This window comes from Denticeps clupeoides, chromosome 4 (genome assembly GCF_900700375.1).
Source record: "Denticeps clupeoides chromosome 4, fDenClu1.1, whole genome shotgun sequence".
NCBI lineage: Eukaryota > Metazoa > Chordata > Actinopteri > Clupeiformes > Denticipitidae > Denticeps > Denticeps clupeoides.
In genome coordinates this window covers 11174810-11304799 of record NC_041710.1, presented here as the reverse complement: position 1 = coordinate 11304799, position 129990 = coordinate 11174810, and the positions used below count along the sequence as shown (strand labels likewise).

The following is a 129990-nucleotide window of genomic DNA, read 5'->3' as shown; positions in this document are numbered from 1 at the left end:
GCATTGTCCTAAATTACAGACTTGACCCCGACAGAAGAAAATAACAGGTTTTCACAGAGGAAACACCAAGAAGAAGAGGTGACAAAAAGTACACAAATTCAAGTGGACTTAAAAAGTATTTTCCCAACATAAGGTGAAAAGGCCAACAACCTGTATACATGAAACTGTATAAAAGTTCAAATCAGAAGAAAAACAAGCATTTGTGCAACTGATCTTCATATTTATACAATTATAAAAGGCTATAAAACTTAATGAAATAGCAAACCATACAGAGAGAGAGTACAGAGAAAGCACTTAAAAAAGGGATGTCCATTGCCATCGCTTCCATTCTACATGGTGATTATAGACCTAGAATCCAATGCTTGCAGGTATCCATCGTGTTGCGAACAAACTGTCTTTTGGTCCATCGTGTGGATATGCAGCATGGATGTATAATTAGCATGTACTTAAAATGTCTGTATTAGTGGGGGTGGAGTACAGGGGGGTTTGTTGCATACTGCATATTCTTCTTCTTCATAGCTTATAGTGGTTTTCTACAGAAAAAGCCAAGGCAGCATATAAAGTAGTGCTTCTCACATGTTTCCATGACGACATCTGCCCTCTAGATGTCATGGTTTAGACATGGTTTAGCAAGCACTGCTGAACAGGGGAATTATAAAAGGAACAAAATAAAAAAAATATTAATTTTATCAATAATTTGTATATTATATTCTGTGAGTATTCTTTTAACTATATTGTCTAATTTTTCAGTCATTACTTCACCCTTTATAAATGCCGTAGTTTTCCCTGTAGCGTTATGTGCTTTTGAGTTCTTGAATGTCCTAAAAAATATCCGCCCTTTGCTCTGATTACTGCTTTGCACACTCTTGGCATTCTCTCCATGAGCTTCAAGAGGTCCTCACCTGAAATGGTTTTCCAACAGTCTTGAAGGAGTTCCCAGAGGTGTTTAGCACTTGTTGGTCCCTTTGCCTTCACTCTGCGGTCCAGCTCACCCCAAACCATCTCGATTGGGTTCAGGTCCGGTGACTGTGGAGGCCAGGTCTCCACTTTTTGTTGAGTACATAACTCCACATGTGTTCATTCCTTCATGCCTTCAGTGAGAATCTACCAATGTAAATGGTCATGAAAATAAAGAAAAATGAGAAGGTGTGTCCAAACTTTTGGCCTGTACTGTGTGTGTACGTGTGTGCACATATGTGTGTGTGTGTGTGTATAGGTATATATATATATTAGCAATACACTACATATATAGTATACACAAGACTATTTGCATAGTGCACTGTGCACTTCGGAATTTATGAGTTTTGTAATGGAGTATTTGTAGAACAGGATGTAATGGCGTCAGCAGCTTGGTATATCAGGCAAGAGTGTATATTAAAACATGATAGCAGCAGTGATCCATATCAGCACATCTGAACCACAAAGACAGCAGTATAATACACTGAAAAATAAAAAAAATCTTCAACCTGGATTAACAGGGTGGTAGTAGCCTAGTGAGTAACACACATGCCTATGAACCAGATGATCACAAACTCACAGGTTCAAACCCCACTTTCTGTATTGCATTATAATTCTTTTCAATTTCGTTCATCTTTTTGGCCTGAATGTCAATAATCCTATATTTTGCACTAATGGGTGCCACCACAGTTTCTGTTACGGCTTATTAGAGTACAATGCAAAAACATAAATCAATCAGTTCAAAGAACTGAAGTCTCTGTATATCAGCAGTCAGATGTCTGTTAAGGTTATTCAATATTCATCAAATCATCTTCCTAGTTGAGAAGCATAGGCTTGATGTCTCCCAAGCAACTCTTTTCCTCTAAATGCGGCTCAGAAGTATGTGAACTAATCAGCACTGCCAAGTGCAAACAATACACAAAAACATATAAAAATATTGTTCATAGTTTCATGTCAGCATCTAGGTGCATGTCTTTTTTTAACTGAGGCGTGAACATATCTTTATATGAGAGGGTGTGGTACGATATTCTCAGAGGCTGGCACATTAAGCTGTCGTTTTTAATGTGGTGTGTATAAAATAAGGTGTTGTTGATTGCATGTATGATTCTCCACTGTCAGTTTATTGTAGATACGAGGCTCAAAGCTCACCTTCATCAGACTGAAAAAAATTGAATTTTGGTTCAGGAATGACCTTTTTCTTGTGATGTGTTGTTGAATGAGACATCTGTGCATAGTATTTCAGAAAAGAAGACCAAAAAAAGCACACACAACAAACATACTTGTATACAGGCTGTGTTTGTGTGTGGTGCAGAAGAAGGGGAATGTAACACCTAGCCTCGACTATTTGCCTTGTCAAGAGCTGACACTAACTCACTAACAGAGATTTGAGACAGAGAGCAGCTCATTACCAGCAGTCACTGCACCCTGTAATTTTACCTCACATTTACAATTACCACACATGTGAATGTGAAACATTTGGCCTCCGGAGTGATGAATTGTCTCAATTTGCCTCTCTGAACCATAATGTGTAATGAAACGGAGGCAGGAAGTGGGTGTGAAGATTGAACCGAGGAACCCAAATGTGAGGCAAAATCAGAACAAAACTATAATGTAACTGTAAAAATGTACTGTAAAATCAGTGTAAAATGTCTGAACAGTACCAACAGTCTAATTAGAACATAGAGCAACACATGGACAATAAGAGACACACCAAAAATACTGCACAAAATGTGGTCACTGTGGTCAAACCAGAAATGGACATCTGTAAAAACAGGAACAATGGGATTCAGAGGCTTTATGTACTTTAAAATATATATAAGAAAAAAACGAGCATGACATGGGAGTCAGAGACATGAGAAGAAGTAATGGGGAGAATGCAGAAGTAAGAAACACAAAACCTCTTTGTAGGTATTATGTAATGAAATAGTAGTACAGTGTAGACATAGGTGCAAAATGTGACTTTAGTGAGGCCAAGGAACCATATCCATAAACCCAGTCTAAAGAAAACATAAAAAAATCCAAATTCAGTAGAATCCCTTATAAACTGTGGGAAGTATGGGAAGCAATAGGAAATGAGGCTAAATGAGTAGTGTACCTGAATGCATTGAAACCACAGTTTTTTGTTTTACAATCATAATGTTGTCCAGAAATGTATTTTATATGTTTATGCAAAGCACTTATGTAAAGTTAATACCCCAGCGACTGGGGATGCACGTGACAGTGTATTTCTTGGTGCTGGTCCCAGGCCCAACAATGGGGAGGGCTGCGTCAGGAAGGACATCCGGCAAAAATCGCTTGCCAGGTCAGTTGTGTGGACAGCAAGACCGGCCGATCCGCTGTGGCGAGCCCTAATAGGAGCAGCTGAGGAAAGAAGAAGTTAATGAATTAGCTATAGTCCTAATGTAAAATAAAATTAAAGGGGAAACCAGACGTGACATGTAGGCATGTGTGCAGCATTCTAGGTTCCTACCATGCACGGCACATCAAATTTAATTTAAAATCTACTTTGAATATTATCACATAGTCACTTCACATTAAAAATGTACCAATCTATATGAGCATGATGTTTTATGTGTATATGAACAGTTCGATGCACACAAAACCATCAAAAAGGCTTTTCAAAATTCTAATTAGCAGGCTAATTAATCAGGTACAACTCTCCTGATGTAAAGCATGAAAGAAGAAATCTTCCTCAGTATTCTTTGGTTTTCTGTGCTCACATTACTGTTTTTCTTTATCCCTCCATGTTTCATGTTGTGCTGTGAATGATGTTCTATCCTTGCCGCCTGACTCATTGGCACAGAACAGCACAGTCAGGCTCTGTAAGGTCATCACTCACAGCTGTGAAGTCACCAGGATGTGACACGGTGATGGCCATGTCTCCTAATCTCTTTTACAGATTCATCACTGATTGCCACCAAGCATTCTCAAGCATTCACACAGCAGATTTCTACTAAATAAAACAGAATTAAAGAGGAATAAGGCTAGTAAAAAAAGTAAGCGAGCTCAAATGCAAGTAAATAATAATATATATCTGTAAGTCATATTTTCTGATATTTCTGGCTGAATTAGTAGTATTGTATATTGCTCAGATTGGCAGGTAGAATTTGGATTTTAGTTGTTCTCACATAATTAGCATCAATTATATATTTCTTGTTTGCAGACTAATCTAAATAAGCATTATTTAGTCAAAACACATTTGTACTTATCACACAATAAACAATTTAGTCAAGAGAAATGCTTTGTTGCAAAAATATATAAATAAAATTTCATATTAGAACAAGAGGATTCATATTAAAGCTTTGGGGGCCTTAAACCTATTATTATTTATTATTATACCTCTTCAGAATCGGAAAAATCTCATGCGAAAACGTATACATACGTGGTGCTGAAGGGCTTAACTGGAAGTCACTGGCTTTGTGTGGCACCTGGTATGTCGTGTCATAGCTGCAGTGAAATGCAATAGCACTCAGGTACAAGAATAACTCAACCAACAGGCAGGGGCCTAAACCCTCCCACAACCCCCCGATCCAATTCTTTTGAATCACTTCTGCTCCGGTAACACAACTTCTCATCACAACAGTAACACAAAAGTAACACAAATGTTCATAACAACAGTTACACAACAGTAACACCTGTTTTCATTACATCAGTAACACATCAGTAACACAACAATAACACCACTACTCATCATGCCAGTAACACAACAGTAACAGCAGTAACACCACTACTCATAACAACAGTAACGCTACTGCTCATCATGCCAGTAACACGACAGTAATGATACTGCTCATCACATCAGTAATGTTACTGCTCATCACATGAGTAACACAACAATAACACCACTGCTCATCACATCAGTAACACAACAGTAACACTACTGTTCATAACAACGGTAACACAACATTAGCGCCACTTCTCATCACATCAGTAACACAACAGTAACACTACTGTTCATTACAACAGCAACACAACATTAGCGCCACTTCTCATCACATCAGCAACACAACAGTAACACTACTGTTCATAACAACAGTAACACAACATTAGCGCCACTTCTCATCACATCAGTAACACAAAAGCAACACCAGTGCTCATCACACCAGTAATGCTACTGCTCATCAAATCAGTAACACAACAGTAACACCACTACTCATCACATCAGTAACACAACAGTAACACCACTGCTCATAACAACAGTAACACAGCATTAACACCACTAATCATCACATCAGTAACACCACTGCTCAACACAACAGTAACACCCCTGCTCATCATGCCAGTAACACAATAGTAACACTACTAACCCCACTGCTCATCACAACAGTAACACCACTGCTCATCATTCCAGTAAGACAATATTAACACCAGTAACATCACTGCTCATCACAGCAGTAACACCACTGCTTTGTACTAGCAGCAAATGCTGGAAAAACACAAACCGCAGAAAGTCGGGCCCTTTTTACGGGCTGAGAGCTCGGTCACGTGGCCGGGTTTCCCTGGATGGGCGGGGCTTGGGTTTTTAACTCTCTGAACTTTCCGTGTAGCCGATTTAAGAAAGGCAAGAGTAAAGTACCTGTAGCCCCGCTACCTGTTGACACCAGCCGCCACGTCTCGGCTCCGCCACGACGCGCCGCCGCGGCCCTCGCGTCTCGCCGACCCACTCCTTATATGGCGTGTCCGCCGTAAACCCGGAGTACGGGCCGGGGGCGGAGAGGCCGGGGTCCCCAGAGAGGTGCTTTAGAGTCGGGGTAGGTAGGTGATGTCGTAAAGCAGTGTCGCAAACCAGGTGCATCGCTCGGGGGAGGAGGGGGAAGAGGGCAGGTCCGGGGCGAGGTGAGGGGGGGGGGGGCCGCCGCTCCTCCGGCCGCGTATTTAGACAGATGCGAGCGAGGGAATCATGGCGGATGGTCCCAGGTGTAAGCGCCGAAAGCAGGCGAACCCGAGGCGGACCAGCGGTGAGTAAAGTCCTCCGCGCCGAGGCGAGCCGAGCGGCGGTTTTGTGCTGGCCGGAAGTGGCGCCGCGGTACCGTTATACCTGCGCCGCGCGCGGCTCTCCGCCCGGCGGCAAACTTCCAGCGGGACCGTTATCCGCCCCGCGGGACGCCGCCTTTGTTCCCGGGCGCGCGCGCCCTTTTGCGCCGCTTTTCCGCGCTGGTGGCGGCCTGCTTGCTGCTCGGCGGGCTTTGGCCGTGAAAACGCGCCGCGTGGGGACTTCGCACGAGCTGTTTGTTGCTTCGTCGCGACAATAAAGGAGCGCGGCCGGCGGGCCGAAAGTGGCACTTCTCGCAACTTTGTGACACCGGACGTCGCCACTTCGCCGCGAGTTCTGTCGACTTCCAGGTGGCACCGCCGGCCGGACCTGCATCCTCACTTTTCGGGCGACCGTCGCTGGTGTTTGTGTCACGTGGTGAGTTCGCGGTCCGGATTCTTCTCTCCGGTTCAGTCCCGGCTCCCAGGCCGAGGAGAGGGAAGCCGCACTCGTATTTCTCGCGAAACAAAAGTAAAGTGGCACAAGTGATGCCGGTCTGGAGAGGAAGAGGATGAGGAGGAGGAGGGGGGGTGACATCACAGATGATGCGTAGCTCACTTCGTCCCTCGCACACACACCCCCCTCCCCGAACTAATGGTGACTTTCACACGCGTAAGAAAGTCAGTGGCGTCGTGATTTTGTCCGCGGCGAACCCACGCGTGGTTGGGGTGGCATCGGGGTCCTCAGTTGCTGGTTTTGCACCCAGGACGTGAGAGTTGGGCGACGTTGTGTCGACGTCGGTCCCGATGTGAGCACGCAAGAGTCGGAACCAATAAATAGTCGCTTAACATATAACTTACAATGACCTTTCTTTTTGTCGAGTTCTAGTAATCACAGCCAATTATGCGGCTAATGCTAGTAGTAGCTTACTGCCAAGCTACTGGTAACATATTCAAGCGCACTAGATGCATGAACATCATTGTAAAAGCACAAGGGGTTCGTTTTATAGCGGTTCGGTTTTTTTTTTTTTCTCAGATAGAGTGATTTTTTTTTTGTGACGTTTTTTTTATTTTTATCATCTACCTGTTGTCCACTCCCAGCAAGTTAATTCGCCGCCGCCGTGCATTCTGCAGCTCGGGCTGCCGCGCACCGGATCTACCTTTTCCTGGCTGCGCCGACGCCGTGCGCGTCTGAGCGCCGAACCGCCCCTCGCCCTCGCACAGGAGCCGTCGGCGTGTTTACCTGATGCAGGCGGGGGATCGAGCGACAGCGACATCGCGGCGCCCATCCGACGCCGTCGAAGCCGAATCGGCGGTGAACGCGCGACCCGACGCTGACGGAAGGGAGGGGGACCCCGGACGCCGCGGCTCATGGCAACTTGTGCAGGTAGAAGAGAGAGAGAGAGGGGGGGGGGGGGAGAGAGAGAGGGGGGGGGGGGGGGGGGTAAAAGATGGGAGCCTCGTGTTTATTCCGCGCATTTCTCTCCGGGCTGCGCGCGGGTCGCGTCGGCGTCCCCGTCCCGCCGCGCGCGCGCGCGCTCAAATCACGGCGTCGTTTTACGACGACGAACGCGGGGGGGGGGGGGGGGGAACGAGCGACGCGCAAGGTGGCCGAGCCGCTGCTTTCCGCTAGCCGCCTTTATATAATTTCCTTCGGCGGGGCCAAATGGCGGTGGCATCCGGCACCGCAGCGAGGGCGGGGCGGCTGCCTTTTCATGTACGAGACGGGGCCAGGTACGCAAGGTGATGCAACACCTACAGAAAGGTGATCGCGTCCCCCACCAGTGCGTCTTATTCGAACACACGCGGGACATTTTGTTTTTATTATCTTTTTTGTTATAAAGTCACCTTTACAACACATCCGTCGCCGGCGGTGGAGGATGCGCCAGAAATAACGGTGCGCGACGCCGCGGTTTTAGCGCGCGCCACCGCGCACGCGCGCGAGCACACCTCCGGTGCACCTTAAATGGCCGTGACCTGGCGGCGGAGCGGCGCGGCCATGTTTCGCGTCTTTGTTCAGCTGTTGCCCGGCGCTGACACTCAGGGCCACCCTGTGCCTCGTCCCCGCAGCGGGAGGCGGCTGCGTGGAAGTGGGGTGGAAAGGAGGACGCCAGCTGCCATGTGGAATCGGAGCGCGGGTGACGTCACGCGCTGACGCAGACGCGGGTCGCGCCCTTAACGCGTGGCAGTTTTATTTATTTATTTATTTTATTACATTTTATTTTTCGCTTTTGTATTTCTTTTTTTTTATGCAATAAAATGTAGTTAATGTAGTGAATCTGTGCGGAGTTCGCAGCTCGGCGGTTGATGGCCAGGGACGGCCAGACAGGACAGGCCGAGCGCTGACGTCACAGCGGCCGTCACGTGACCGGCGGTTATTGGTCGACGTGCTCATGACAGATCCAGACGGGCATAGCCAGCTGTAGAGGGGACGTTCTGTCAGAGGAGTTCAAGTGAGAGAGTGTTGGGTAATGGGTAATATGATCACATATTTGAGTGCATTTTATTGACCCAAGAACTTCGAACAAACTGGATTACGTGGTCACATGTGAATACCTGATAAAAAAATATGTAGCTTTGAATGTGTGTGAGAGAGACAGAGAGAGAGAGTGAGTCACAATGTGAAAAAATAGAGAGAGAAGTCTATTTTCCGTGAAGGCTAATTTGTCAAGTGCGTGATTTTACCTCCACCTCCTCTATTTTTCTCAGTGGTGTAATTTTGCATGGAATGTAGGAATGCAGCCCTGTGTTTTAACACAAACACATACAGCTTAAAAGAGAGACCGGAGGTGTTACTGGACGTACAGAGGACGTCTGTATGTAATTACCTTGGCATGGTTAAAAAAAAAAACATCAGCAATGAACCCTACCTCATTTACATTTACATTTACAGCATTTATCAGACGCCCTTATCCAGAGCGACTTACAATTAGTAGTTACAGGGACAGTCCCCCTGGAGCAATTTAGGGTTAAGTGTCTTGCTCAGGGACACAACGGTAGTAAGTGGGATTCGAACCCGGGTCTTCTGGTTCATAGGCGAGTGTGTTACCCACTAGGCTACTACTACCACCTCCACGTTTTTATTCAAGTTCCCTCCACTTTCTCCACCAATTACATGTAACGGGTGGCAAAATGTTAATTTTGCTGAATCTTGCTGATCTAAAAATCACACTGATGTTTTTTTTTTAAATGAATGCAAAAAGGGGTTCTGTGTGAAAGAAGGGTTCTGTCACATTTAAAAGGCCCCTGGTCTCTGCAGGAAAAATCATTACACTGCCTGTGGAGGTGGAAACAATGCTCACCTCACAGATGGAAAGATGGACTTGGGATTTTTGTGTTTCACTGTTGTTTCTATAATAACTCCACCCAAGACCCTTTGATATTAAAATACTTTGCAGGATGACACAAAGATAGACAGATTTATGAATACTGTTTAAAATGCTTTGCTAACATTATTATTTATACAATGTAATAAAATGAAAGTGTAGAATTTATATGAAAGTGTAAATGGACACTCACTTTAACAATGACAGAAAAAGTCTCAGTAGTTATGATTATATGTATTTGCCTTGACAGCCCTAGCCAGACCCTTTTGGTCCATCACCGCTGTCATGGTCTGTCATTGTTATAGTTACGCTGAAGAATCCTTTTGTGCATTTGTTGCTTTTGCCTGTTGCCTCTTCTCAGTATACCAAGCATTCTTGTGGTGCCTTTTGTCAATGGAAATGTGACCTTCTACTTACCGATGATAAGAAACTGCAGATTCTGGGGATTGCTGGTTAATTGCTGTGCTGGGGTTGATAGCAATATGCAGTTTGGAAGACAAAGGTTTTTAAATGTTTACTATTAGTTCCCATTGCTCGCTGATTCTTGTTGTTACATCGCTCTCATTTATGGTTATTTCAGGAATTATATCATTAATTTGTTTGAATTTGGCTAGCCATTATTGTTGGAAAGAATAATATGTGCGTGGTTGTAACTTTGGTCCAGTATATTCAGATTAAAGGTCCCCTGATACTGTATTTGAAGGCTCTTTCTGAAATGTTTACTTCCAATCACCAAGCAACTGCAATGCTTGGCACATTTGGAAGCCATGACAGTCGATGTAGTTCCTTTTTTAGGGGAGGGATGGGAAATTATCTGGGCGGACAAAGCATAAGAAAGGGGAGGTAACCTTTCCCCTTATGATGACATAAGGGGACAAATTCCAGATCCGACCAGCTGAACTTCTGCTCTCTGAATGACAAAACAGAATGACTGAAGCACGCTTTATACATAATCGCCATTTCTAGCTAATACAGAACTATAGACAAGCTAGGGGAACTAGCTTAATGTTAAATGATCTCACAAAGTGCAATTTCATGATAAGGGACCTTTAATGTCTTCACCACCACCAGTATGAGTAATAAAACTGGGCTGTAAGTATGTAATAAACAATTCAATGTATGGATTGTAATACATTATTTACAACCTGCATAGTACAGTTGTAACGTCTTTGAGTACTCACTATGGTATTATAGCTGTTACGTCATTCTTTTTCTTCTTAAGTGGTGGGGTCTCGAGGCAAACAGTTTTGGGTTTGAGTCTCTGCTGATGTCAGTGTTGAATTTGCATGATGGCCCTGTGTATGGTTTCCTCCCTCAGACTAGAGACATGCAGGTGGATGGGCAGGACTCTGGTGTGTAATATTCATTGGGGCAGTGGTGGAAGCAGAGCCATAATAGGAAGGTTGTCGGTTCGAACTGCCAATGGTCAAAGCACCGTTCCCACACACTGCTCACTAGGGGTGATGGGTTAAATGCAGAGGACACATTTAGTTGTTTCACCGTGTGCTGTGCTGCAGTGTTTCACAATGACAATCGCTTCACTTTTACTTCAGTTGAAGTTTGTGCACTGTGCACATGGAATGTTAGTACAGAGGATGACTTTTCCACTATTCACCAGCACTCGAAAAACTAGGGGGTGCTGAAAAATGCAAATATCAGGGTCATAAACACAAAATCAGGTTACTGAAACAAAAAAAGAGGATGCAAACGGCCAGATTTTAATGCCATATTAAGCAGTGATTGAGCACAGCTTCCCTAATCTTCACATGGGGTGTCATACCATAATAATAATGAATTTACAAGACATTCCACCTTATTCAGTAAAAGCCAGAGTCATTCAGCCATTTTATGGAAGTAAAGCAGTAACGAGAATGATAATGTGATGTGAACCTTCGATTTTCTGCTGCATGTCTCACCTGAAACTTTACGGACATATGATTCAGTTTCCAGTTCTAGTTTCACTATCAGAGTGAGTCGGGGACAGATCCTCATTTTCTTTTGTGGGATGCTGTGGAGTACTGAAGTCTGAATTTGGTTTTAGAACCTTTGGCTACAAGTAGCCTAGTAGGTAACACACTCATCAACACTCACATATCTACAACAAAGTCACAGGTTCAAATCCCACTTACTACCATTGTGTCCCTGAGCAATACAATTTACCCTGAGTGTCCCCAGGGGGACTGTCCCTGTAACTACTGGTTGTAAGTCGCCCTAAATAAGGGTGTCTGATAAAGTCATGAATGTAAATTTATAAGATGTCTTCACATTCTTTGTTATAAATATGGACAGCATTGGGGTGATAATGTAAATGAAATTGATGTTTTTGACATAATGTTATTTGATGTTATTAATATAATACAGATACCGAGATCAGAATCTGGGGCAGTGGTGGCCTAGTGGTTAAGGAATTGGCCCCGTAATCAGAAGGTTGCCGGTTCGAATCCCGATCGGCCAAGGTGCCACTGAGCAAAGCACCGTCCCCACACACTGCTCCCTGGGCGGCTGTCATGCCCACCCACTAAGGGTGATGTTTAAAAGCAGAGGACACATTTCATTGTGTCACCGTGTGCTGTGTATAATGACAATCACTTCACTTTCAGAATACAAAGTCACAAAGACTGAAAATGACAGTATTTAAATTTGATTTACAATGTGCACAATCATGATGTGGCCTTCTATTTAAAGTTGTCTGAAGTAAAGTTTATAGGCCTAGTTAATCATTGCTGATAATCATCCATGTATAGTACATCCCTTTTCAAAAAACATCTGTAAATTAATTATGAATTGTACAATAACACTTAACAGATTGAACTAATTGCTTGGAGCTTCTTAAGCTTAATATTGTTTATGGTGGACTGCTAAATGTGCTGATATGCAACAATTCTGCCTTTCTCACTCCTTTCTCTGAGAACCAAATTTAATCAGTAGCAAAGTTCATCCCAAAAATAGCACCTTCCTTGCTCTGCCTTTCTGTTTCACTTAATCTGGTTTCATAAGCCCTGAAGGGGCAGGAGGAAGCACTGACTGTGTGTTTTCCCGAGTCAGTTTCCACACTCGTGACTGGTGGGAAACGTCTTTCTATGCTGTGTGCATGTTAATGAGGAGATTCAGTTGAGCTCATTCTCGGCTCCCCCCGTTCCTTCCCTTTCGCAGCCCTGCCTCCTGTGCTCCATTTCCTCATCCAATTTAAATTCACATAATCATATATTTAGGCCGGTTAACTTAAAAAAAGCGTTAAAAAAGAAAGCTGTCACCAGAGAGCAAACCTAAATCATGTTAACCTTAATGTAAAATGGCTTTTTTTATTGTTAGGGCACCGTGTTTTTTTTTTATCTTTTTTTTTTTAAGCTTATGAACCTCACTGTATTGGACTCCTTCAGCTGGTCTGGAAGTCACAGCAAACAGTTTCTGCTTCACACTTCTCCCTTATGTTCTTTTGCGGAGCCCCAGGCAACTAAAGCGAACAGACAAGGTTATCTCACAGATTCGTGGAGGCCCGAAATATCCCCAGTGTGTTGACTGGATGAATGCTGGCATCCATACTGGGCTGAAAGCTCCCGAAACAGAATCAGCAAATACATTCACAGCAAAATGACCTGGAGGACATGCTCTAAACATAATATCATAATGCTATCAGGGATTTTTTTAATAATACTGATTACAGGATTTATGTAGAAAACAATAAAATATGTCAGGCATGCTTTCAGTTTTTGTGACAGTGGTGGCCAGATTATTCAAGATCATTTATAATAATAAATTACTAATACTTATTTTTTCGATGTGAGAATCTTTAGTCTTTTCAGTAATACAGTACAATATAAAAACTTTATATAGATAGATACATTGATACTATCTATAAATGTATATGTCGCTATAAAAACAGTTACGCTGCATCACAGGAACTCCCCCTCTTTTTGAAAGTGTGTGTGTGTGTGTGTGTGTGTCCGTCTGGGGACTTTATTCCATTGCTGTACATCCCCCGGTGGTTACGTATTTGGATGACTGGGGGACGGTGTTGTACAGTAACTGGCTACTCTGGGGTAATGTGGTGGCTGTTGATGTGGCTGTGTTTGTGTCTCTGTTGGGCCATGTTGTCTTTATAAATCAATTACAGAATAAGCATGGGAACCCTGTTGCAGGTCTATACTTAAAATTATGTCACGTTGTTGTTTTATTTTGCGCCATAAAGCACTGCTAACATATAATTAGCTGATGATTTTCCAGTATTGCACTTGTTATATTTTTTACAGCCTTTGAAGACTTAAATAAATGAGAGTGCTCTCAAAACAGTACATATTTCAGTAAAAATAATAACACATAAATAAGATAGTATATCAAAAAGTGTGAAAACAAATCCACAAATAGCAAGTAATTATTGTGGTGGCACACAACTTATGTTAAACAGCAACTGTGTGCTTTTTATTTTCACCCTAATTATTGCCTATGAAAGACCTACTGGGGCCTGTGAAGATAAGTCAGGTGGAAAAACGTGGACGCCTACAGGCCCAGAGCCTCAGGTGCTCTGGAAGAGTCGACCCAGCATGTTTGTTTATTTGTTTGTTTCCTCTTCATTTTTTTAACAACATGTCAGCACGTCAGACTGTGTCGCTAACAGAGGAGATTTTCAAACAACAAGAGACCACACCTTGACTTCAGTGCGAGCATGCGCAGATAGAGCGACGTGGGCCAAGTTACCTTCTGACCACAGCCACACGTGGTCTGAAGCCAAAGTTAACTGTTGCCTGTAAGGGTTCACTAACCTTTCCGTTGTACGATACGTGTTATTCATAAATGGCAGCAATGAGCTCTATAAATGAAATGGTTGAATAGAGCAGGATTCAGGTTGAGCGATGGCAAAGGTTGATTCTTTGGAACGCTTCGGTGGAAAGCCGGTGGGTAATGTGCATGGAAATGAACACAGGAGTCGGGGACGTCCAGAGTTTGGTATATGGGCACACAAGAGGCGAGGACTGGTAGTCGGCAAGGCACTCACTGTAGGCAGAGGTGAAATCGGACACCGGCGAGGAGACAACCCCACTAGTCGTCATGGCGGGGACAACAGGCTGTCAGCGGTAGCTGCAGACAAAAATCCCAGTAAAATGGCTGCAGGTTAATGAGGTCAGACAGATGCAGGTTGTTCACGAGGTCAGACAGGTGCAGGTTGTTTACGAGGTAGGCCACGCCTTCTAGGCGGGGCAGATGGGTGTGTTGTGGCATATATGCATCCTTATCTGTAAGGATGAATACAGTTCATTTGACAAATTTAGCACCCAGAAGCATTGCAAATGAAAAATAAAGAAATAGTATATATATTTATTTCATGTACCAGTATTCAGGATACATTTTCTGTGTATTATACAACATTATTTAATACACTTTTTGTTAATGTATAGGTTAATGTATAGGTCCACCATTACTGCTTTGCCCAACTCTCAGCGTAAATAGAAATGAAAGATGGGTTAAAGACTGTGCAGTAATCAGACTACACAATATTTTTGTCTTTCATGACAGTGCATGTAATTAGGTAATCGTAATGATACGTCTTGGCCTGGAGGCTGGCAACACTGCAAGTTTAACAAGTTTAATTGGTCATCATTCTTCTTGATGTGATGTGATGTCCATGTCGTTGTGGTTGTCAAACTAGGTAGGAGGAAGATCCATCAGGATATTTTTCAGTTACACAGCCTGTGTGTGTAGTTATTTGTGCATGAGTCCTGTAGGGAGAAGACTAGCACATGTCTCCGTATTTGAGGTGTCAGCTGACCCCTTCTTTCTACCTCTGAATCACATGCATTTCTGAGAAACCATAAAGAGTCGGAGGAATGCTGGGTCCATCAGCCTTATTGCCAGGCACCCCATTTATAGCAGAAGCTTCTGTGACTTTACAGGGCAAAGAGCTGAGCTGAACCATCTTTCTCAGGAATGGCTGAGAGCAGCACACAGGAGCTATAACCTGTGTTCCCAGTCGCACAAAAAAGACTTGCACCAGAGTCAGATGTACAATCCCCAGTGTCATTAGGCAGCTTTGTAACTGCATCGGTTCATGTTATTCTACACTTGCTAACACTGCTTTCCTACATGACACAAGTGCTTCACCTGGAGGAGAGGAACAAAGGAATATTCACAAGTCACTAATATATAAAACTGTGGGTGAATTGATTCACAGATCTGACAAAACTTTATTTCTACCATGTAATAATGAGAAAGTTCCTATATTGCTGTCAGAAAAGCACGGCCCATCAAGGCACGGACCCCATTTGGTATCTGGTATGCTTGATATGATTTAAATCTGGAGAATTGTTCTTGTGCTACTTAAACCATTCTTTCATTGCTTCATGGTCCAGTTCTGATGCGCATTTGCCCATGGTAGGTGCCTTTGGAGTTGGATATGGATATAGTCTGCAGATACAAACCCAACTAACTGTGATGCTGATTTTTTATGTTATAGCTGATCAGTGTATTTCCTGAGCAATATTGCACTGTGAAATCTGCATAAAAGTTCTCTCTGTATAATATAAACTCTGTTGCACCAGGTGCCTTGGGAATACATTTAAAACTACACTGTCTGTCACTCCTTTCATCTGTTTAAGGGAAGATGGTAAATTAGGTCAGGTATCTCCTTTTTGCACTTCTATCTCTCTAGTGTTTCTCCTCCATTGTTATGAACTCATTCTCAGCTACAGTGTGTGTGTTAATTCAGGAGAGTGTGGGTTTAACTGAAGCATTCAACCACACACACACACACACACACACACACACATATGTACATAGATTCAGAGTTATAGATGAGATGTACTGGCCCATGTGGCGCGGTTGTTAAACTGAAGTAGAAGGTGGATATATGTTGGTAAGTTGATGCTTTACATTACATTTACAGTAAACATTTACTCTTATATTTGGAACATGTATTAGTAAGGAGTTTAACCACCTCTGGAATAATAGTAATGGTAACACACACACTCAAGTAAACACATACATGCACACGGGAACATTTAAAGTCTGGACCCCATCGAGTGTGCTCCATTCCCTCATTAGTGAAATGCAGTTTTGACACTGATTGTAGATGATTAACCTCTTTATAGTGTTTACAGGCAAAAGCCGAGTGATGGCAGGCGTGTAATTCGGTCCGTAGCTGTGGAAACGAGAATGTTGCACTAATAGAGCAGACCTGTTCTTATTTAAAAGAACCCCACACTATGATCACGTTAATGATATTTAGTTTGTGTGTGTGTGTGTGTGTGTGTGTGTGTGTGTGTTCTGCTGTAATGCCTTCAGCAGGGCGGTAATCCGCTCTGCCAGCTGTGCGCGTGTGTGCCCAGTACTGTAAGGTTGTGTTCTCCTAATGCGCAGAGACGTTATGTCAGAGAGTCCGAGCATACGAACACATTCTCCCACCCACCCACACACACACACACACACGGTCATGCCCAAGTTCAATTTAAGCACAGGAATTTAAATCTATTCCTTTAACGGGTTTCTCCCCACTGAGTTTTACTACAGTACCAGGACATGTATACCTGGGACAACTGATGGAAGTGGTGCATGGTGCTGTACTTTGTGCTTATTGCTGGGAAATTAAACATGAGACCATGCACACACCCAAGTCGAACTTTTTATATGGTACATGTCCAGGGGAAAACCCAGTGAATAAAAACAGCACTACATTCACTCTCAGTAACACTCTGCTGTCCCCTTTTACTGTCTGTATACCTTTAAGCACAATGCTAGCAAAAAGGAAAAATTACTTTCAATGTGTTGAAATGTCTTATTTGCAATCTGTAGCTTTAGGTCAAATGCCACCATTTCACATCAGGTGGTCCTATGCTTATTCTTTACATCGGATATTGCCAATAAAACATTTATTTGTATGGTAAACCCCATGTGGTTTTATCGCAGCAGCCCTGCATTTAGGCAAAGTGCTTTCTCATAGAAACTACAGTTTCTAAGAAGCATTTATATATGTTATAGAAACCATGAAATATACAGATAATTGACTGGCACATTCTTTTATGGATATATTTACTATTTTGAGGATTGATATCTTAAAAAAGAAACAGTTCACTGGTCTAATAAATTATGGCTATAAACCTTTGGGGACCATGTACCTTGTGCTATTGCTGGTGTAAATTGGTCATCATTGCTCATCAAGGTTCTGCAATAAGTAAGGAATGAACCAGATTGGGCTGAACAGTAACCGCTTCTGCATGCATTTAGTCCAATTTTTTTTCTTTACTAAATTAAACCACTAAGATCAAACCTGTAAACAAGTAACACAACCCAACGGCTACATTGAGATGGCTAAACTTCACGCATCTCTTATGGGATGTTCTAAGCCTGCAGTGGTTCGGCAGGGCCTACCAACAGTGGTCCAAGGAAGGAAAGCTGCTTAACAGGGCCATGTGTTGCCAAGCCACAGTGATGCATGTTGAGAGTAAAGGCTGGGCAGTGTTTTATAAGCCAACAGAGCTCAGGTTGCTGAAAAAGTTCATGTTGGTTCTGATTGAAATGTGTCAGAATACATTTTGTTGGGCATGTGGCTGTGTAGCTGCAGACTGGACAGGGAGCCCATGCTAACCGGTGTCACACTGACACATGGGCATCAAAACTGGTCCAGAGAGCAATGGAAGAATCGTGTGAGGATGTGCTAAGAAAATCTTGGCATCACATACCACAGAATACCTTCAGAGGTCTAGCGAAGTCAATGCATTGATGTTTTGGTGGCAGAAGGAAGACCTACTCAATACTATGCATTGATTATAATGTTTAAGTCAGTTAACAGCAGAAAATAATGCTCATATTGTTTCTATACTATAATGCAATCACCAGGGCTTGAACAGAAAGCAGACGAGCTATGACACACACACACATACACACACACACACACACATACACTAATGACTACTTTAAACTTAAAACCTTCTGGGATGCCATTGGTTTAATTTTATATGGGTGGTGGTCAAAGCATTGATATTGAATCTTCCTGTGTTTGCACACATATCTCTCTGTCTTTCCCCATCCACCTCCATCCCAATTAAACATAGAACAGGAGATAGCTGCTCAAAAAATAATAAGCAAGAGCCATGTGCTGTTCTGCATGTTTGTGTGTGTTCGGTTGTTAGGTGAGTGAAGATGGCAGTCGGGTTTATGTGATGCTGAGGGATGGTTTGTTCGTTTTAATAACTGGGGGAGGGGGAAGCTTTGATTGCTCACATTATAGTTTATTATTTTTTTTCCAATTCATTCATCCCATTTTCTTTCTGTTTCTCTCTGTCTTCAGTGAGTAATTACAGTAATGTTGAGGCTGCCTCCGACTCTGATGATGAAGACCGGCTCCACATTGTAGAGGAGGACAGTATTCCTGATGTTGGGGATGACAGCCAGTCAGCAGTGTTACCGCACAACGGGGCAAGAGAGCGCCCCAATGGGATCTTACACAAAGGTGAGGTCTCACTGTAAAACCTGTTTGCTGTTTCAAGAGTTCAAAGGTCATTCGGCAGTCCCGAAGCTTTGACCTGTGGAGGCTTGGGGTTTACTGAATTTTTTTGTGGAAAAAAATAATAAATGTCAGCATTTTTCATACAAATAGAGTTTCAATAGGGATACATAAACACACAATATACATTGCTTATGTGTTTGACTTTGGTTGTAGTGAAGGAGGAGTGCTGCTCAGAAGAAGATGAAGGTGGTGGCGATGATAATGAGGATGGAGAGGAAGGAAAACAAGTGGATGAGCTGCTACAAGAAGGAGACACCACCATAATTTACCCACAAGCCCCAGAGGAGCAGGCCAGCACTCCAGAACAAGGGGGGCAAGATGAGAATGGTACCATCATGCACAACTCTCCTTTAATCTCTAGCCCGTATTGTTTCTGCGTTCTTCAGAGTGTATTTATGTTCTGACGGTAATGCTACCCCGCTGTCCCACCTTGCAGGAACTCCAGACACGTTCTCCCAGCTTCTTACCTGCCCCTACTGTTCCCGTGGTTACAAGCGCTACACCTCCCTGAAGGAGCATGTGAAGCTCCGTCACGAGAAGAACGAGGATAACTTCAGCTGCACCCTCTGCAGCTACACCTTCAGCCACCGCACACAGCTCCACAGGCACATGACTGCACACAAGAGCAGCCGCGAGCAGGTGAAGATTCTCTCATCACATACAAACAAATCATAAAGCAGCATATCACCATACGCAAGGATCCTGAACTGAAGTATCCAGGGTTTCAGAGAATGCTTAAAAGTCTTTTTTCGAAAATGAAAATCAGTAAAAATTATTCATAATTCTTAAATCCAGAGTTAAAGGTCTTAGAAATACATCACACCCAATAAATTTTTTTAGTGGTAACCTCTAAATAATTTGGCAAATTTCTAATATGTGTTTTGTATTTTTGTGTCGATCAGAAGTAGCAGAAACACCTGTGGAGATAGACGGCTTAACTCTGCACTCACCGGCGGACGTGTTCTGAGAGTGGGAGTTCTCCTTAAATGAAATATTTTTTCTGATATTACTGAATCAGGAATAGTGAGGAGGGGAAAGTATGTTTCTACATTTATTTGTCACAGTGCGTGGATCAAGCTCGTGCGATAAATGCTCGGTCAGCAAACACAAACTTCTGGCCTATAGTACCTATCCTTTCCGTATGATTCGCTGCTTGTAAATTAGTTTTGTTTTTTCACATGTTGTAATAAATGTATAAAAAAAACATTTTTTAAATGCAAGTCTTGGCCACTGCCGTCAGGTGATGGTGATATACAACATATATAAACTCTGGGGATAACTCCTGTTCTTCCATGGCAGGTGGTGAGCCAAATAAATACAGAGTCTTTATTATTGCAGGGGGCTTATTACTTTTCACAGGGTTTTGCAAAATGCTGCTTTTTCCGCTCGTAATCTCTCGGGCGCTCGCTCAGTGTCTCACTTCTGTGTTCAAGTTCACCTGCACACTTGCTAAACTCTTGGCACAGCGTTACAAATGTGCCACAAATCACCTACCAGAATAACAGAAAACAGCCTTTAACTATTACATATTTAACTTCTTCTGGTCTGTTGGTTTTATTTCAAAAGCAGCATTTTGCGAGAGAAGACATTAATACATTTTTGTTCGCTCAGATGACATTTTCTGTGCACAGAAAAGTTGCCTTAAAAAGGTCTTTAAAAGTCTTCAATTTGGCTTCCTTTACCTTGCAGAAACCCAGTGCATCAAAATTTCAAATCTGCATGTAAGCCAGATTTTTTTACAGAAATACAAACGGAAGGCACTGATGTTTAAAAAAAATTTATGGATAAAATATTGATATTTTATTGTTTATTATACGATGGTCCCATTTTAATATCTACTTCTCATACCTATTAATACCTAAATTAATCAGGTTCTCAATATGTCAAATTAGTAAGGGTCAAATTTTTGACAAATTTTAATCTGCTCTGGCAGAATTTTAAGGGGTGGTGCTATCTCAAACGCATCGGCCAGGGCAACATGAGAATGGATTCTGCACTTGCGTTGATTTGGCCGCATGTGCAGGAAGGATTGGGCAGCCGGTAAAGATCATGCTCAGACACTCGGATGCTAGTGGAACAGATGCATCTGCTGAAACCTGTTTGTTTTGAGTATTTGAATAATTTTACATACTTTCAAGTGTAGTAGACTCATGAATGAGAACAAATGAATGTAAACTAATTCAGTTTTTGATCTGTGAAGTGTACCTTGTCCAATTTTCACTAACATTCCCTTCCTCCTTGATGCACCCAACCCACAGCGTGTGGTAACCCAGCCAGGGGGGAGCCGTAAGTTTAAATGCACTGAATGCTCCAAAGCCTTCAAGTACAAGCACCACCTGAAGGAGCATCTGCGCATTCACAGTGGTAAGTCCCTATGAAGTCCCACACCCGTGTCTCAATTCAGAGTTCTCTGTTCATTTTCAGTTTATACATTTTAATTGTAATTTATTGTTGCCTACAATTTAAGGCAATACAGTGTACACTTTAATTTTTTGCTATTGGATTAGAGCAATGTTGGAGCGACTGGTCTGTCACCAGCGTCATGGTTTCTTTTTTCCATTGTTTGCAGGAGAGAAACCATATGAGTGCTCTAACTGCAAGAAGCGTTTCTCACATTCTGGCTCCTATAGTTCCCATATCAGTAGTAAGAAATGTGTGCCACCTCCTGTCCTTCCTGTTAACGGAGTCCAGAGCTCTACTGGGGTGGTTAAAAATGTGACATGTCCTCCCCAATCTTCACTCTCCTCCTGCCCAGCCAAGCCCCCGAGTCGAATCCTCCTGAAAGAGAAGCCAGAAGCAGGGAAGCTTCTGCAGGAGCAAGTGCCCATACACCAGCTTAAAGTCGAGCCCACTGATGTGGAGTACAAGCCTGTGGTCATGGCAACAACCCCAGTTGGTAGTGTATTGAACGGGGGAGTGGCTCAGCTACAGACAGCAGCACCTCAGGGTGTGGTCCAGGCAGTGGTCCTGCCCACTGTAGGTTTGGTTCAGCCAATCAGCATTAACTTGAGTGATCTGCAGAATGTGCTGAAGGTGGCCATGGATGGAAACATAGTCCGGCAAGTGCTGGCTAGTGCTAATGTTAATGGTGCTACTGCTAAGGTAATAGGTCAATCAGTGTCACAGCCGCAAGGTGTTGTGGTCCAGAGCCAGCAGCCTCAGGTCATCTCTGCCATCTCTTTGCCCATTCTGGACCAGGATGGAACAACTAAGATCATCATCAACTACAGCTTAGAGCCAACACTTACCAACCTGGCCCAACCTGTTCCCATCCAGCTGAACACAGCCCAGACTAATCCCAATCCACCCCAGCAGCAGCCGAACAAGCTTGAGCCCAAGAACCAGGATATCCATCATCCCAATACAGAGGGAAACCAGCCAATGAAAGAAATCAGAACCATTGAGAAGAGTGGAGGAACCATTGTGGATAATGACCCCAAAAAATCTCTACAGCAGCTCATCGAACCAACAAATCTTGTGAAAGTAGTCAAGGACAATGGAAGAACAGACAGACTGATGGAGAAAAATGCAGAGCAAGTGAATGAGGTGACAAAGAGCAAGGATCAGGATCTTGAGAAAGTCGAGTGCCTCCTGTGTGATGACTGCCCTGACCTAATGCACGCACTCCAACATTGTCTCAGTGATGACAACCCTGAGGCCAGCGAGAAGGTCTCTGGGTTCAATGGATTGTCCGAGCTCCTGTCTCTGACCCATACTGAGGGTGAACTGGAGGATGGGAAGCCCTCCCTCAAGTGTCTTCTCTCCCTCCTGAAAGCCTTCTTCAGCCTGGATTCAGAGCCCAGCGAGGAGCAGGTTGGTGAGGCAGCGAAGACGTCTAAACTGCCGGTGGATGTGGTGAAAAAGTGGTTTCAGAAGATGAGGTCGGGTCAGATCACTCTCGGCCCACCTGGACACACAAACACAACCCAAGAGGTAAGGAGAAAATTGATCCTCTGTCTTCTGCCTCTGTTTCTGTATTTCTGTACTTATGTTGTTTTTTTTCAAAAAGGTAAATCTGCATATATGTTATATTCATTACAGATGAAGTTAAACATTTTGGTGTCAATTATGGAAATCCAGTATCTCAAATTATTACCTGACATCAGTCAAAATAGTATTCACCTTTTTAAAATCAAATTACAAAACCAAATGACCTTCTTCAGAAGAGATACACTAGTGTTTTCCAAAAATTCTTGCAAACCCGACGTTATGTTTCAGTTCAGACTTCTGATCATCTAAATGATGAATACATTAAGAATACATTTAGCATTAGTAACCTAGTGAGGAGGGAAGAGTATGCTTTACATAATTTTTTTCTAAATCAAATGAAACAAGCTTTCAGTATGTCAGTAATCCACCGGTCATGGAGCACGGTGCACTTTCGGTGTTATGGATCAACTGGTGACCATGTTAACTGATTGGTCCATTTAAAAAATCGCAAGTAAAATGAAATGAAACAATCGCTTGTCCATATTTAATGATGCTGTTCCTGACTGGGGCTAAATGTTACCCTGCACTTACAGACAGGATAATACACAATATAAAATGGTCTGTTGATGAACACTCATAGTGGACAGCAGCACAAGATTTTTGTCTTAACCTGTTCAGAGTAATTCAGATCGCATTTTTGTATCCAGACACGAACACTGGGGGATTCGCATTACATTTGTAACACTGCAGCACAGCACACAGTGCACACAAAGAAATGAGTCCTCTGCTTTTAACCCATCACCCTTGGTGAGCAGTGGGCAGCCATGACAGCCATGGCCTGCTAGGCCACCACTGACCCTGCAACTCCTCCAGTGTTTTGTAGTGCTATTAACTGTGTTTTTAGCCCATCTCAAGTGGTGTCCGTCGGTCACATCAACACAAACAGCCTGTTGTCTGGATACCAGAATACGACCTGAAATTCTCTGAACAAGTTAAGACCAAAATCTTTAAAACCAAAGGAAAAACCAAGTTCAAGTGTATTCGCATCTGTATGTGCAGGGTGATCAGAAGAAAAATGTGACCCGATACATTAATACGGGCGTGTCCCAATAGACCATAACCAGGCAGGTAAACATGCAGCAGGAATCGCCAACATCACGGCAATTTGCTTGATTCTGTTGTCTTAAATGGACCAATCAGCTTCCGTCAACATCTGCAGGAAACACATTTGCACGTGCAGGTCACTAGTGAAAAAGTGAAAGTGAAGTGATTGTCACACGTGATACACAGCAGCACAGCACACAGTGCACACAGTGAAATTTGTCCTCTGCATTTAACCCATCACCCTGAGTGAGCAGTGGGCAGCCATGACCAGCGCCCGGGGAGCAGTGTGTGGGGACGGTGCTTTGCTCAGTGGCACCTCAGTGGCACCTTGGCGGATCGGGATTCGAACCGGCAACCTTCTGATTACAGGGCCGCTTCCTTAACCGCTAGGCCACCACTGCCCCCTAGTTAACATGGTCAGCAGTTGATCTGTAACACTGGACTGGAGTCGGGAATGCAGGGCAGATCTGGAAATTAATTTAATCATTTCATTCGGGTCAAGCTCGTGCGGTAAATGCCCGGTCAGCAAACATTAACGTCTGGTCTATAGTACCTATACTTTCCATATGACTCGCTGCTTGTAAATTTGTTTCAGTGATTAAAACTCTGGACTAACTCGTGTTCTTCCATGGCATGTGGTGAGCCAAATAAATACAGATTCTTTATCATTGCAAGGAGTTTATTACTTTTCACTGGATTTTATCCAAACACAACTCCTCAGTTCTTGCTCCGTTTTCATCCTCTGTTCAAAGCCATGCCCACCCCGTAAAAAAGCACTACTCTCTTAAAGTAACACAGACATTTTACAAGTTGTATGTGTGACGTCACAATGTCAGCCCAGGGGAATGGATATTGAGTTGGGCGAATGTTCAATTTTCAATGTAAATTTCAATTTAATTTGTCCCCGTGGGGCAATTTTGAAGGCACAATGGAGCAGCTCAGGTATAACACTTGTTACAATAGACTCAACATATGACCCACAATAAAAATTCAATAGAAGGACTGCTTTTTGGAACAAAGGTAAACTTGTAGTTAAAAATGCAACAACACGAGGCAACGCAACAAATTCCCATATACTATTTTATGTAGTACAGCTTTCTTAAAATCTACCTTTTTTTTTTAGATAATTATTATGGCTTTAGTTAATTTTTTTTTATTAATATTCAGTATTGGGAATTAAAATTTGTAGTGCTGTAAAGATTTTGTAATGAATAATTTTATGTGAGTTTCTGTTGATAGGTAAGCAGGTGCCATTTATCATAATGCAATTGCATATTACAATATTGAACTCAGTAAAAATGACTTTTTTCCCCCAAATCGTGCAGCCATGAAATAAGAAAGTATTGTGGCTTGCTGCGGTACAGGTAATTTTATTCTGGTAACATTGACAAAGGTTTAAAAGTAATATTTGGAAGGAAATTTAAATAACAATATATTACTTGAGACAAAATACTATAAAAATACTATAAATACTATAAAATACTATAATACTAAACTACTATTAAGATGATCAATAATGATGATCAGGGTAATGCTAAAGCTTTTTCTATACCCGGGCCAAGGGGACAAAAGTGTGTTAAAAGTGTGCTGCATACATGGCAAAACCTCTGGGCAGACAAGTTTGAGAAACGGGAGGTAATCTTTCCCCTTATAACAAAATAAGGAGAGACATCCCAGATCCGACAATCCGAACTGCTGTTCTCTGAGCGATGACACAGAATGGCCAAAGCACTCTTTATTCATATAACCTTCAGAGTACGGTTGTATTTTAATTTCTTCATTAAATGTGCTCACATTGGAATTTTTTAAGATGTACACTTTTCGTTCTGAGAGATTATAATGCACATTCACTATTGATCTGTTTTAAAACAGGACACTCCACTCAGCCCAAATACCGAGGCGCAGCTCTCTGAGAAAGAGACTTCATCCCAAGATTCTCTTTGCACACAAAACCAGGAAATGCCATCCACCGAGGCCCAAAAGGAACCACCGGTGCACGGTGCACCACCGTCTCCCACCATGTCACCTTCCCCATCTACCTCCTCATCTCCCCTCAACTTGTCCTCCACTGGTCTGGTCATTGTAAAGACGGAGGTAGACTCTGATTCGGAGGGACAGGCTGAACCTTTGGACCTCTCTCTACCGAAAACATCAAGAGACACAAGTGAGTCCAAAGCCAGCATCCACCGAACTGTTCAGAATGAGCCCCTCAATCTCTGCTGCATCAAGAAAGAGGAGTTGAGCCCGTTGTCCCACAACGGTGCTAACATTGCTACATCACCAGCTACCACCACCATCTATGTGAGCCCACAGCCAGCTAGCAGACCCATGAACATCTTGGCAACTCGTCTGCCCACCCTGGTGGCCATTGCAGAGCCTTCCACACCCGGCATCACCACAACCACCACGGCCACCACCCACAAACGCACCATCCTCATCCCTCAACTAACGTACACTTACACGTCCTCGGGAGACACGACCAAAACTGTTATTCTCAATGGGTGCCAGGTAAGGAACCAAGTCAACGCAGATTCTTTAGAATATTACTGATAACTGTTGAAAAATGAATTCACCGTTTGTGATGCAGCTCCACCTATCTGTATTTTTCACATGACGACGTTTTCCCAACAGGAGAAAGTCGACGGCCTTTCAGAGGATGTCTCAGTAGAGGAGGAGCAGAATGATTCAGACAGCGCTCCGCTGCAGAAGAGGAAGCGTGTCCAGGCGGGGATGTATGCCTGTGATCTGTGTGACAAGATCTTCCAGAAGAGCAGCTCTCTGCTGCGACATAAATACGAACATACAGGTATGAATCATTTCTGACTGTGCACGTTTGAGTCCAGTGAAAATGAATCTTATTGCTCAGGGTCTGTCAAGAATTTCCAAGTATTCAAATATACACATGGAATTTGCCAGTTTATTTATTTTAATGCTTTAAAGATGTAAAAATTATTCAAGCGATTAATGGATTCATTTGTTTTCTGTCTGTAACTACCATTCCACAATTATCTGTCATGGAATTGCAGCCTTCTAGATCACCATTATCTTCAGTTTTTTGATAATGAACCCCTCCTGCTTCCTCTGTCTCAGGTAAACGGCCCCATGAGTGCGGCATCTGCAACAAGGCCTTCAAACACAAGCACCACCTGATCGAACACACGCGCCTGCACTCCGGGGAGAAGCCCTACCAGTGCGACAAGTGCGGCAAACGCTTCTCCCACTCGGGATCCTACTCCCAACACATGAACCACCGCTACTCCTACTGCAAGAAGGAGGCGCCGGGCCAGAGCAGGAGCAGCCTTACACGCCTCCACCAGCCCGACTCGGACGAGAGGGAGAGCGAGGAGGAAGAGGATGAGGAAGAGGAGGCTCTAAACATGGACGACATAAGGGTAGTGCGCGTCGGGGAGGAGGATGGGAGCGAGGAGTATGATGAGGTGGAGGTGGAGATGGAGCCAGAGGAAGAAGTGTTAGAGGTGACGCTGGGAGAGAATCACGCTCTAGAGGAGGCTGCTATTGAAACTATGGCAACAGGACAAAACTCCTTGGAAACCGCAGAGAAGGGGCTAGACGAAGAGGTGGGTCTGGATGCCGATATGGTCAATGGTGAGGACAAAGCAAAGTGTGAGGAGGAGACAAACTAAACTAAAAAAAAAAAAAAAAAAAAGTCCAGTATAGGGCTTATTTTCCTAACCGGTTTGCCATGGAAGCTGTGTCCACTTTGTTTTTATCCAGGTGTGCCTGAACAGGAAAAAAGAAAAGAGAAAAAAAACCTTTTCCTTGTGAAATTCAGTGTTAATCATATCAAATTCTGCTTTTACCGCCTATAGAAGCGGGGAAGCTGAAACTGACCAGTTTTAGGAGTTTCTGTTACAGATTCTTTTCTTTTTAAGTGTTACCATTGTTATCAGTGTTAGCTGTGTTTGTTGCTCATGTTTGAAGACTTTAGAAGTTGGGGAAGATTTCTATACCTTTTTATTGCCAATGAAATGAACGTTTGCTAAATCAGTATTTTATTATGTTTTGAGAAGAATCAAAGCACTGCACTACAGTGTTCCTAGTTTACCTATCAAAACCGTGCACCTCACACCGTACGTCAGTATTAGTGCCACGTGTGTGGCATCAGCATGTCAGAGTCCAGGGCGTCGCACTCCTTTTGTTAATATTCGTTACTGATACTTAAAGGAACATTTCCAGCGGAACCTACCAGTATCAATATGGTTGTGGGATTGGAGGGATTTGAGCAGCATCTAGTGGCTATATATAGAATTTTTAACTTACATTTAAAACTAGTCATATATCATCACAGTCACATTAGTGGTTTGTAACCATCAGGGTGTAAATGAGAATTGGTACATTGATTATTATCAATGTTTTGTCCAAATGGAGGCGCTCCGTTTTATATATAACAGCTTATTGTCCAAAATGTCACTTAAGTGAAATGATCGTCATTGTGATACACTGCAGCACAGCACGTGGTGAAATGTGTCCTTTGCATTTAATCTAGTTTGTAATTTGAACCCACAAATTCTGATTACGGGTCCATTTCCTGGCCCGCTAGGCCACCTCTCTGGCCATAATCCTCAACGTGTACAATCAAAAAGAAGATTAAATCTGGTGTGATACACTTCCCTTTTTCCTGACAAATGTCAGCAAAACCTGAAAAGGTCCAGTAGATGCAATGCTCATTTACACCATGTTTTATTTTTCCTTTCACCTTACACCACGATTGATGCACAGAAACTTAACGTCGAATTATATATTACTACTGCTCTAGAAATCTGGGAAGTAGTGGGTCACGGAGGAGAAGAGATCATGTTCCTATCTGTTTCTTGCAGCAGCATTCTCCAAAGACAGATCAGAAACAAGTCAGGTGAAAAGACGGCACATAACCTACCTCTCCAACTTTTACATCAGGTCACATGGAGAGAATGGTGGGGGTTTGTTGACTTTGAGAGCACAGATCTAGTCATTTATCTCCATCTAAGAGATCAAGATCTGGTTAGTATAAAATCGTAACTATTGATTGCATATAGCCGCAGGCTCAGGAGGGTACTACAGGATGGTAGAGCTACACTGCTGAGACTTACCAACAAATTATGATAGTCTCTGCATTTCAAATCGAGGCTTTCCCAGTGAATTTTTGGACAGTGGCGTTTTAAAACAAAGCTCATAGACCCAACAAGTGTGTTCTTCATCTGCCGCTCCCTCTGATGCTGGATGATGATGGCCTGCTTAGTGAATTTTTATAGGCCTAGTTAAATAGGAAAGTTTAAAATTAGTCCAGCTACATTCGTCTGTGGAGAGGTGCAGTGGAATAAGTAAATGATCCATCTTGTGAGCAACCCCTGCACGAACAATATGGAAACAATCACATTCATCATGCTTTTTTATTTTTTTATAATGGATAGTATTACAGCACTCTGCATTATGTAGAAACTAATCATTCTTTGTTTTAACCTTAATAAGCTGTTTGTAGATAGAGCTCCACCGTTAGCTGTCAAGTGAATTTGGTGAGGAGAAGAGTTTGATACCAGAAAAATAGTAGCACTTTACTTCATGTGGGCATCTGAAGGTTTAAGGCAGCACAGTGCGCTTTAGTAAAAAAAAGTTGCCATGATGACGTAACCATGGCCCAACCAGGACCATTCATCCATCAGCAGTGAGTCGTGGATACAGTCGTGGGCATGTTGTTCCATGAATACTCTTTAATACCTCACTCATAACATAACAGTCATGTGCCAATGATGGCGTTTCAGACACACAGCCTTTTCTAATAGAACTGAATACATGGCTTCAGAAAACCCACTTGAAGTAAAGTGCTGCCAAGTCCTTCAGTCAGGGAAGCTAGTGTGAAAAACCTTAAAGCCAGTCTTGTTTTTTTTTTATATATTTTGTTTCTTGTTGAAGTGTTTTTTTTTTTTTTTTAAAGTGTTCTGTGAAGTAGGAAACGGGTTTTTGGAGAAACCCAGACTAACTGAACACCCCAGCCTTATGCAAGACCACAGTGCTGTACACGTCAACCCTGTTCAACGTTCCGCCAGAACGTTCTGTGTGTCTGTGCAACAACACAGACGGTTCTATTGGAGTCAGTGTTAACTTCATTCACCCCGCATGTGCTGAACGTTTGCTGTATGAAAATTTGCATTCTTTTTGGGGATTGTTTTCTTCCACGTTTCTGTCGTTGGTCCGTCGGGAAAGACAAACGCGACTTGAAAGACAAGAACAAACACAGACAGCGTCTGTAAGGGTTCTCAAACAGGTTGGGTCCTGGGACCCCTTACAATGCGAAAAAGATAATGTATTATACTCGATGGAGTAGGATTGTGGATGCCTGGGGTCCCGGACTCCGTTTTTGAGAACCACTGCTATGAGGAACGGATTAACGCTATTTCTCCCTGTGTGGTGTTAGCTGCAGTTAGCTGTGAGGTGAAAGCACTGAGCATTAGGAGACAACAAACGGTACCGTAACCTAGTAAGCACTTCATAAAGGATATTTTACAGAAGTATTACATTTTACCAGGATTTTATTCAATAAAGTTATGTTTCTTAGTTGTTTTGTTTGTATATTCATGCAAAAAAAACAAAATCATTTTATTTGTGTGTGACCACAAAATGGCAGTATTACAAACCCATAAAACAGACCTGTTTTTTTATATTTATGTATTTTTGTATTTCTTTATAGTTATTTATTACGCTGCTTAGTGTATATTATTGTAGTTCGTATTAATACTATGATATATTTTAGTACAGAGACATGTTGTTGAAGGCAACTGCAAAGTATGGAGAGTGGCATTTGTTACTAGCACAGTATTACTTTCAATTCTGATCATCACCAAAACACAAAAGTCTCACGAGAAGAAAGATCCACATTCACATAAAAAAAGCAAAAAAAAACAAGATTCTTCTTCTGCTCTGTACATGGCCACATGCAACAAGCAGGTTACACAAAACCATTCACGGTAACTTCGCTAAGGACGGATGAAGGACGTAAAGGGGTTCTGTAATTACCCTCATTTTTACGTATCAGGTTACGGGGTTCAGTCGTAAAAACCAAGCGCACTGGCTGGGATTTAAGCCGTATTAAGTTGCGTGTAATGTTCAATGTGAACCTGCTTTTTTTCCCTCCTAAATATGAAGCTACTGATGTAATGAATGATCCTGTGACTGAATGCATGAAGCCTTGTCATATTGAAGGATTGATTGTTGTAGCATTTTAAATGTTTCATAATCCATTACCAATACCAAACTTTATTCTGTTTATTTATGTGCCAATTTTGTCTCATTTTTTTGTGCGTTTGTCCAGTGCATCAATTAGGTTTTATATGTCTGGTCTTTTGTCCTTGTTCATGTTTTTTTTAAGTCCCCATCCAAATGACAATAAAATAATTTTAAAAACATTACTGTGTATAACTTTCTACAACTTTACCATAATAAAAGACCTACATTAACTTTTTGAGATGAGTTTTAAAAATGTATTACATTAATTTCTGAGCAGATGCTCAGAAAATGTTCTTGATTTATATAAATATATTTCCATCAGCACCTAGTCCTACTCAGGGTTGCGAGCCCATCCCAGGACACTGGGTGTGCACACACCTACAAACAATTCAGACTCATCAATTTACCTAGTGGACAGTGGGAGGAAACCAGAGAACCTGGAGGAAACCCACATACAAACACCGCACTCAGAAGGTCTGAGCTAGGATTCAAACTCACACTCTTAAAACAGAAGTCTGACCAACGTTTACTCACTTTCCCAAACCGTTGGGCACATGGCAGGGATCCACCATGGGCAGGAGGCCAGTGGAGACACCACTTGCTGACACTCACGTCACGTAATAACCACTGAATGCTTTTGGATGTTGAGGGAGAATATGCAAACTCTAGATTCCAACCCACTGGCCAAGTGGTGGCCAAGTGGTACCCACTGCACCATGCTATCCAATTACAAAATATATTTCTAATACAAAAAACTTCAACAAATCATGTTTATTATTATGCTCATATTCATCACACTATGATTGCAAAAGAATAACTATGCATAATACTGAACTGTTATTAACAGTATGATGTGATGTGTTGTCCAGGATGCTGTTTGAATACCAGTTCCTGCAGAGCAAATTCCAGTCATATCGTATTTACTAATATTATAATAACAAAAGACTTCAGAGACAAGCACTGTTATTTTTTATTAACGGTCATTTTGAACAGGAGCATTCGGGGAAACTACATTCTTAACAGTGAGTTCATTTATCCCACAGGGAATTACCCATAGTCTGGCTGAACTCATTTTTTTATTTATTATTATTTTATTATGAGTCAGTCTATGTTATAAGAACATTTACACACTGTAATGTGCCATGCTGTCAACATCTGCTAGTACACACACACACACACACACACACACACACACACACACACACACATACATACACTATAATAATATGAAAGTTAAACACTCTTTTGGTATCCCATCCTTACTCTCTTTCGCTCACAGACACACACACACACACACACACACACACTCTACTGATACTGTGCATCAGCCAATGGCAGTCCAGTTTTCAGTGTTGTAGTACTACTTGAACATGAACATCCACCTTTCAGTGTCCTGTTTGTATATAAGCACGTATTCAGCATCGCTTGCTCATTGGATATTGTTTAAAATATACATCAGCTTTCCAGTGTTCAATAACATTTTAAAAATGTTTCCAGTTTATAATCACAGCAAAATGTCTAATTCCTGTACAGAGTTCAGTAGTGTTTGTAACACAGTGGTACCATTTGAAAAGAAGATTTCTCTTAGTAATTGCATTGACACATAGCAGAGCAGGGGCACACAAGAAATGCCTAGAACCCATGAAAAGGTGCAAATAATCAACATGAGAGATAAGATTAAGCTGATGTAGTTAAAATGGAAAGTGCTTTTTTTCAGGTGTCAGGTTCAAGACTGATTCTTAATTCACAGGGGTGCAGAAGTCCAGTCTTCCTTTATGGTAGTGGTCTTGGTCCTTGGATGGACAGGTCTTTTACCATTTTCCAAGCTGCAAATGCTGGATGCAGCAGGAGTTCTTACAGAGACTTTCCTTATTCTGTCTTCAGAGAAAGCTGCTGTAACAAGAGAGCTGATACCGGTTATTTGGAGTCAGGCCAGCCCATCTACCTGCCAAATATTCCATCATATTCAAGGAGGATGAGCTCCACTATTTGATTCTGGTAGACCATGTGTACAGCCATGTTCAGTGTCTCCTTCTCAGGACGAAGAAGGGTGGGGCCAAACACAATTGCCACACTCTGAGTTGTCATTCTGTTCTGTTCCCCATGTTCTATCACTCTGTAGAAAGATGGGGAAAAAAAGGTCAAAAGTAAGATGTTTGCATTAAATTAATGGTGAGCCCTAGGACCCTGGCACCGCAAAAACTTTTAGCAGCATTTATCAACATACTGTATTTGGGGTGGATCCGATACACAGACATGAAGGAGGAACAAAACAACAGTTCCTGTTGGGTGGAGGTAAAGTGTGTAGGGCATTTTTGTCTTGAGGCAACATTCATGCTTTTCATCTTTGGCGTATAACAGTGAAACTGGGCGTTCTGATGTTTTCAAGAAGATGGTTAGGGCTTCATTTAAATAAGGGAAGCGATTTGAAATTTGATTAGTCATTCACAATCTAGAGAAACACATAAAGAGGCAATGACTTGTATTTATTTTTGCTTATAATAATCCTGGCTATCAAACAATGATAACAGCTGAAAGTGCTCCATAGTCAGCCATTCAAGACAGTCCATTAATAACACTAAAGACCACAGTCTCAGTACTAGAGGTGTGAACCTTCACTGGTCTCACCATTCGATTCGATTAAAATGCCTGCTCCAGTAGTCTGTTTGTGTGGGTTTGTGTGTGTCTGTGTCTGTCTGTACTTACTTTCTCAGGTGCTTGAATAAAGCTTGCATTGTGTCATGGTTTTGCTGAGGCAGCAGCTTGACCAAGTCTTTCACAGCCTGTAACTTCTGCTTGTAGTCATAAATTTCTGTTTAAAAGATATGCAGGAGGGCACACCAAAATGTTCAGCACTACTTTTAACAATGAACAGCTCTGACTGAAATAGACATCCTTTTGGGTTCGTACTCACTGATAGCATTAACAAAGTCGTTGAAATATGTGTAGGTGAACAACGGCTCTGGAAGCTCTCTGAAAAACATCTTCAGGGCACCGGTGGTGACGTGGATGTCCTCCCATTTTGCATCTGCCAGATCTACTCGCTCATCTGTTGCAGACATTGGCACTTACGTTAGGGGAACAGGCACATTTAGCTTTAATAGGTTCAATAAGTTTCGCTTTTTATTTTGGGAGGCAATGTAAAGAAGGGATACCGTGCCGTACCGTGATTGACAGCAAACCGCAGTTTCTGAATGACAGCTAGATTCCCACTCACTCTGTACAAGCCATCCACATTCAGGCCTAAAGAGAAACACACAAATTTTATGAAAAAACAACACTATTAAATGCCTACAAGCTGTATTGGACATTAAGGTTTAAATTCTAACCCTCTAAACAGGCCAAATGTGACTAATGTTGAGGTGAGAGTTACAATTTTGATTAGAGAATAATATTACAAATGTGGTTTAAGGACACTTTGCTGAAGAATGACATAAGATTTATTCTCATACCATAATTCTCCACATGATCAATGCACTTCTTGACAAAGAGAGGCACAGATGTATTCTCCCTTTGACACAGGTTGTCAAGGCTACAACCAAACACTTGGTCTGCAAGCAGGAAAGACACATTCTTGAATTCATGCCATATCCACATCAGGTACACCATTTCCATTTTTTCTATGTGCAATATGTGTATATATATTATATATATAATAAATATATATAACACACAAATAAAATATATCCACCACTCCCCCCCAGACTAATTGTATATTGAACATTATATATACACACACACACACACACACATATATATATAATATTTTATATATGTATATTTTATATTATACAGTTGCTATTTTTTTTTCTTTCTGCCATGACAATGTACAAAGATCATCTTATCTTGTGTGCTGAATCCAGATGAATGCATAAAATGTTCTTTTTTTTTTTATTTGAAATATCCCTGTCCCTGTCACAGGTCAGATCACCTTTGATGTAGCCCTTGTCCCGGACGGCTTGCAGAGTGGGTCTACGTGTAAGAAACTTCTTCAGTTTGGTTCTCTTCTTCTGGTCAGACACATCTATACTGGTAGAGCTTGTGACTAGAACATAATTAGACACAATCAAAAGTGTGCAGAACAGAAACCCAATTTCACATTTTTAACCAATTTACTTGCTCTAGCTTAAATTCAGGCAAGGCCTCTAAATTTTGCATTCGTTTACTCACTATTCACTAAAATCCACTGTCTGGGGCCTGCCAGAAGAACTGCTCAATGACAGCCCTTTTAACTAACATTTTAAAATATCCACACCTTTCTGTTTTTTGGAGTCCCTGTGCTCTTTCTCTTTGTCCTGTTTCTCTGGACCAGGAGACTCTGGCATATCTTCTTCTATGGCTTCATCAGACTCCCAGGCCTGAGATAGAGACATGTGTCAAACATTCAACATTGAACATACAAGCACAGATAGTTATCAATGCTTCCATAATTTCTACGCTCACATGTGTATTGATTGTTTCTGTGATTGCTCGGAGCCATTCATAGATGACATTTTCATTGTCTGACTGGATAAGTAGTTCAGTGCCCTGGCGGGTCTTCAGCTACAAAAGGCATAAAAAAAACAGGCAGAGAGAATAAACAGAATTAGAAAAGAATGCATCAATTTCCTGTTGATAGAAAGGATTTTTGGAGAGGTAGTTAATAACCCAAAACCCATAAAACTGAAATTAATGTAAGACCCATTCGTGAGCAAGTCACTTAAGTAAGTAGTTTATTTATAAAGCCCTCATCACAGACAGAAGTCACAAAGCGCTGTATAGTAGTGAATCTAAATAAAACAAAATAATAAAACAGGTGAGAAAATACAAAAAAAAAAATCCATAAGCAACAAACAAATACATAAGGCATACCATGAAATCAAACAAAAACCTAGAACACAGAAGGCCTGCGTTCCACAGCCTAGGTGCCACTGCTTGGAAAGCACAGTAGCCATGAGTTTTCAGTCGAGTACGAGGGATCGTTCATAGGCCCTGCTGTCCAACTCAAAAGGCCGCTCAATGTACACTGCCTTTGTGGGGGTGCTTAGCTATACTTAAAGGAATGGTTTTGCATGTGAGTGTGTACCTCAAGGACATTTTTCTTGCTGGACTTGTCTTTGGAGGCAAAGTCCACTGTCCCACCCCGCAAGTCCACACTAAACTCTGGTTTGGACTGATGACTTCCAAACTGAAGAGGACAAAGAGTTCAATACATATTAAAACAGGACATTCGTTTTTCACCTTTGGATAAAAAAAAAAACAAAACTTCAAACTTATTGAATATCATTTATTCAAACTTATATCTACACAAATGACACTTTAAATGCAGATGTAGCTGGTTACAATAAATAAATCGACAAGAAGCTCACCCAGCTTGTCCCACTCCCTTGATTCTTAGCAAATAGCAGGGAGGAGCCTTGCAGCACAGTCCATGAGGACGTCCAGTTCTTTCTGTGAGAATAGAGTGAAGAAAAGCGAAAGAAAGGGGACACTGATATTTTGGAGTAAGAACGTCAAACAAACGGATGTGCGCACACTGGGGACGTAGGAATTAAAGGTTTGGTCACGGCGTTTAAAGAGGTGTTGCTGCTGCAGTAAGATGTGATGGTGTGTATGTGAGTTGGGGTTAGTTGTGATTGTTTAGTATGCATTACTCACCGCACTTTCTTGCCATGCTCAGTTATTTTCGTCACATTGAGGACACCACACTTTTCAGATGGCTGTAGGGTCAAGTTAGAAGATGTCAAAATCAAATAATGCATGTGTGTGTGTGTGTGTGTGTGTGTGTATGTCAGACAGAGAGCAAGAGAGACAGTCAGTGAGATTAAGAAAGCCAAGGCACCGCAGCAGATATGAGAGAAATTGTGCAGAATGCAGATATAACGGACAGAACTCGGGTGAAGAATGGCAGGATGAGAATGCCAGACAGGCTTTGTTGAGATGACATGGTTAGAAAACAGAGAATTATGAGACTAAGGGTCAGTAAGGGATGATACTAACAGAGCTGTGAGGTTTGGGTGATGGGGGACAGGAGGAGTCAGAGTCAGGTGTGCTGGGCTTTGGAATGTCCTGAGAAACAAAAACAAAGGGAAAAAAAAAAAAGTCCTTAAAAAGACATTTGTTAATGAAAGAAAAATGTCTTTGCAACTTGAATTAAAAAAGTATAGATGTGCATGCACCATTCCATACAGAATTACATTATAAAATAAAAGAGTGATTATGGCTGGATGATGATACAGACAGAAAGAGGGACACGGCGAGAATGAGCACTCCTGATCTAAATCATAAAATGAAACCTGCGATGAAAACTAGCAAACACGGCTCTGTTGAAAAAATAATAATTATAACTTTGTCACACAATTGTGAAACAATCCAACTGTTTAGGCTATATCAGGCAACTATATCAGGCAACATGTTCATGTGTAGTGGACTGTACAGTGGACGAGTGGATGTTTCAGCCACAGCCATTGTAACTGGAAGGTTCCGTGCATTCAGCAGCTGTGATTGGCTTGTCATCAAGCATTCTCACCAAGCGTATGTAGATAGGAGAGTTAGGTGTATGCTAATTCGCCGGAACACGATTGAGTGGCTGCTGCAATGGCCAGGCATGCAAAGGTGCAATTAAATACTTCATGGGAGGGAAGTGAACATATGTGCAATTACAAAGTAGACCAATGGGGATTCAGCATGCATTATGGCAAGCGTCTGCGACACTGACTTGCTGCTTGTACGGATGCTGGCGAGAGGAGCCTTTGTAACGCAGAGAGATGATTCTCCGTTTTTGGACTGACTTCTGTTTGAACTTGAAATTAAAGGGCAGTGAGTAGGAATTCGAGTACATATCTCTCTCAGGTGGATGTGTGCGATCATGCCTACCTTGTCGTTGGTCTCCACCATGTGTATGCTTTGCCTCCTTTTGGTCAGAACTATAGGCTCTGGCAGTCGGCGGTCCAGGCTGCGTGTTTTTGGCGTGTCTTGATTGGGCAGGGAATTGTTAAACTGCACGACAGACAGGGGAGGCAGAAGTTCCTCAGGTGAATTCGCTGTTCAGCTTCGGGTATCAGAGTGCAAAGAATGTTTAACTCACTAACAAGCATAAAGAGCATGAGAACATTAAATGCACACCACCACGCGCAGCAACACAGTCATTCCTGCAGGCTCTCACCCCAGCTCGCTGACCCAGTTTAGGAAGCTCCCACTCAGATCTGGACCCATCTGCACTGTAGTAGTACGACCGGCCTTGTTCGTCTGTGTGCTTTATCCACTACGCACACAAACAAGCGAAAACAGACGCAGAGAGAGAAAGCAGGTGTGCGTGTGGGTAAGCTCAGCTTTGTCCCAGTTCCATTTAAATGTAAAAGAAGCTTTCACAGCACAGCTATTCAAATCTGTGCCCTCAGGTAAAGAGTGGAAAACAGCAGCAGGTGAGCACAGTTTGAATAGCTGTGGTGTATGGTGACTGCGTGTAAACAGAGAAAGACAAGAGACCAGCTACCTCTTCATCACAGTCAAAACCAGAGACATCAGAGAAAAGCCTTTGTGTACCTTCTCATTAGTATAGTCACACACATAGAGTGTGTGTCCATATTCATCTAGCTCCTCTGACCAGCCTCTAGGGGGCGAGCCGTACTGGCTGTCTGATTGGCTGGAGTACGTGCTCAGGTACGCCTCCTCTGATGATAGAATCTTCCACCGCCAATCAGGAACAAGAAACACGAGAGAGAGAGAGAACATGCAAATGAAAACACGAAAAGCAGGAAATTATGGGGAAAAAAGGGATAAAGAATCAGAGAAAGAGAGAGGGGAGAAGGCAGGACAGGAGTTAATTATCATTATCAAGTGATTAAGAGACCACAGAACATCAACATCAAGGCCACAGATCGCCTTCCCAGAATGCACTTCAAAGACCCATCCACCACACAGAGAAAGATGTACCTGCAATCCCAACATGCATTTCACCGAACCGTGTTGCAAAATGTTCTCTGTCAGTCATACGAAATTCCTACATAAATCTCAGGCCTGAGAGGACTACTCACATACTTACGTACAGGGTTTCTGCAGGTTAACACACTAGAAGTTTAAGACTTCTAAGACTAATTTAAAAACAAATAAAATCCCCTTTTAAAAGCCACTTTGTTTCTCAAAGTCTCCTACAAACGCTGACAAACGCTAAGTTTACATTCCTATCAGTTTCACCTCGGTGTAAATGGAGCGTGCGCCATCTTGTAGGAAGCCTGCATACACTACCTCTGCATCCACCAGCGGCAGGATAGTGCTGCTTTCGTCTCTGCCGCGACTGAGGCTGTCCCTGTCCTTGGTGCGTGGTGGTTTCCAGCTCCTCTCGTATGTCACCGTGTTGTAGTAATAGTGGCGGCCACCGAAGTCCCGGTGTGTCTCCCACTCTCCGAACGTGTGCAGCGGGGATGATGAGGGGACAGGGGGCTGGGAGGAGGTTGAGATCTTCATATCCTGCAAGTTGGCATAGACTGGAGAGTCTGGCCTTGTCTGTCCAGAGGGACATACAGGTTGAGAAGGGTTGAGGGAGGGAGTGGGGAGGGGAAGGAAATTAGTATTCGGTACAGTCAGTAAATAGATTGCTAGATAGATCAATAAATAAAGAAATAATGTAGGTCTTGAGGTTTTAACTGAATCTGTTTAGACTGATTTCTTTTAAGCAGCTGTCCGGGTTTAAGGAGCCTTGAAAATAACACCACATTTTGTCTTTTATGAAAGTGTAACTCGACCGATTCAAAAGGTTCTCCCCTCCACAGAATAGTTGACACAGCTCAAACCAGCGTCGTCAGTGTCCAGTAGGTGGAGATGTCATCCTTTCTCTCTCGAGCATCTCACAACTAGCCCTGCCACATTCCTGATCTCTCTCTCACACACACACACACACAGATCCACTGTCAACAAAGCACTGGATCAACCACATTCCATTTCTGTAAATACAAAGTTCCTGCCACACACACACGCACACGCACCAACGACACAGCAACAGTCTGCTCATATAACCCCTCCCGTACAATCACGTTCAAATGTGTGTTCACTCCAGATGGACATGCTGACCCGCTGCTCACACTCTGCTGTTACACAACGGCCCTCTGGGTAATTTAATTACAGCTAAGCAGGTTTACAAGTGGGGAGAGGAAGGGAAGGGTAGGGAGGTGTATTTTAAAACAGTGTGTGAAGCATGCCACAGCCATGCTCTGAGAAATGAGAGTTCCTGAATCACACCAACGCAAAATCGTTGGCCTCTGCCAAGTAATTACGGTTCTAACACACAGGCCACATAGTCATAGTTACACAAACACGAAGAGAGAAACATGCCTCTACAGTCTGCACACAGCTCGACCCTACAATATACTACTCCGGTGCCATTATCCGGGTGAATTACACACGTTTGTGCATATGTGTGTGACTGAGATACTTTAGTGCCAGTATCGAGTTGTGTGTGTGCGTGCACTTCACCTGTCAAATGGCGTAGAATAATCTGGCATGAGTTTACACATAGCAGGAGGACAACAGATCAGTGTGTGCTTTTGCATTGGGCCTGTGTCCTTGACTGTCTAAAATGTGGCATACAACTTAAAATGACGTTTTAAACCGAGGCCAAAAATTACAAGTGTTCACAGTTTGTGCAGGTGAATCGTTGCCAGTTGGTATATAGAGGTTAAAAATATAAAAGAGACAAAAACTGAGAGTAGGCAATGTACTGACTCAACTCAAACAGGCTTTTTATTAGGTCCAGAGCCTTTAAAAGACAGAATCTGATGTAATCCATTACATATATATTTAACGGTTAAAGACTTAGCAGAGATCAAAATTAATATAATCATACAAGCAAAAAGAAAAATCCATTCTCACTGTCTCTTGGTCCCAAATAAAACGGGAAAAAAAAAACATTCCTCCTGCCAAATTCACACACTTACGTCACCACGAGAAGTGCTGATCTTGAGGTATAATCTGGTGGCTAAATCCTGGAAGACTGTTAAACTCAAACTAATTAATCTAATTCTACCCAGGTTGGGTGTTATTGTTAGGCAATGGGATACAAAAGCTGCTGACAAAGCTGTTTGGCCCAATATTCTAATAATTCATATAAAAATTAACCAGAATTTTTTTAAACTAGAAAACCAAACGTTTATGCATGCATCTCTTATTCATTTTCACCTTTGAAACTTTCAATATCGCAGCTAGTTTTTCCCAGTTTCACTGCTGGCTTTTCAGTCGGTGCCCCCTTTTAGAGTGGGTAAGGAAAGTATTCAGAACCCTTAAATTTTCCACTCTGTTATATTGCAGTCATTTGCTAAAATCCTTTCCCCCTCATTAATGTACACAGCACCCATTATTGACAGAAAAAGACAAAATAGTTTTTTGCAGATTTATTAACAAAGAAAAAATGAAATATCACATGATCCCAAGTATTCAGAGCCTTTGTAGAAGCAGTAGAAGTATTTAGTAGAAGCTCCTATTTATCTAATACAGTCATGAGTCTTTTTGGGACAGATGCTACAAGTTTTTCACATCTGGATTTGGGGATCCACTGCCATTCCTCCCTGCAGATCCTCTCCAGTTCTGGCAGGTTGGATGGTAAACGTTGGTGGACAGCACTTTTTTAGGTCTCTACAAAGATGATTGGGTTTAAGTCATGGCTCTGGCTTGGCCATTCAGGAACAGTCACAGAGTTGTGGTGAAGCCACTCCTAGCTGTGTGCTTAGGGTCATTGTCTAGTTGGAAGGTAAACCTTCGGCCCAGTCTGAGGTCCTGAGCACTCTGGTGAAGGCTTTCATCCAGGATATCCCTGTACTTGGTTGCATCATCTTTCCATCGATTCCATCTCCTTTGTTCTGACCTGCATTGTGAGCTGTAAGGTCTTATATAGACAGGGGTGTGGCTTTTCAAATCAAGTCCAATCCAGTATAACCAAACACAGCTGGACTCAAATGAAGGTGTAGAACCATCTCAAGGATAGAATAAGATGAAATGGATAGAACCTGAGTTAAATACATGAGTGTCACAGCAAAGGGTCTGAATACTTAGGACCATGTGATATTTCAGTTTTCCTTTGTTGATAAATCTGCAAAAATGTCAACAATTATGTGGTTTTCTATCAATATGGGGTGCTGTGTGTACATTAATGAACATAAATTAGTGTATATGTTATATGTTATAATGTCTGCAATAAAAAAAAAAAGTGAAAAATTGAAGGGGGGTCTGAATACCTTCCATACCCACTGCATATTTACTCTGCATGAGGATTCAGTTGCATGTCTGCCACGGCTCTTTCGTGTGGGTGGGGCTTCATCTCATTTGCTTGTTATCACATGCTGCTTCATCCAAGTCATATCCAACATCACTCATCTGGGTGACATCATGCACCACTGATCTATGAGTCCATCACGTCAACCTAAAGATCAATGCTTGGATCTCTAGAAGTACGCAGAGCTAAATAAAAATTACATAAAAAACAATAAATCATAATAATAAAGAAATGTTGTACACACACCTACTTTCTGAGTCTCTCATAAATTACAAAGATATCAGCTGTCACTAAAAAATGTGTTAAAAGTCCTCATTTACCTCCAGGTTAATTATTCAGCAGACACTTTTACCCACATTTCACAATACCAAACGTGAATAACAAGAATCAAGAAATATTTCACACTTGCATGTGCACACATACATGCCCAAAAGGGCAGATATTTTTATAAGCTCTAAAGCGCAGCCAAGGGCAGGTAGGAATTCTGAAAAAACAGGTACAGACAAGCAGGAGACAAAAGTTTCAGACATGTGCTTCAGATGTTGAATGTGCCATGATAAGGCTCTCAGTACAGTGTGTACTCACTGTGAAGGAATATGGTTTTCAGGGAGCAAGTCATGACCAAACCAAACACACAGACACAGCTCTGAGCTACTCTGTTCCAACCTGTGCCTTCCAGCATCTGAAAATGATATTTTTATTAGCATTTTTGTATCTGTGTTCTTGAAACCATGGTCCCAGGCCAAACACAAATGTGGCTCACGCAGCGAAATAATACCAGAAACCACAACCATTAAAGACGGAGAGACAACGAGATAAATAAGAGAGAAAGGGAGACAAAGAGATGATAAACAAAGAGCGTGAGAGAGACAGCAAGGTTTCCATAAGGTGAAAGACGAGCAGGGAGAAACAAACTGACTCAGCATTAACACTCAAGTGCCAGCACTCTTCCTTTTCCTTCTTGCTACAATGAAGAAAACATGTAGAACCGCTCTAATCATCCTTCCAAATTTTAGTGATGTTGTCACAAAACTATAACTAGAAACACAAACTTACCAAAACCTTGTAAATTCTGATTCCAACATTCTTCAAGCCTCAAATCTAGCTATCTTTCATTGGAAGTAGTTTAAATTAAGCCAAAATATACACATTTTTTGAAAATTATTATTATTATATTTTTAGAGCAAAGTGTTCAATTACTAGGTTTAGGGAAAATGTATTAAAAAATATTTTTAAAAGTATTCACAGACTCTGCGCAATACTTTGTCGATGCACCTTTGGAAGCAGTTGCAGCCTAAAGTCTTTTGAATATGATGTCACTAGCTTGGCACACTTTTGTCCATTCCTCTTTGCTACGATACAAGGACGGACATACAGATGTGTGTGAACACATACACAGGTAAATTAACAGTTAAAAACATGTACATTTACAGCATTTATCAGACGCCCTTATCCAGAGCAACTTACAGTCAGTAGTTACAGGGACAGTCCCCCCTGGAGCAACTTAGGGTTAAGTGTCTTGCTCAGGGACACAATGAGAGTAAGTGGGATTTGAACCCGGGTCTTCTGGTTCATAGGCGGGTGTGTTACCCACTAGGCCACTACCACAAGATACAAGAAGTAAGATAGGATGATTTTATATATAAAAATACACAGAGAGTATAATGCTATAGCCAGACACATGTGTTTAAGTATGGACAAAACAGAAGTCAAACTGAAAGAAATGATTAGAAAGGAAAAAAAAAAAAAGGTTTATCTCCTTGTGTGTGTGGTGATACAGGCCCAGCTGTCCACAGCCCTGTTATGTAGGAGTTGTTACATAATACAGTGGGCCACATCCTCTAATTCTCTCGCTCACATCTCTCTGCCCCGCCCCCCATGCATTCCTCAGAATCTGTAATGCAGCATCCACAGCTGAACATCCCTTATATTACAAACTTTTTTTTGTAATGTCATCACACAAAGGCAAAAATGACATTTACAGCACATTTGCAGAGAAACAAAAACCTTTATGTTTATCAGCTGCATAAAGACAGAAAAAAATCTATTTTGATATATTTTGAGAGAACATATAAAACTCACATTTGCATGAAACAATGGCTTTTTACATCGTTGGACGGCAAGAGCATTAGCAGTGTGCCATGCTATCTGAAAATGTAGAGGTAGTGTGTGCTCACATTACTGCATTTACGAATGTCTGCAGTACAGTCAGCACCTAGACGTTCAGAAAAATGTGTATGAAGTTGCACTAACTGCATCCATTTGCACTAACTGCATCTTACTCAGGATGCTGGAACCCTTCCCAGACATCTACAGGCACAAGGCAGGAACAAACATTACGGTACGCAGCATATCCCAAAACCCACCCGACAGCTACCTCTCCTGTTACTCAGACTGGATTTACCTGAATCACTGTACATTTAGCATGACACCGCTCTCGGCTGCCTCACACCAGATGTTTCCAGATGTCACGCCTCAATACGGCAGATGTACAGTAAGGCGTATGGCGAGTTCATGTACGTGGGTGTGTGGGTCTTACCGGCTCTTCTGGATACATGACTGTGCTGCAGGCTGTGTGAGAGTCCAACAGTAAGGAGGGGGGAAAAAACAACCCACTTCCCTGTGCTCCACACAGATAAAAGGCTGAAGAACCGAGTGAGAATTCCTCAATACTGCACCTGCATGCAAACACGAACGAACTCGGGCAGCGTCAGCCCGATGCTACCCCTCCCTCTCAAATGCGACAAAATCACTCCGAACATGCCAATTCATCTCACCACCTCCCTCACGCACTCCCCTCCAGCCAGGATTAAGTAAATCTTCGCAGAACACTGGCTGCTATTTCCCACTCTTATGCATGTGCACAGACACGCACACACACACAGCTGGCGTTTATGTCATACTTATTCTAATCTTAGTCTGCAACACCCCTAACAAACACCACTCAAGGAACACAGAATGCAGAAGCACTGTGTGTGTGTGTGTGTGTGTGTGTGTGTGTGTGTGTGTGTGTATGCTTGTGTACATACGGGTGTGTTTAAGGTGCGCAAAACTATGGCACACTTGGTTCAGTGCAGTCACATGTGCTACTCCGCAGATGTTTGTTTTTTGTGAAATTCTTATGCCATAGTGGCAGATGAGGGCAGAGCCGTGCATGCGGTGTAAATATGATAAATATATACGGGTTGTAGGGGAAGCGAGACAAGACTGCAAAATATTAGTAAGGAACATTAGGTGAGTACTAGACAACATTTATATACATCTCAACAATGGCAAAAGTGAAGTATCACTGCAGCGCACTACCACTATTAGCGCAAAAATACAAACTGGCTAACTAGCTATGCGGCAGGTGCAGTGGTGGCCAGTGGGTAAAGAAGGGGTCCCGTTGGAGCAAGTTACCGTTCCCACACACTGCAGCTTTCATGGCTGTCCATCGCTTACAAGGTGGTGGGTAAAATGCAGAGGAAACATTTTGCTGTTTGCACTGGTTGTGTACCACAATGACAAAAAAAGTGACATCACTTTAACTTCAAATGTCGAACATGAATGAACAGAGAATCTTTTATTGCCAACCTAAAGTACTGCAAACATTCCATTATTTAAATAGAATGAATGAATGAATGAATGAAGATAAATATCTCCTGTTGTGTCTCTGAACCATGTGACAAAAGGTGATTAATGTCCCTGACGTCAATGTCTAAAGTGATCATGGTGAAAAGTGACCTGGTGCTGACCTGTTGGAAGTGGAAGTGATCTTATTTAACCCAAATGGAGGGGAAGGGGAGTGGAGGCGTGGAGAGGAGCAGTGGGAACATGAAAGGAATGTGGTTCATACACTAACTCCTCCCTAGCATCACTAACTGGATAACCTTTGGTCACAAGCACACAAACACACAAGCAATAAGCAGCGGCGACTGCACCCACTGTGACCGATACTCTCGTAAGAGAAAGACATGCTGTACACGTGCTGGAATCAACCACAGTAAATGTTACACAGCGAAGTTTCAGCTTTTTTAAATGTATGTGTGGGTGTGCAAGGTACACACACTAAGCTTTATAAATAAGAATTAAACCCATTCACATTGACAGCACTACCCACAGAGCTAAAAAAGTAGGGAGGCAAAATGAAGGAATTCAGAGGACTGACTTTGTATTTATGAGGGAAAGTGTGTGTGTGTGTGTGTGTGTGTGTGTGTGTGTGTGTGTGTGTGTGTGTGTGTAGTGCATGCTGACTCATGGGGTTTGATTAGTGTGTGTAAAGGTTGTGCTGGATCAAAGAGGGAATGCTGGAAGGGCATATTAGCAGAGGGGGAGAGAGAATCAGCCACACGGCCAAGGTCAGGAATGCGAGGAAGAACTACATCTACAATTATTTCAATCTGTAATTATAATCAGTCAGTCCCGAACCCACCCCCACCACCACCTTGACAACAGATTCAGCACATATACATCACAAACGTAAATATATTGGCACAAAGACAACTCGCCTTTTTAAAGTCTAATTGCGACCCTTTTAACAGAAGAGCATTGGGCTGTGCAAAACAACATTTAACTTTACCATCCTCCATTACCTCATTATTTTACACTCACAGAGTCATGGGACCAGCTGCTGTGAGATCATAGAAGGAACTATTTAAAACATTTAACCCACAGGTGTCAACGTCGGGGCCCGCGGGCCACATCCCGCCAGATCAACGATTGTGGCCCGGCGACACACACAAACTACCCAATCCTATCCCAAAACAAAATTCATAATTAGAAATTAGAATATTATGGATAAATGGCACAGGCACCTTTTGTATGATTGTGCTGTCCTTCAGCAGATTAATGTACTCACCCAGCGACTAAGACTAAATATTTCCCTGCCATCTTGTGACGCTGTTTGGTACATGTGTCCATGTTGGTCAGTGGTCTAAACCCTTACAAATACGGCAATGTAAAATGTACAAATCCTTTATGATCCACATTGTGAACACATTATCCTCACATTTAATGCTCAGTTATGGAATATGTGTATTTATACTCACTTTGCCACTAAAACTCAAGCAGGGGTGAGTGACAGTAGGAAATGTGCTGGAGGCACCGAATGGGACCGAGATTGGTTCCTGAGTCACCCAGCCAGAAACGTTCAATGTAAAACTGTTCCAGAACACAGAGAGCACAGGGAAGGAGGGCTGTTCCTAATAGCCAACGTAGTTCAGCATATCACGTTGACATTTGGTTTATGTTCATAAGGTTTTTAAAGGTCACAGCAGTTTCACACACTTATATTTATATGACAAAAAAAAAAAAAAAAACACACACAGAGTACCAAATGTCATGGCCTTTTATATTCTGTGACTCCTTCTATTCATACCAAAATACACACAGGACCCTAACAAAGCACAACAAAACAAAGACCCAATGAGTGTAACTTATTGTGAGTGTGTGTATGTGCAATAACAGAGGGGGCTGCTTGTTAATATAGAGACGCAGACTGAACTGCATGCCAAAAGTGTGTCTGAGGACGTCTCAGAAATGTGTGTAAGCAAGTCTGCACGACTATCTGAATGAATCACAGTAAAACTGTGAGTGTATATTAAAGGTAAAGTGAGTGCATTGAATGAAAGCACTGATCTAGATATGCCTCTCAGCTTCAGCCTGGTTCAAGAACACCACTGATGCTGCTGCATTTATTCGCACACCAACAGAGCAAAAAATCTATTCCCCTCACTCACACTACACTAATTTACACTACCCAGTTTATACTCTCACTCTGATTGGATTAATTCAAGAAAACAGCAAAATGCTCTAAGGAAGAAAAACTATGTACGGCAGTTTAGGCCAATATATGCAACCATTGTAATTTTATTTGGCCTGTTAATTGACACTCATTGTTCAATAAATTAATTGTTAATAATAAAACTTGCTAGATTATAGGGCTGAACGATTTAATCGCGATGACAGAGATTATTTTTGCACACCCCTGACTCCGCTCCATTGGTTAATGTCAGGGTTGCTGCAGGAGGACGCATGCGCAGACATGCTGGGTTGGCTGGAGAAGGCCAGTGAGCGAGAAACTGGGGCATTGGGGATGCAGGCAGAAGAGAGGCAGAAGATGGCGCGTTGGGGGTACATTTACATTTATGGCATTTATCAGACGCCCTTATCCAGAGCGACTTACAATCAGTAGTTACAGGGACAGTCTCCCTGGAGCAACTTAGGGTTAAGTGTCTTGCTCAGGGACACAGTGGTAGTAAGTGGGATTTGAACCTGGGTCTTCTGGTTCATAGGCGAGTGTGTTACCCACTAGGCTACTACCACCCTACGGCTCGCCGTGCAGCTGAACGGGCAGAGCGATTTCCGTCCTCCTGGCGGCAGCCACTGCCAGGTGTGGAGCAGCACGGTAGGCAGAAAGATGACAGATAATTACATCGCATCGAAATCTATGTGTGATGGACAATCATGCTCACCAATCAGATGTGTCCTAAGTTAAAGTCATGTCCACTTAAACAAGTAAAAAAATGTCAATTAAATGTTAATCATGACATTTGTCAAATAAATTGCCATTCTAAGTGTTCAGCCCTACTAGGGCTGAACACTTATACTGCAACCTATAACTGAGACAAGTGGGAGGGGAGAGGAGATGATCTGGTCTTTTTTTTTTTTTTTTTTTTTTGAAGCCTTCAAATGAAAAGGAAATACATTTATGACCAATACTTCAGTCAGGCAATTTTTAATAAGACAAAAAACAAACAAAACACCTAAGGGCTGATTCAGACGTTGCACCCAAAACCGCTGTGAACCGGCTGCCACGCGGTTCAAACCAGACACAGAGATTACAAAAAACCTTTTAAGGCTGGATATTTGTGAACCGAGACAGCCACACATTATGAGGAAACGTGAATGAACGCGAGTGAATGCAGTTCTCTGTACCTGAAGTTGTTCCGTTGAACTGCTGCTCAGCTCATCTCCTGACTCCGAGTCATTTCTGCTCCCTCCATCCTTCTCTTTCTCTCTCCTGCTCTCCAGTTCTCGCTCCAGGTCCATAAGCATTGCCGGTCCAATTGTTCGTGGCAGAGATCCGTGGTAGGCCAACGAAGGTGCGTTGGAGTGACCGCCCGATGTGACAAGCCCCTGGGAACCACACTGGGCACGTGTGTTGGCATTAGCCTGGGCAGCACAGTTCGGCTTAGTCTGGGCATTGGTCTGACTGTTCGGACTGTTTTTAGCTTGGGGACTGGACTGGCTGGGAGTGTGAGCATTAACATGTGGTTTAGCTGGGACACCAGGACTAGTTTTGGACAGAGTAGAGCTAGAACTCACTTTAGGCTGAAGACTGGGATGAGCACCAACACTGGCAGAGGCATTAGACTGGCTGCTAGAACTTGTATTAAACTGGACACTTGTGTTTTGCGGTTGCTGGTCTTTCGAACCTTTTCCCTGACCCTTTGGACTCCCACTGGAATCTCGTGTTGGCAAAGTGGGCATCAGCGCCCCCGCTGACAAGGGAGAGGGCAGTGGTGAATGCACCGGGTGCGTGGACGTGCTCACATTCTCCTCTGAGTGCCGGATGTCCAGTGCAGAGGGACGATCCTTCATAGAACCTGCCCTTCGAGTGGGGATCAGCGCCATGCCAGGCAGAGGTTTAGGGGGGGGCATGAGGGCGCGGCGAGCCTCGCGGACATATTGGGCAGGCACGTAGAAAGGTTTGTCGCTCTCCTCCTTGCGAACCTGCCACCAGTCTTCATTGGTTTTGCGAATAAGCATGAAACAGTCTCCCTGTTTGATACTGATGACGCGGTCCTTTGACCTGTATTCGTAATCGTACTCCACCTCCACATACACCTGACCAGGGGCAAAGGTCAGGTCGCCACGTCCGTCTGCCATCTCTCACTTCTCGTGTACAATCACTCCGTCCAGAGGAAGGTGGGGGCGTTGTGCGTCAGCAGCAAGGTGGGATGGGCTTCAGCATGTCCTCTTCCGAGTCATTCCAGAAGAGGCTAAGAGACAGAGAAGAAGAGGTATTTATTTCTGATCACAACCATAATAAAGTACTAATCTGTGACCTGGTGAAAATTACTGAAAATATCTGAAGCACCATTTCAATTTTAGGAGAACTATATAAGCGACACATCATTCGAATTATTTCAGAACTGTAAATGTCTTAGAGGATCTGACTTTTTCTTCCTTCTAGAGGGGGAAACCTGATGATGAGACCAGGCATAGGCAGATGGCCAGGGTATAGATAGGTGGTCACTGGAGATATTTAACATGTGTTAAAAGAGTCTTACAAAAACTGCTTAAAATACTGCTCTCACAAAAAATAATAATGATGAGAGCAGTGTGAGATGGGGGGTAGCTCCAATGTCAAGCCTCCTGTTCATTTGATGCAGTGAGGCGTTCCTCACACACTCAGCACTTTCAACACTTCACTGGTTTTCCAACACGCACACAATGTTTATAAAAAAAAAGCGCATTAATGCTGAATTAACTTATTTAGTAATAAATGTATTGCAGTATATCCTTGTAATATGTAAACTACAATCTCACCACAATAGTTGTTTTTACAATAGTTATTGTACATGTATTACAATGGGTTATTCATGTGTGCACTTTCATAGCAACTGCTTAACGCTGAATCTTGCAGGAAGGAAATAGGTTAAACAGGGTTATTTATTATTTTTTTTGTGCTTTAAGGGAAGAACATTTCCTGGTTTGGCCATCACATAATGCTACATTCCAGCCATGTAGGACACAGAGCCCCAGGTGGTCAGCCAATGGGAGAACACCACTGTTCTGGTTACAGAGCTGGCGAAACGTACATAATAGTCGTTTACATAATATAATGCAGCAGCCCATCTCAATGAATTGAACACCACTGGCCAACAGAAATCCAGATGAAGACAGAATATTTCAGTTGTCAAAAATTATGTGTCTAAAAATATATATACAGTATATTTAAATATACACACACACACACACACATATATATGAAGATATCAAGCAAATAAGACGCATCCTTCAAGTTTTAGAGGTACTTAATGTATAACACTTATGGTAACATATTGTGCTAACATATAAAGCACAACATTTCTTTTAAGTTGGCCATAACCAAACCATTTTTTCTCAATGTAAAAAAAATAATAAATAAAGCTCACTGTGCAGACACAGGTTTCAGACTTACACGTCCAGTAAGAGCTGTTCATGCCGCAGGGTTCAGCTCAAAACGTAGGCATGGTTGACGCCGTCACTAACCACCACCTTCACAATCCCACCACATAACAACTATACCTCATTCAGTTAAACTGACAAGTACGTCTATAGCCAATTTCCACATGAGGAGTCCCCTATACCATGAGACTTTTCCTCGCACATATACACTAGAGCTAAATTAAGGGGATTATAAACCAGCTCGTGATAAGGCATTCAAAGACATTTTTTATGTACTGCTACATTTTATTCCACAAGGAATCGTTATGTCTTGGGCAGTTTCCTCGTCTAGCACTTAACAATTTCCGAACAATTTCTTTTTCTGACAAGTTAGGCCTTATCAGGGCTCTTAGTTTTGTAAACTCAAAATCTATAGAAATCGAACGGGAATTGCTGGTGTCTTCCTCTTGTAAGTCGTTTTGGATAAAAGCGTCTGCAAAGTAAAGTAAAGTAAAGGTGTGAAAGGAATCCATATTGAAGATTATCATCTTATTAGACCTGATCCTACTTCCACCATTCACGACAGCTGTACAATGTTACTATAATCTCAGTATGTCTTGCACACTTACAGTATTCAACTTCTTACTCCACCCACGTGCCAAACTACGATTTATACTTTCTCGCACAGAAACGGTCTCTCTCCTGTGTTTCATAGTGATTTATCCTTAATAAAGGAAGGCTCATCTTGTTCATTTCACTTCGCTTCTGTCCTTACTGCACCTATTATTATCTAAAAAGAGTTATTGGTGTATTTGTTTAATTGTTTTATAAACACTTTTCTTAATAATGTTCAACAATATTTTATGAAAACAAAATTTTGCAATAAAGAAAATTAATTTTGGATTTGGTATGTGTATCAAAAATCGGTTTCAGCCAATCACACTCACAAAAAAATTGGAAATTGGAATCAGTCAAGAAAATTCCATCCAGGGCTCTGCGCTGGTGAACCAAACTTTTTTCTTAGGGAGCACAGTGGCAGTAGCATCGTCAGCTGTAGTTACCAGAGAAGATCTGCTAGGTTCTACAAGAGGCCAAGAGGTTAATCCAGGGGTTACCAATCCTGTTCCGCTGTATTGGAGTCTTCATTACGACCATTACTTAGGACTGAGGTGCTGTTTGAGAGTGCAGAGGTTAAAATAACATTGCCTCCAGGGACAGGATTGGGAATCATTGTGATCAAGAATGGAACAGATTTAAAGCAGTTATTGATTAAAATAAATTAAAGCAATTTTAAGACATCTTAAACAAATACAAAAAAGAAACATCAGTATTCAGCCACTGGAGCATCTCTAGAAGTGGGTGCAAAAGTTTAGCAGACAAAACCACAAAATGGTAGCAATCCATGTTGATGAAAGGGAACAGGCCACACACACACAAACCATTACAATGAGTGCAAATCCGTACAGCGATACCAATCTACATCCCCCCAGAGTTCAGACAGGTCCACGGGTCTAACCATTCTAATAGGTTACAGTTGGACCAAGAAAAAAAAAATCTGACTTGACAGAGAGGTCATGATTGGTGTACAGCAGCACTGACTGTAACACGGCTGCTTCATCTGAGCAGTTCGGTGAAGGCGGAGTAGAGTACGAACGTCTGGTCCCTCTGACTTGTGCATACATGTCCTCAGCTGCACGCCATGGTTCGTACCACAAGGAAAGGCCCACGGAGGATAATTATGGAGAAAAGGTTTTTCCTGCATCCTTGTCATTATTAGATTTTTTTGTTAAAGTGTAACACACATTAATTTGTGTTCATGACTTTTCCTTGCACATGCCTTGCCATAATGTAAAAGTAAATGCTAACACTAAACTTCCTTAAACCCAACATTATTAGGCAAACATCTTGGCAAGAAACTCTCTCATTATTCGATCAGATTACATAAAAGCCTTTGGGAAGATTATGCCGATATTATTATTTGTCTCTCTCTCTTTTAAAAAATGGTAAGAAACAAATTTCCCAAACAAGCAGGCTGCAGAATGCCCTAAGGAGAATTTATGAGCAACCGGGGATTTTAGCTGGTATGAGAAACACTCAAGCAGGTCTGTACTCCTGACAGACAAGAACTGAGCCCTGTACTGACATGTGAGAAACCACCTGAGCTTCCTGGAGAGATTTCCTCCTGAGCAGAGTCCCCAAAACAGCCAACTCCTGCCCAACTGCGATCACGTCGACCCTCCTTATCCAGAGCAGTTTCAGGAACAGTCCTCCCTGGGACACTCAGGGTTCAGAGTCCCAGTTCTGACACTCAGGGTTCAGTGTCTAGCTCGGTGACACGATGGTAGTAGGTGGGGGTATGAACCTGGGTCTTCTCGTTCATAGTCCAGTGTCTTCCCCACTAGGCCACCACCACCACCACCATCATCATCATCTGCATTTCCCAGATTCCCTACCAGTGGAGGAATGAGGATTGACAGGGTTGTCAAGAAACCGCCATCTAACACCCCGCAGTGCTCCACTGGGTACGGGGCATTAAGCCTTTACTACTGGAGCGAGGATTTGGTGAATGAGCTGCTGGGATTGCTGACACAGCCTGACCTCGAGTCTAAAGTACACGCGATAAGATTAGGGGAGGAGGCCACAGACCCGAAACATTTACAAAACCAGCCTGCATGAGACTCAGACCCAACTGGGAGACGGCGTGAGCCGACTGGCTTTCCAGGCGGACTTGTCATGACCTGCGATCGGCACGTACTCAATATAACCGCTGCATGCGAACCACGAAAATCCACTTCCGAACATTTTCCAGGGCTGCCCTTCCATTCCCAGACTTTCCACATGCGACCCGTGTACTTTCCAACCTGCTGCCGAACGCTTTCCAGGACGCCCCGTGACTAACCAGTGCGCGTCGATGGAAACAACAAAGTCCACACAGATGGATGAACAGGCGTCCAAAACACCAGCAGGTGATTTAAAAAAAAAAAAAAAAAAAACGTTGTCTGCATTCAGGTAGATTGTGGCGATTTCCTCTCATTGCTGCTACCGCATCCAGCCAGGCGGACCCGGACGGGTCGGCTAGCCGAGTTAGCTCACACAGCCCCGCGGCGCTACCTGAGCAAAACGGCCGCGCAGTAAACTTACCTCAAGAGTTTCTCACACCATATGATCCCGCGCCTGAAGCCCGAATAACTTTCCGGTGAGGCCCGCTCCTCTTTCCCCCCACTTTTCCCGGATCCTTGGGTCAAGCTAGCCTGGCTAATGAGCTCCGGCGGCGCGCGTCCGTGAGCGGCTCCTGCTCCAAAACTTCCTTGGTTCCTCTGATCCGATTAGACGCTCCGATTAGGCGCCCATTCACACGGCCGCGCCGCGGCAGCGCCTTCTGGACGACACCGCCCCCTTGTGGTGGACTAGGGATAACGCGATCGGACGTAATTCTTTTTTTTTTTCTTTTTTTTTTTTTACATTTGTATATTGTAATACATACAGTACAGGCCAGTATTTGGCCAACAAGTGCTAAACACCTCTGGGAACTCCTTCAAGACCGTTGGAAGACCATTTCAGGCGACGACCTCTTGAAGTTCATGGAGAGAATGCCAAGAGTGTGTAAATTATAGTTTATAGAAAACAATGCATTGTAAGATAATGTATCTTTTATTCCCAAATACAAAGAATACAAAGGAGAGAACGCTGGACAGCATGGGTCATAGTTCCTCATTTCAGATCATGAGCACTTCACTGGCACCATAGATAGTATTTCTGTAACCAGAAAAAAATTAGGTTCAAGCACGTACAGCCTGTTTTACATATTTTAATAGATTTAAAACATCATTTAAAAAGCTCAAACCTTCAGGAGTGGTGACAATAGGTGCAATGGGTGTGGTCAAACGCCGTTTTGATGGATCTAGGAGAGATAGAATTATAATCCTCAATAGTGAACATAGCATACTTTAAAAACCCTTGCTCTATTTTAAGTAATGTCTGGATCTAAATAGCACGGGTATTGTGTTACAGACAGTCATTTCAACATCCATGTTTTACTCATTTCTCATGGCATCGGTTAATAAAACATTACCTTCCACAGTGAGAGTGTAGGATCGGTGAGCATTGTAGCCATCAGTGACACACAGGTACCAGCCCTTGTCCTCTTCAGTAAGATCTGAAATTACTAAGGAGAGGTCACCTGCACCTCTGGCTTTGGACAGCTTCAACTTAGTCGTGTAGCGTGGCAGTACTCCCGACTCGTCGGTGAGAGCCACTTTGGATTCGCTTTCAGAGGTGCTGCTGCTCTTATAGAACCACATGACAAAACTGGGCTTCTCTGTCAAGCTGGTGCATTGGCACTGCAACCTCACAGTACCCCCAACTTTTTCTGCAACATTCTCAGACATGAAGTTGTCCTGTAGGATACAAGCTGCGTACACACACACACACACACACACAGCATGAGTGCCTCTGTTCACTCATGTACACATTCTACAGTCAACCCATTCACTCTGAAAGGTTCTAACATGAACTATGTGAACAGGGTGTGGGAATCTGGAATTATGAAATAATGTTCTGATTTGATAATATATCAATTATACTGTGAAAAATTTACATTTTCACTAGATTTGATGCACCACACACAGACATCATTATATAAATACATATCTTACCTGCAGAGAAGTGAAGCATTGAACAGAGCATGTAAACATGGACCCACATCTTTACTGGTCTTTACTAGTAGGGTGTTATTCAGAACTGCTTCTGCTGAGTGACAGTGAGTGACAGTGTTTCTCTCTTGTCCACCTCTCTTTTTTATCGGTTCATAATCGTGCTCTGCATTCTGTTCGTCTTCGTTTCCTGCTGATGTCATTCCATTTGCAGAACTATCTTGTAACTTGCACAAATGTATGCATGCACAAAAGTGCAGGAACTCAAATTTATTTTATTAAATGTCACAAGCATCGGATAGCAGATTTATTACAGGTTTCTTTCTTCCTTTATGTTTGAAAACAAGCCCAAGTGAATTCACTTTCTAACTGACATTACTATGATATCTACTTATAGACAAGGCTTGGAAAAACATTCAGTTTTTTTCCGGAAATGTTGAAATGTCTTAAGGTTCTACTGTCTCCAGATGACTTGTCAAATGTGTGATATTAGGAAACATTGTAAAAGTAACTTAAATATAATTGAAATATCCAATATTCAACGTCCCCAGCATATTTGCATGTAGATACTTCTAGTTACATTTACTAGAAATTCATTGAAACTATGTTGCCTTTGTCTTGATGGCATGAAATTACCTAATGCAACAGGATTGTAATTAAAAATCAAATGATTTAAGAGAGAATTTTTGAAAATTGAAGCCTGGGCCAGAGTACTTTCTAAGAATTATCAGGTTCTTCGTTGGGCATCAGTCTAGTTTCCAAATAGAGGGAGCTTTCATTGCACAGACCTTGGAAGTAAATGGTAATACCTACTCACACACTTAAATGAAAAATTACAGCAAATGTTCAGTCCTTCATACCAATCAAACCTTGTGCATCAAACAGTAGGAAGATGGTGAGTGTGTTAAAAACAAAACCCTTGTTATTCAGAAGAAATGGGAACAATGTCGGTCCACAGCTGTAGTCCATGATGCTGAGATACAGAAATTGGTTGGTGCAATTAACTATGGTAACTGCTCTATTTTAAAAGATTGAGGTGTCTTCTGTAAGTGAATAGGTCCTTGAGCAAGTATTTGGTTTTATTGGAGCTTTATTGTGTATATAAATCACCTCCAGTAAAAGAAAAAAAGTTGTTGTTTTACTTTATGCAACAATTTAATCAAGATGTTCAAGAAGTCACCACTGTTCAATTGTGTAATATAATAATGTACCTCAACAAACCTGTCTAAAGATATATATATTTACGTCCCCTCATTGTTACAGTTTTTCTTCTATATAGCTAACCACTCCTCCAAAGGGTTCATGAGCCTTCGCGGGGCAGTGGTGGCCTAACGGTTAAGGAAGCTACCCCGTAATCTTAAGGTTGCCAGTTTGAATCCCGATCTGCTGAGGTGCCGGGGAGGTGCCACTGAGCAAAGCACTGTCCCCACACCCTGCTCCCCGGGCGCCTATTATGGCTGCTCACTGTTCACCAAGGGTGATGGTTAAAAGCAGAGGACACATTTAGTTTTGTGCATTGTGTGCTGTGTTTCACAATGACAATCACTTAACTTTCATTGCTTCATACAAAAGTCCATAACTTCCAAGTTCTAACTGAATCAGTATCTGTTTAGTCAGCAGGAGGTTTGTCGTCCTCTTCTCTGTTGGAGTGTAACAGTTTCCTCGGCTGTTCTGTACTGAACAATGGGAGGATCTGACACATGATCTGGAAATGGAACAGAAGAGATCATTATCTCTTTCACCCTCCCTCACACAAACACACACATACCAACATGGGCCAATTCTGCTCAGAAAAGAGTGGAAAGATCAAAACAGGCCTTGAATTCCGTTCATTTATAAGTACTTTTAAACCTTTTCCCTTTGCTTTACACTTACACCTAATTATACTTTGGGGTAGAATAAGACTAAAAACAAAAAGACAGGCCCAAAAACAAAGACTCAAAAGCAGTCAAAATTCTTTAACTTTTTCTACCCCACAGATTAATGACATGTGTGTGTGTATATAGAGAGAGAGAGAGAGAAAGAGAGAGAGAGACATGTACCTGTAGATCAGCTCTCATGCCAGTCCTAATAAAGTTTATCCATGATATTCGACCTGCCTTTTGTTTACAGTTTTTGTCATTCAACTGTGTGTAACATCCTAGCACCTCTGGCCCAGCATGTGGCTCCATTGCCCTGTTTATCATAGTCTTGGTAATTAATGAATTGCTTAGGAAAAACTAAACTAAACTAAAATGGTGGAAACAGCAGCTACTGACATTGTATATTTTTGTTATTTGGGGCTATCCCTGTTATTGTCAATTTTTTTGGGGCAAACTCTTGAAAATATAGTAATACAGTAACATAAAGGGAACTTTTACTTATTTCATTAAGGAAAAGCAATATAAATAACAATATCCCTAACTGATTGTGAGTAGTGTAAATAATAATGTACTACAACAAATTTGTCTAAACATCAGGTCAATATTTGCATCCCATCATTGTTACAGTTTTTCTTCTATATAGCGAGCCACTTATCCAAAGGGTTTATGTGCCTTTATGGTTTTATACAAAATATCATAACTTCCATGACAGGGTCTATATAACCGAATAAGTATCTGTTCAGAGAGAAGATTTATTTGTCTGTTTTATTTTACTTTATTATACACGTGATAATTTACGTAAAGCCATTATTACAGACATTTTTGTACTGGCATACCTGGCCAGTAGGTGGTGTCATGCTCACAAGAATCTTCAAGAAATTAACCTTTTATTGAACCAACTGGCTGAAGTGGTTCAATGCCTCATGAGTCTTCATCTCACCATTGCACTAACAACTATAAATAATAATAATAAAAATGTTAGCATTATTAGTGAATTAATAATAAAAATACATACCCACACACAATACTTCACTGATCTCTGAAAAACACATAGCTAAGTCACTACGTAAAGATAAGTCGACAGCATGAGTTCCTCCCTGAAGCTCCACCCTGGTCCACCTGCAAATGATCTCCTGACAAGGTGTTGGTGTTGCCAGTTGTAGTCAGCCTGGTGGGTAGGAGCCTGAGAGAAGAGCCTGGGGAGTAGAATAAGCAAAACAAACCAATATGTGCCCATGACACTGTACATAACAATAGAATAAGACTAAAAACTAAAAGCAAAACTAAAACTTTCTCAGATTAATTACAAGTGTGTGTTAATATATTATTTACATAATATTACTATATTATAATATATAAAGTTTACTAACAATGACATGCAGTAGTCATGTGCCTGTAGATCAGGTCTCATGCCACTCTCATGCCAGTCCTAATTAAGTTTATCTATGATATTTGGCCTGCATTTTGTTTCCAGTCTTTGTATGTAAACTGTTTGTAACATCCTAGCGCCTCTCGCCCAGCATGTGGGTCCATTGCCCTGTTTGTCATCAGTCAAAGTCAAAGTCAACTTTATTGTCAATTCTGCCACATGTACAGGACATACAGAGAATTGAAATTGCGTTACTCTGAGCCATGGTGCATACAAGTAACATTAAAATACAAACAGTAACATTAAATACAACAATAACATTAAATACAAAGGTATAAAAATAATATATACAATTTAAAAACACAATATACAAGTAAGGGCACATGGTGGAAAGTGCAAACCACGTAAACAATGTAAACAATGTAGTGCATCAGAGCTTGTAAAGTGTAAAAGTGTCAGAGCAGTCTTGTATTTTCTTTTGTATATATGCCCTTGCATGCCATGTTTTCCTTTTAATCATCTGTGATGGCCAAACCTGAGTGATGAAACAACATTGTGAAAGTTAAATGATAAATCATAATTAACACAAACTAAGCATAAATGCCTAAACAAAACTCAAAAGTCTCTCAGGTGAATCTGAACTTAACTGGACTAGAAAATTCATGAAACATGCATCACAGATGAGCAACAAAGAAAGCAAGAAAAGCTGATACACTAAAGTATGGAATATTCGAATCACATGGGGGGGTTAACAGGGACTGAAACAATGGGACAAACAACGAAATACCACCACCTGGTGGGCAGGAGTAGTTTCAATTCACCTGATTTGTTTCAAATTCCAATTCAAATTTTATTTGTCACATACACAGTCATATACGGTATGATATGCAGTGAAATGCTTTATGGACTGCTACAGACAACAGTATTGCAAATATTATACAATGAACCAATATACAAATATTGCAACCATAACCAAACATTACACTTTTATGTTTTTAACATAAAACATAAAATATCTGTAATAGGTAGAGTGAAGGTGTGCAAATGAGTGAAGTCAAAGTAAAAAGTAAAACATTTGTGCAAGTTTGTAATTAAAGGTTGTGTTTTGGCCATCATGCCTGTTTTTTTTTATTATTATCTTGTTTGGTTTCTATTTATTATTAAAGTTTCACTATGTCTAGTATTTATACCTCATGGCATTGTGTTCTTTTAACACCTTTTTGTGACACATTGATTTTATTTTCTAAATACAAGACAATAAAATAATAATTTCCCCAGTGTTCTCTTCTTCCATTGGTTTCTCCCATTAGTGGTTGCCATAGTGATTCAAGCAGTCTGGATGTCCACACAATTAACCTGGCAAAAGTTTTATGCAGAATGCCCTTCCTAATGCAGCTCTCCCCATTTATACAGGCTTGGGACCGGCACCAAGAAGTATGCTGTCGTGCATCCCCAGTGACTGGGTTATTATTTTTATAGGATAAGGAACCATAACCATGTGACCATTATAGTCATTAATGTGATCACGAAACAATTTAACATTATGAAAACTGCAGAAGCGTATGCTACCATTTCTCCTTCTGAAAAAGAAAACAACCACTTTGGAATGGAATAATAGGACAGACAGCATTACAACAAAAAGTAGGACACAGGCTTGATCTGGGACGTCACCAAATTGTCTGAAAACAAAAATGCAACAACAATATGATACTTTGGTTCAAACATGTTTTTCCAATGTCAGTTTGAATAGAAATAGTGCATCACCTGCAGTGCAGTGATAATAGCTTGCACTTCAAAATAGCTCAGTCTGAACTAGTATTTGTGGGAATTCTTCACTTCAAACTGTAAGTCTTATTGTTGTATACTTCACACTTATATTCTCCCTGGTCATCCACAACACCCCATGATGAAATGTTTGATCAAAGCGGCTGTGAATCTTCTGAATTGAATCTCAAACACACAAGATGTCCAGTGTAAATAATTCACATTTGATTTACAGCATTTATCAGATGCCCTTATCCAGAGCAACATAGTTACGGGGACAGTCCCCTAGGAGAAAGTCTGTTCTTTTGTGATCTTAAAGGCATCTGCTGAACTGCATTTGGGATGTTTTGTTATGTCAGGGTCAACACTGAACAAATGTGGCCTAAACTAAAAGAACTACAGTACAGGCCAAAAGTTTGGACTTCTCATTTTCTTTGTTTACTTTATTTTCATGAACATTTACATTGGTAGATTCTCACTGAAGGCATCAAAACTATGAATGAACACGTGGAGTTATGTACTTAACAAAAAAAGGTGAAATAACCGAAAACATGTTTTATAGTCTAGTTTCTTCAAAATAGCCACCCTTTGCTCTGATTGTGCAAAGCAATACTCTTGGCATTCTCTCGATGAGCTTCAAGAGGTTCACCTGAAATGGTTTTCAAGTATTCTTGAAGGAGTTCCCAGAGGTGTTTAGCACTTGTTGGCCCCTTTGCCTTCACTCTGCGGTCCAGCTCACCCCAAACCATCTCGATTGGGTTCAAGTCTGGTGACTGTGGAGGTCAGGTCTCCACTTTTTGCTAAGTACATAACTCCACACGTGTTCATTCATAGTTTTGATGCCTTCAGTGAGAATCTACCAATGTAAATTGTCATGAATATAAAGAAAACACATTGAATAAGAAGGTGTGTCCAAACTTTTGACCTGTACTGTATGTAACTAAAAAAAAATAATTTCATTATATAATGTATACCTGTACATAAATTGAGACATTTTAACCATTGCTTCATTGTATTACATATGTATTAAATTATACATGACAACTGTGGTGAGTGTATAAGAAGGACAGTTTTTTTACACCGACAGACATGGAGACATAGATTCATGTGAAATCTATAAACTGTCACTTTTTGGCAATAGATAATCATTTTATTTCTCCCAAAATATTGACCGCAATTATTATGCAAACTCTTAGTCAGAGACGTAAACATCTGAAAAAGTACTATGATATTATGGGACCCTCGTGTGATTGGACTGAAACGCCCGTCCATAGGTAAGCCTGCCAGCGGGTGTGGGCAGGGTGGTGGTGACGTCATCCCTGGCATGAGACACTCGGGGGCGCGTGGAGGGGGGGCAGTCGGACCGAGATCCGCCGCCCGGCACCATGGCTGCCATGTTGAAGAGGAAGTGATTCCTGTCCGCCTCCCAAGAAAGCGGACTTTCACCACGGACGCGGCCCTCGGCCCGGGGCGATCCGCTTGCCGCGGTTGGCAGAAAGGGGCAGCGAGGCGTCGCTCACCGACCTTCACGTCCGCGTCCGCTGCAGCTGCCGACGGCCCGGTGTTGGTGCTGTGAGGTTCCCCATACGAGATCCGCGGAAGATGGCGGACCCGGCGGAGTGCAGTATAAAAGTCATGTGCCGATTTAGGCCCCTGAACAGTTCCGAGGTGACCAGAGGTGACAAGTACATACCCAAATTTCAAGGGGAAGATACTGTTGTCGTCGCGGTAAGTTATTGTCTTTTTGTCTAATCGGTGACTTCTTTTCACCAGACCGGCCTACGGGCTTGTCAGAGCCGGGCTGAGTCGGTGTTGTGCCGACGTCGCACTCCCCGTAGGAAATATGTGTCGTCGTTCGTTTCTGAAGCCAGACCAATTCATTTATTACCCCCACAAGTGAGTTTAGATTGGGTTTCTTTTTCAGTCTCCACTCTCCTTCGTACCTTGAGTGGCAAAAAGGACACCCACCCATATATATATATATATATATAGCAGTGGGGTGTGACAGATAAATACATATAAATGCAGCGAGGGTCTTTACATCTGTCTCATAAAGTTAGTCTCTTGCCATCGGTGATGGGCAGGTCGTGTTTTTTTGGCAGTGGGGTGCGAAAGAGAATTTCCGGCGGGGAGTCATATTTTGCCACAACACCATTTCGCACGACCCTAACAGGGTTGGCCGGCTAACTTTTAGCTAAATAACGAGCGACTCGGAATGCACGGGTCCTTTGTCATTCATTTATTTGCCACGTCATGTCAAATGAGCAAGTTGGTGAAATTGGGGTTCTTGCATAGGCGCGCTACAAAAAAATGCTAAAAGTCTCTTTGGGTGCGGGAACAGTCGCCGAGCGATGACAATGGCACTTGTCCGCAGGGACTCAACTCAGCTGTCCCGCGGACGTGGACCGTCCTCGAACAGCAGCCCCAGAAATACTGTTTAATAAACGAATGTGATGCTAGCTGCTGATAGCTAACCGGCCGGGGCTGTGGCTAACAGAAGATGACACACGCAGTATTTCGCCATTGTTTTAAGTTTTTTTTTTTAATCACTAATAATGGCACAGTCGCGCACGCTGGAGTGCCAAATTAGCTCCTTAATGTTACGTCCATTTTTTATTTCAAATTTATTTCTTTTACTTAATTCCTTTGTCGTTAGCATATCTGCTAGTTGTCTGAGGTAAGGGCTCATCCCACGTTGACCTTCCAATCGGTTGTTGTCATTTTTTGCTACGTCGGGCACCGCTAACAAAATAATGAGCATTTGTGCACAGGAACTTCGCGAACATGTAGAATAAATGTGCCGTTTCATCAAATAATGGAAGCCCGAGAGCAGTAAACCTTGAATGGTATCTGGCAGATTCGTTTCTGATTATTGATGCAGAGGATTCTGCAAGGTGGTGAATGCGGGGAAGGGCATCGCCCTTCCAGACCCGTTGGAGAAAATGTGGATGTGTGGTGTACTTTAATCGCCTTTATTGAAAACGTGTCTCAGCGTTCTGATGTGCAATGTATTTACTCTGCATGCTTCTGTGTTTAGCATGCATTTGATTAGTAACCCATGCGCAAAAGTAATTTCTTTCTGCTTCATGTCAGCTGATTTAAAAAAAACACACCTTTATATGTGCGTACAAAAATAATTGCACTATGCTTGTAAAAAGACACCCCAAGAGCAAGAGTCTTGTTTTAAACAATGGTCGTATTCAGACTGGGTGTATTTAGACAGGTCCTGTGAAAGGCATATGATCTTCAGTGTGATGTTCTGGGCATTTGTAATCTCCTAAGGGAAAATACTCCAAAATCCATTTGGGAAAGGAGAAATGTTAATTATTCTTCAGGCAGTTTAAAGTTGATATTTTGCATCTCTCCCTATGAAGTCGGATTGTGTCAGAGAAATGGCATAGGTCTGAAATAATCTCAATTCCCAGGTCTTTTTTTAAAGACTCTGTAAGAGACTTTGAGCTGCATGTGCACAATTCTGCAGCCATGTATTGCTTCCACATAGGCTGTAAGATGTGAGCGAGTGGTTGTGGCCGGGTACGCCTTTCCCATCATTAATAGCATGATCTAATTTCCTGCCCAGGCCTTGGCCTAAGATTGGAACAGTGTTGTCGGTGACCTCATACTGTAGGCCCAGCCCTGCGAGCTCGTCATCTGTCGGGATTTTAAGACATATTTGTTCCGTGGAATGAAACGTTAAGGTTCTTCCTGAGATACTCAAAATAAATACAGAAAATATGTAATGCTGCTTTGTGACAGTGACCGTTGTGAATTGAACAGTAATTTGAGGCCAGGCGTAATCCTCTGCATGGAAGTCACAATGGAAACATGCAACTGCACTGTATAACATAAATTTAGTTTTGTATGTAATGTGGATATATTGTGACCATCTGTGTGCATTTCCATTTTTTTAAATGTATTTTTGTAACACCAACTCAGTAATAGGCAGTTTCTGAGTGAACGGAAAAATGTTGTCATTCCTACTAATTTTTTTGCTGGTTGCAAATAATTTTAATTATTTTTGTACTTCCATGGCACTTTTGTTAATGATGTTTCAGGGAGCAGAAGGACTTTACACACAATCATTCTTATATCAGTATTGTCTAATATATGATAATTTTTTTTAAACAACTAGACAACTGAAATACGTCAATTCTCCATACCATGTAGATGTACTTTATGAAAACCTGTTTGTGTTGTTTACTTGGACCCCCTAATTACCATGAGCTGCTATGTCTGGCATTGTTCTTGTGTTTTTTGAGCTAAAGACGACAAGCATTTGTGTTCTGTGGATGTTTAAGCTCTATCTTCATTAAAATACTTTGAATTTAATGCAGGCGTTTTCTGAATTTCATGCTCAACAGTCACATTAACCTGACGTGAAGACTGATCCATTGTGGCATGCTTTGTTTTCTGGCTGTACCTAGGTTGCTTGTTTGAAGGGGAGACGTGTCACTACGCTGTTGTGTACTGGTGATTTAGAGCACGTAACCCTGCCTTTCTCCCAGTGTGGCTGACAGGTTCTCTGTATGAACTGGCTGTGCAGGAAGGGAGTTGCCTGCTGCTTTATTTTGTGCGGCTGTGTGTGTGTGTGTGTGTGTGTTCATGCTTTCCTCTTTTAAAGAGCCTGTTTTTCTACTGGTCTGTGCCTCTGAGCCCTCTGGGTAATCCCTACTGGAACCGTCCTAGCAACCAGCTGTTCCACCAATAAATGAGATGCACCATGTAAGCCTCTTGGACCAGATATGATGATGACTTCCACTTTTTTTTTAGAAAATGTATTTGTTCCACGTTAAACCGTAGCTGTGACTTGTCTGATAAGTGCTGTTGTAGACATCCCTGAGTAGCACTGTCTGCTTCTGTAATATCATGTCACCTTTCCCAGCTTGGTGTGAAAGGAGGAGGAAGAGGTGTTGCTGCTATGCCTGGGGACAAGGGCAGGTCTGTGTTTGATGTAGCTGGATAACAACCAGCATGTGGCCCTTCTGTTTGGTGTCTACAGAACACTTCTGAGTGAGAGATTTACCTCCATAATGTCAGGCATCTGTAATGGCACGAGTAGTCGTACTCTATAGTTGTTTTTGTCTAAAATGGAGTCCATCCATCCATTACTAACTCACTGCAGAGGGTGTGTAGGACATCGGTAAATATGAACATGAGCCCAGCCTACATTTTGTTTATGCTGGTCTAAATGTGTGTTTTGTGTGCATTAGTGAAGTCGTGTATACGGTGTGTCCTTGGAGATTCAGGCAAGTGTGAATTATTCACACGTCCATTACAGTCTCAGTCGCATGGGAGGAAGATCTCCTCATACACAGTCCAATCCAACAACAAAAGCAGAAATAATTTTGTCTGCAGTAGCATGTCCCTTTTTGCTTTTTTGTATCTTCATGATCTATAAATTTGCTACATGGTTTTACTTGATTGATTTGCGAATGTATTGACCACCTTTTTTCCATTAGCATAGATATATTCCCCATCACCTCCAACTCAATCCCACCAAAACTGAACTAATATTCATTCCAGCAGATTCTTCACCACATCAGGATCTTGCTATTTACCTAGACAACTCGCAGCTCTCTCCTTCTGCAACAGCCCGCAACCTTGGCGTAACAATAGACAACCAACTCTCCTTCTCAACTCACATCAGCAATCTTTCCCGCTCATGTAGATTCCTTCTCTACAATATCAGACGAATCCGCCCTTACCTGTCAACCCAGGCCACCCAACTACTGGTTCAGTCCTTAGTAATCTCACGACTGGACTACTGCAACTCCCTTCTAGCTGGCCTACCACTATGTACCATCCGACCTCTACAACTCATACAAAATGCAGCAGCACGACTGATCTTCAACCTTCCCCAAATTCTCCCATACCACCCCTCTGCTACGTTCCCTTCACTGGCTCCCAGTAGCTGCACGCATCAGGTTCAAAATACTGATGCTGGCCTACAAAGCCAAACATGGAGTAGCACCATCCTACCTCACAGCCCTTATTACACCTCGCACTGCACCTTGTATACTCCGAGCCTCCAGTACTGCTCGCCTGGTCCCTCCATCTCTGAAGGTAAAAGGAAAACATTCATCTAGACTCTTCTCCGTCTTGGCCCCTCGGTGGTGGAATGAACTTCCCCTCGAGGTCAGAACAGCTCAGTCACTGAGCACCTTCAAACGACAGCTCAAGACCTTCCTCTTTAAAGAATATTTAGATTAAATTGTAATTTTCTTGTCAAACTTTGTGTACAGAATCTACAACAGAGTGAATTAAATAGATGTATTCATAGTTGGGGTCCTAGTGAACCGGAATTGATCTCTTCATCGATGGTAACTTGAAAGCACGTTGTAAGTCGCTCTGGATAAGGGCGTCTGCCAAATGCCGTAAATGTAAATGTAAATGTAAATATATTAATCTTTCAGTCTCGTTTAAGTCTTTAGCCACTGTAAATTGTCTTGCTTGGTTTTTGAGAATTGCTCTTCATCTGTGAGAAAAATCAGACAAAAGGTGAATTGTTGACTGTCAAATTGTGCAGGAGCACTGAACTCAGTTTATTTTTTAGACAATACATTAGATTTCAAAAATTGCATAGTTTGCAAATTCAGTTGATCTTCTGGTAATAACATGAAGCATGTCATGACGATGACAGGATAAAACGGTGGTGCACAATCACAGAGTTTATTCCAAATTATATATATATATCGCAGGTTATGGTCAAATAACAATTAGTGATTCCACGTCTTAGCACAGAGACTGAATTTTTGTGTACTGGTGATTTAGAGCACGTAACCCTGCCTCTCCCAATTGTTTTTGTAAGATTAACCTTTTAAACAGTGGCACAGGCATTATAAAGTGTCTGTGAAAATGCCAGGATGGACTCTATTAATAGCACTTCTGCATTGAGACATGACCAACAGATCAAATGCTGGCATCAGGTGACCGTCATCTGAAATAAATCACAAAATTCTACGGCTGTGTTGTTCTGATTGCTTAGGTAGTCATGGAGGGCAAGCATCCTGAGGTTTAGGGCGTGGCATTGCACATGATGCATCTGTTCAGGATCAACATATTTGCTTTACTTTGTGGGGCACTGAATATCTTTATGAGATTATATGTGGTCTGTCGTCCTCAGGGTAAACCCTATGTGTTTGATCGTGTGCTCCAGTCCAACACCACACAGGAGCAAGTATACAATTCCTGCGCTCAGAAGATTGTGAAAGGTTTGTTCTTGACGCCAATCTTACACTCTTAAAAAAATAATGCATACATACATGAACATGATCACCAAATATCTATATTTTTTCTCTTTACTAGATGTTCTGGAGGGGTACAATGGTACCATATTTGCCTATGGTCAAACGTCTTCAGGCAAAACTCACACAATGGAGGTGTGTATCTAAAAATATATTTATGTTCAGCGGGCACTCGCACCTTTTGCAATGGAAATTTTAGACCCGTGGGTTTGATGACAATATTAAACAACATTAAAGTTTTATAAAAAAAACCTTTATTGGATTGTACACAAAGCCTTTCCAAAGTTTTACTCTAGTTTGTGTACTGTTAATGTCTGTCCAGTGAAACGTGTCAGGAAAAAAGTCTGACAATTTTATTCCACTTTTACCCCGTTCTACTGTACATCGTATTTGAATCCTATCTGTATAAAGTTATTCTGCAATACATGTCTTTCTTTTTACTTGTTTATTCGCTTGGCTCTGTTCAACAGGGAAATCTCCATGACACAGATTGTATGGGAATCATCCCCAGGATAGTGCAGGATATTTTTAACTACATCTACTCCATGGATGAGAACCTGGAGTTTCATATCAAAGTAAGTACACCCAACTACCACTGCAGCAACCCCTTACCCGCCTTACATAGACGTGACGTGATATAGACCTGTCCATAATTCTGCAGGCTCAGAAACCCATCAGTGTTTGTACAGATATATAAAATGTCTCCTTTGTGTATAGTGTGTGTTTGAATTTTTTCTTCTAACTATCAGAGAACCCTTCACATGAAAGGGTCTCGTATCAAAGCCCCTCTGAATTTTCTGAGTATATGTGCAGTGTAGTCTGACAGAAGGTCCTTACATCTTTTGCAGGTGTCATACTTTGAGATTTATCTGGATAAGATCCGGGATCTTTTGGACGGTGAGTTCACTCATTTCAAATCATTCTCTTGTTCAATGTACCATTACTACCGATCACTATGTTATGCTTAGCTATATTTGTTCTCGCTGCATAGTTTATTACTTCACCCTATTACCCTATGGCTTGCTTGAATGTGAAACATTAAATTGTACCTTTGACAGTGTGTGTGATTTTAATCTCTTATTTGCTTAATAATCATAGTGTCAAAGACAAACTTGTCAGTACATGAAGACAAGAACAGGGTTCCATATGTCAAGGTGAGTTGGAAGTTTTGTATGTTTCACAAAATTTTACAGTTTGGAAAGATGTAAGTGAAAGCCTTGAATGTGAATGGAAGTGCTCATGATAATGTGTTTCTTTTTGGATTATTTAGGGATGTACAGAGAGGTTTGTTTGCAGTCCAGATGAAGTTATGGACACCATTGATGAGGGGAAGTCCAACAGACATGTAGCAGTGACAAGTAAGCATAACAGATTCCACCCACATGCCCAGATTTTACATTCATGGGTCAATCATACCTAATTCTTCATAGAAAATAGTGAAGCATTTTCATAGTGGGGAGCATTACAATATACAATACCTTTTAAGATGCTTGGTTCTTTGATACGTCCAAAAAGGAAGCAGTAGCTCCCAGACATTCTCTGTAATCTGTGAATTCCTATTCAGACATTCTCAGATGGTTCAGTTGATTGCCTGTGTGTGTGTGTGTGTTGCAGACATGAATGAGCACAGCTCCAGAAGTCACAGTATCTTCCTGATTAACGTGAAGCAGGAGAACACACAGACTGAACAGAAACTCAGTGGCAAACTCTACTTGGTTGACCTTGCTGGAAGTGAGAAGGTATGTGGCCAGTGTATCAGCATGTTTTCTTTTTGTGTGTGTCCTCTGTTTATTAATGCTTGTGTTCTCAGGTCAGTAAGACTGGTGCAGAGGGAGCTGTTCTTGATGAAGCCAAAAACATCAACAAGTCCCTGTCATCACTCGGAAATGTCATCTCAGCATTGGCTGAAGGCTCTGTAAGTGTCACACACGTGCGGACATTGACTGTGTGGTTTGGTTACTGAACACTGCCTGAACAATGGAAACACTGTATTACACACTTTTTTATTCTGTCTGTCAGATCTATGTACCATACAGAGACAGCAAGATGACTCGGATCCTCCAGGACTCTTTAGGTGGGAATTGCAGGACCACAATAGTCATCTGCTGCTCCCCGTCATCATTCAATGAGGCTGAGACCAAGTCCACTCTCATGTTTGGACAGAGGTTAGAAACATGCACTTACTGTTATAATTCTGCAGTATTTACATTTTTTTGGTAGATGTAATCCAGGTCATTAAATGTGTGGAAGAGCATCAGCTCACGCAATGTTTTTTGTGCAAAAATGAGTGTAATACAACCAAAGTCGATTATTACAGAGTATAGCTGATTGTTCTATTCTATATTGATAGTAAAATGTTTGTATCCGTGTGCTTTCAGAGCAAAGACTATTAAGAATACAGTTTGTGTGAATGTGGAGCTAACAGCAGAACAGTGGAAGAAGAAATATGAGAAGGAGAAAGAGAGAAACAAGACCCTACGGAACACCATTACCTGGTTGGAGAACGAGCTGAACCGTTGGAGGAATGGTGAGATTTACTCAGACACTCTTGCATAAACGTCTGTGCTTGTGTGCATGTCTACTGCCACACATGCTTATATTTACATTGACAAGTCTCTCTCACGCAGACATACACCTAAAAAAATTAATGCATTTTTATTTAATATTTTAGATAATTGTGGGCAATTCTAAATGAGAACATGTTTTGTCACAGGCGAAACTGTTCCTGTGGAGGAGCAGTACGATAAGGAGAAGGCGAATGTTGAGGCTCTGGATAACGCGTTGAATGATAAGCCCGCCTCCACCCCTGGACTGCCCAGCGTGCCTGGGGTACTAGGCAATCGTTTCACTGATGTGGAGAAGGAGAAGTGTGAGGTGGAGCTGACTAAACTCTACAAGCAACTTGATGACAAGGTTAGGGCACAAACTACACACAATCACAACATTGCTGCTCTATAGCTGATTCATGTTAACATGAATAAATCCAGCTCATTAAAACAGATGTATGTGTTTATCACAATTTTTTCATTTCCTGTTCCTCTGTAGGACGATGAGATCAACCAACAGTCTCAGCTTGTGGAGAAACTCAAGCAGCAGATGCTGGATCAGGAAGAGGTACGCCTGCTTGTGTTCTGTTGTCTTGTATATGATTGCTTGCACAATTGTGTCAATGTATTGTCCTCATTTTCTCTGTGTGTGTCGTAGCTGCTGGCATCCTCGAGGCGAGACCATGACAACCTGCAAGCTGAGCTGATGCGTCTCCAGCTGGAGAATGAGGCATCCAAAGAAGAGGTGAAGGAGGTTCTGCAAGCCCTGGAGGAGCTTGCTGTTAACTATGACCAGAAGAGCCAGGAGGTGGAGGACAAGAGCAAGGAGTTCGAGGCTCTCAGTGAAGAGCTGAACCAAAAATCGGTGAGGAAGCAGCAAGACCGTTAAAGAGGGAATTGGCAGGGAGCAGATCCATGGCATACCTTTCATTCCTAAACCAGTACTCTGGAGCAATCGGCCAGGCCAGATTTGAAACTTTCACTGACACCATATAAGACCTGAAAGCTAGCTGCAGCCACAGAATAGTGTGTATGTGTCTGTCGTGGATTTGTTTTTAATTCTCTTTGTCCTGTCTTTCTCAGACCATTTTGACGTCTATAGACTCTGAGCTCCAGAAGCTGAAGGAGATGACCAACCACCAGAAGAAGAGGGTGACTGAGATGATGTCTTCACTCCTAAAGGATCTGGCCGAGATTGGCATTGCTGTGGGCAGCAATGATGTCAAGGTAAAACATCAGTGCTGATGTTGGGGTCAAAGCATGGTGATCTCCAAAATTTGAGTTCTTTAAATGGCGTTTGTATAATATCTGGTGTGGGTCTGAGCTCAAAGACATTTTCCCCATCAGTTGGTGAGAAAGCTCTTTGTCTTCTGCAGCAGCATGAGAGCAGTGGCCTGATTGATGAGGAGTTCACAGTCGCCCGTCTCTACATCAGTAAGCTCAAGTCTGAGGTGAAGACTATGGTCAAGCGCTGCAAGCAGCTGGAGAGCACCCAGTCAGAGAGCAACAAGAAGATGGACGAGAATGAGAAGGAGCTTGCTGCCTGTCAGCTTCGCATATCGCAGGTCTGAAGTTACAGTAAATGTAACACATCTTAATAAAGTAGCTGGTTGTGATTGGGATCTTCATGGTTCCACATGCTACCTGAAGACAGTAAAATGCGAGTGTTAAAATACCTGGAACCTGTGTACAACCCATATGGGCTTGGTACCTGGGAAGGGGCGGAGTCAATATTTAATCAAAGTTCATTTTAAATCTTACAAGAGTCTTAAAGGTCTTATTAAAAGTTTTCACCCGGGTTTGCAAAATTCCTTTTTCTCACCTATTAACTTCTTTCTGGTCTTGTTTTGTCTTTCTTTCAGCATGAAGCTAAGATTAAGTCTCTGACTGAGTACCTGCAGAACGTTGAGCTGAAGAAAAGACAGCTGGAGGAGAATGTGGACTCGCTCAATGAGGAGCTGGTGAAGCTCAGTGCTCAGGGTGAGTTCCCAAATGCACACAAAACAAACTGCAGTTTAGTCCTGCAGGCTACAACTGGTTAAGCCATTTTTGTCTTCTCTCAATATTCATGCAGAGAAAGTCCATGCCATGGAGAAGGAGAATGAGATTCAGTCTGCAAATGAAGTCAAGGTAAGAATAGATCCAATTGTGTAGAGGAAATAATTGGCTCTCATTGTTGTCTTGACTGTAACCCCACACAGAAGAAACACTTTCTTGTCTTGCCCATTTAAATATCAATCATGCATTTGTCATGCATGTCTCATAGACAATGAGCATCATACTTTCCCCCCAATTAGCTATGTCCAGTACTCCAGTTGAGGGGGGTGTCATCCCCCCTGAAATAAAGTCAAAACCATCCCCCTTCTAAAAACGAACATTCCGCCCATTGTACTAGTTTATCAATGAATGCATAGGCCTTTTGAGTAAAATACCGTGAGGTGAGAAGGCATGCGCAAATAATGTGCATATAGGCAGATGCTAAGTGTGCCACAAAAACTAGTTCTTAAACTAGTTTGTATTAATGTGTCTTTATATGAGAATTTTCCTGCGTAGCAAAGCCTCTTAAATAATAATAATAATATTGTCCCATAAATTTCCTGTTTCACTACAAAAGGCAACAGGGACAATAATCGGCAGGTTCACCACACATATTTAAAGGTAACGTCGTAAAACGTGACTTTCATTGAGTTTAACCTCATCACCATGATACCTCATCACTATCCCCCCTGGTTTTTTTTTTTTACAACTTGACACTGGTTATGCATAATAACATGCAAAATACAGACTAAAGCATTCCACTACTGATGATGATTTTAGGAGGCTGTGGAGAAACAGATCCAGAGCCACAGAGAGACTCATCAGAAACAGATCAGCAGCTTGAGAGATGAGCTGGACAAGAAGGAGAAACTCATCACAGAACTCCAGGAGTGAGTGCACACACTTCATAAACTGCATGAACAAAATTAAAATCTAGATCACCAAGCTCACACTCTAGACCACTCTTAATAGTTAAACAGTGGCTTACTGCATACTGGTTTCAGATTAACAAATCATGTTATTGATACAGTACAAACTAAACCGTTTTCCACCCCGACTGGATTTTCAGTCTAAATCAGAAGATCATGCTTGAACAAGAGCGTCTCAGAGTGGAGCATGAGAAGCTGAAATCCACTGACCAGGAGAAAAGCCGCAAGCTTCATGATCTCACGTATGTTACTTTCAAACAAACTTGATGACAACCACTGATCCCTCTGCTCCTACAAAGATTTTGTAAATGAATCCATGCATGCTTGTCTGCAGGGTGATGCAGGACCGTAGGGAGCAGGCCAGACAGGATCTGAAAGGTCTGGAGGAGACTGTGGTAAGTTGTCAATACAGAGCAGTTCACCATGTTTTAGGTTTTCACACTAGTGCATGTTTGTCAAAATCACTTCTGAGTTGAGAAATAAGTCAAAAGTGTATCTGTCTTTCAAAGGCAAAAGAACTCCAGACTTTGCACAACCTCAGGAAGCTCTTTGTTCAGGACCTGGCAACTCGAGTTAAAAAGGTACTGAGTTTTATGCAACGGAGAGAATGTTTCTGCATAGTGTAAAGGTATTTAATCGATCCCATGACTTCCATATTGCCTCTGTATTCTCCCTGATTATGAATACGTTTGTGTGATTTGTTTAGAGTGCAGAGATGGACTCGGATGACACAGGAGGCAGTGCTGCTCAGAAGCAGAAGATCTCTTTTCTGGAGAACAATCTAGAACAGCTCACCAAGGTCCACAAGCAGGTCGGTTCCTTACAGAAGGGAGACACCTTATAGAAGGGAGTGTTATAACTATTCCCTTGCAAGGTTATTAGAAAAGTGCACTTAGGAACTGGAAAGCCATTAAGTCATTCAAATTTGGATTTTCCTCTAGTGTTGGTGTTTTTCCCACCTTTTGAAAAATCAGTTTTGTATTGTTAGTCTCCTCTGTCACCAGTAGGAATTATGATTCTGCCTTTTTCACTTATGTCGGAGCTTTATGTTGGACTCCATTTCCATGTAATTCTTCATGTTTGTCCCCCCTTCCTTTTGTCTGATAGCTGGTGCGTGATAATGCAGACCTGCGCTGTGAGCTGCCTAAACTGGAGAAGCGCCTGCGGGCGACAGCGGAGCGAGTGAAGGCTCTGGAATCTGCACTGAAGGAGGCCAAAGAGAATGCGGTGCGTGACCGCAAACGCTACCAGCAGGAAGTGGACCGCATCAAAGAGGCCATCAAAACCAGGACCAGCAGAGGCCACTCGGCACAGATCGGTGAATGTCATTTTCCACACTTTCTCACACACAGTTATTTGTGAGGATGTGATGTATATTACACGTTTCACTTCCTTAAGTTAACACAAATTGTATACCAATAACCCTAACTAAATTCCAATCTTTAAGCTCTAGTGATGTTTTATTGATGCTTATCAATGTATCATCTGTTCCTCTCCAGCTAAGCCTGTCCGGCCAGGCCAGCCCCACGTGGCGTCTCCCACTCAACCCAATGTTGTGCGCGGTGGAGGTGGCTTCCATCAGAACAGCCAATCAGTTTGGGGAGGTGGAGGCAAGCAGGAAAAAAAGTGAGTGTCGTGTCTGCATGACACCTCTTGAATTGATTGCAGTTATCTTCATTTTGGTCTCCCCAATAAGTTTCTCTGCAAACTCCAACTTCCAAATTCTGCATCTTGGGTGATACTCCCACAAGCCAATACATTATCCTAGTTCTCAAGAAGCTTCATTGGTTGCCCCTCTGTGTGACCTGCTTCATATCGCCACTCTCAGATCTTCCTCTGCCACTCATCATATTGTTTCTTCTGCCCGTCTTATCACCATGGAGAACAGAGCTTTCAGTCGCTCTGCTCCTTGGCTGTGGAACTCGTGCCATTAGGAGTTTAGATTCTCTTCCCTTATTTAGGCTAAGGCTCAGAACTATTGTTTAAATGGATTTACTCACTTAAACACAGATTTTAATTGTTGTCATATTATACGTAATGTTCTGATATTCTATTTTTTTTTTTTTTTTTATTCTGAAGACTACATTGGATTTTAGAAAGGCACCTTGAAATAAAATGTATTCTTATTATGTTAAAATTGATAATGTTCCCAGATTGTCATCATGATTTAATTTTTTTGTTTCTCAGCAGCTGAAGATTGGATGCAAGGGATGGGCTCCAAGATGAAACTGAAGATACCACCATTGGAAAGCTTTCATTCCATTTACATTATCCCACTCATGTGGGTGCACAGGAGCAGTTTTGAATATCATAATTTGTACAGTTTCATTTTCCCCTCACTGTTTCTTTCAGAAAAAGAAAAAAATATTTTAGAGATTATTTAATTCCAACTGACTTTTACCTGATCTGAAGTATAATGTTAATGTTGGCGCTTGTAAATGAATAATCAGCACCCTGGTTCACAGTTGGTCAGGAAGGACACAATAAGCACATCTGTGTGGAAACAAGATGCTCCTTCAGCACTCGATTTCAAGCTCACTTAATCACACCTGAACGATTCACCTACCTGATCATGCCAGAGGGAGATTGATCACGCAGGCTCCACCCACTGAGCCTGAACAGAACAGGGTCCTCCCAGCTTGGCTCATAACTGCTGAAACTCACCTGTGATGAGTCTGAATCTGATCATTTGGAATGGCTTAATGGGAATCCAGCACCACAGTTTTCATTGTACAACCAAAAAAAACGTATAAGAGAATGTTTCTGCATGTGAATTCTGATGGGAGGGGGTCCAAAGGTGAAGGGATTTAAAATTCTGGAAGGTTTTGTTCATGGTCCCCTTTGTCTCCTGTCCACAGAGCTATGCTCGTGATTTTATGAAGTAGTGAGAAGAGGTGTTTCTCCTGTAACTAAAATGCTTTGAACGTAAAGAGCGGAGGGTAGACTTTAAGGACATTTCTAGACCAGGACAGGAGTATTCGGAAGATGCTGTAGTGTCCTGTCCCAGCTTTTCTCTACTCATTAACTTAAATGGCCTTTTCGCAACAGGTCTTTACCACTCTTGATTTTAGAGGTTTTAAAGTTTTAACTCTTACATGTCCATTTTTCAGTTAAGACCAACTTTTTCCCATGTATTTGTTTGCATGTTTTTTCCTTTTGCGTGTTGTGTGTGGCATTTTCATTGACTTGCTTGACAGAACCAAAAGAGTGCTTTTATTGTGTTGAAGTTGTTTTGCCACGCCCTTACCACTGATCAGCAAGTCAGATGAGCAAGGGTGGCATTTTGGTTTTGAGTATGTGGTGATGGTGCCAGTGCACTGAAATGGATGTTGGGATTTTGAAGATATTGAAGCCTTTTTTGTAAACTATTTCTAATCATCATTTCTAATTATTTTGTGGGGTACTTTTCTACATGTTCTGTCATTTATTATTTCAACCATTCTTAGTGTAGCACGGGACCTCTAAACCACGCGTAAATGCAATACTGATTGATCATCAATAGAATTAGGATTTAATTTAATTTTGAGCTAGTATTGATCATCAGCCTGATTGTCATGATGAGAATTCCTCCTTTGCTTGCACAAGGAGTGTGAACTGAAGCACTTTAAATGGTTATACTGCAAGTTTCACAACATGCAATACCTGTCAGGTGCTTTTTGAATTCTTTCTTCCAGGAATTAAAAAACAAAAAAAACTCTACCATCACCCAAAGCAGCGGTCCTTTCACTAGGGTTTGGTGGCCAGGACACGCTGAGGTTTTAGTTTTCATATACATGTAACCCGTACTGGTAAAGGTAACAGTTCCCTTTGGTAGAAAGCTGGGACAGGAAGTTGTTTACAAAAGTTACCACTGCATTACTAAGAAGTTAATATTGTGCAAAATATCTCAAAATGACAGCAGGTTTCTCAACTCCACTCCTGAAGTTTCTTTCGGTGTAACACATAATCATCAATTTCCTCGAGGTGAACACTGAAAATAATGGCTTGCATTGATTCAGAAGTCAAAAAGTAAAAATATCTGTTCTTATTACTATGTAATAGTAACTTCATTTCTAACCGACTGAGGGTTCCAGCAATGGACCAGCATTGGATCATTCCTAAAGAAAGAGGAAACCGTTCTGATTGGAAGAGCGAGGGCAGGGGAGGGCTGAGGGTGAACTGCATGATGTTAATGTATGTCTGATTAAATGATGACAAGCAGATGCTGTGTGTCTGGTCTCATTTCACACGTTCATGCAGATCAAGTAGAAAAGGTTTGTCCTGCTCCTCTGTAACACAAGTTGTACTCATCAGTCAAACACAGACCACAGCATAAAAACTGATTTCCAGTTGGTTTTATTTAGGCATCGTCATGTGAGTTTTAACCACTGGACTAATTCTAGAGGACGTGTTGGATCATTTAGGATGCAGAGTATAAGTTATAAAACTTGTTAAATGATTCAGTTTCCTGATAGAGAAACAAACCAAACTTTTTAATTTGTTTCCTCTTTGTACACTTTTTAATGTTGTATAGAGAAACAGTCATCTTTGTTTTAGTTAAGGGTTCTAGTGTGTGTTTTATCTACATTTTGAGTGTTGGTACTGACCAATTAGGTGGAGTTTTTTTTATGTGGCTGTTTGAGAGTGAGAGGGGAACTTTTTTTTTTTTTTTTTTTTTTTTTTGTATTTTCTTCGTAGAAAACTATTTTGATTTAGCAGTATTTTTCTTGATTCCTATGTTGGCATTGAAGTATTATATTAAACCCACTGCTCTCTATGTGCTCTCCTCATTTCCCTACAGTCTCTAACAGTCTGAAACACTCTAGAACTGTAAAATGAACTTGTATAATTGGGGTGACCAGACCTCCTCTTGAGACATGGAATCTCAGAGGTGCCCTCTGGTGGCCACGCGGCGCCCGAACACAACAAGCATAAAATGTTTAAATTAATCATGCAAACTTGCAAAATATGCTTAATATGATTAAAACTCATATCAGAATTTTTTTCTTCAAATTAGTAAATGTTTTAGGTTTTGATGAAAGTATTTATGTTCGGGCAGTGGTGGCCTAGTGGTTAAGGAAGAGGCCACATAATCAAAATCCCGAGTCACCAAGGTGCCACTGAGCAAAGTACCGTCTCGACACACTGTTCCCCAGGCGCCTGTCATGGCTGCTTACTGCAGACCTGTAGTCGGAAGGTTGAAGGTTCAGATTACTCTTTATTGTTCAAACCCCAAACTGCCATGGTGCCACTGCACAATAAGGGTGACTGCAGTCTTCACCAGCCTGTAATCTCTGGAACAGGCCACAGTCCCCACCTGCCTCAAGTCCTCCACCATTATTCTTGTCCTGAAACAAACAGCTGTAAGGTCTATCATCCAGTGGCCCTAACCCCTATCGCGATGAAGTGCCTTAAATGTCTGATCCTAACACACATAAATAACACCAGTTTGCATACAGGAGTAAGAAGTCATCTCACTGGCTCTTCACACTGCCCTGTCCACCTGGAATGAGCCAACAGTTATGTGTGGAAACACCCTCTACTGACATTGTCAATTTTTGTCATTTGGGGTTATCCCTGTTATTGTCTAAATTTTTGGAGTAATAAATATTAAACTATTGAAATGGTGTTTCTTCTCATACATTATTAGTAATATTAAAGGGAACTTTTACTTATTTCATTAAAATTCTGAGCAAATAAGAAAAGCACTCATGTAAATAACAACTTATTGTGAGTAGTATATATATCTTTGGACACGTGCAATAACTGTATAATAACAGTTTAAAGTGCAGTAACTGTTGTGCAATACCACAGTTTACTCTTCTTGTTTAATCATCATCTTACCTTCACTTTATCCCACATTTACTTTAAATTGTAAATATCACTAGATTGTATCTGTATTTAATTGTAATATAGTTTAAACGTTATCTCACTGTGCTTGTACAGTGACAAGTGAGAACAGTGTAAATGTACTGAAGAGTACCTTAAATGTAAACGAAGAATGTAAACAGAAGTGTAATTAGTAAAAAATTACTTGGATAAGAGTAGAATTACTGTGATATTGTGCCCTTTCCATGACTGCTGCTGACACTGACCTGAATGCTAATCAAATGTTGCAGGTCTGTTTTCATGTACTGAGCTGGAATATTTAAATGTTACATTTACATTTACATTTACAGCATTTATCAGACGCCCTTATCCAGAGCGACTTACAATCAGTATTACAGGGACAGTCTCCCTGGAGCAATTTAGGGTTAAGTGTCTTGCTCAGGGACAAAATGGTAGTAGGTGGGATTCGAACCTGGGTCTTCTGGTTCATAGGCGAGTGTGTTACCCACTAGGCTACTTCCACCCAATAAAGAGTAATCTGAACCTTCAACCTTCCGACTAAATGTTGCCATTAAAGGACAGGAGCTCGCTGATTGGTTGTCAGTGATGGCATGTTATTTTGGCCTCATGAGGTAAGGAGGAGGATGTAAATGGTGCAGAAGTGCAGGAAGTCCGGTTGGTTTCTGCTGTGAAATCCATTACCCGGTCTTCAGTCTCCACACATGTGGTTTTCAACAGACAACACAAGCTTGCACTAACTTGCAAACAGTCCACCATTGTAGTTTCTTAATATGGAAGCTTAGTGTCATTAATATGCATTAAAATGTGACAAGGTTTTCACAGCAATGTCAATAGAGCTGCTTATACAATAGTCCAACAAGGCATGGGAGGGTCCTCAAATGGTTAACAAACTGCTCTATACACAGCTACAGATCTTCATGGCTGCAGCAGATTTAAGGAAGGCCTGAATGGAACAGTAAGAAGGGGTTAAAGTGTTGGCCATTTGATACTTATCATGAACCAGTAGACCCAATGGACCAACGTATTCCCACACCTGGTTCTACAGCACAGTTATGACAGAGTAATAAAAATGCAAATATTTGTGTCATGATCTGAACATTAGGTGTCCTGTGTCTTTCCTCTGCCTAACCTCATTGGTTTTAATCATCTGTAGTATATTATAAATGTTCCGATGTGTCTCTGTTCCTTGTGCGTGCATGACATCTGTTACCCAGTTCTGTACTTGTGCCATGTACCATTTGTGGTTAAATCCCGGTGCTTTTCCCCCGAGTTGAGGGTGTGTGTCCTCTCTGCCCTGCGCACCGCTCTGACAGATAGGTTCTGTATATAAGTAGAGAGTCAGACTGTCAACCAATCACTGAACACCTTTCCTTTGCTGACAAGGTTAATAATCTTTCACAGAAATCTGCATCAGAGACCCCAACAGTGACCTGCGGCAGTCACCAGCCTGTATCAGCGATGGAGAGGCAGATCACTCAAGCAATTCTATTGTGTAAGTCTTCACAGGCATGAACGCATCAGCATTTTTACACACGACATGCTCCGATAAAATAATATAAATGTTTATCTACATAATTTCAGGTTGGTTTGTCTCTGTTCTGAAGAGGACCAGTGGAGAAGAAGTAGAGTTGAGAGTCAGACCAGGAGACAACATCACTCTAAACTGTGATTGTACATATAAAAGTGGGCACACAATTACGTGGTTCAGAAACTGTTCTCATGAACACCAGCCTCCTCTCATACTCACACCTCAGGAAATGTGGAATAGAGTTCTGCCTCGGTATTCTCTGATATGGAACCCAACTAATAATTCTAATGACCTGTTTATTCAGAACATGAGTGAATCTGATATCGGGCTGTATTATTGTGCATTGGAGGTGAAAAAAGTAACTGATGATAAACAAATAGCACAGAGAACAGACATTCATTTTGGAAGGAAAACAACCAGGGTGTTACTTGAAGGTAGGAATCTTAATTTATTTTTGTTTAATCTTAAACTGGAGTTGAAATAAAAAATTACTACAGTAACTACTTAGATTTAAATTGATTAGAAGTACTATGTACTACCTGTGGCTTTTAATTTAATACTATTGTATTAACTGCATTGCATTGCTTAATACATTACAAAGAAAAACTGTTGGGGCAACAAAAATAATGACTTGATGTTCTTCAAAGCATTCTGATAAAACTCATTGGACAATAAATTATAAGTGTGTGCTTAAATAATTTAGAACATGTAATAACTAATTAAATTAGATTTTTCTACATAAATATTTTTGGGGAAACATAATTGAATGACCATGAAATTATTACAATAAAGTCTATTTATGTATCTAAATGTGAAATGTACTCCAAACTTCAATGAATATTTTGATGTATTTGTGTTTGTGTTCTTTTTAAATCCAAGGTCACATCAAATGTTTTGGATTTACAGTTGACAATAGAATACGTTTGGTTGTCTGTGTCTTTGAGAGACCACTTTACACATTTTCCCATTATTAAACACGGTGCTGTGTTATACGACTTCTTTTATTATTTTAGATGCAGACCTCCTGCCCAGTCCTCCTCCCACTTGTCCTCCTCTCTCAGACTGTACTCGGTGGTGGGTGCTGCTGGTCGGTGTGTGTTCTCTGTGTGTTCTCCTCTCCTCCATCCTCTCCTTCACTTTTGCCTCCTTCATCTGGAAGAAGAAGGGTACAAATTAACAAACACTCAGAATTATTGGAATTCTCATCGTATTTTTTATTGTTATTATTATGAAATTTAATTTTCAGGGAAAATCAACCCTGAAGGAGGTGGAATTCAGGTATTGTACAGTGACGCTGACTATATTCACCAGCAATGTACAGACAATATAAAATTAGAAATCTAGTGCCTGTAATGACCCTGTGTATGTGAGTGCTGCAGCTTAACATGAAAGTATCTATGTTGTAAGCAGCACAAGAGCCTGAGTCTGAAGAGTGAAATCCACACCGAGGTCAACTACATCCCACTGTGATCCTCATTCATCCCCTCTACCTAAAGACGGACACCTACTGACGACAAGTTCACCCATCAGCTACAAGCTCGCACAGCAGAAGTCTTTTAACCTGTTCAAGATAAGGCTTAATTTATTTACGCTAACGTTTAAACATTTAGGGTAATTTTGAAATGTCCTTGTTTTTCCATGGCAAAAGTATGAAAAGGTTTGAAAAAAAAAAAGAGTATTAAATATAATTGACAATGTAACCTACATCTGCCTATGCATTAGATATTCTACTAGTGGGAAGAAGGCCAATTTTGCAAAGATCATTGAAAAAGTTTTTTTCTAATAATGAAAAGTGTACTTTTATATAGTAGTATATGCACATTAATTAATACTTCTGTATTGTTTTCAGGTGTGTGCTTATTTGCATTTGTAATGTAATTTGTAATGCTTGTGCATAACTTTAATTTTAAAATCAGAGCAGTGACTTCATGTCTGCAGCTACACCCTTTCATGATCTGGTCTGGGATCCGGAGTTTCACTGTTGTCATGTGTAATGTTCCCTAATCGTTTTCACCTGTGTAAATTGTATAAAGCTGCCCTGTTCCTTTCTGTTCGCCGTCAGGTCTTTGAAGTTATGTTCCATGTTCACCAGTGTCTCGGAAGTCTCCCAGTGTCTCGTGCATCACCATTAAACCCCGGTTTCGTGATGTCGCACCTTCCTCGTCTCCTCTCCGTCCTCCTCTCCGTTCACCTGCCTCGTCTTGCCCGCATGGTTGTGACACACCCCAAAGACACAAAAATTGTGACATTATTGATTCAGATTCAGCATACTCAACTAAAGAAAACAGGTAGTGGAGTTGTGGATGTAATAAAGAATAAAGAAACATGGTAGTCAGAGTCAAGCTTTAAATTATAACCTTTTCTTTCTTACCACAAGAATGGTGTGATCAACCTGCCAGACAGTGCAAATCTGCATAGTGGAAAGTCCGTTGTCAAATTATATTTTATTTATTACCTGGCCACTATTTTGTGGATTAAACTCAATAAGACTACGCAAATTCCTTGATATCACTTTTTTCAGCTTTTTTCACATTATATTTACGTCTTCGTGTTGCAATAGCTGATCATTGGTGTCATTATTTTATCATTCATTTGTCATTATTTGGTTTTAATGTACAATGGACAGTTTTCTACATGTAAAATCTGTTTAAAAATGTACAAATCTCTAACGTCAAGAGACTCCAGACAGTGTCCCATCTACTATATAAAGTCATTGATCAAGTTGAATATTCTCTGCATTCTGTTGTGTTTGATTTCCATGAAGAATGCAGGTTCCCTGCAATGTAGACCCTCCATTAAATGTGATTCCAGATGCCTGGAGACATAGAGAAAACCGCCATTAGAATTCCAACTGACCAGGAAGAAGTAGGACAAACAACAGCCTAAAACCACAAGGTGATCCAGAGCACACGCTCAATCATGGACAAATTGTAATTGGAAGGTTGTGGGCTGGAATCCTGAACGGCCAAGGTGCCACTGAGGTGCCACTGAGTAAAGAACCGTCCCCACACACTGCTCCCCGGGTGCCTGTCATGGCTGCCCACTGCTCACCAAGGGTGATGGTTAAAAGCAGAGGACACGATTTATTGTGTCACCATGTGCTGTGCTTCACAATTACAATCTCTTCACTTCAGGGTCCCAGCGCTCACCACGATCCATGTTGAGTTCAAGGATGCCTGCCTTTCTGTGCTCATCTGTTGGAATACTGTAACTAGCCAGACCTTTTTGGCTGCTCCCGTTGTGTGTTCTGAGCCGGAGTTTGATATTTATTTGTTCCCAATGCCCTGATTGTCTGATGTATGTCCTGATGTATAAATGTATCCTGATCGGACCTAGTTCTTGTCCGGTCACTGTATTTTTTAGTATTCTGACCTTATGGTCCATGTTTTTTTTGTTATTTAATAAATCCCCTGTTTTTTTCACTATGCATTCACTTCCAAAAATCGCCCCCCTGGGTCCTTAACCCCACATTTTGCTGTTTTGTTTTGGTTTGACACCCTGGGACTGCTTCATCATGTCACTGTAAGTATCTACTGTGTTTATGTAGGCATATAGAGCTTTGTTTTTACTGAATTAATTTTGTTGGATTGCATTAAATGGTTAATCTGTCAAGTAAGAATTTATTTGTATATATGATTGTAAAAGTCTTGAATTCAAAATAATATTAGAAGGCAGTTTTAAGCAAATGTGAAAGAAATAGGTATGAAACAAGACCACATAACCACATTGTTCGTTAGCAGCCTTTGTCTATTTATAGAGGAATCTTCTGCCCACATCCTGAGATCTGTCTGAAACTAGTCTTTCTCATTTAGATGTAGTGAGAAGGGTCTGACTAACTGACCAACTGCAGAGTCAATGATGTAAACCAGTTAAAATAGACTGTTAAAGTAGCTACAAATATAATAAGAACATCTCTCTATCTGCCAAAGGACAACTTCCATAACCACTGCTCCAGGACGCCCTCCTGCATTCTGCTTCACATCCATCAATCAAGCGTTGTGATAACTTACTATCTTTTACAGTGCTGTGGAGGAATTTTGGCCCTCTCATCTTTTGCAGAAATGTCGTAGTTCATCCACATTGGAAGGTTTTCAGGCATGACCTGCCCTTTTAAGGTCAGCTCACTGCAATTAAATAGGACTCCAAAGTCTTAAGTCAATCAGAGGTGGACTTGCTGGTGTGTTTTGCTGCAGAAGTACATTCAGCTTGAGGATAAAAACAGATGGCCAGAAATTCTACTTCAGGATGTTGTATATATATATATCTGTATATAGCTAAGATGACAGTACAGCTTACTTTGACCTTGAATTTGACTGTTTTGTCATTTCTATGTGCAGATAATTGTGTGTGATTATGAATACACAGTGTTGCATTTACACCTGTGGGTTTCAGTTTTGCAACACTTGTTCTTTCTGATAAACTGGTATGTGTCATATTTCATGCATTGACTATGCATTGAGTTGTTTGCACCTCTGGGTGTGAGAGTGGTGCAGTAGTGACTAAAGGCAAAAACAGGAAGTTTCTGTGGTCAGTTCTCTTCTGCCTCAGTGAGTTTTGCTTTGGTTAAAACCACAAATGTTTCCATGTTCCTGTGTTTGGTCACTTTGAAAATAATCTGTGTGTGAGGAACGAATAAACAAATTGTCATAACTTAACTTAATAAAAACTGAAGCATTTCATTAGATAAAATTACAACCGAGGCTGTTCTTCAGACACTTGTGTTGCAAACAGTGAGTGATTTTCAAAATTCAAGATTCAAGAGAGTTTTATTGCCAGTACAACAGTATACACAGAATACTTTGTATTGAAATACTATTTCACACAGACTGCCCATAGTGCAAAAATCATAAAAGAAAGAAAAATATACTGTATATGTATATACACACACTAAACTAAACTATACTAACTAAAACTTAAATACTGCATACTGACTTAAATACTGACTATAAAAGAAAATTGTTTTATTATGCAACCTTTAATATGAAAGCCACATTAGTGTATGCTACATTAAACTGTTCCATCTACAGATTTTTTCATTAATAGCCTCTGCTAGTTCATGGCAGAATGTCACTGTCTACATTTTAAAATCTTTAAAATAAATAAATGCCAATTCTCATGTATTAAGGACAGCAAGTAGGGCTAGTTAGCTAGGATTTGGCAGAAACCCCCTGAGTGTAGATTAGAACAAGTCTTCAGATGGTGAAATTTTTAGCCTTTATATTCAAGTGGAAATCATGTTTTCTTAACATTTACAATAACTTAATTATAGCAAAACTATGAATGAACATATGTGGAGTGGATCTGGACCGGATCATGACAGTACCCCCCACTCCTAGGCATGACACCTGGCGTGCCCGCCAAAGCTGTCCACGAAGGAGGGAAGGAAGTCCATACACTGGGTCTTTATGAATAGAGTCGAGTCGAGAAGAGATGAGATGAAGAGATAAGATGAAATGAGAACAGCTGAGATGAATGGTTAATGAATTTAGACTGGTCCGGTATTCACGATGGACGAACGGCGATATTCCTGCACAGACGGCTTCAGGTCAGTGTGGTACAGGCACCATCCGCAGGCGGTCGCCGCTCCAGTCAATTTCCAGCTCGCACCGCTGAATAGCCGCTTCTCACCTTCAACACCACCAGACACAGGACTGTGAGGCAGAGGTCGGGACCCTGCGGCAGATGAAGCAAACTTTGGCCAGGGTCAAGGAACCGGGTGGCATCCTCCCGGCGAGTCGCGGCTCCTTTGATCTCAACGGGGCGGCGTCGCCTGCATCCAGATGCAGGTCTGGTCTTTATGTCACAACCATTTAGCATGGCAAGGCAGGTAAACGGAGATGATGAGAAGAGATGACGAGGAAGAATGATGCATTCGGTCCCAGTGGGGTTGCCATGTTTAGTTTCGGTTTCAGCCACATCAGTCCCAGAGAACTTGCAAGTCCTGATCACATCTGGCCTGGAAACACAGCCTCCTTCCTCCCTCTTTCTCTCCTTCTCTCTATCCTCATTCTACAGGGAGAACAGTCTACTGTGCTATAGTGGCATATCCAAGCTTTCCAGTCCCTGATGTCCCAGCCAACAGCCCTGAAAATATGGATGGCTGGACCAGAGGAGAGAGATTCAAAAGGGCTGGAGAGACAGCTTTCCAGCTGGACATTCAAAAAGAAAGCCTCTGAAATCCTGAAACTGCCTATCCACTGCCAGCAAGGAGAGGAGGACATTGATGACAGTAAAGTACAGATACTTTAGTGAAAGTGAAAGTGAAGTGATTGTAACGTGTGATACACAGCAGCACAGCACACGGTGCACACAATGAAATTTATCCTCTGCATTTAACCCATCACCCTGAGTGAGCAGTGGGCAGCCATGACAGGCGCGTCTATGGGGTATGTGGAGCATCTTCAAACAGGTGGCGGAGCGCAACGGCTCTAATATCCACCAGCTCCATCATGTCATCATAGAGAATTGGAAGAAGATTCCAGTGGCAACCTGTGAAGCTCTAGTGAACTCCATGTCCAAGAGACTTAAGGTCGTGTTGGAAAATAATGGAATGTCACCATTTAATGTGTCAAGTGCAGCTTGTTTTGTCTTATTAGCTTCTTATTTAAACTCGCCTGATCCGGACTTCTACAGAGTCATCCTCTAATACACATACTGAAGTGTGTTTAATTTGATCTAGCTCAGACAATTTCCTGTTACACTCTTACACAATTTCCTGATACATTGTCACATACATATATATGCTTTTTGACTCGGAAATACATACAAATGCCTATATGCCATATACATGCAGTCCTGAACAAAATCTTAAAATTGGGGGAAATTACTGAAGAGGCAAAATATAGAGTAGGCTATTTAAACTTTGGTTTCTCAGCCAATCGAATGTTTGAGACCATAACCTTTAAAAGGCAGAATGTAGCAGAACAAAGGTAAAACATTCCATTGCATTTCTGATCATAACATCCTGCTCTTTAATTGGCAGATGGGTCAGGAGAAGTCATTTATTTCAAATAAAAAAAAGGAATGCTCTGTAGAATTTGAATACTGACCTTTTCAGTAGGTCAGAAATTTTCAGACTCACTTAATTTTGACCTCTGCGTAGGTACTGAAGTCAGATTTTTGAGACCTCTGTTTTGATGGTCTTTGTACTCTGTGACCTTTACTTTGGATATCCAGCGATGCATAACACAGATTTTCTTCTCCAATCTAAAATTGAGAATGCATAGAAATATTGTATCTATAATTTCAATAACTAAATTCATTTATCTTAAACCCACACATTTGTGTCCTTATAGTGAATACTACAAATAGTAATAAAATAATGCTGTACTTTTATTACAGTAATTTTCACACAAACCCCAAGCAATGTCAATGAAGGAAACCCCTTACATTACTTTAGTATGAGATGATGGGGATGATTCTTTAAAAAAAATAAATACACACACACACACACACACACACACACACACACACAAAATAAATAAGAATAACAGCCTTACCTGTTCTCTTCTTCTCACCCCTCTGAAGCTGGCCCTGTTCTGACCAGTTTCAGATTCGACAGAACCTGATTGAATTATTAAAAATGTATTAATTAAACAAGTCATTAAAACTAATTACACACTCATGCGCTCAACACATGACAGCAAACTTATTTATAAATGCATGTGATGTTACCTTTCTTGAGACAGAAGCAGTAAACACAAGCAGAGGAGATCAGGGAGCAAATGAGAGAAGAAACTGGACACAGACTGACCAGCAGAATCCAGCACTGAACACAGTCTGAGTGAGGAGGATTGAAGAGGGGGGTTGGATGCAAAACTAGTTAAAGTAAAAGTGGTTGAAATAATTAATACACAAAACATATTGAACAGTAGTACATGTAGTGTGTTAGGTTTAAGTGTATAGAGGATTATATGTAAGCACAACCCATCAAATACAGCAAAATGTGCTATATTTGCATTTAGGGAATCTTGTCACTACCAGACATTCTTTAACTAATCAAAATGCCAGATTAGAATTGGTTTTGGTGTAATCTAATTCAGACAAACTAAACTATAAATAATTAATAAACACTGCTTTACCCATTTAATGATATTAGAATGGTAAAAAATAAATGAATTGAAGTAAAAAAAAAATTAAGATTCCTACCTTCAAGTAACACCCTGGTTGTTTTCCTTCCGAAATGAATGTCTGTTCTCTGTGCTATTTGTTTATCATCAGTTACTTTTTTCAACTCCAATGCACAATAATACAGCCCGATGTCAGATTCACTCATGTTCTGAATAAACAGGTCATTAGAATTATTAGTTGGGTTCCATATCAGAGAATACCGAGGCAGAACTCTATTCCACATTTCCTGAGGTGTGAGTATGAGAGGAGGCTGGTGTTCATGAGAACAGTTTCTGAACCACGTAATTGTGTGCCCACTTTTATATGTACAATCACAGTTTAGAGTGATGTTGTCTCCTGGTCTGACTCTCAACTCTACTTCTTCTCCACTGGTCCTCTTCAGAACAGAGACAAACCAACCTGAAATTATTTAGATAAACATTTATATTATATTTGAGCATGTTGTGTGTAAAAATGCTGATGCATTCATGCCTGTGAAGACTTACACAATAGAATTGCTTGAGTGATCTGCCTCTCCATCGCTGATACAGGCTGGTGACTGCCGCAGGTCACTGTTGGGGTCTCTGATGCAGATTTCCGTGAAAGATTATTAACCTTGCCAGCAAAGGAAAGGTGTTCAGTGATTGGTTGACAGCAGTGGAAAATATGTTATCTTTTCTCAAAAAGGGGCTGACTCAAGGGAGGATATGAAGCTGCAGTGCTCCAGCTACACTTTACATTCTAATGAGCCTTCCTATCTTTCTAGAGCTGTTCACGAGGCAACATATTTTTCACGCAAAGTTACCAAGAAAATACCATTTGAAAGAATTATGTGGTTAGAGAAGATGTATATATACCGCAAAACTGAAAACTGCATGTCCTCCAGATATGCAGGTATGAAGAAGTGTTGGTCAGCCCAGTCATTCCTCACCGCCTCCCAAATGGAGGGTACTCGTCCTCCTGCAAATGAGCAATAGAAGAAAACAAAAAACTGGAAAAAAAAATGCCCATGATGCTGCCCCCATCCACCATGCCGCTTTGTGCAATGGTCCATGACACCCATAACAAAAAACGCCACTTTAAATAGCAAATAACAAACAAAATATTCAAGATTCAAGATTGGTTTATTGTCAGTACATCAGCATACACAGTATACTGTGTATTGAAATAACGTTTCAGAAAAAGAAAGAAAAATATTGTTTTGTATAGTGTTTGAGTTTAACGGTGATGGCAGTGAGGGGTGGTGAGAGTCCTTTATTATGTTCCGAGCTCGACGGATGAGGTGTTTCTCGTTGAGCTGAGAGATGGGTGGAAGTGGAACCCCGATGATGCGCTCTGCTGTCTTCACTATCTGCTGTTAACAGCAGTGGGCTGGGCACGCATCCCTTTGTGGAACCTGTGCTCAGTCTGAGGACCTTGGAGGTATTATTTCCTATAGACACAGACTCAGGCCTGTCTGATAGGAAGTCCAAGATCCAGCTGCAGAGTGGAGAGCTTATTCCCAGCAGGTCCAACTTCATTACAAGCTTCAGAGGGATGACAGTATTGAATGCTGAGTTGAAGTTAACTCAGCAAAGGTGGTAGTAGCCTAGTGAGAAACACACTCGCCTATGAACCAGAACACCCAGGTTCAAATCCCACTTACAACCATTGTGTCCCTGAGCAAGACACTTAACTCTAATTTGCTCCAGGGGGGGGGACTGTCCCTGTAACTACCGATTGTAAGTTGCTCTAGATCAGGGCATCTGATAAATGCTCTAAATGAAGTCGATGAACAGCATTCTGGCATAAGTGTCTTTTTTGTCGAGGTTGGAGAGGGTTGCGTGTTGGGTAGACAAGATTTCATTGTCTGTGGAGCGGTTTGGCCGGTAGGCAAACTGACGCGGGTCCAGATTCTGTGGAAGCTGGGTCTTCATGTACCCCAGAACCAGCCTCTCCAAGCACTCCATAGTGATGGGTGTGAGTGCTATGGGGTGGTAGTCATTGAGGCAGGACACAGTTGATTTCTTTGGCACTTGGTGGTTTTGAGGCAGGTACGTACCACGGCTGAACTCAGCGATGTGTTTAAGATATCTGTGAGGATGTCTGCAAGCTGGTCAGCACACTGCCATAGCACCCGACCAGAAATGTTGTCTGGTCCTGCTGCTTTCCGTCGGTTGACTCCCTGGAGGTTGCTGCATCATCTGCAGGTTGCTGATGATGTTGTACAGTTCACTGAGTGCACCAGAAGCTTTAGCATTATTGCTAGCGCTAGTCGCAGTCGCCCCCTAGTGGGCAACAGTGGGTTTACTGTTTAGTAATCTCATGACTGGATTACTGTAACTCCCTTCTAGCTGGTCTACTTCTATGTGCCATCCGACCTCTACAACAAATACAAAATGCAGCAGCACGTCTGATCTTCAACCTTCCCAAATTCTCCCACACCACCCCTTTGCTACGTTCGCTCCACTGGCTCCCAGTAGCTGCACGCATCAGGTTCAAAATTGTCAGGACTTGTCACCTGCGCCCAATCCGGACAGCCTATAAAGGACTGGAGCTTCGCCCCTTCTGGAGCTCCGACATTTTCGTGGACTCGGTCATGAACTTGACTTCTGTTGGCGAATGTGTTTTAGGTTTTGAGTTCTGGCAATCGCCACACGCCTGCGTTTTTGTGTTCTGTTAGGTTCAACTGTTTTCGGCCACAGAGACGCATTTATTTTGTGTTTCTTTATTATTAGTAATAAAATCCTGTTTCCCGAATGTCCCGCTTCTGCGCTTCCCTCCCCCGTCTGCTCGCCGGCGTGACAAAAATACTAATGTTGGCCAATAAAGCCAAACATGGAGTAGTACCATCTTACCTGACAGCTCTAAATCAATTTTTCCAAGCTTACATCTGATGAAAACATTCATATAATATCTACAGGCAATCCAACCACCTGTCCACTCGATGCAATCCCTTCTTCCGTGACCTCATCCTTTTAATTTCTTATATCATAAACAGCTCAATGTCATCTGGCCATGTACCAACTGCCTTTAAAACAGCCAGGGTTCTTCCAATCCCCAGAATCTACAACAAAAGTGAATAAAAAGATTGCATTCATAGTTGGGGAACCAGAATTGATCTCTTCATCGATGGTAACTTGAAAGCACGTTGTAAGTCGCTCTGGATAAGGGCGTCTGCCAAATGCCTTAACTGTAAATGTAAATGTAAAGTAAAAGGAAAGTAAAAGTCATCTAGACTCTTCTCTGTCTTGGCCCCTTGGTGGTGGAATGAACTTCCCCTTGAGGTCAGAACAGCACAGTCACTGAGCATTGTAGCTTCTCAGAAACAGCGAGAAGGGAAGTCTATGTAGAATGAGCTGTTCTGAAGCCAGACTGGTTGGGATCCAGGAGGTTGTTCTGTGACAGATGAAGTGATAGCTGATTTTAGACACAGCACTCAATTGCTCAATTGTTGACAGTTTGATTGTAAAGTAAGCTTTGTTTGTCAGTACGAAAGACATAAGAGTGATGTGGGAACACTAATAGAAGGGAACTGATGTCCTGTAGCCATGGTCAAATGTATGTCCACACAGTGCATTTCCTTGGAAGCGTTGGATCATCCTTATGTCCATGGCTAATGGGACTCAGGGCTTTTATACAGAATTGTTATGACAGATAATAAGTCAGCCACAGGAACCCAAGACCCTTTTACGTCAGGCACTATGCAGAGCTGCCAACACGGGGCCCTCCTGCTGAGTGTGACACAACACGTATTCAGAATAGTCCTGTCTAGACCGATCACTTCACACTCAGCCTCATGAACCGCTGTGTGTGTGTTTTATCTTAAAAAAGCTATTTTTAGAACCTTGTTGCTAAATACATCTAAGCACATTTCTGCTTTTTGTTATATTTGTTCTGAATTATCATATATTTGGAAATACAGCATTATGAAGTTGAAAATGTTACGTTTTTGCAAATGAAGTGTTTTGTATTTTTTGTCTTTTTCACTAAAGAGAGCTAAAACATCATTCCATGGCTCCAAAAAGACTCAATAAACAAAGGATTTATTGAGTTAAGGAGTGTCCTCATCTTTAAAATACATTTTCTGCTTGACCTTTCCATTTCCACATCCTCATGAGAACAAATTCAGTACACATCCTGCTCCCACTACTGCTTTCATTAACCAGTACACACACACACACACACACACACACACACATACACACCGAGAAAGAGAGAGAGAGACAGAGACAGAGAGACAGAGAGGTAGAAAGAAATCAGGAAAGCAGATGTTTAAGTAATGTGAAAAGTGAATCTTGGTGCCTCACTATGGTGCCTTAATTAAATTCACCCTACATTCCTACATTGTCTTTAATTATCTGCAAGAAAGTTTTAAGGCCAAACTTTAGTAAAGCTGGTCTATGAATTGTGTAAATATATGTATTTTTTTTACCTTTTTCAATACGATGGTGGTCATAATTGGCCTATATTAACCAAAGGCGGACGTGATACAAAACACTATTGGTCAGATGCGCTGCCAGTCTTGTTGACAGGCAGCCACTCCAGCCAATCAGCGCGCCGGACACGGCGGCACGCGGCGTAGCGCGAGGGGGCGGCGCTCATTGCGGCGGAGTTTCCAGTGCGGGGAACGCGGCTTATTCCTAGTTAACGCGACAAGGCTGTATTTGTGTTGATAGAAAGGAGTCTTGCTTTGAGGTTTTTATTTGTTATATCTTGAGGACCATGCCGGACACTAAGAAATTTTTCGAGAATCTCTCGGGAGCGGGGAAGTGCGTCGCAGTCCTGACCAGCGGAGGGGATGCTCAGGGTAGGAAGACCGACTTCTCTGACTGACGGCGCGCCTAACAAGTGGATTACGCGCAGAGTAAAAAAAAAATTAAAATGACAGAAAGCGGAGGAGGCAACACGTATTTCAGAATATATCTATGATGCACACATGATGAAGGGGAATTCGGCGACTATTTGGCCACATAGTTATGCTTTTTAAACGTTAACTCAAGATATTCGAAGTGACAAGAATGCGTTAAAAAGGTTTTTTTTTTCTGGTACCGGCGCTTTTTTATAACCCAGGACAACTCGCCCATGCGACGTCGTGCGTTTGTGGAGGATGTGGGTGGTGTTACGTACGTACGTACGTACGTGAGGAATATGCGAGTGCGTGACTCTGTCACGACGCGACCGGTGTCCTGGTTTAAACTTGACATGGGCTGCGTTGCCTTTTTCACTAGTATTATCAAAATAAGTCATAATTATTCATTTACAACGTATTTGTAGCGATACTGTTTGTTGCCTGACGGGGTTGGAATATAATTTGAGTGTGGAATTCTGGGAAAATGTTCGTGGGCCTAGAGGAGCTGTGTTGCATAACAATCACATGCATAACATTGATGACACTGCAGAAATCCACCCTCTCTGAACACTGCAAGGAACATATTACTGTATTAATGAATATATTCTTATTTTTATTTATGTATTTTGTCCTTGCCCAGCTGACCAGAACAGTGTGCGACCCGTGTAACCTCTGTTATCTAACAGCCCACATGTGGATGCCTTACAGCAGACAGCTGTCCTGTTTGGACTCGAGTGTCACACTGTCTAGAAAGTGACATTCAGATGAATCCCATGAATAATAACCGCACACACTGAAAAACTTCCTTGGATTTACAGTATTTATTTGAATAATGGACATCGGTTCCACATGATTAATTTGATTCAGGAAGTCCTAAATCCTTTGTGTTATTTCAAACCATACATATTAAGTATGTTCAGCTTGATTTTTTAAAGTAGCAAATAATTTTATTATTCTGTTCAAACGTGATTTGGAATTGAATACAAATTTAGCATGTTATTCTTACATGATCAAATCATTTTTTTTAACTGTGATGTGGAATTAAGTGAATTAAGTGGAATCCTTGTGATTTATTTAAGTTAAATTAAGAAGGGATTCCCTTTTTTCAGAGTAGTTTTACTTATTGATGACCTTTGAATTGACTGAACTGATCAGTGAATCTACTCTATTTTACTGTATTTTGCCATAAATGACAACATTCTGATGATTTTATTGCTGGATCTTTTCCCTTCGCAATTTATATGAGTCTGTAAAAAAAATTAATTTTGTACAGCCATGACTTTAGATGTGTTCAGTTCACACTTAATAACTAACAGTAAATGTTGAAACAATGGATGGAGTGTTCAGTTGTGAATCTGATTCAGATTCATGTGTACTTTAAGGGCACTTCTTGAGAATGCTGACAAACAGGTAACCTTTTTTACCTTGAAATAAAAAAAAAAAAAAAAAAAAAAAAAAAAAAAAGTGAAGTGATTGTCACATGTGATACACAGCAGCACAGCACACGATGCACACAGTGAAATTTGTCCTCTGCATTTAACCCATCACCCTGAGTGAGCAGTGGGCAGCCATGACAAGCGCCCGGGGAGCAGTGTGTGGGGACGGTGCTTTGCTCAGTGGCACCTCAGTGGCACCTTGGCAGATCGGGAATCGAACCGGCAACCTTCTGATTACAGGGCCGCTTCCTTAACCGCTAGACCACCACTGCCCCAGTGAAATAATGCCTTTGGTGGCTGGATTACTTAGGATTCTAATCTTGTAGACAGGAAATCAACTTAGTTTCAATTAGGACTTGTATAGTTTTAAATGAATTATAGCATTCGTGTCCCTGTTTACATCAGTGTTGCGTGTCCCCAGTGTTGTGCTCATCAGCACATTGAACTTTTATAATTTTCCAGAACACAATAACTACCTTCAGTAATGAAAAGAATATCTCTTCAGGCTCACTGGTTCACTGCATAATGCCAAAACGCCTGCTTTTTACTGTACAGGGTATAATCTTTGCTCAGTGAAATGTCAGCTTTCTCCTGTCTATGGTGCTGATGTTTTAGTTGCCATTCTGGATCTGTGTTGGTCCTGTCCGTGGTGCTGAAATGGAGACACACTCCAAACTTGGCTCATGATCTTCTGCATTAGTTATAGATTATCACAGTATTTTTCATTTTTTGGATGGTGATGATATGATGTCATATTGCTACTCATTTAGCTAGTTTTGGGAGTTAGCTTTCTTTCAAGGGTCAGTTTCCGTCTTGCTTCCATTGGCTTTGAAGAGGCTGCGCTGTGTCAAAAAAGCTTAAATCATCCAGTATCTTGGAAAATATTCAGATTGGTTTTGTTTTTGTTCATAAGTTTCTGTTTAAGCTTATATGGGTGGTGTGGTATAGGGTGGTAGTAGCCTTTTGGGTAACACACTTATGAACCAGAAAACCCAGGTTCAAATCCCACTTACTACCATTGTGTCCCGGAGCAAAACACTTAACCCTGAGTGTCTCCAGGGGGGACTGTCCCTGTAACTACTGGTTGTAAGTTGCTCTGGATGAGGGAGTCTGATAAATGCTGTAAATTTAAATTTAAGTGGGTAGCATGCTTCCCCATGTTGGCGTGGGTTTTTGCCGGATTCTCTGGATTCCAAAACTTCAATGCTACGTGAATTGGTGACTTAAAATTGGCCATAGGGGTGAGGGCGTGACTGAATGATGTGTGTTTCATATTGTGGGCTAGAGCCATGCCCACAGTTCCAAATTTGTGCAGTATGACCTTTGATAGGCTCTGGCACATGCAGTTACTGAATGTGAAGTAAATATAGTGATTCTTTCTTTTTCTTGTAGGAATGAACGGGGCAGTGAGGGCAGTTGTCAGGATGGGCATCTACGTAGGAGCCAAAGTTTACCTAATCCATGAGGTGAGAACATCGCCATATCTTAATCATGCATAGGTCACACTTTTATGCTCTTGCATGGATTACATCTCAGTTGGGAGGGATTACATCTCAGCCTAATAAAGAACTCTTACCTGATTTTAAGTAGTTGAAGTCAGGAAGATAATGAATGCTTGACAACAATTAGACAAGGCTCTTAATCATAGGCTTTGTGGTTCAGGGGTACCAGGGCATGGTGGATGGAGGGGACAACATAAAGGAGGCCACATGGGAGAGTGTGTCCAGCATGCTTCAGGTGGTGAGTAGATGAGACAGATAGAATTTATAGAGACAACGTTCAGCTTTTACGCTACTGCTAAATCAAGAACCATCAGTCTTTATTCAATCTAATTATTCACATTCATCTCCAGTCCTTAATGAAGGCTTGTTTTTTATTTTTTAGTGTGTTATGTTTTCAGTGTGTTATGCTGATTCATGGTTGAATCATTTGTCATTTGTGAACAAAACATGCAATTTTCAAATGGCACACTGAAATCCAATGAAACCTGCACTTGTTCACGGTACTGACCTGTCCTACAGGGTGGCACCTTCATCGGCAGCGCCCGCTGTGCAGAGTTCCGCACTCATGATGGTCGTCTGCGGGCAGCCCAGAACCTGGTCAAGAGGGGGATCACCAACTTGTGTGTAATAGGAGGAGACGGCAGTCTCACTGGAGCCAACCTGTTCAGGGAGGAGTGGAGTGGACTGCTGGAGGAACTTGTCCAATCAGGTAAAAATCCGGATCTACTGTAAGGGCAGGATCCAATCCCTTCTTCTAACCAAGACAGGAAGCCAACAAGCTGCAGTAATGAGAAGCATCCAGACAATCTTCTTATCTGCAGTAATAGATGACTGGATTATCTAGTTAGATTACTAATTGTCATTCTAATTGATCTAATTTAAGGCATCTAAATTCTTCAGTGTTCTATTTTCTTTACTTGTTGCTGGCTCTGTCTCCACCCATTTTAAGTGTGTTTCTCCTAAGAAGGGAAATGATCACATTAATAATCTCTCTCTCTTTTTTTTCCTTATATGTCTTTCTGTCTCTCTCAGGAAAGATAGATGAAGCAGCTGCTCAGGCCCATTCAGTGCTGCACATTGTTGGAATGGTGGGATCTATAGATAATGACTTCTGTGGAACAGACATGACCATTGGCACGGACTCAGCTTTACACAGAATCATTGAGGTGGTGGATGCCATAATGACCACGGCGCAAAGGTGAGAGAATGAACAAACACACACGCATCTCAATAATATACATACATTTGTCTGAATCTGCAAACTAATCTGCAAATTATGAGGTTAGAATAAGACACAGTGAATTTGTTGGATTACCTGTGGTCTAACTGTTAGGGGTCTATTTTAGTCACCAGAGGACCTTTGTACTGGAAGTGATGGGAAGACACTGTGGGTGAGTTTTTGTGAGTTTGTGGTTTGACCAGATGCTGCTGATCTATACTCAAGTTATTGTTTGTAGTTATTAAAGGGTCACTTGTACAGTTATGTAATTGTGTGTATGTGTTTATGTGTGTGTAGGTATCTGGCGTTGGTCAGTGCTTTGGCTTGTGGAGCTGATTGGGTTTTTATTCCTGAGTTGCCACCAGAGGATGGCTGGGAAGACCTGATGTGTCAAAAGCTTTCTGAGGTAAAACGCACATAATTCATATGTCATTCACTCCTAAAAACATTGCAGCTCAATTGCAGCGCATTTAAAAAATATATATATATAAACTTGTTTAAACAATGTAATGTAATATCTCTTTGTGTAGGTAACATTGTTAAACATTGTCAAACAAAGATGAAGATTATGAGGAACTTTTTCCACTTATTTATTCACTCTGATATGCACACTTGTGTCCATGTCACATTCACATCCAGTTCAAACTAAAGTACTAAGCAGTAACAGTACAAGAATTCAAATGCAAAACAAGAATTGTTTGTATTTGAATCATTCTTTGGTTGACCACTTTATTTTTGTGTATTCTCTTGATTCCTCTTGCCAGTGTTTGTGTAGTGTGTAGGCACAGTAGTTAGCATGGGTGTGTTGCTCGCAGTAACAGAGTCTGAAGCCGCTGTTAGTGTAGCCTCCACGTCTGAGCTGTTTTCTATCTCACTTCAGAACCGCTTGCGTGGTTCCAGACTGAACATTATTATAGTGGCAGAGGGGGCTATAGACAGACATGGGAGCCCTATCAGCTCTGACTCCATCAAGGACGTGAGTACAGGTGTCCTGAGCCAGCAAGAGCACATCCCATCCAGGCAATGAGAGTGACATACCCAATGAGAGAGAGGGAGGGGACATAGAGAAAGAGATAGAGAATAAAAAAATGACATGAGAGAATGAGGGATGATAACTTTTTCTCTGAGGTGGTCATGAGCTCATGTTGAAGATGGGATTGGCTTCTAAAATGTGTAATTTAGGACCTAATTAGTTTCTGGTGTGTGTTTTGTGTGTGTGTGCCTTAAACCCTACCTGTAGAATCGAGCTGATAAGAAACGGCTCAATATCATCATAGTAGCTGAGGGGGCCATTGACTCCTCCAACAAAGCCATCTCTACTGATTATGTGAAGGATGTAAGTACAGCTGAAGCCAGAACCCATTGCTTTCCTGCTTAAACCCTATCCTCACTGTTCCACTGTGCTTTTGCTTGTGTGTCTGTGTCTGTATTCAGTACTTCGTACTACAGAGTCATTTTTCACTACAGTCATATAAAAACATAGCATTGCGCATTGTGATATATAGTACATTTGTGGACATGACACAATATTAACACATTCAATAAAATATAGGAAAAAAGTTTTAATGTTTTAACTCTGCATTATTGATGACATCTTCTGTTCAGCACTTTTCATTCATCCGTGCCTGTTTCAGTCCTTGCTCACACCATGGCGTCTGTCAGTATGTGATGTCTAACTGGCATTAAACTGAGTTTTTTGTGTGTAGCTTGTGGTGCGATGTCTTGGATTTGACACACGTGTCACCATCCTTGGACATGTGCAGAGAGGAGGAACCCCCTCAGCATTCGACAGGATACTTGTATGTACTGTTCCACAAAAGTGAAATGTTTGGGTCATATTTATTTTTCCTTTTTTGCTGATGTCATTTTTTGTGCTTTTGCTACTGACCCATCTGACCCGTGTCACCCCAGGCCAGTCGCATGGGAGTAGAGGCCGTGCTGGCCCTATTAGAGGCGTCCCCTGGTACTCCAGCCTGTGTGGTGTCTCTCTGTGGGAACCAGGCCGTGCGGCTGCCCCTTATGGAGTGTGTTCAAATGGTTTGTAATGCAGCAGCCTGCTGCTAAATCTTCTGTTCACAACTGATTAAAATCTAATGAAACACAATTTTGCTAAACAATGCAATTAATAAAACATTAGAGATGTCTACCCTGTAGCTATACAGTGGGTTAACCATTAATATACAAAGGTGTATCTAAAAAACTAAATGAAGGATTTTTGAAGGATTGAAGGATTTTTCTGATTTTTTCACATAAGATGACCTAGTAAATAAATATTGATGGCACCTATTTAATCTCCTTCTGACAGACACAGGAGGTGCAGAAAGCCATGGATGAGAAGAAATTTGAGGAGGCGGTGAGACTCAGGGGCAGGTAAGAACATGAGCACCACAAATGAATCTCAGCTTCATACTAACCACAGTTTTACACAGTACAGCTTCACTGAGAGCAGCTCAGCTCATGTCATCCAGTGTTCCGTATATGTTACTTATTAATTAGCAAAAGAAAAATGACCAATATCTGAATATTAAAAAAGCTTATATTGTGTTACATTAAGGTTGGAGTAGCCTAGTATGAAACAGATATGCCTATAAACCAGAAGGCCACAAAGTCACACTACCCCACTACCATTGTGTCCCAGACACTTAACCCTGAGTGTCTCCAGGGGCACAGTCCCTATGACTACTCACTGTAAGTCACTCTGGATAAGGGTGTGTGATAAATTACATACATGTAAAATGTAAATGCATTCAATCAACAGCTTAAATGTGGGTGGAAATATATTTGAAATGCTTGTCATGCCTTATCTAAAGTGTGAGTAGAAGGCTGTCTGGTGTTTGATTACATTTCTGTTTCGTGTGTCCTGCTGCACAGTTTGGTCAGAAGAAGCTGCTATTGATTGTCTTCTGAGCTTTAAAAGCTTCTTGATTCCATTAGTGTTGGCAAGCTACACTAATGTTCTGTGTGTGTGTGTGTGTGTGTGTGTGTGTGTGTGTGTATTTGTGTGTCCTCTACTGAGTTTCCTCTCTTTCTTTTAAAACTATAGGAGCTTTGAAAACAACCTGAACACCTATAAGCTTCTTTCACACCGTAAATCAGACTCAGAGCTACCACATGTAAGTTTCTTTTTTAATTATCCATGACAATCATTTGCTCTAGTTTTAAATCTAGTTTTAAATCAAATAAATGACATAAATCATAAACAGTTCTCAATTTATTAATGGTTTTGGTGTTTGAAATAAATAAATTCTACAACTATGTGGTCATAAAGAGCTGTAAGTCATTAGAATCTGGGGATAATAAGAATAAAGAAATGGAGTAAGTCTATATAGTAGTGGACAATGGAAAGCAAACAGTTACATGCCTGAAGATGTAGATGCACCTAAAATTGTATAACAATTGTATAACACTTATACTCAGGATAAGTGTTAGTTGATGTGACATTCAGGTATAACGTTTTCAGAGAGTGAATAAACTGTTTTGAAATGTGATTTTTCTCTCGGTGGGAGATTTGTTCTGTCATTTTGTCAAATTTGCTTTGTACTCAAAATTCTACATGTCTGTAGAATATGAGGCAACCTGTGTGTGTGTGTGTGTGTGTGTGCATGTCTTTATGATGAGAATGGACAGAATGGAGTGGAGAACAGCAAACAAGGTCCTTGTCGTGTAGGTATTGTTGTGTTGCCTATAGGATGGTTTCAGTGCTATAGTGAATTTTGCTGAGCTTATGCCTTCTCATGTAGGAGTGTAAAACAGCACAGTAGTGCACAGCATAGCGCAGTACAAAGCAACACACTGGACTACGGTATTACAACACAGCAGAGTACAGCCATATCGGAGAGTGCAACAAATCACAGTACAGAACAGTACATTAAAGTATAGCAAAGATGAGTACATTACAGTATTGAATAACAGAATAGAGTACAGCACAGCATACAAGATGTTAAAAACAAGACATTCAATTAAACAACACAGCTGCAAAACAGGGTATAAATGAGTATAATGGGGCTGTGATTAATAAACTCAGTAGAATATTATCAGTGATATGATATGTGATAATTTTATTATTCATTTATTTTATTTAGTTTAGTTAGCATGTGAGCACACAAGGGTTAAAGGTGAAAGTGAAAATTTCACTTTGTGAGACTATTTAACATTAATACATGTTCCCCTAGCCTGTGTATGGTCCTGCAGTGGCTAGGAATTATGATATGTTTATGTGATTTGGCCATTCGGCTTCACTGAGAGCAGCAGCTCAGATAGTTGTATCTGGAATGTCTCCCCTTATGTAGTCATAAGTGGAAAGATTACCTCCTCTTTCTCATGCTTTGTCCGCTTAGAATTTCCCACCCCTCCTCTAAAAAAGTAACTCCACCAACCATCATGGCTTCCAAATGTAAAAATTTGCACAAATGTATTTTTTTTATTTATGGTATGCAAGACAGATATAGTATTAGGGGACCACTTAGACCTATATAAAAGCAAAGGAATTTTTCATATTAGTTGACCTTTAAAAAAAGACCATATCATCTCCCTGACACTCCCCATCTCAGCATCTTTCACTTGTCAGTTTTAAATATGCATTATAGTAAGTTTTAGTCTTCAGAATTTATTTACACCAGTCATGATTATTTCAGTGCAAAATCTGCCATTAATTACTTAATATTTTTTAAATAGCCCTAGGATTAACAAATGACCTGAAATCAGGGTAGAATATAATTATGAAAGTAAATCATTCAGCCTGTCTGAGGCCCAATCAGAACAATGCACTGGGCACTTTCAGGCCTAATTTGTTCACATTCTCTTTAGCTGATTATTGTGCTGACCCATTTATAAAGTGTATCCTCTATGTCTGCCATAAAATTTCAGTGGCATCTGCTCAGAAATTCTTAAGGTCTAAAATCCTCTTACCTGAATGCAACCACTGTGGCCCATTTTACCCTGCAGCAGTGTGCAGAACATTGGCCTTATTATGGACCCATTAAATTGCTTAAGAAACTTAATAAATTATTAATGTTTATGTTACTTTACCTTTTGGATCAGCAAGTCTGTATTATGGACATGCAGAGTGAAGGTTGGTTCTGTTTATTTAAACAGGACTGTGGTCATGTGCTATCTTGTGAAGCCACAAACCTGGCAGGAACGTTCCATGGTTTTTCAGACAACTTGGGTATCATCTGCATGGAATGAAAGCCATACATAATAGTATAAGTCTTAGCGGAAATGTTTGGCCAATGAAAAATTATTGCTGTGATGTGAGCTTTTATCAGGCTGATGTTTTGAGGAACATGTCTCTGTCTATATGTACTAGTGTAATGTACTAGTGTATATAGTGGTATACCAGTGTAAAATAATTTTGTACGTTTCTATAAATTCCTCCTTGAGCACTAAAAATACCATGTGGTGTTATGCGATATGAAGTGTTTTCATAGGCCAAACACTGATCTGAGGATCAGTATATATCATGTTCTTTGGAACAACCTGAAAGGGTGCATATGCATGTAGGCTGCAGTACGGGCAGGGTTCCCACAGGTCTGGGAATTTCAGTAAAGACATTTCCAGACACGGAATATAAGGAAATTGTATAATTTGGATGCCAAATCAGGGAATTTTGTTAACAGAATTCAGTGCAGTAGCCAAAACCTGATAGGAATTCATGCATCTTTATTTCCAGTGAGTGTTTTTGTTTTGCTAAACAAAACGCCCTAAAAATGTTCAAGATTCTAGAACACAAAATCGTTGCCAAGTTTGTGTCAACATATGTCCTTAAACTCACCAAACATGCCACGCAAGTGTGAATTTCAAGATATTAGGCTTGAAAATTACGAATTTAAGGACTTTTTCACCCACAGTGATAAAATATAACATTCGTGTAGAGGATATCAGACATGGAGTTGAGGTTTTGGTATGTTCCATTCAACACATCAAGCCTGCCTATATTCCACAACAATGACGTAAAAGCAGTTTTCAATTCTATAACCATTAGCCAGTTTAAATGCCCTTTTCTGCTCAGCACCCCAAAGTTATTTTTCGACATTTCTTTTGAAAAAGAGGTTGTGGTAAAGTCAGAGAAGTTTAAGTCTGACAGAGTGGGAACCCTGTGTGAGCTAATTTAGCACTCAGTGTTGCTTTGCTGCTTTATTGAGTTTGGCCTTGTAATGGATAAAGCATGCAATGACTTTGCCAGGAAAACACTGTCGCAGATCATTGTCCCTGATTTACTGAAGCTCTCTTGGCATGCGCAAAAGCTGAGGCTGCCTAAGTTTTGCACTCTTTTCACAGCGTACAGAGAGCTGTACGTCTGTTATAAAGGTGTCTGTGGTTTTATTACAATGGGTAATAAAATCATATGATGTGTGGTAGAAGTCTAGTGAGTAACATTGTGTCCCTGAGCAAAAACTTGCAGGGGGACTGTCCCTGTAACTTCTGATTGTAGGGATAAATGTGTCTGCTAAATGCCAGAAATGTAAATTGTAAATGTAAAAGTGTTCATTAGAAACTGTAAAAATGGAATTCTAACAGTGGACAGTTCCAAGTAACTTGTATGTGCAAGGTCTGCTAGGACTCTAACTAGGTTTTGTATGCGTGTGTGTCTCTCAGAGCCCATTTACAGTAGCGGTGTTGAATGTTGGTGCTCCGGCAGCAGGCATGAACGCAGCTGTCCGCTCAGCTGTCAGAGTGGGCATCACAGAGGGGCATAAGATGCTTGCTGTCAATGATGGTTTTGAGGGCTTTTCTAAGGGCCAGGTAAGGACAACCCAAATGTAGAAGTGCACATGTGCACACACACACACACACACACACACACACATACATGTGACAACACAGTCATAATCTGACTTTGTGTGTAAACTGTTTTTTAACTGAGTTATGAAAATCATATATATGATGAAAACTCATACTGATATTTGAATGATATTTGGTTTGCATATGCGTGTGTAATTATATGTTTGTTGTACTTTTACAGATAAAAGAAATTAAGTGGGGTGATGTGGGTGGCTGGACAGGACAGGGTGGCTCCCTTCTAGGGACAAAAAGGTACATATTTTTGTGAAGACCAAGAGTTCCTACATAGTTAATGAATATGATTAATAAAGGATTCTTAAAGACATTTCCACTGTTGAAACTGACACTCCCACTTGCTGCAGGACCCTACCATTAAAGAAGCTGGATAAGATAGCAGAACAGATCAGAATCCACAACATCAATGCCCTGCTGGTCATTGGCGGCTTTGAGGTATGACATCTCTGAACAAATATTAGAGTTCATTGTGCTTTTGTATGTACAAAAATTTTACAATTCTTAGGAGTTCTACTAAAGTTTCATTGCTGTTCTGAGTTAACACACTAGTAATAAGCTAATACTATAGTAACATGTTGAAATGTTGAATGCATTTATTGATTTATCTTGTTTATGATGAATATTTGTTCTGTTCAAAGTCCTAGGTTCAAATGTTTTTACTATGTTGATTTCCTATTAATAATGAAATATAATTGTTTAAACATCATTTATATTTGCAGGCCCAACTTTTGTTCTTTCAAAATCAGGGTTTCACTTAACATTCTGCCACATTCCACATCTGAAATTACCCCTCACAGCACGTACTGTGCTTAACTAACTGTGCTCAGCATTTACCCATAACTCCCTGCCTGTGCTTCTGCAGGCTTATCTGGGACTGCTGGAACTCCTAGCGGCCCGTGTGTCACATGAGGAGTTTTGTGTTCCCATGGTGATGGTGCCAGCTACCGTCTCCAACAATATCCCTGGCTCCGACCTTAGTATCGGTGCAGATACAGCCCTCAATGCCATAACGGACGTAAGACCACACACACGTGTGTGTGTTTAAGTGTGCCCTGGGCATGGAGTGATATGGCTTCCTCTGTCCACCCTGTACTTCAGCTGTTTCTGCGTGTGCTTGTGCATGTTCATTAATACTTTATAAGGTCTGATCTCCTGCTTAATCGAATATTAATTAGCAAACTATTGTAAACAAACACGTCAGCAACAGCATCCTCTATAAAGCGACGAGAAACTGCTGAAGTCGCACTGTTAATGTTAATTAAAGAAGCATTCAGTTTCGGATGTCATACTCAAGCAGGCCTGACCTCTGTGTATGTGTGTGTCTTGAGCATGGTCACTTTTCACCATGTCTGTCTGAGCTTGGATTACATTGCCTGTTTAAACGTTATTAATAGTCATGAGCTCACTCCCTGCAAGATGACCGGACATTATTGTTATTTTTGGTGGTAACATGATAAAATGTATTATACATTTAAGGACTTTTCCAAGTTTTCCCCCACATTCCCCAACTTTCCATATCGTGTAATATATTCATAGACTTGAAATAATATTCTGCGGAATTTATGTAAAACATGGATTTCCTATCTTGAGAAACTGCAATTCCTCCATCAAAAAGCCTACTCCACTTGTGGTTCTGAACACCACTCTCATTCAACAATGATCCCACAACAGTTATGCCGCAGTTATGTCGTCCTGGCGGTGTGGAGGTCTAACACATTTGCGCTGCACCTGCAGGCGTTTGAGTGTGTGCTTCAGCTATGTGATGCCCGCAGCAAATATGAGGAGTTCTGTTTGCCTATGTGCATGCTGCCTGCAACCATCAGTAACAATGTGCCAGGCACTGACCTCAGCATCGGCGCAGATACGTCCCTCAATGCCATTGTGGAGGTAAGGCAGATGGTGTCTCAGCACTTTTGAATACAGACAGAGGTTGAGATGGATTGGTGTCTCAGTAGTTTTAATAATAATAATAATTAGATTATTCAGTTATTATTACTAATATTAAGAGATGAATTATTAGCATATTAATGATCATAGCTGTGAAACTTATTAACTCGTTACAAAATGTGCTCAGTAACAAAACACATTGATAACTGTAGTCTAATGAACCAGATCACAGGATAGGCTTATTAAATATTTTTTTAAATAATATTCATAACCTGTTTTGAAAGTCAGATATAAGGAATGATTTGGGAATGTATTGTATTCTTTCACCAAAAATTATTATGTTTGATTGCAATTATGCATTTCTTTTAAATACCAGCACAAATTCTCACTAGAATATTAATAGAATTATTTTAATAATTCAGATTTGAATAATTCACTTCAAGGATTGATTAGTACAGCTATCCCTGATCTACACCTACTCTGTTCTCTGCATTTCCACAGACTGGGTTATCTGTAGTGTCGGAAACATTATGATCAGGTTATAAAAATGCCAAACTTCTGTCCCACCCACCCCCTGTATGAGAAGCAGCAGAAGCTTTCATCACTGGCTCTTGCCAGGTTATTTCTTTGACTTTCCAGATTTTTGGAAGCCAGATGCTTTGTGGTTTAAAAAACATATTTGTAGAAATTCGGATCATCAGGGCTTGTCCTCAAACAGTAAAAGTACTTCCCATATGCAGTAGCTCTAGTCACCAGAGGTGAGGCCTAATCTGGTAAGACCTCCTGGCATAATTGAGAAGGGCACATGACTCACACACACATAGCACGGTTATTCCCCTTGTCTGATGTCTGTATGAACGTTAGCACTTCCTGTGTGTGTAGTTGGTCTCTGTGTGAATGTCTGTAATATCATGATCTGTCTGCTTCTGAATTATGTAAACAGGCTTGCATGCTGGGTATGTGTGGATGTGTGTAACTGTGGGCCTATAAGTGTATGACTGTGTTTGTGTCTGTGTGTGTGTATTTACTTATTTTTGTTGTGTATGGCAGACGTGTGACCGCATTAAACAGTCAGCGAGTGGCACAAAGCGACGTGTGTTCATCATTGAGACAATGGGTGGTTACTGTGGTTATCTGGCCAGTGTTGGGGGTCTCGCTGCCGGAGCTGATGCTGCATACATCTACGAGGAGCCCTTTGACATCAGGGACTTGCAGGTACACACTTACACACATAGATAGTGACACACTGGGAGGAGCTGTAGTTCAGAGAGTATTCGCAAGTACCCGATTCTTTAGTTTGCCCATTAGAAATGTTTGGTTTGGTTGTGGACATGGTGATGATGAAAACATGAGATGGCCGCTGATGGCAACAGATGATGAACAACACAGGGAAACAGTGAAACTGTGATAATAAAGGAACCATTAATTTTATTATTTATTTTCTTATTTTAGCATGTAAAGTACTCTCAGCAGTTGAACCGCTTACAAGTAGTTTTGGCAGCTTTATTGTCTTTGTCTTTATTGTCACTGTTTGCACCACTTTTCATACATGGCGTATTTAAAAGGAGCAGGTTTAAATCAGCCAGTGTGAGGGCAAAAGGTGTGTTTAAGAGGTCTCAATCATTAAATGAAGACAACTAACAAGTAGGTATTTTTTGTTTGCACCTGTAAATCCTGGAGACAAGTTTAATGTTCCATTAGCCAATATTCCCCTATATGCTTTGTGTATGCAGAAAAAATAGTCACACATATCAGCAGATTTTTAAGTTTCATATAGATGCTTATCTTCCGGTCGCCCAGACTTGCACTGTATCTAAATAAAGATACATACACACAGTGCAGTTATTAATAAACTCAGTGTTACACTTTGGAGGGTGTTAATCTGAGATAAGCCCTTACTCTTGTGGCATGGAGACAGTCACTGCAGCCCATCACAATCAACAGATGCTTTCATTCCACTCAGCCATGTGTAAGAATGCACCAGACTTTTTTTTGTCCAATTACATTATCAATAAACTTTGTGTAGAACTACCGTACACACTGTGTTGGTTCCAAATTGATGCATGTGTTCGTTTGTGTGTATGCTGTGATGCCATGACCCCACTTTTCTCACCTCTTCCAGTCTCTATAACAGTGGGTAGGGCTGCAGTATATTTAGTTTTGTAAAATCTATTTCGGGAAGACATCAGGGAACACCACCCTTCAATCGGAGTCCTACAGGCAGAGAGCGAGAGTGAGAGAAAGAAGGAACCGAGAGGAGAAGAGAGAGGCTGGACCAAAGGAAGAACAGTTTTTTTTGTTTGTTCTGTCCAGTTTTAGCATCTGTTTTTTGCATTTCGCTGCTCTTCAGGCTAATGTGGAGCATCTAACAGCAAAGATGAAGACCAGCATCCAGCGAGGTTTAGTGCTGAGGTAAGGCTGAGGTGCATCCTGCTGCTTATTTCATCATACTGCTGTGTCTTTTTATGTACTGCAGTTTTCTGGCTGCTCTGTGCTACAACTGGTGTGTTCAGATCAACATGGTATGGTGTTAGATATGCCTTGCTGTTTAATTTTTAATCATTTAATTTTTTCTAGAACTGATACTTCAGAGAATTTTTTTTGCAAATGTTTAGGTCATCGTAGCATTCTTTTAGAACTCACTATAACATACTATATTTTTAATAACTATGGAATTACATTTATACCCTAAACATAAACACTGCAACATTACTGTGTTAATCCAGGACAGGACATAAAATACAATATATATATGTAAGAACCATCTTTGTATGTTAATGTTGTGTTTTAGGAATGAGAACAGTAATGATAACTACACCACAGATTTCATCTATCAGCTGTACTCAGAGGAGGGCAAAGGAGTGTTTGACTGCAGAAAGAACGTCCTCGGTCACATGCAGCAGGTACTCAAAGGGGGCTCACTAATACACACATGTACACACCACACAGCTCTCACACAAATCTTACACTATCACTCATATTTCTCTGCCTCCACTACAATCTTCTCATTCTTCTTGAAAGGGAGGGGCTCCTTCTCCATTCGACAGAAACTTTGGCACTAAGATTGCAGCCAAGGCCATGCAGTGGATCTCTAAACGACTGAGAGAGTTCTACAGAGAAGGTGTGTATATACACACACTCGCACACACACACACACACACACACAGTGTCTGCAGAGTGTTGATCTGATGACGTTTCCTCTGGTTTCTCTCTGGCACCCGTGGGGATCTGTAGATGAAGGTAATGCTGTCTTTTAAGCCATTAAGCCTCTCAATTTCTGTTTGTTTATTTTGCCTTGTGTGTGTGCCTGTTCACTGTGTGCTGTTTATGTCTGTGTATATCTTTTGAATTTGTGTATTACTAGATAATAATTGTGTATTATTAGAATCATTATTTTGTGTGTTGGTGACAGCTGAAAATGTTCATGTGTATATGTTCATATGTGTGAATTTTACTGTTGTGTGTGTGTGTCTTGTTTTAGGGCGTGTGTTTGCAAACACTGAGGATTCAGCCTGTCTGTTGGGAATGAGGCGTCGAGCACTGCTGTTCCAGCCTGTGATTCAGCTGAAGGACGAGACTGACTTTGAGTATGACATACATACACAACACACACACAGACATAGGAATTCATCTTCACATCAAGATATTTGTTGGAAGATCCAATTAGTAGCTGGAAATCTCCAAAAACAGGTCTGGTATCTTTGTGCATCTGTAGGCATCGTATCCCTAAGGAACAGTGGTGGCTAAAGCTGCGCCCGCTCATGAAGATTCTGGCCAAATACAAAACCAGCTATGACGTCTCTGACTCCGGCCAGCTGGAACATGTGGTGCGCCTCAGAGCCAAAGACACAGACAACTCTACCATCTGAGATGTGAAGATGAAAGTGACGGAGGAAGAGGATAATGAGGAACAACAGTCTTGAGATAGAAAGAGAGACATCCTTGAGAAAGGAGATTGCTCTCTAGAGCAGCAGGAATAAGAAGCAGGTTGGGATTGGCTGATGTGTAGTGTACTGAATCCTACCAGCACTTTCTGCCCCCATGGTGATGCACTGTTAGCCATAATGTATTGTCAGTACCCTACATATATTCCTACGTATTATAACAAGTCTGAACGTATGATCGCTGTGTATGCCACAGACTACCTGATGTCCCCAGACCCTCCACCATGACCCAGGCATCTGAGATTCTAATGGAAAAGCTTATTTAATGTAATTGTCTAGCAGTTTGCAGTGCTTCCAAGAGGCATAGCTGATGCTGTGCGTTATTGTGTGTTTTATGGATCTTGTGTCAGTTTATCAGGGTGCATTGTGAGCAGTGTCATTTTAATTTGAAGAATATATGTCTATGTAAATCAGTTGTGCAATAAAACCATTGCCTCTCGTGCTTTCTTAGCTCTTATCATTTACAGTGGGTCCACTACCACGTGATTCTTGTGTCACAGTGTGTTTATGTTTTTGTTGCACTTACACAAAGATCGCTGCTTTAATATAACATTTACATAAATTACCTTGAATCATTTCATTTAAACTAAATGTTAAGTGATAGTCATTGTAACTGTTAAATGATTGTCGTTGACAAATTCCTGTCCAAGCAGCTATATTTTGACTGCTGTATATATGGGTTTCATTGAAAATGTTCAAAACACAGACAGTATGTGATTTCAGTTTATTTGACAACCCAAGAAGGATCTTTCTTGATAATGTCATTTTCTGGACCCAAAATGGCCACGCCACATGTTCGCTGACCAAAACCCAAATACCTGGAAAACAAAATGGAGAGGAGAAATATTTTTAGGCGTGTCTAGCAGTTTAGGAAAGTGTGGAACATGTAAAACCATGAATCATGCACCAATAGGGACGCTTTTAATGAACACGGTTTTAGATGCATTACAGGGATCAATGGTGCCATGATAAAATACCTGCTGGCAACATCGATCAGGTCCCTTTCAGCCACAGCAAACAGGCGCTCCCGGTGCTGCTGCCTCATCTCATCTGTAAGCCCACTAAGAAACCGACTCAAACCTGCAGCAACCATGACACAACCTTGTTATCACCATCCACTCCTGTAATTCATGACTTTTGATGTCACCTGTGATGTCAAATATATTGCATGATTTTGCAAGGTTTCTAGCAGTTTATATTATTGTCAAAAACAATTATTTTAAGGCAATTTAAAACAACTCATTTTGACCCTTCCAAGTAGAGCACTCTCAAGTAGTGACCTCTGCCTGACCTTTGTCTGACGGCGCAACAGGAGCATCTACTGCAGAGAAGATAGACAACTTGGCCTCATCTATGTCCTGTTGGGAGAACTTTCCAGATCTTGCCCACTCCACACCACCACGGAATGCTGACAGGGTTGCCATGGAGTTCGGGTCCCTTAAAAAAAAAAAAAAAAATTCAATACAGACGTAACTAATCAAAACACCAAAATGTGTAAAATAACCATTCGGTTGAAAACATCTGGTTCCAAATGTTAAAATAAAGACCTTATACCTGTAGGAGTAAAAAGAGAACAGACCACCTGCTCCCATTTTGGCTCCACCCCCATAAGCCCCACCCTTCTCTCGGATCTCTCCATGCAGGAACTTGGCACTCATCATTCTGGCAAGAATACACAGACTGTGGAAGCAAGTGAAGAGGTAGAGGAGATAAGATTTAAAACCAATAAGCTGTGGTGTTCAAATCTGTGTGTGTACAATTGTGTTACCTGGCATAGTCCTTGTGCATGAAGGGCACAGTGCGCACACACTCACTCACAAAGTTGACAGGGAAGGGCAGCTGGAAGAAGGTCTTCATCTGACATGGTTTGAAGTGCGGCTCCTACCAAGGAGGAAGGTGAACGTCATGGTTGCAAATTAGCACGTTTAGACCACAAGAGGAAAAAAAAAAACAAGAAACTTACGGATATGAGTTTTTGAGATTGGGATGAGCCTGGAGAAGCATGAGGGTCCAGTACCCTCTTAATAAAGAAAAAAGTAAATGGGTTTAGAGGGAATACTTGACAAACTTTTACTAAAATTCAGAAAGATTCAGATTGCAATTTGTTCTACTTAAATCTTAAACAGATTTAGTTTTATACATAGTCAAATGTTTCTCTCGAACACCATATTCTGACCCAATCCTGTAGGATAATAATAAAGTGAATAAAGTGAAGTGATTGTCACATGTGATACACAGCAGCACAGCACACGGTGCACACAGTGAAATTTGTCCTCTGCATTTATCCCATCACCCTGATTGAGCAGTGGGCAGCCATGTGTGTGTTGTGTGTGTTTTGGTATGAATATGAGCATCAGACTGGTGTGAGCGTGAGTGTGTAACTAGGGAAAAACAGCTCCAAACTGCCAAATACCCATAAAAACAGCACAGCGACCACATTACTATGTTAATTGGGAGTGTGGATTACCTCAGTAATGTGTGGACGTACAGGCCTGCGTTCCTTCCTATTGCTGCCAATATCTCCCACAAACCTCTCTACCTGCACAGCAGCGTCAGACACCTTCTGAGGTGCCGCATTAACTGCACACCTGATTTTAAAAATGGGGTTACAGAATGGGGGCACAGGATGAGATTACTGATTACTGCTAATTCGATCTTAATGGCAATCTTATAAACTGAGCAATAACCTCATATAGTCTGGATTTAGGAGGTGTCTCTTGATTCGGGGCAGCTTGCGCAAAATGTGGGTCAGATCAGGTGACTCAGCAATTCTCTTCATGAATTTCACCTGTGGTTTCAAAATACAGACAGACACACACACACACACACAAAATTCATTATTTATTTAAAACACAGTTTTCCTAGAGTATAAGGAAAAACATTTTGCCAATACACAATGGTAGTGAGTGTGTTACCCACTACTATCACCCTACTACAAATCCTTTTCAACATGATAAATCTAATCATGATGTCAGATCGTGTGATTTTTACATGGGCCAAAGAAAAAAAAATCTATTATCGGTCATTCTCTCAAAGTTTACTGACTAAACTGAGACCAACTTCTCAATCTCACCGTTCCTGCAGTGTTCCGGACTGGAGTCAGGGAACTTGCTACTCCAGCCAAATAAATAGAGTATTTATTATTGCAGGGGTTTTATTACTTTTCCAAACACCACACCTCAGTTCTTACTCCTTTTTAGTCCTCAAAGCAGACAAAGCCACACCCATCCAGCACAACATCGCTGCTCTCTTAAAGAACCCTGAACATTTTTCAAGTTGTATGTGTGACGTCACAGTGACAGCCCCATTGGGAATGAATATGGAGTCAGGCAAAAGTGAACTGGTACTTGCTAAAAATGCTGATTTTCTTGTATGGCAATACATTTACATTACATTTACAGCATTTATCAGACGCCCTTATCCAGAGCAACTAGTTACAGGGACAGTCTCCCTGGTGCAACTTAGGGTTAAGTGTCTTGCTCAGGGACACAATGGTAGAAAGTGGGATTTGAGCCCGGGTCTCCTGGCTCACAAGCTAGGCTACTACCACCCTACTACCAATAAGAAAAAGTAATCACAATATTACCTTTTTCCCTCCCCCAAATCGTGCTGCCCTAGTTTCTAACTGAGCTTCACGACATTCATGTATCATAGCAGGCCTATGAACTCACTGACCTGGTGCATTCCGGTGAAGGCCTCCTGCAGATCAGCTGTGGGGGTGAGACAGCGGGCTGCATGGGTCATTGCGTACATGTGACCAGAATAAGAGATCCCATTGGCTAGTTCTTGTGCTGCCATCATCACCAGCACCTTTAGTCTCTCCTCATCATCAAAGTGAGGGCTGAGAGAGTCATTCAGAAAAAGAGATGTGCAGACAAGAATGAGATTTTAAAGGAGGAGGATAAAGAAAGGGAAGGCAAGGGTTACAGTAGCATATCTGAATGTGTATGTATGTATGTATGTATCAATATATATATATTTATTATCCTTTTTCTTCTGTTTGGTTGTCTAGGTTTGAGAGTTTGAGCTGCTTTCTTTTGTAACCTTTTGAGAGTATTGCTATTGCCTATGCTCTAATTCTAATAAACAAAGTTTAAAAAAAAAAAAAAAAAACAGTAGCACACAGCTGACAGTCACCTGTTGAAGACCTCAGTCCAAAGGTGCAACATCTCAGGTAAGTTCTTCTCCAGACAAGATGAAGAGAGGAGGACACCCTGAAACAGAACATATGTGTCTAAACTTTTAAACAGAGCGAGAGAGAGAAAAAAAAAAAAAACCCAAACTGATCTGATCAGTGAAGGTATGTGTATGCGAACACTACCTGTTCATACACATCTAGGTCTTCAAGATCGGGTAAGACCTGTGGTGTAACAGACATCCCTCCAGTTTTCAGCTCCATCCGCTGGGCCTGCTGTCGATAATCCATGTTCCCACAACCTAACCTAAAATCAAGTAATTTTATCACATTTATTCAGATTAAGTCAAATGTATACCTGGTAAAAATATATTTATAGTAAAACAAGTTGTATTAACATAGTTGGAATGTGCATTCCTAATCTTATTTCCTCTCACCACATCAACACATCACTTTCTTACATAAGAGACAGAAATAGTGTAGTTAACTCATTCAAATGCCAAAAAGTAAAAGCACCAAATGCATTGATGCATAGTTCAAGTGAACATTCATTTCAACATGTTCCTCTGTTTCAGATGATATCAGTTATCTGTAGATTTCATACTTGGTGATGACACTACAGAAGAGCGGGACGTAGTCCCTCAGGTCCTCAGGGAGGGAGTTAAGGCTGCAGAGGGCTCTGAAATACACCATGCCATTAGTGGGCTGCTCACAGTACTGCACAGGCACGCAACCTGAAACAACAACAGAATTACTGCATTTGTAAACTGTACAGTCAGTCTGAAGCGGCTCATTAAAAAAAGTCAGTGTGAGATTTACCTGCTGTGCTTATCTGTACAGGAGTGTACTGAATGGTGGATTCAATGTCTGTAACCTTTAGAGCAGGTAAACAGGAGGCATCTTGTGTGGCACTTTGAACAGAGAGGAGCTCCAAACCTAAAAGAACAAAAAAAAAGTTTGTGTTTATGTGTGTGTGTGTGTGTGTGTGTAATCAGACAAAACATACTGAGTGTGTGTAATCTACACACACCCTTCTTGTAGATGTCTTGGCGCTGGCTCTCGGTAAGACTCTGAGTCTTCTGGTGGAGTTTGGAATCCTCAGCCTGGGCCTGCTTCTCCAGATAGGAGTCATCTGGGCTCATGGACAGGGTCAGCCTGTGGCTGTTATTCTGAAATATGGGATGAACCGTTAGGTTGAGGAACGGCACAAGGACAAAGAGGTGGATCAACATCTGTCCAATTTCAGCCAACCTGTCATAAAGGCACTAATAACAGGGGTGAGAGTGAAAAAAAAAAAAATTCCATAGCCGGTGCAACACACTTTTAACACATAACTTGTTGGGCCCCTGGGCCCAGACATATAAAGCTTGTGTATAACCCTGATTATCTTTATTGATCTGGATGCAACATTAATTGTATTTTATATAACATATTATTATTGTGACATCACACATACAACTTGTAAAATGTGTTTGTACAGCATGGGTGTGGTTTTGAACAGGCAAACTAAAATGGTGTAAGAATTGAGGTGAGTTCGGATAAAACCCTGTAAAAAGTAATAAACTCCCTGCAATAATAAAGACACATGATGACAGTAGCTGTGATTTGCAAATCAAACTAAGATTTAATAAAAAAAAAATTAATGTTTATTTACAACATAAAAAAAAAAAAAAATACAGAAAGGATACCATAGACCAGAAGTTTGTGTTTGCTGACCAAGCATTTACTGTGCAAGCTTGACCCGAATGAAATAATCAAAATTTAGTTTATAGATCTGCCCTGCACTCCCCGACTCCAGTCCAAAATACTGAAGAAAGACTTTGAGAGAATGATTGTCACTTTTTATAAAAAGTCACTTCAGTCTATATACACAAATAAATGGCATCATTTTGCATCCATGTAAACGCATGAGCTGATGTTGCTACATTTGAGAACCCAGAAGTGCGTAGGCGCTTTGACAGTGGATTACTGACAAATTGAAAGCTTGTTTCATTTGACTTTTAATGTAGGAACATACTTTTCCCTGCTCACTAATATCAGTTAAAATTTTAATACAAGGAGAACTCCCACTCTCAGAACACGTCTAGTAATTTAGCTGTCTAGTTCCAATCCCACCCCGTGCCTATGTCTGATTGGCTTATAGGCCTATTGTTGGTGTGGTTGAGAGTGACAGCTCAGATCTAGTGTCAGATAACTGGGAGAACCTGATATTTATTTACTTTGCAGCCATGTCGGTACGCCAGAATGCTATCAGGCCTGCTAATACTCACCAATCACTTAAAACAACAACATTTATTGGCCAAAATCACATTCAGTATTTCTCAGTGGGCTTTGACCGGCACTAAAGGGCATTTCAGCATTAAAGGTGAATGAAACCATGCACTGCACAGCTGGAGGAAAAGTACAGGTGAATGTACCTTAAAGTACTGCTGGACCTTGTCCTCTAGGTAGCGTGGGTTGTCTTTCAGACACTGTCTGAACTGTGAGACATGTTGACTAATCTGAAGCAGCTTCACTGGGTCACCATCATGATTCCAGCAAGAAGCTATATACTACAGAAAAAGAGAGAAAGGGACATGCAGAGAAGGGTTACAACTAAAAAGCAAGGATTTAGCTTAAAAATAAATAAATAACTCACAGAAGCAAGGGACAGGCCAAAGCTGGTAGACTGGTGCTTCATTTGGATCTCAATCTTATGCAGCAGCGCTTCAATCTGCTCCTCCTCAAACCCATTCCTGTAAAATGTACAAATAACAAAAAAGGTAGCACTACAGGTGAAACCGTGTGATTGGTCAAAAAATTATACAACCAATCACTAAGCAGCCACATACGCAATGATGTCATCAACGGTGTGGCTGATAATGTGCTTGACGCTTTCAATGTCAGACTCGGCCACTCCCTGCAGTCCGATGCTGAATGATGCTTGTCTAGTGCTGCCATCATACCTGAGTGACAAAATCACACTTATATTGTTTTGTTTTTTCTTGCAATAATAATTTAAGATGTGATTTTGACAAATAAGCAACAAACAAACATGTGTATACCAACCCCACAACAGAGGAGAAGTCAGAGCCAATCTTGGGCTCAATCAGAGCTTTATAAAATGGAGAGTTTGGTCCAGACACCATGAGGGAGGACAACAGATTCAGGGTAAAGGACTCAAAAGTGTCTGTGATGCTAAGAGAGAGAGAGAAAGGGAGGGACTGAGACAGAAGTTTGACTTCCACTAAACAATGAAGATGCTGGAGTATAAATTGTATTTGTGTTTGTATGTGTTTCTTACTTACTCTGCCAGCAGATAGCTGACACAGACGGTGTTTTGCCTTGTGGGATCTGGTGCCATTGAATCAGGGCTGCAGGTCACATGACCTTCTCTCTGAAATACATTAATCAGCAAAGACAAGCAATGACATACACATTTGTGGCAGTATACCAGTATTGTGTATTCAATTACAAGAATGTGTTTCAGGATGTACATTACCGGATTGGTCCACTGTGTCTGTGGTGGTACTGCAGTGTTCGGTTCTGTTCGTTCAAACTTGACCAGCGCCTCTTCATGGATTTGTTTGAGATGCTGCTCTAGAGGGAGATCCCCATATGTGAAGAACCTTAACACAACACGCAAAAAAAGAGAGAGAGAATTAATTACTATTATTTTATTATACACTTGAACAATATTCTGCATTCAGTTCTTTTGCTAAATAAGGGTCAAAAATATGTATCTACCGTGCGTTACTGGGGTGGTAGTGTGTTTGGTGGAACTCTTTCAGCTGTTCCCAGGTCAGATCTGGAATGGACAGAGGTTCTCCTCCTGACACCACAGAATAGGTGTGGTCTGGCAGCAGTTTATTTTGTAGATGCTGAGCATAAACCTGTTCATTATTTGACTGTAAACAAAGAAAAAACAGACCACACTTATGCTCTCTGGTCATTTAGTCTCCAGTCAGAGACTATTTTTGACAATCTATGCCGATTTTATACATTATTCAATGCGCATTAGATTAATTACTATTAACTTTACAATTCAGACTTGATGCAAAGCTATGAAAATTTGACTCACAAAGGCGCCCTTCATCTCATTGAAGACCACACCTTTAAACACTACAGGAGAGGAGGGGTCCTGGGGGTTCTCGTTCTCCAGCCGCCAGCCTTCCTGCCTAAAACATACACAAACACACCAATGCCGATTGTACAAATATTTTTAGAATACGTATGGGATGCTGAAAAAGCTGGACCTTTTTGGGTTAAACATGAATTTAAACAGCCAAAACTAATGTTTCAGTTTCAATAGTAGGGCTCAACAACTTACATAGGTTGAGAGCAAGTGTCCTTGTTTTGCATTTAAGTGGGCATGGCTTTAATTTAATACCCATCTGATCGGTGACCACGATTGTCTTATCACAGGATTATCAACGCAACCTGACAAACTGTCATGGCACCTGCTGGACCCACCCGCCTGAATGATGGGTTTCATGCGCGTTACATACACCATCCAAGCTCTGCCCACTCAGCTGCACCCACATGCAGGTTGGCACTATCACCACCATGACAAGCCACGCCCCCACCGCCTCTCTTCTGCCTGCCTCCCCAATGCCCCAGTTTCTCACTGACTCTCCAGCCAACACAGCATGTCTGCTTTCCCGCAGCAACCCTGACATTAACCGATGGAGCAGAGTATGGTGTTGCAAAAATAATCTCAGTTGCGATTTATAAAATCACATTAATTAAAATTTAGATTTCAGTTAAAATTCGATAAATTGTTCAGACCTACTCTAAAGGATACTTTCTTGTTATACAGGAAGAAGTCTGGCCATGAACATACTGTTCAATCACATTTATGGCCCTGAAAGATGACAGAATAATGGGATGGCCCCCGTTCTCACCTGACTCTCTTGAGAACTTGTGGGTACATTTAAATGTGAGATTAACAGTGAGGGAAGACAATACACCTGTTTGAGCAGCATTTGAGAGGGTGTGTTTTGAGCAGCATTTGAGATATAGCTGCTTGGCTGCTATATTGGTCATTAAATATTTTTTGATACTATTTATTTGTTTGTTAGTCTCAATCTATATCGTCTTTCATTTATTTGCCTCATATACAGACACACACGGTGATGTTACTGTATGTTGAAATTAAATTTTTACCAGAAGTCCATTTCTCGCAGACAAGGGAAGAAAACAGCATCCAGGTAGACAGAGAGAAGGTTCTGGAAGTCTTTTGCATTTTGAGTAGAAAAGGGATACATGGTGTAGTCACTAGCTAAGAGGACAGGAGACAAAGACCTTTGTCATTACATATTAAGATGCCAAGCAATAATCTGGTCATAGGTCACAAAACAAACATATTTTACCTGTGAAAGCATTCATGAATGTGGAGAGGGATCTGTTGAGCATCTTGAAGAAGGGGTCTCTGCAGGGGTATTTCTGAGATCCACACAGTACTGTGTGCTCCAGGATGTGAGGAACCCCTGTACTGTCCATAGGAGTGGTCCGGAACTGAACGCTGTGGGATGACAGATGAAAATTGTCAGATGGAAAGGATGTACGACATAAAACAAGAAAGGGATACAAAACATAGAAAAGATTAAGAAAACATCTACACTTATTTTCAAGGAACAAATGACACATGTGTATGTGTCCATAGCTGTCACCTGAACAAGTTGTTCTTGTCATCTCGTGCTGCATGTAGGTACTGGGCACCTGTGCCATCATGGGTGAGTTTAACTGCAGTCAGAAAAAGATCAGGGACTGAGGTGACCTGCAAAAGGAGGAGAAAGTCTGTAATTATGTCTGACAGTCTGGGACATTTCAAGTACCTCCCCATGTTACACTTACAGACACGTCAAATGCTGTAATTCGAACAAAAGAATTGATTTGCGGCTATATATTATTATTTTGTTATTAGCTAATCCCAATCCATCCCTTAAACCCAAGCAGTCCTCCTTCAGCATCTTCAGCATCTTAAAGTGTGTATCGAAAGTTGAGGGGGACCGATTTAGAAAGACCCTATGAAGCGATTGACCATCTCCAATACCACTCGCATCTCTCACAAATCAACTGCTTACAGGTAATTCTACACATATGGCAACACAACCTTTACCACAAGCAAGAAGTATTAGAAGTCAATATATTTGATCAATAATATTTGATCTTAAACATTTACAGCATTTATCAGACGCCCTTATCCAGAGCGACTTACAATCAGTAGTTACAGGGACAGTCCCCCCCCTGGAGCAATTTGGGGTTAAGTGTCTTGCTCAGGGACACAATGGTAGTAAGTGGGATTTGAACCTGGGTCTTCTGGTTCATAGGTGAGCGTGTTACCCACCGGGCTACTACCACCCCTTAAACAGTGAAACATTCTGAAGATTTCCAATTAAGACAGCCAGAACGAGGGTTAATGGGCAACTCATTCACGTCAAAGTGGCCTTCATCTTATTTCATATTATAATAAATGTTCAAAAACCAACATATGACTGATTCGGTGACAAGCTTGTATCTCCACACCAGAACTCGTGACCTGGACCAGTAACTCTCAAATACGATCTGAAGACCCGTTGTGCCTCTGAGAACCTGACTGTAAATTATGGGACATGCCCATCAGTAACACCAATAGCAACAGGTTTTGAGTCTATGAAAATGGTATAAAAATAGGAACTTACATAGCCAGTAGTATGAAGTTAAATAGTAGTTAAAAAAAAAACTGTACACAATATACACAGAGTTTTGTCTGCAGCCTGTAAATTGGGTCATTTATGTCCGATTGGCCAATCACAGACTTTATCAGGATTTTCAAAACTGCGTTTTTGATTAAGAGCGCAGCTTTCCAGAATGGCGACCTCTGCCTAGATATATTATACTGAGGTAAGTATAATATGGGAGAAATAATCAAATAGTGGGAAATTAGAAAAGTGGTTTAAAAAAAACAACAAATGAGGTGCTGCCTCTATGACTTGACTGCTAAACCATGGTCATGGAGGAGAAAGGACTTTCCACGTAGACACGCACCTCCTGCACAGTGAAGCCGTGGATCTTCTGTCCAGCCTCATACTGCAGGGCCCTCTGAGCAGCTGAGCTGCTGTTCCACCTCCACGGGTTCCGGCCCTGGAGGCTGAAACGTCAGGTCATTCAAGGGAAAACTCTGTAAAACTCATCGTGCTCGGCAGCGACGTCTGGCACGTCAAACACTTGTAGCTTTATCAAAAAAATCTCCTCACCATCTGATGACATTAAACCCCGGCAACTCACCTCAGGTCTCTGAGTCTCCTCAACACCGTGCGACACTGTCGGAACATTGTGTGCAAAGTAAACTCCAATGGCACTGAATTATTAAAAACTCAAATATCACCGTGATGATGAAAAGCCGGTTCAATCGCCAAACGTTAGAGTAAAAACAGCCATGCTGCCTCCTCTGATCCTGCTTCTCTGTACACGAGGCGTAAATATTGCGCCATCAGCGTAACTCCGTCGATCTTAACGTGTCAACGCAAGTTACGTTCGTATTTCAGGCATATGGCAGTTATTGCACATGCTATAGAGATTAGGTATGTGCTGCGCAAATCGACCTCCGGTACAAACGTTAAAGCCACGGCCAAACATTCTGACTTGGTATTGGGTGGGAAACCTTAGGACAGGGACTGTGATTGGCTGAAGAGAAATGACCTTGTCACGCTGCTGTTACAAAAGCGTGACGGAGGTCTGCTGCAGTTTCTATCAGCCACCTGCAGAGGGCGATATAACACTAAATACATTACTTTCAATTAAGAGCTTGTATTTAACAGAAGCCATGTTTTCGTAGCTCAATTCACCACAGGAAATAGGCTTCTGGGTTAACAGAATGTAGGCTAATTGTGTTGATTTATCAGTGGCTTAAGAAGAAGCTTTACCTCATTTTTCAATGACAAGTATGTTGGTTTACTTGTATGCATTTGGTCTAATACAGATTTGTCTAATACCTACATGTTCAGTCCCCTTGATGCAACATAGTTGTGTTTTAAGGCACTCTATGGGAGCCAAGCCAACTTTTTTCACATACTCTGTGAAAGTGAAGTGATTGTCATTGTGAAACACTTGCAGCACAGCACATGCTGCACACAACAAAATGTGTTCTCTGCTTTTAACCATCCTTAGTGAGCAGCCATGAGCACTGTGTGGGGACGGTGCTTTGCTCAGTGGCACCTTGGCGGATCGATTCGAACCAGCAACCTTCTTTAACACCTAGGGCACCACTACCCCTATCAGTAAGGTTTCAGTAAGGTTTACTGATTAGATCGCAGATAATTTCAGTGGTTTGGAGATGCTGATGTCATCAGTTTTCACTGATTGGAATCTTCCAAACAAAAAATAAAAACATACATCCAGTAACCCCTTGAACTCAGTGAAATCTTTAGTCCATAAAATCCATTTGAGAAATAATGGTGTTTATTATGCCTCAGAGATGTATTAAGGGAGTTCTGCACGACTAGAGAAGCTGGCGAGCGCTGCACATCTAGGGCACTGCTGCAGTGTGCCAAGCTCTACTTTCTTGCATTCCTGTCACTCATTGTGCAATCCCACTTTATTCCCTCTCTGATTAGCTTGATGAGTCCTAATGTGTTTTCTTATACAAACCACTGAAACCACATTGTATTTTTATCTAGCCATTAGAAAAATGCCTTCTCTGCACTCTCCAATCAATATCCATTTACAGTATTAGCCTTGCCTTATAACAGAATTTTCCCTATAGGGAAATAATCTTCTAATCAGAATTGGATGCATAAGCAGAAATACTGTTCACGTGGCATTTAGGATTGGGAAAACATCCACATTACATTTACGTATTGACAGCATAGGTAAATATATTATATCAAATGAACCTTTAATTACTGTATTCCTGACCTGTTTGTGACACTGCCCTTACACATTATGAGCTTACTCATATGCACAGACTACTCCGAAAGAGTGTGCTCTAGCCATAAGTAAAGCCTAATGCATTCATACAAGATCCTAAAACCTCATGAATATTTCATGTGGATGGATTAAATTACTTCTGTGTCAGGATCTTTATATTCGACAAGACGCCTATACACATAACACAATGTTTCACCAAAGTTATATGGTTTGTCCTTTTTGTGTTTCCTTGTGCATTCTGCATTGGGAATATTGCCACGTGTCATAAAGTGGGGACATGAGCCACAATTGCACACCATAATACTGTCATTACAGAAAACACAACCAATATAAATGATAAACATCTACATAGTAAACTGAACAGACTAAGAACGTTGAAAACACATGAAAATACTGGGGACAACAGTGCATCATTTATTCGGGCTGGTGACAGAAAAAGGAGGATAGTGAGTCAGGACACTCACTGGGTATACACAGGACAGGTTTATACCCAGAATGCTTGGGGTGAATGAGTGAAGTTAGAGGTTTTTTTTTTTTATTCATTAATTCAGTGTCTTCAGTATGTATTCTATATTTTTAGTCGTTGCTGCTTGTGTGTGTGTTTGGCAATTGCACAGTGATCAGTAACACAAGAAAGGTCAAACTAGTAAAAGTCAAGATTTTGCCCTCTAGTAATGTCTCTAATGTGTGTGTGTGTGTGTGTGTGTGTGTGTGTGTGAGAGAGAGAGAGAGAGAGAGAGAGAGAGAAAAGCTGCATGTAAAACCCACGGGCACACATCAGATACTCTCTTACACACATGATTAATGTCCCGAGTCTCTTATTTTTCTTCTGTAAGTGCTTTTCTCTCTTCCATCAGTATTCCATCTGTGAGTCTCAGCTTCATTTAGCCCTAATGGGCCAACTGCCCACTGCTAAATACCACAGAGACAAATAGCACAGTGCACTATCTCTACATTACACACACACACGGTCAGCATACACACGCACTTTAATAAACATTCACTTAAACACAGTCTCGCACACACACACAGGAGACACACTTTCTGAGTGGCCACTTCTAATCTGCAGGAGGAGAGTGCTCCCTGTTGATTAATGGTCATTTTGAATTATTTGTGAAGGCCTCACTGCAATGCTTGCAAACTGTGTGTGATGCCTCTTAGCACCATCCCATAATGACCACATCAGTCTCCGTTCCCCATTGAGACTTAATAGACAACTTCACACTTTCAAGAATGCACCTCATTGCATGCACGCATGCACATTCATCACCGGCTTCAAGGGGCAGATAAACATTTGGTCTGTGGTCGCCGTCTGAGTTTGAATCGTGGTGGCATTAACGCGCCGACAGGAACGACACGATGACAAAAATATATAAATACAAATCTGCAGTCTCGCCCTTAACCACTGTTTCAAGGATACTCGTCTTGTTTCTTCTCTGGGTTGTTTTGATTTTTATTAAAGGCAAAGTCAAGTGAAAGACAATGTCACATACCCTGCCTGTGTGCGGGGGTATGAGAGAGAACATGTGTGTGTTTGGTAGAAGCTGTGGCCTTTGTAAAGTGCTGTCTGAGGTGACTTTGTTCATTTACCACTTTGAGGAGGTGTGAAGCTTCACTGACATGGATTTAAATCATCAGAGAGGAAGAGAGCGAGAAAGGACGAGAGAATGTATGTGTGTGTACGTGTGAGAGAGAAAAGGAGAAAGCGAGAGGATGGAAGAAAGAAGGGCACACTGACATTCAGCAGGAAGTCACAGCTCTTACAGAATGTAGGTACTGGGCACCTGTGTGGTTGTGGTGAGTTTGAACCGCTGTCGGAAAAAGATCAGGGACTGTGGTGACCCAAAAAAGAGAGAACAAGACCACCCTGCTTCAAACAGGATGACGGGCTGACAAGATGACTGCTGGTCAAAGCTTTTCAACTTCCATCTGATTTTACCATTTCATAAAGGCCAAATGCTGCAACGCTGACTTGACCTACCTTAAGGTGCTATATTAATTTAGTATCTTGGGAATAATGCTCCTGACTCTCTGAACTGTGTCCTGTGTTTTCATAATTCTCTACAGACCTTCAGTGACACTGTTATTAGATTAGATTACATTAGATTCGATTTTATTGTCCTTACACATGTACAAGTACAGGGCAACGAAATGTAGTAAATTAATTATGTAATTAATCAGCTGTACTATTATCATATAGACAGTGGTAGCCTAATCGTCACCACATAACATTTACAGTAGAGCCAATTAGGGCTGGACGATTTGGCAAAAAAGAAAAACGGTCACAATATACTTTCTCATATCAAACATACTTTCTCATATCGCATCATGTTGTCCAAATTTTGTCTGATATTGCCAGACTGAAACATATCTTACACAGGGGTTTCATTTGCTCTGTGGAGCTTTGACCACAACCAGTACGGTGACCAGACGTCCTTTATTCCCCAGACATGTCCTGTTTTTGAGACCTGTAAATTGCATCTGGACGGTTTTCAGAACTGTACTGGTTTGCTTTGCTAACTGTTCATAGTGAACCATGTCACTTGGTACAGAGTGCTTCTGTATTCCAGCATCTCAGCAGTTGTCTGTCTCTATTTAAACATAAAGTAAATACAAAAGATGCTGATTTCAGCTAGTTTTATCATGATTGTAAAAAATGTCCAAAGCTCATGACTGAGGTCGTGCTGAATTTTATCACAATCATTGAACATATAATCTCCCAACCTCAGTGCCAATGTATATAAGCAGCCACACAATTATTTCATTATGTTATGGTCTTTCTTTATAGGTTCACTTTACCTGAAGAAAGGGGGTTATTTCAAACTGTGAGATAAGGCATGAGGGGGTGAAAAGTATAAATGTGCTAATGCTGGGACACTTTTAAAGGTTCTGCGAACAAGGATGGTGGTAATGGTACACATCAGTAGGGGTTCACAACAAAAAAGTTCAAAAGTTTGTGTTAGGCTGCTACCTGTCAATCCAGATGGGTATTCTTTCTTACATCAGAAAATAATGACAAATAATGATTCAGCATAGCTGGTTTTACACTCTGACTCATTCAGTATCCAGTGCAGAGTGCAGGGTGGTGCCAGCCCAGCTTAGGGCACACACATCATACATAAACACACTCATACCTATGGCCATTTAGAGTCCCAAACCAACCTGGTGTGCATGCCCTTGAGCAGAAACCAGAGAAAAAAAATGTTACATGTATTCTATTACTGCCCTGAATGCTGTTTATGTATTGAATATAATATATTATTGAATACATTTATGAAAATGTATAGTGCAATCACTGCTTACTTTTGCCTAACCCTGTAGCTAAGGTGCTGAAACAGGTATTGAAAATGAATGGTTCTTCTGCCTGGCCATTCTAGTCTAGTCTATTGTACACAATTATAAAATTAAGTTGTGCTGGACTACGCATATAAAGCCCACGTATCTCCTCTCCTCAGCAGATTCAGGAGTCACTGCAGACTCTTTGTTCTCACACCCAACCCAGAAGCTTCTCGGTTTGGGAAAAATGCAAATCACTTTATTATCAGCTGCCTTCGTTCTGCTTCTGTCAAGTTTGGCCCACACCTTCTCCTCTCTGGCAAACTTCTTCAAAAGTGATCACATGTTCAACTCACTTCTTTCTCTGCGCATGAAATGCAGCGACTCTGTTTGAAAAGGCCTGGCATAGCTGTTGGCACATTGTTAAAAATGTGTTTTTTATTATTTATTTTTATTTCTTTAGTTCTCTCTGTCTGGTGAGAGGATGGTGTGAAGCCCCTGGGGAGTGTGTGAATGAGTGTGTCTGTGAATGTGTGTGTGTATGTGACTGCTGTTCTTTTAATGAAGACTGAATGAGAGCAGAACAATGACATAAAACACACACACACACACACACACACACACACACACACACACACACACACTCTCTCTCACTACACCTCTGTTTTAGTATGCACTGACATACACACTGACAGAACATGTCTGTGGGGAATAAGCTGAATGTTTGGTCTAAGTCTGGTGACAAGTACAAAGGTTGTGGCTGTTTGATGTTGGGGACGCCTGCCTGCAAACTTTGATGTGGAAGCAGAAAAATTACACTCACTGGACTTCCCACTGCTCAGGTTAAACCTTACTTTTCACACGAACTCTCCAATTTCTCAACTTCTACTTATGGCCAGTAGATCATTCCATGGTGTTGTCTCATTCAGCCCGGTGAACGTCAAAAGCATTTTTGCTTCATTGAGATTCATAGTGTAGCCACTATATCCACAAAATCCACAGTTTACAGCCTTTTATGTTAAATCTTTAACATGTAACTCTCAGCTATCCAGATTAAAAAATAAAAAAAAAAACATGTCCGTGCCTGTTCTATTACTTCTGTGAAATGCGTGCTAGAGTTCATTTTTTCCAACCAACACTCCTGTGTTCTGATTTGCAGGCAGTGGACAATTTAGAATATATGTAGGACATATTATGTATGATCATGGCAAAAGTAAGTATGATTGCAGGCTATGTATCAGTTCACAGAATTTACAGTTCAGTTCAGTATGATGCTTTGTTATTGGTGCATCCAATCATCCTCATCATGCAAAAAAAGGAATGCCTGATTTTTTTGCCCATTATTATTTTTATTAAACAATAGAGGGAATGGAATAGTAAATTATACACTCTAAATTGTTTGTGTCATTTTTATTTAGTTGATTTAGTTACATTTTATTTTTAGTTTTAAATTTTCTTTTAGATTTTGCAGTAACTGTGCCTTTGCTAGGATAGGCTTCAGCTTCCACAGCATAAGCAGAATAAGAAAATAGATTCAGGTAAAATAGAAATATAATGTTAGGAGGTGCAATAACAGAAATTTTAACAACACAGACAAAACATAGGGATAAAATCTCAGGTCAACAACCTCTGTATGCCATTTTTCATTTACACTGAGCTGTTCTTTCTGTGCATTGTTACAACATTTTACAGTAATTTTATATGATTTTTATTATTTCTCCATTCTCTACTCAATGGTTTCCATGTATCCTGTTGCACCAACAAGAAAGTCTTATTCTTTAAGAGTTGCATAACAGGCCAACATTTGCTGTCAAGCATTCATTTTCCTGTGAAATTTATTCATTGTTTTTTTGAGTCTCTTTGATAATTCCAGCCTTCAAAGGTCTTATCGGGGCAATAAGTCATATTGCAAAACAGCCCCCAGGGCAATGCACATGAGATCTGAACATCGTGATAAGGGAACTTGTGAGAGTCACTCAGTTGTGTGTATGTTCATTCTCCATTGAGGATGAACAAACACATGTTCCATTCCAGAGAATTGCTCATGAAAGAGATGTTAGATTTTGGTTGATTGAGCATGACTTCATGGTTATTACGGTGTGTGTGTGTGTGTGTGTATGTGTGTGTGTTTGTGTGCCTGTATTATGTCTGTTATAACTGCATGGCAGTTTGACCATGTGTGTGCTGGGTACATGTCCCATAGAAGTGTGTGTGTGTTTGTGTGTGTGTGTGTGTGTGTGTGTGTTTATCTGTTTGTATCTGTGTGTATGTGCCCATCTTACAGATGTTTGTGACATTCTTTAAACCTGTCCATGCTTGCAAAATACAGAATATCCTTTCCATGTAAATTTCCCACTGGGGCTAATAAAGCATAATCTTATTTTATCTTAAATCCACCCTGGGTTCTCTCAGGTTATCTTCCCCCCTTAAGTAATCCTAAATTCATATCAGACCACCCACCCCCCAGCCCCATTACCAACTCCTAGGTGTTTTGGGGTCATTGTCCTGTTAAAAAACAAATGATGTGCAAACCAGACACTACAGATAGGATGCACTTGCAGCATAATGTGGTAGCCATGCTAGTTAAGTTTGCCTTGGATTTAAAAAATAACAGCAACAGTGTCTCCAGCAAAGTACCCCAAATACCATCACACCTCCTGCATGCTTCACATTGGGAAGCACATATGTGGAAATAATCCGCTCACCTTTTCTACATCTCACAAACATGGTGATGGAATTATAAATCTCAAGACAGCATGCAGGACAGGGTAACAGGCACAACAGCACAACAGCACAACAGGAACAAGACATAACCAGGGAATATT

General features: G+C 41.3%; 7 protein-coding genes and 1 long non-coding RNA gene across 35 annotated transcripts; 4 read left to right on the top strand and 4 right to left on the bottom strand.

Annotated features, from left to right (window-relative positions):
* Positions 1 to 2737: 2737 nt before the first annotated feature.
* On the bottom strand, positions 2738 to 7336 carry LOC114788133 (uncharacterized). 2 transcript variants are annotated; one of them, XR_003749508.1, is made up of 2 exons: positions 5534 to 7336; positions 2738 to 3318 (listed from the first exon to the last, which is right to left on the bottom strand). It is a non-coding gene; the product is annotated as an uncharacterized LOC114788133 (long non-coding RNA). The 2 variants fall into 2 exon arrangements; XR_003749507.1 differs by lacking the exon at positions 5534 to 7336 and adding an exon at positions 4340 to 5524.
* Positions 5821 to 31184, top strand: zeb1a (zinc finger E-box binding homeobox 1a). Of its 4 annotated transcripts, none has more exons than XM_028976360.1 (9): positions 5821 to 5915; positions 18532 to 18693; positions 18904 to 19077; positions 19187 to 19389; positions 21009 to 21114; positions 21320 to 22683; positions 25657 to 26292; positions 26416 to 26590; positions 26875 to 31184. In XM_028976360.1, exons 1-9 carry the CDS (start codon positions 5858 to 5860, stop codon positions 27426 to 27428), a joined length of 3432 nt encoding a protein of 1143 aa, XP_028832193.1. In that variant the 5' UTR covers positions 5821 to 5857; the 3' UTR covers positions 27429 to 31184. The 4 variants fall into 4 exon arrangements, with proteins under 4 accessions (XP_028832193.1, XP_028832196.1, XP_028832194.1 ...); XM_028976363.1 differs by lacking the exon at positions 5821 to 5915 and adding an exon at positions 6360 to 6367; XM_028976361.1 differs by lacking the exon at positions 5821 to 5915 and adding an exon at positions 7065 to 7315.
* Positions 31185 to 31957: 773 nt separating this feature from the next.
* On the bottom strand, positions 31958 to 54714 carry LOC114788131 (rho GTPase-activating protein 12-like). Of its 9 annotated transcripts, XM_028976364.1 has the most exons (19): positions 54521 to 54714; positions 49163 to 50229; positions 39232 to 39489; positions 38530 to 38670; positions 38150 to 38248; positions 37861 to 37983; positions 37703 to 37786; positions 36985 to 37053; positions 36643 to 36704; positions 36354 to 36435; positions 36071 to 36172; positions 35449 to 35547; positions 35261 to 35363; positions 34937 to 35050; positions 34458 to 34556; positions 34171 to 34248; positions 33920 to 34054; positions 33712 to 33817; positions 31958 to 33121 (listed from the first exon to the last, which is right to left on the bottom strand). In XM_028976364.1, exons 2-19 carry the CDS (start codon positions 50114 to 50116, stop codon positions 32947 to 32949), a joined length of 2883 nt encoding a protein of 960 aa, XP_028832197.1. In that variant the 5' UTR covers positions 50117 to 50229; positions 54521 to 54714; the 3' UTR covers positions 31958 to 32946. The 9 variants fall into 9 exon arrangements, with proteins under 9 accessions (XP_028832197.1, XP_028832198.1, XP_028832199.1 ...); XM_028976365.1 differs by lacking the exon at positions 36985 to 37053; XM_028976366.1 differs by lacking the exon at positions 37703 to 37786.
* A 7641-nt stretch (positions 54715 to 62355) lies between these two features.
* On the top strand, positions 62356 to 76528 carry LOC114788415 (kinesin-1 heavy chain). Of its 3 annotated transcripts, none has more exons than XM_028976970.1 (26): positions 62356 to 62754; positions 68150 to 68237; positions 68332 to 68405; positions 68741 to 68845; positions 69119 to 69167; positions 69369 to 69424; positions 69541 to 69628; positions 69885 to 70009; positions 70081 to 70185; positions 70290 to 70435; positions 70649 to 70797; positions 70984 to 71183; positions 71316 to 71384; positions 71475 to 71681; positions 71900 to 72043; positions 72196 to 72381; positions 72679 to 72796; positions 72891 to 72946; positions 73634 to 73743; positions 73923 to 74024; positions 74117 to 74177; positions 74292 to 74363; positions 74489 to 74593; positions 74890 to 75100; positions 75282 to 75408; positions 75970 to 76528. In XM_028976970.1, exons 1-26 carry the CDS (start codon positions 62629 to 62631, stop codon positions 75974 to 75976), a joined length of 2886 nt encoding a protein of 961 aa, XP_028832803.1. In that variant the 5' UTR covers positions 62356 to 62628; the 3' UTR covers positions 75977 to 76528. The 3 variants fall into 3 exon arrangements, with proteins under 3 accessions (XP_028832803.1, XP_028832804.1, XP_028832801.1); XM_028976971.1 differs by having other exon boundaries at positions 72193 to 72381; positions 75973 to 76528; XM_028976968.1 differs by having other exon boundaries at positions 72193 to 72381.
* Positions 76529 to 80999: 4471 nt separating this feature from the next.
* Positions 81000 to 84100, top strand: LOC114789357 (uncharacterized). The gene is made up of 5 exons (XM_028978703.1): positions 81000 to 81103; positions 81193 to 81573; positions 82153 to 82305; positions 82386 to 82417; positions 82550 to 84100. Exons 1-5 carry the CDS (start codon positions 81070 to 81072, stop codon positions 82607 to 82609), a joined length of 660 nt encoding a protein of 219 aa, XP_028834536.1. The 5' UTR covers positions 81000 to 81069; the 3' UTR covers positions 82610 to 84100.
* LOC114789356 (uncharacterized) lies at positions 81687 to 90155 on the bottom strand. 4 transcript variants are annotated; one of them, XR_003749652.1, is made up of 8 exons: positions 90106 to 90155; positions 89755 to 89863; positions 89288 to 89668; positions 88814 to 88957; positions 88639 to 88703; positions 88189 to 88345; positions 83154 to 83954; positions 81687 to 82291 (listed from the first exon to the last, which is right to left on the bottom strand). XR_003749652.1 is itself a non-coding variant. In XM_028978701.1 (8 exons), the coding sequence occupies exons 2-7, from the start codon at positions 89786 to 89788 to the stop codon at positions 83840 to 83842; spliced, it is 864 nt and encodes a 287-aa protein (XP_028834534.1). In that variant the 5' UTR covers positions 89789 to 89863; positions 90106 to 90149; the 3' UTR covers positions 81687 to 82291; positions 83154 to 83839. The 4 variants fall into 4 exon arrangements, 2 of the variants coding, with proteins under 2 accessions (XP_028834534.1, XP_028834535.1); XM_028978701.1 differs by having other exon boundaries at positions 88221 to 88345; positions 90106 to 90149; XM_028978702.1 differs by having other exon boundaries at positions 88221 to 88345; positions 88814 to 88918; positions 90106 to 90149.
* Positions 90156 to 93815: 3660 nt separating this feature from the next.
* pfkpb (phosphofructokinase, platelet b) lies at positions 93816 to 111307 on the top strand. Of its 9 annotated transcripts, none has more exons than XM_028975947.1 (25): positions 93816 to 94037; positions 96908 to 96981; positions 97178 to 97255; positions 97537 to 97726; positions 98050 to 98215; positions 98364 to 98408; positions 98534 to 98642; positions 99117 to 99212; positions 99477 to 99572; positions 99943 to 100035; positions 100148 to 100273; positions 100542 to 100606; positions 101280 to 101349; positions 101864 to 101899; positions 104834 to 104980; positions 105201 to 105271; positions 105382 to 105469; positions 106769 to 106921; positions 107972 to 108136; positions 109272 to 109333; positions 109713 to 109824; positions 109943 to 110042; positions 110156 to 110161; positions 110403 to 110508; positions 110637 to 111307. In XM_028975947.1, the coding sequence occupies exons 1-25, from the start codon at positions 93953 to 93955 to the stop codon at positions 110788 to 110790; spliced, it is 2493 nt and encodes an 830-aa protein (XP_028831780.1). In that variant the 5' UTR covers positions 93816 to 93952; the 3' UTR covers positions 110791 to 111307. The 9 variants fall into 9 exon arrangements, with proteins under 9 accessions (XP_028831780.1, XP_028831779.1, XP_028831783.1 ...); XM_028975946.1 differs by lacking the exon at positions 106769 to 106921 and adding an exon at positions 105897 to 106049 and having other exon boundaries at positions 93817 to 94037; XM_028975950.1 differs by lacking the exons at positions 99117 to 99212; positions 106769 to 106921 and adding an exon at positions 105897 to 106049 and having other exon boundaries at positions 93818 to 94037.
* Positions 111308 to 111574: 267 nt separating this feature from the next.
* Positions 111575 to 122463, bottom strand: pitrm1 (pitrilysin metallopeptidase 1). 3 transcript variants are annotated; one of them, XM_028976948.1, is made up of 27 exons: positions 122249 to 122463; positions 122009 to 122111; positions 120652 to 120758; positions 120352 to 120503; positions 120146 to 120260; positions 119061 to 119157; positions 118727 to 118887; positions 118482 to 118608; positions 118288 to 118376; positions 118049 to 118177; positions 117832 to 117945; positions 117639 to 117735; positions 117418 to 117552; positions 116031 to 116169; positions 115820 to 115936; positions 115605 to 115734; positions 115187 to 115307; positions 115003 to 115079; positions 114541 to 114706; positions 113553 to 113653; positions 113333 to 113453; positions 112829 to 112885; positions 112634 to 112746; positions 112420 to 112545; positions 112157 to 112302; positions 111843 to 111945; positions 111575 to 111683 (listed from the first exon to the last, which is right to left on the bottom strand). In XM_028976948.1, the coding sequence occupies exons 1-27, from the start codon at positions 122293 to 122295 to the stop codon at positions 111590 to 111592; spliced, it is 3084 nt and encodes a 1027-aa protein (XP_028832781.1). In that variant the 5' UTR covers positions 122296 to 122463; the 3' UTR covers positions 111575 to 111589. The 3 variants fall into 3 exon arrangements, with proteins under 3 accessions (XP_028832781.1, XP_028832780.1, XP_028832782.1); XM_028976947.1 differs by having other exon boundaries at positions 112157 to 112545; XM_028976949.1 differs by having other exon boundaries at positions 112157 to 112545; positions 122009 to 122104; positions 122249 to 122267.
* Between the last annotated feature and the right edge of the window lie 7527 nt (positions 122464 to 129990).

What these genes read in the sequence shown, in the direction of transcription:
- zeb1a (XM_028976360.1), top strand. Translation starts at nt 5,858, where the DNA reads ATGGCGGATGGTCCCAGGTGTAAGCGCCGAAAGCAGGCGAACCCGAGG. An exon ending in GAACCCGAGGCGGACCAGCG is followed by an intron (nt 5,916 to 18,531) that starts GTGAGTAAAGTC and finishes CTCTGTCTTCAG; the next exon opens with TGAGTAATTACAGTAATGTT. An exon ending in AGGGGGGCAAGATGAGAATG is followed by an intron (nt 19,078 to 19,186) that starts GTACCATCATGC and finishes CCCACCTTGCAG; the next exon opens with GAACTCCAGACACGTTCTCC.
- LOC114789356 (XM_028978701.1), bottom strand. Translation starts at nt 89,788, where the DNA reads ATGGAGAGGCAGATCACTCAAGCAATTCTATTGT. An exon ending in CACTCAAGCAATTCTATTGT is followed by an intron (nt 89,669 to 89,754) that starts GTAAGTCTTCAC and finishes AAATAATTTCAG; the next exon opens with GTTGGTTTGTCTCTGTTCTG. An exon ending in CTGCTTCTGTCTCAAGAAAG is followed by an intron (nt 88,704 to 88,813) that starts GTAACATCACAT and finishes TAATTCAATCAG; the next exon opens with GTTCTGTCGAATCTGAAACT.
- LOC114788131 (XM_028976364.1), bottom strand. Translation starts at nt 50,116, where the DNA reads ATGGCAGACGGACGTGGCGACCTGACCTTTGCCCCTGGTCAGGTGTAT. An exon ending in AACTGGGTCAGCGAGCTGGG is followed by an intron (nt 37,984 to 38,149) that starts GTGAGAGCCTGC and finishes TCTGTCGTGCAG; the next exon opens with TTTAACAATTCCCTGCCCAA. An exon ending in TGGTGGAGACCAACGACAAG is followed by an intron (nt 37,787 to 37,860) that starts GTAGGCATGATC and finishes TTTAATTTCAAG; the next exon opens with TTCAAACAGAAGTCAGTCCA.
- pfkpb (XM_028975947.1), top strand. Translation starts at nt 93,953, where the DNA reads ATGCCGGACACTAAGAAATTTTTCGAGAATCTCTCGGGAGCGGGGAAG. An exon ending in GTGATGGGAAGACACTGTGG is followed by an intron (nt 98,409 to 98,533) that starts GTGAGTTTTTGT and finishes ATGTGTGTGTAG; the next exon opens with GTATCTGGCGTTGGTCAGTG. An exon ending in CTACTGATTATGTGAAGGAT is followed by an intron (nt 99,573 to 99,942) that starts GTAAGTACAGCT and finishes TTTTGTGTGTAG; the next exon opens with CTTGTGGTGCGATGTCTTGG.
- pitrm1 (XM_028976947.1), bottom strand. Translation starts at nt 122,295, where the DNA reads ATGTTCCGACAGTGTCGCACGGTGTTGAGGAGACTCAGAGACCTGAG. An exon ending in CTGCGAGAAATGGACTTCTG is followed by an intron (nt 119,158 to 120,145) that starts GTAAAAATTTAA and finishes TGTATGTTTTAG; the next exon opens with GCAGGAAGGCTGGCGGCTGG. An exon ending in TGTACAGATAAGCACAGCAG is followed by an intron (nt 115,735 to 115,819) that starts GTAAATCTCACA and finishes TTGTTGTTTCAG; the next exon opens with GTTGCGTGCCTGTGCAGTAC.
- LOC114789357 (XM_028978703.1), top strand. Translation starts at nt 81,070, where the DNA reads ATGGAGAGGCAGATCACTCAAGCAATTCTATTGT. An exon ending in CACTCAAGCAATTCTATTGT is followed by an intron (nt 81,104 to 81,192) that starts GTAAGTCTTCAC and finishes ACATAATTTCAG; the next exon opens with GTTGGTTTGTCTCTGTTCTG. An exon ending in CTGAAGGAGGTGGAATTCAG is followed by an intron (nt 82,418 to 82,549) that starts GTATTGTACAGT and finishes TGTTGTAAGCAG; the next exon opens with CACAAGAGCCTGAGTCTGAA.
- LOC114788415 (XM_028976968.1), top strand. Translation starts at nt 62,629, where the DNA reads ATGGCGGACCCGGCGGAGTGCAGTATAAAAGTCATGTGCCGATTTAGG. An exon ending in CGCTCAGAAGATTGTGAAAG is followed by an intron (nt 68,238 to 68,331) that starts GTTTGTTCTTGA and finishes TCTCTTTACTAG; the next exon opens with ATGTTCTGGAGGGGTACAAT. An exon ending in AGTCTGCAAATGAAGTCAAG is followed by an intron (nt 72,947 to 73,633) that starts GTAAGAATAGAT and finishes TGATGATTTTAG; the next exon opens with GAGGCTGTGGAGAAACAGAT.